This window comes from Triturus cristatus, chromosome 7, assembly GCF_964204655.1.
Source record: "Triturus cristatus chromosome 7, aTriCri1.1, whole genome shotgun sequence".
NCBI classification, from domain to species: domain Eukaryota; kingdom Metazoa; phylum Chordata; class Amphibia; order Caudata; family Salamandridae; genus Triturus; species Triturus cristatus.
Genome location: NC_140590.1, coordinates 1,258,388,681 through 1,258,532,859, shown reverse-complemented (window position 1 = coordinate 1,258,532,859; position 144,179 = coordinate 1,258,388,681). Strand labels below are relative to the sequence as shown.

At 44.3% G+C, this 144,179-nt stretch overlaps 1 protein-coding gene and 1 long non-coding RNA gene across 3 annotated transcripts; one reads left to right on the top strand and one right to left on the bottom strand.

Annotated features, from left to right (window-relative positions):
* The first annotated feature begins 70,471 nt into the window (after positions 1-70,471).
* LOC146811760 (uncharacterized) lies at positions 70,472-82,013 on the top strand. The gene is made up of 2 exons (XR_014966776.1): positions 70,472-70,972; positions 80,463-82,013. It is a non-coding gene; the product is annotated as an uncharacterized LOC146811760 (long non-coding RNA).
* Positions 82,014-82,720: 707 nt separating this feature from the next.
* BCL7C (BAF chromatin remodeling complex subunit BCL7C) lies at positions 82,721-123,038 on the bottom strand. Of its 2 annotated transcripts, XR_014966775.1 has the most exons (7): positions 122,681-123,038; positions 121,894-121,972; positions 100,511-100,610; positions 94,714-94,878; positions 93,976-94,061; positions 84,629-85,547; positions 82,721-84,517 (listed from the first exon to the last, which is right to left on the bottom strand). XR_014966775.1 is itself a non-coding variant. In XM_085618751.1 (6 exons), exons 1-6 carry the CDS (start codon positions 122,770-122,772, stop codon positions 85,419-85,421), a joined length of 651 nt encoding a protein of 216 aa, XP_085474877.1. In that variant the 5' UTR covers positions 122,773-123,002; the 3' UTR covers positions 82,721-85,418. The 2 variants fall into 2 exon arrangements, 1 of the variants encoding a protein (XP_085474877.1); XM_085618751.1 differs by having other exon boundaries at positions 82,721-85,547; positions 122,681-123,002.
* Positions 123,039-144,179: the final 21,141 nt, after the last annotated feature.

Here is a 144,179-nt window from a genome sequence, read left to right as displayed (position 1 = left end):
TTATAAACTGTCAAACCACCCGCACCTAAACAATGTAATAAGATTTTTTTCTTCTCTTCCTGTTTTAGTGGTTCATCCTCCTTGTCAAAAGTGGATATATAGTTGCAAAAATACTCCTTCCAATTCTCCCATTTTATACTAGGTGCACCTGTACCTTTTTGAAATGCCTCTGGTGGCTGTAGGTTGTATACATTACTAGATGCCATGGTAAGCTCTTTTTATGTTTATTTAATTTAGTTTCTTGCTTAAACCTTTTTTTTTTTTTCAACAAATTTTGAGTAAAACCCTTTCTTTTCACGCATACCATTAACTAGTGTGCTTAGTACGCTTTCCGCTGGAGATAGTCACAAAAAAAACGTTGTTATTCCAACTATCCAGCTGATCGTACTGTTGATTTAGTCAATTTCCTCGTCAACCCGTTGCCAGCGTTTCACTTCCTTGTTAAAATGGCGGCACGCCGGTTTCCTGTGCGTGAAAACTAGACCGTGGTTTGCATACTCACTTCCGCTTGCCTTGACGTCACGACGTTCTATCCTGAACGCCCTGGGTCTGAGGAGAATTTCTTCCTCGTTACTTCACGATATTTCGCCACGCTGGATAACAACTACAAAAATGCTTAGGTGAGTTTGAAAAGGTGAAATTATTTGTAATCCGTCACTACTCACACATCTTCGTCGTTTTCTTTCCTTTAGATGCGTAGCTATGGAAGTCTTTTTCGTAATCCACTTTTTCACTGTAGAGCCCCGTCTTGTTTCAATTGTAATTCGACAGTGTCTTCTTAGTTCGCAGGTAAAGCTTCCGACAAGTCTTCCATATAGATACTCGTTTGAAGTCAGTTACTCCTCACACGACATTTGTTCGTCGCTGTTCGTTCCGTGGTGCGTGGCAATCCTTTTTTAAAGTTGTTTTTACCACCTTAAGTCCACTTTAAAATTATTAGTTCGAACGCTTCTAAAATTGGAATCCTTACTTCTGTTACTTTTGGTGGAGCAGTTCACACAAAAGCCTTTTCAGGAACACTTTCCTTTCAAAATTCGTAGTTGAACATTATAGCCTCTTAATTCCATCAAAGTTTCACTTAATAGTTGACTCCTTCAAATACTTTTCTTTTATCTCTTACTTGTACCGTTTTTCTCAAATTTCCTCGCCTCCTCTCCCGTTGTGCAAATCCTTTTTCTACTTGTGGGTTCTTCTGTGTGTCGTTAACATCACCATCTCTCGTCGCCAAATTGTAAAGACGCAAATTCCGGAGGTTAAACTAGAAGTAGTTTATTACTCATACAACGACACACTCAACCGGAGGCGGAGTGCGACTGGTACATACAAGGCGTTAATGCCAACTGTCACTTAAACTGTAAACTGTCACTAGAATCTCCGGCTGTCAACATTCCAGCCGGGAAGTGCCACGCGCAGAAGGGAGGGGCGCGCGGGGACGTAAGCATGGTGACACATACTATGTAGCATCATAACACTTGACTACAGTGCTGTCCACATTTTTTGAGTCTCTGCCTCTCAGGGCTTCGCTGCCATATATGATTCTTGGTAGTATTTTAGTTTGAGCTACCCGAGGGAGACGGAGCAGCGTCGGACCTGTCAGTTTTGATTTGAGGTTCCTCAGTGTCACCGCTAAAGCCAGCCCTTTCCTTTTAATGGCTTCTCTATGTGTGGCGAATAGGCCCCCATTGTTGATAATTATGCCTGGGTTTTGTCCTGCCATTTTTTATGGTCATTGTTTTTGTCTTCTCGAGGTCTACTTCCAGGGAGCAGCAGTGGGATATTGCCTCTGTTCAGGACGTCACAACTGCCTCTTGATTTGAACTCCGGTTTGAAACGTAGGATGCTGGAGTCCAGCTGGGAGCTAAAAGAGGGCTATGCTGTATGGCTCAGATCCCCGGGGTATTGGCTGGGTGGACTGGACCCAGTTGGCACATTTTGCTCCCATTCACTTAGATGACTTGGGGGCATATGTATCAAATCCCGTATTTGCTATTCTCAAATAGCGATTTTTAGGGAATCGCTATTTGAGAATTGCAAAATGGGATGTATTTAAAAATTCGCACATATTTTGCGAATTCTTAATATTCCTTAATTGCGATTAGCAAATTGCGAAATCGCAATTAAGGACTACCATCCCATTCATTCCTATGGGCCAGGAGGCCCATAGCAATGAATGGGAAGTCATTCTCAAATTGCGAATCGCAATTTGCTAATCGCAAATTGAGAATAATTTCAAAGGTGCAAGGGTGTCATGATGACACCCTGATGCACCCCTGAAATTAGCATGTGTGCGCATATGGCGCACATACATGCCCTAAGGCCATGTATGTGCGCCACATGGCACTTTGAAAAATGCCAAAAAGTGCATTTTTCAAAGAAATCGCAAATTACCACCAACTTGAAGTTGGTGGTAATTTGCGATTTCTTAAGGAGAAATCGCACAACTTGGGTGCGTGTTACATAGCATTTAAGGAATCGCAATTTGCGATTCCTTACATGCTTACGCAAAATTAAGAAATCGCAAAATTAGCGATTCCTTAATAATGCAATGCTAAAATGGCTCATACATCTCATTTTGCGATTTTGTATTCGCAAACGCTGTTTTTTTGCGAATCGCAGCGTTTGCGAATACAAAATCGTTTGATACATATGCCCCTTAGTCCTGTTGGCAGAATAATGTAATTGAGTTGTGGGGCCTGGCATCTGCTGGCGCTTGGTGTAGGATTCCTTCTGTGCCCGAGTCCCTATTTGGTGGGCCCCATGTGCCCCAGGGGATGTTTGTGGACCTGTTTCCAAATCAAGGGTGACTTCTGTTGAAGTTGGAGGGCTGGTGGGCTTTGTATGTGCTGTGGTCAGCTCTTGACTGGGCCTGTCCCCAGCGCTGTTGGTTCTACTGACTGCTGCCGGGTTCCTTGCTGGGCTCCCCTTTTGAACTGGGTCAATTGGGGGAGGCGGCAAGGATGGTGTTGTGCTGGAAGCCTGTGTGAGCTGGTGGTGTTTCCTAAGAAATTACTTGGGAGATTCCTGTTTGTGTGTGAGGTGGCCCTTTTATATCCTCAGGTGATGATGTTTCCAATACTTCCAGCGTGTCTGTCCTCCTGAGGTTTTCGTGGTGGAGGAGAGATTCTTCAGAGTACAGTTGGATGGTGGCTCCTGGGATGTATAGTGAATGAGGGGCCAGACCTGAGGTTGTGTCCTCTGAGTGAATTTGTTTTGGTCAGAAAAGGGGGTACAACAAAGCTGATTGAGTCGTGGCTGTTCTTTTGTTCAGGCCCTTCCTCCTTTGCAGCTGTCTTTGCTTGGCATTTGTTGTTTGAGCTGGAACATCTTCAGGTGATGAGGGCACTGTGGCAGGGGTTCCTTGCTGATCTGTGATGGGAAGAGAGGCTGCTCTCCCAGGTCTGCTGCCGATGTTTGGTGTGTGATTGTTTGTGGGAGCAGGTGGCTCCAGGTTTGAAACCCTGTGGTCTAGCGCTCTTGGGCCAAGAGTGCCCTCACTGGTGGTGGACTCCTTCTTGAGTTCATTTAGTATGTTGTTGAACACAGTGGGAAGAGTAGACAGTTTGTCCACTACCGGCCCACATCTGCAGCTCAGTTTTGCCTCAGACTCTACCCTTTTTATTAGTGAATTGAGGTCTCCCAGCTTCTAATCGATGCCAGAGACGTAGAGAGCCAAGGTGTTAAGTTGAGTCAGCTGAATGTCCATCTTCTCGGATTGGCACTCAACTCCTCAGCTTTTCTGCTGTCTGCACACAGCCGCAGTTCTGCCCTCTCTTGTACCCAGCAGCAATCGACGCAGCAATTGGCTGCCATGCACAGCTACGGTGAAATCCTCTCTCTGGTCGAGACCTCTGGTTAATAGAGAATAGGAAATATGGGGTTCAGACCCCATGGTCTCGGTTAGCCTGGTATCTTCTGAACTTTTTATAATAGATACTGGCTGGCTAAATGTGGTTGTTTTTCCTGGAACATGAAATTAATAAATAGGGTGGCAATTCAATGTTCTCTCCCACTCTACGTGCGTTGACACATATTTTCTCTTTCTTGATCTCCTCCTGCCTTGTGTGGTGAAAGGAGGATTTCCTTAATTTCTATTGTAGTTCTTAAAATTTAAGGACTACTCACATTTTTCTAGCTCACTTTCTTTCGAACCTTTAGAGCCGGTAGATTTTTTGGGCATATTAGATTACTAAAAAGCATAGTTCATATTTTATCCAATTTTCCATGATACATTGGTGACTTTTACACAATCATAAAAGCGTGCACATAATGCGCTGGACCTCGAGCTGGTATTCATAACAGGTGAGGGTGCAAAGTCCCGTACTAGCAGACTGTACAGCGCTCAAGCTGCAGCAAATAAGTTCTCCTCTTACCAGTGGATAGCATTGCTCAACTAGCTATCGGTTTTAGTTGAGCGCTCTAACTAAGTGTTTTTTCTTCATTCAACCAACTGATAGTATTATTCAGCGCTGATCTTTTCGATGGCCATATCACGTTTTTTGGTCAAGCCTAGCTGCGCGCATGCGCTGCTCTGTAAGGCTTCTTGTGGCTTCTCCGGCTTCTCCGTGTGGGTCTGACTCCTCCCACACATTGGATTGGCTTTTGCATGTGTCTTTCAATAATGAAAGCACACAAATAGCTAAAGGCGGGTGCATATCCCATCTCTTTTCTAATGTTCAATTCCACTGTGTTTTGCTCTCGGGAGCGAGCAGGGTTGCAGCTGCATTCTTCGTGGGTCAGGTTACTATTTCCACACAACGTGCCGTGCTTTCGCTTGTTTTGTATTTTGACGGGTTGTTTTACTCATTGGTGGGAGTTTCTTCTTCTGGGGTTTTATGTGTCCGTTCTACATTGAGGAGTCTGAATTACCGTACCTTTCATCTCGTTCACCGCACATTGTGTTTCGTTTAATCCTCATTATATTGTACCTGAATAAATTTAAATCCACTGCACATTTACCATCTTATATCGCACAGTTTATTTTACCCCGTTCTCTTTAGCTAAAAGTTTGCTTGTTTAAGTTACTGGCCATGGCGAGGAGGGGTCCGCAACTACATTCCCCAGCATTCCCGCAATCATGTGATCGCTCACGGTCCCTGCATTCGATCTTCTGCTAAAGGAATAATTTTCCAGGACTAGTTTGGATATTCCAATGCCCACTATCTTGACCTTAACAGATATGGCTTTCCCCCCTCGTGTAATCCCCATGGTTAGAGCCGCTCATTCAATCCTGTGCGTTACCACTCTAAACCTCAGCCCGGTATGCAAGGACCGCAACTACATTTACCAGCACCACTACGTCCACATGTGATTTGTTGCAGTTCTGGCTACAGCCGCACCGCATTAAGCAGCAATTTTCCCCTATTTGATGACCTCGTATGGTACCGCAGCCTGTTCCCTCTCCTTCGCCATGGTGAACGACTATGCTCATCAGGATCTCCAGGTAATGTCACCAAAGACATGTGTTCTCTTATTTCAGGAGGCTGCAATTTGTTTTGCTATACACATTTTGTTTTTTGTACATTGTTGCATCATTAGGCACCGCCGCTTTCAGTTTGGGCTGTATGATTTTGTACTCAATCCCCCCTTTAAATTATTTCATTCTTCTTTTGACCAGTGAAAAAATATGCTATGTGCATAGTGCATTCAAGTTACCCCTTGCAAAATCTACAGTCAGTATGTGGACCTTTAAAGTGGCTGAAGATTCTAAACATGATATAAATTAAGGTGACGGTGCAGGTTGACTCACTAAGGTCAGCAGATCTGGCTCTCTTATATTATTGCATTTTCGGTCAAAGCTTACACATTTCCTTATTTTTACACTGCTGTTGACAGTCTCACTTCCTTACATGTCAAGTGAGTTTGTTCTGGGAGTGTGGCTTATGACTTGTTATACTATGTCTTTATTTCCTGAGCTTCCCTTACTGCACGTGACCCCGCGTCAGTGCCCTGCACAGGTACCTAAATGCAATCTAAGCAAGATGTGCACTGCACAACCCCGTCTAAAATGAGTTCTCTTTTACTCCTTACATGTAGTTAGGGTTTCAGTACCATCCAGTTAAAAGGTGAGGGCATTCTTTGTTTTACCTCCTACTCTGCATGCTAACACTTGGCATCAGCGGCAGTTAATTTTGGTTTCTTTTTAAAAGAGGGATTATTTCCTACTACGTATGAGGACCGTTCACTGGGTTTTTGATTTCTTATGCTTTTGAAAAATGGGTTATACATTTAACTCCATTAATTAGTTTTTCAAACAGTGAGTTACAGAGTAATATACTTTACATGAACAGATGTATATTGTGTTTTAGGTGTTGTGACATTTGGAGGCCTCATAAGAATAGGACGAGTCTCCCCACAGCTCTCTTAAGCCCGCACATTTGATCTACCATGAGGATTCTTGTGATCCGCTAACACTGAGAATCTTTTTCGACATACTGTATAGATGTTTGTGTCAGGGTAGGATCATCTAAATACCTTTTGACAACTTATTATTATTATTTGGGACACAGTCTTTAGCTGTTGTTTTAATTATGATTTTTGTTGTTGGTTGCTACCTGTATTAGTCCTGATGAAGACCCCAATAAAATTGGTATAGGGGTCGAAACATCAACGATTTGTCAAGTGGACTGCCATCTAATGTGGACGGAGAAAACTAAACTTCCAATAACAAACTTTTGTTTCTCTTGCATGATTTTACCATACAGTCAACAGAATATGACTTGCTGGTTTTATATCACAAAGTGCACCAGATTCACCTTAGTCACTATCCATGTGCACTGCACCATTCTTTGGAGTACCTACCTTGTTATAGATATTTTAACAGTGTCATTATCTTATCACTGGATTGAAAATAACAATAATATATTTTCATAAACATAATTAAGTGTATGTATTTGTTTTCACACATTGCCAAGAAAGCATAGGCTAATATGCTTTTCCAAGGGAATCATTGAAAATTGTTTGTTTAGACATATATAATTTCATTATGTCACCTGTGGCATATTTACCAGCTCTTCCAAAGGAATTAGAGTTATTATGGGAAGTCTTGGGCCTTAAAATTAACTATAACAAGTCACAGGGGCTGCAAATAAGCAACCTTACCTAAACATTTCATACTACATTGACTAAGGATGGGTTTTCCTGGACCGACAGCCCAATCACATATCACGGGGGGCCAATCTCCCCTTCTCACATAAAAATGTTTGTGGCTAATATTCCACAACTTTAAGATGCTTCATACAAAGACCTGTATCAATGGGGAAAGCTAGAAATGTCATGACTAGGAGAATCACAAGTATAAAAAATCTGCACCTATAGCAACAAGTGCTGACCAGAGTCCCTCATAATACGCTATTCAAGCTAAAGGCTGAGGGAGGGTTGTGATTCCCAGATATGGCTACATATATTCAAGCAGCTAAAATTCACCCGGCCCTGAATTGGAACCACAATCCCAAGCACAAACCACTGATCCGAGTTGAACAAGCACATACACAATTCGTCTGGCTCCCACCAAGGGCTTGACCCTATACCAAATTAATCATTTGTCCTAAGCTAAACCGACAGGAACATTGGCAACAAATATTGAGAAAAAGAGGAGCCACTTCATATCTGTCTCTGCTGACCTTCTTGCTCTACAACCCTGACTTCACACCGGGTTTAGAGGACCCAAGATTTCATAGATGGAATAAGCATAAATCGCCAAGGTTAGGCGACTTCTATAGCGAAGGTAGACCATTAGAGAGAACCTTGGTTGGGAAAGACTGGCAATTATAGATTGAATTATAGAAGACTGGGCCCACGGTAGGATCATACAGATTTCAGGAAATAGGGAAGAAATGGGCCTAGAGGCATAATTTTATAATGAGCTGTGCAAGAGAAGCATAACATGGCTGTATTAATTCATGTCCGATGTCAGTCCCATCGCCAAGCACAAATATGTTGTTAATTGGGAATGTGACCTAGGGGAGGGATTGCCAGAAAGCATGTGAACCATGTTTTGGAAGTGGGCAGTGGGAACATAAACATTTACATAACATAAAGAAAATGCATACTATATCCTCACAGGATGATACTTCACCCTGTTAGATTAAAAGCAATGTATGGAAGCTCAGACCTTTGTTGGAAGGGGTGTGGAGAGAGGGAGACGCTGTTCCATGCATGGTAGTGATGCGTCCAGATCCAATTGTTTTGGCTGGAAATTATATCCCAAATCAGAACAATGACAAGTCTTACAGTACCGTCCCAAACAAAGGCGTTATTACTGGGGGGCCGAGGGGAAAACAGCCTTTACTCTCTCACTACACCATTGGGGAAATTAATATCTTACCTCTTAGTGGCTACTAGATTGACTGTAGCCCAGGTATGGAAAGAACGATATACCCCCATATTGGGCCGTTGGTGGGGGGAGAAATGGTTACTTTATGCAATAGAAAACTGACGGGGTCAGCCTGATACCAGGTATACCAAAATGAGAGGCTTCAGAGAACATATGAAGAACTCTCGGGTTCTGGACCCAAATGCAACATCGGAAATCAATAATACAATAGAAAATATACAGTATGGCCCCCAAGAAAGTATCCACGGATGATGAAACCGGATGTAAGGTGTTCGCTCTGACTGGGCCTGCAAGCAAAGCAAGAGAATACTAGTTTAAGAATTTCATATATGCAAATATCTTTTTGTACTTCTTTTCTTTAGGATGGAATATACAATATTCAATGTTTACAATGATACCTCTCATGAGACTGCTGCGATCTATCCACTCCGTGTACTAAACTTAAATAAAGGGGATCAAAAAAAAAGTTTCATTTGTTGCTTGGGGAAGAAAAATTAATTTTGTGTTAATTCTCAAAATCAGATTCTCAAAATAATAGTATTTTGGGGGAAATGTAGGAATCTTTTTTTTCCTTTTAAGTGAAGATAGGTATTTTTTCCTTTGATGTGGATTTTCTTGTGGAAAATGTGTCATTATTTCGTTTTATTGAATGTACATTTGTTACATGCATTTCCCTCAGTTATGTGCATTCTGTATTTTCCTGTGAAAAGTATACACTTTTGGCTGAAAAATGTCTAGACAACATAAAGCTTCAGTGGAAAATAAGCATACTTGAAATAATTTGTAGGAAATATTTACATTCTGTAACTTCTGGACATTCTGTGAAGGGTGCCTTTTGTGTTGAGAACATGACTATATTTGCTCTGCAGACAACTATATTAAATGTGTCGTGTGTGCAATAGGGGTGTAACCCCTGCACCACTACCCAAGGAGTCCTTTGACACTCCTTCCATCCTGCCACTCCTTCCCTCCCTGGTTGCATTGCTGCATCCCCACAGTGTCTTCGTCATCATTGCGTTGACCCTCTCAGCTTTCTTACTCCATTTTCATATGTCCCAAGAGCTGCCCATCATGGCCACAGCCCAGCCATTGGCCTCTGTGTTCCGCTGCTGCTCGCCTTCTCTGCCCGCAGTGACATGTGCTTCAGCCTCACAGAAAGGGCCTGTCTTGCCTACAGGCTGCACCAATGGCGCGCTTTAAGTAGAAGGCGAATGTAAGCAAATCTCCATTGGCAAACAACACTTTCTAATCCTTTCCTGTTCAGTTTTAATTCACGTTTATTTGGACCGTAGATCCATAAACAAAACATACAATATTTAAAATTACATCTTAAAAAGTTCATTTCTTTTAAAACAATAAAATAAATCTTAAAAACTCATTTAAACGCCTGTATAACCTAAGTTGCACATAGTCTATTTGCTACAGCTCAATAAAAGTATTCAAAAATACTTTCACTTTTTGCATAAACTTCCCCATAGCAACAGCAATATCTAAATTAGTCATTTTGGTTATCAGTGCGACAGCCTGTGTCCTAGTTTTTATCTCATATAACTCAAATAATGGTTTTAAAAACATGCATCAATCCATTCCTGTTATATGGCCTTTTTTTGTGGTCAACATGTTCATTAGCGTTGGACTCATGCTTATGAGATGATTTTGCGGTTAATTTGCGAATAGCAAAATTGCAAAATGCAAAAGGCTCTGCTTTTGGAAGCGAATGGGACAGTTTCCCCATCTCTATCAATTAGCACATACCAGGTAAGGGCTACTTCCATTGTCCACAGGGTTTCCTAGTTTTTCTCCCAGAGGCTTCCAGGAAAAGGCTGGTACTCCAGTATCTACCCATGTCTCGGTGATCGCCTCTTAAGATTCAAGCCACCCAGAACTCTCCCAATGTGAAATCTTATAATCACGTTGGACTTCTTTCATTTCTGAAGGTGCAATCATATAGTGGTTGTTCTCTTGGACAGCACAGAAGTCTTCTTCGGTGCATCTTCACATTTGTGTGTACTGATGAGGAGGGAATGCTTTGATTACTGGAGCGTAGTTTGAGGTAGACGGTTCCACCTGAGGCAGGATTACGTCTGAGTTGGGTATGGCTGGTGTCTGTCTACAGGGGTAAAACAGAAATGGGCAGGAATAAAGCCCGAGTTCATTAAAATGGGCTCATGCTAATTCAAGCCTTCCACCCATCACTCTTGTAGTTTCCCTGAATATCTAGTTTAAACCTGGTGATTTTTTAAAAACTCTGCTAACTTGTTTAAGCTGCCAACCGAGGAAGAGGGTTTAACCAAATGGTGGGACATGACTTTTTTCAAATACGTTTTTAGATTTGTTCTTACCCTGGCTAATATGAGAGTAAAAGAAGGCAGCCTTTGCTTTATATTTGTTTATATGAAATCAAGTCTCAGAGAGCAGCGGTGGTGTGAGGGCAGATTTTTCAACCCTACCCTTTCCGGTTTCCTAATGTCCTGCCTCTGTCTGTGTAACTCTCAGGGGTACCAAAGGTCAGAGTGTTTAGCTCACTTCCCTTTCCTTTTATGTGGAGCTGAGGCCCTGTCTACATGTAACGCGGGGAGGAGGGTGGACACGGCGTGGGTTGAACTCATGGGGTTCATTTTTGATGTGACCCCTGAACAAGGTTTCTCTCCAACCTAGTGTTGGTGTCACTTTCCCCATGGGAGGAAGGAAAGCAATTGTGATCCGAAATTCAAAATCTAGGGCCTTTTGGAAAGGAAAGCACCTTTATTATTTATAATGTGTTTCATCATTCTCAATAAAGGTTGAAATTTCCCTGAAAAATGCTGGAGTGGACTGTTCCACATCCAATCGTGCTCTGAAAGGGTTTATTGACAAAGGAAAAATGCAGAGCCTGTAAATTACATGTCCAGCCAGCACGTTTAGAAAACGAACACACAGGCTTTTCTTAAACCATTGTTTGTTAAAAATGGAATACGTACAGTCGAGCATGCAATGAAATTAATATTTAATTTGCAATCTGCGGACATCTGTTTTTATACTGCAACGTTTTTAAACAAATGCATCAATTCCAGGAAAAGTATGTGTTTTTAACAAACTGTGTTTTTATATTTTAACCAATTTATTGTGATTTTATAATATTGCCAATGTTTACTGTAACTCCCCCTTTTGTACTTCTATTATGTGTATTCTTTTGTGCTTTTATGGTCATTAATTTGAACCGAATAAAGCTTAATTGAATTGAATTGAACACACAGGTGCCACAGACTGAGACCAAGAGAAGTGAAGACCACCTTCTGTCTGTTTCAAAAATGTAAATATTTTGGATGGGCATGTTGGACGGGCGCTCTAGCCAACGCTTTTGCATCACAGGAGACAAGATATGAAAAAGAGGCCCAAAACACCAGAGTCGGGTACTTCCGTTTGGCCTTTATTAGCATGAGCACAAGAACATGGCGCTATAAAACTAAATTAATCTGAGAGACTGGTTATGGATACTTGAGGGGCACTGTTAAAATGGTGGTGTTGAGGAAATCTGTGGCAGCGGTGGTCACTGGGGGGCGCCGTCAAACATTGTTGCACAGGGCGCCACCAGTGCTGAAGCCGGCCATGGCTGAAGCAATTAAAGTTTGGCTAGTCCAAGAATTTAATCCACTTGAACATTATGTGGGTTGAGGTGTTCAAGACATTGCTCTAAGAAATCTGTGGTGCTGACTGGATGGAAGTGTATTAAATGATATCACTGAGAATGAGGGGGGTTGCTGGATGCTTGCAGTCAGGCATTTGATGGATGGGCACGAATGAGTGTGGGGAGGCATAAGGAGGTCGTGTTTCAGTGAATGATTGCACCGCACACCATTGTTTCTGATGGAGGAACCTTCTGGAAGAGGCAATCCAGTGGCACTTGAGAGAAGGTGTTAAACTAGATTTGGGTCAAACTCAGGTGGTCGAGGTTTTGGTTTCGAATCATGTCATGCCATTCTTCGGGGTGAACTATGTCTGCGCAGTGGGTGATAAACAAAGCTTTAATCAAGTGGAACACTTTTGTGGTGAATGGGGTCTGAAGAGGAAGACTTTTCATTTGGATGAGATTTTCAGGTGCTTCGGTACATTTTCATCAATTTGCTCCTTATCTAGTGTGTAGACTGCTTTCCACATTGGAAGTTTGGGTGTTCCCAATGATGGCTAACTGGTCAGAAGTCCACTTTTAGTCAAGGGGAGTTGTTGTGAGCAAGCCAGAGTGCTCTCATCAGAGGTGCAAGTATACACAGTGCTGAGAGCGAGGGATGATGGGTATTTCAGTGCTGCAGCTGCAGTGAGGGTGAAAGCCCAGGTCTGACGCTGTGTCTTTGAAAGTGAGTCTATGCTTACAATATGACCCCTGTCAGTCTGCGATTGCCCACATCTGAGTATGGTGCTGTGTCTGTGTGTAGGACTCTCTGCATGTAAAACTGTACATGTATGTGAACCAATGTGCCTGTGACTGCAGCCCTCTGTCTTGGAGAGTACCCGCAGTGTTCTGCAGCTCACCGAGCTCTATGCACGAGTTCCCTGAGAGCCTAGTGGCTTCAAGGGGTGCCACTGGACAGGGTTGGGGTCACCTGGAGCTAGGCTTTGGAGCTGCAAGGGGCACTGCTCACCAGGGCTGCAATAAAGCAACACACCATTACCTCTTGCCTCATATGGTTCTTGCTTCACCGATCACTCAAAATACACTACAAATTGCCAAAAATGTCTTCTGAAGGAGAGCAGTGGCTGGCGGAAAAGCCACCAAGAAAGGTAATCCTTTGCACCCCCTGCTCTGATTAAGCCATCTGTTCTCTGGAGTTCTGCTGTGTTATAGGGACTTCGGGTGTGGAATTTACCGAAAGTTTGGATATCATTTACTGCTTTGGATTTGCATGCAATGGACTTTGCCAATAACCATTCATATTAATGGCGGTTAGCTGTGCTACTGTTTCGCTCTTTATGTCGCGGTGTGCCTATGGCGAGTTCCAGCACGATTGCGCAATGACATGTGGATTTTACTTGGGCTCATATTTTCTGGACCCACATAGTTGCCATGGTGGAAGATGGATCACAGAGCTCTGTTTAACATTTTTAATATTTAAAACTTGATTTTGCCTTAACACCAATCTTTGTGGAACGTAATTTTTTAATTACCTTTAGCTGGAGCTTGCAGAGCCAGTTATGTTGTAAGTTGTGCATAGAAATACTTTTTATTTAATTATATGTCTACCAGTGAGGAAGAGAATGTTACACCTGACAAGACAAAGGCCCTTTTATTACATTCACTGGGACCAGAATGAGTAAAGCTTAAGATAGAAAGAAAATTAGATGGCCTGAAGAGACAAACTTATTTCAAATATCCTGAATGACCTAGTTTCATATTTCTCACTCTCAGCCTGCATAGCAATAGACAGGTATTCATTCTTCCATTGGAAGCAGAAAGATAAAGAATCTATTGATGATTATGTGTTTTGGTACTTTACATGATATGTTTATCAGAGACCAAGGGCGTGATATAGACTTTGGAGAAAGGTATTTACTTCGTCAGGGCGACGGAGTAACATTCTCAGTTGCCCTGATGGAGTAGCTATCCTCCAAATTTAGAGTTGTCCCCCAGCCCCCTGGAAAACTCTAATCATTGACAGGAACTGCTGTCATGGTGCTTCCTGCCAAGGAGTTAAAAGCTTGACAGAAGACTCCCAAACGGGACGGTCACCCATCAAACTTTTAACAAGTTTTAGTTTTTTCAAAAACACCCCAAAGTGGTATTTTGCTTTTGAAAAAAACAAAAATTAATGACCCGCACACCATAGCAGATCTCTCCCATGGTACTGTCCCTTACCGCCATGTTGGAAGAGTCAAAACTGACCATTGGACACCCAACTGTAAGTTGGATGGGTGGTTGAATGGTCAAGCCTCAGATGGTCCTTACACCATAGGGCCGACAAGAATATGTCAGTGACAGAGACGAATAGTCTTCATTGCTGAGATAAGTACTGTCCGCCCAACCGTAAATCAGGCAGGCGGACCATCAGTATGGTGGAGAGGGACCTCGGTCGCCATTGCGCCGGAGTGTCCTCTCCACCAAACTCTAAATTAGCCTCCAAATTATTATGCATACTAATAACCAAGCTGTACAAATAAAGAGTGTGGGTAAACGGTGATGCCAACTTAATGGATGCACTGGCCACCATGTGTAATTAAAAGTTATCTGAGTTGTGTGAAAGACCTGCACTCAATAGAGTTAAAATGGAAAATGCGATTTGTAAATTTTGGATAGGAACTACTTCAAAATTTGGTAATTCTATAAGGATAACCTTAAGAAGCAACCTTTTTTAATTTAGAATAAAAGCTTTTAGATAGAAAAATAGTTGACTCTATTCTAAAGTGCTAAAGATGAGCAAATGCTGACCACATGGCTAACAGCAAAAAGTGTCTCTCAATAAACCAAATATGTTATGGGCGTGGGATTTTGTTAAAGTGTGCAGAAAAAATACCAATTACAAAGTCAACTATTTGGAGAAACAACTAAGTCTCCCTTAGCTATTATAATGTCCGATGCCTCCAAAGCTTTTGAGTTGGCCTTATTTATATGGTGTCATCAAACGAAATTATCTAGGTACCAATTTCCTGGAAGCTATACAATCAATATACGATGCGCCAACAGCAAGATAAGTGGTAAATGGATCCCTTTCACCTAAGATCATGATAGAACTGGATATTAGACAGGGGTGCCCCCTGTCACCATTACTCTTTTTATTTATACATAGAATCCCTTGCCAGGAGAATTAGGTAAGAAAATGGGAATCCCCCTTTTAGATATCTGGGATGGTCAAAACAGGAAGCATTACACATGCTGACGATTTGCTGATTTATACATCAATTCCGGAGGCATCATTACCTTTTATGATGGGAATAACGGAAACTTTAGGGAAAATCTCTGGCTATTTAGTAAATAAGGACAAAACCGAGATCATGACATGGAATTGTTCAGCAAATTCTCCATCAGAAAAGTCAGAAATCAGATATCTTGGCGTAAAAATAGTCAAGGATCTGGATAAGCTAGCTTTCAGCAATTTTAATAGAATTCATTTGGAAACCAAGACACTTTTGGAATCATGGATGCATTTGCCTTTGTCAATTCTGGGCAGAGCAAACTTGGTCAAGATGATGATCCTCCCCAAATGTACTTTTATTTTTATCATCTTACCTCTACACTTTAAAACTGATTGGTTGGGGGGCGGAGCTTGCCGCAGCACAGGATGGCCGCGTAGAGAAAGAGCTCTGCGAGCCATCGGCACCACGATGCATGAATCCTGGCAATCACAATACTAAACTGCCTGCTTGCATGCACATCTGATGCCGCTGATATAGAGCCACCGACTGATGTCATTTGTGTGAGGGTTGATGCCGTGGAATGTGTGGAGACTGCGGCTGGCCTAGGCCGAGAGAGCGAGGTGAGACGGCGGCCACACACCGGTGGAGTGGCTACTTGCGGCGCCGGAGAAAGGGCAGAGGCATCGCTACCGACACCGCCAGTCATCTGAGATTCCTGAGCCCAGCTGCCGCGGGAGGACCCTTGATGCCAGCGTGAAATCCTGCGGCCTTGAAGCCTGAACGTGGTGCGCAGGTACATTGCGCTGTTGTGAGACCTGGCGGGCGCCCAGCGGGGACCTCTGGGAGGCGGCGCTGTGACTCCCTACGCCTCAGGCGCTGGACTGACGACCCCATCTGCGGCCTGCGAGGGGGCCATGTGCCTCATTCCTGGCGGGGCGGACCCTGCACGGACAAGTGATCGGGAGGGGTGGACGGACCCCCCTGGGGCGCACGGATCGTTGGAGCTGGGCCTTCTCTTTTACACCATCGGCTCTCTTGTCACCATGTGCGCGTAGGACAGTGCCTGCCCCTACTGCGGCCCACGATTGGAAACAAGGTCCGAGTCGCTAGAGGGAGAGACCCTATAGCTGGACGGTGGCGCCGCGGCCCATATGACATTATCTACAGGCCCGCGGTGGGAGATATCCAGGCTTCACATTCACCACCATTCTGGGCCGGCGGGCTTGGCGGATGACTTCCCTGGATTCCATGCGGCGCCTTGCCAGGTGAGGGGGCTCGGGCTGTGCGCCTAGAGGTGGGGGCCACTGCAGCACCCCGGTTTCTACATAAATTGGGCACCCCTTGATGGCGGGGCGTGCTCTGGCTGCTGCGGGTGCCCCTGCACCCTGCCTCCCCATTGTAAACAGGTTTGGAGGGGATCGCGGTGGGGGACGACTCTACGATTACACTCGAGGGTATCCTGACCGTGTGTTTCCTGGACGCTACCCTTTGAGCTGTGAACCTCTGACCTGATCGGAGTGCTGGGAAGTCGAGAGCGAGCATTGTGTTCAACTGCCTCGCTCACCACCTACAATCTGGGAGAACTGTCTCACCCCTTCCTGGTCAGGAGCCGGTACCATGGGTAGGGTAGACAAGACCCAAACCAAACTCCCATTTGACGCTAAAGGTTCCAAAACTAAAGAGACGGAGAGAGCGCGCTCTGCGGACTCTGGAGCGGACAGCTTGGAGGATAATCAGAACAAGGTCAAGCAGATGTTTGCAACCATACAGAAAAGCCTGTCGGCGATGAACGGGAAGATTGATTCTCTGGTATATCGAATGGACAGGATGTCAGAACGTCTAGATAAACAAGCAGAACGCACCGATATGGCTGAACGCAGGATCACAGAGGTCGAAGAGGCCCAGACCAAGATGGACCAAGTACAGAAACAAATGGCTAAAACCATTGCCATCCTGCAAGATAAAGCAGAGGATTTGGAAGCCCGATCCCGCCGCAGCAACATTCGTATAACGGGCCTACCGGAGTCCACCCCAATGGGTAACGCGGAGCAGTTCACAGACAAGCTACTTATCTCCTTACTGGGCCGTGACACCTTCTCGGACATGTTTGTGATTGAAAGAGCACATCGGTCGTTGGGCCCGCGCCCACCTCCAGGAGCCCAACCACGCCCAGTGATAGCCAAGCTTCTGAACTACCGGGATCGGGACTCAGCCTTGCAACGAGCCAGAGAACTGGGGGAAAACCGATATGAGGGCACAGCTATCTCCCTCTACCCAGACTTCACGGCAAAGGTACAGGAAGCACGGTGCCTCTTAAATCCCCTCAAACGACAACTCCGTGACCATACCATCACTTACGCCATGCTGTACCCAGACAAACTGAGGGTGATTCTGGAGGGCTCCTGACAGGCCTGAAAACTCTGCAAAAGGCTCTGAAAGACATACTCAAGTAGTCGAAACAGGAGGTGGCGCGGGGGGACGCGGCGATAGGTGGATCACAGGAATGCCCCCTCGAGAACAATGACTAGAACATCTAGATAAGTGGTGCTCCCGTTCATCTGTGACTCGTCCCACAGCTCCTCCTTGGCTGTTAATTTTACCTACTGACCCTTAAGGCGCTGTGACCGCTCCCCATTAATGCACCAAGGGTCCTCCGGAACGACTGCCCGGGGAAGACACCCATCGGACACTCTGCAAGTATTTGTGTTCTACATGACTTTTGGGTTGCAGGAAATGCTTTATTGCTTAATTATTGTAGTCCTTTTTGTGTCTCAGCGATAACTTCTGGGAGGCAGTCTATGATTCAATGAACATTGCTAATTGTACTGTACCCTTTAAATGCTTGCCTTTTTCAGTTGATCTTCTCAAATAACTGATTGCCTAGTTACGTTTAGTATTACGTGGTTAAGTGCTGATGGTTACTCGTAGTGCTTAGGTAACATCCTTCCCTGCGTGTTACACACTACATGGCTAGTTGCCATACCTCTCTAGGGGTAGGGGTGGGGACGGATAGATCTGACTGTGCTACGATTGGGGTGGCATGGCGTGGGAGGGGGGTGGAGGGGATTATTGTGTTTTTTTGCTTATTTATTTTGCTTTTTGTTTTTGTTTTTCTTTTGGCACTATTGTATGAGACGCACACACCGAGGTATGCACGAAGATATCACCACATAATTGGCAGGCTCACCAGTGCCGTTGAGGCAACTTTAGCTGCTTTGGTTTATTTCACCACCTTAGGCAATGGAGAATAGGCTGAGGTTCTTGTCCTGGAACGTTGGAGGCCTCAATAATCAACGTAAGATCAGGAAAGTCATGTCGTACCTCACTAGCCACAACATAGACATCGCACTCTTGCAGGAAACACACCTCCCTGTAGCATACCTCCCGCAGACCCGAAGCAGGATTCGCGGCACGTTCCATGCCGCAGGCATCACCACCCACGCATGGGGAGTCCTCACCTGGATTAACCCCATGGCTAGCCTCACTCTTGAATGTGGTATCTAGATGTAGGGGGAAAGATTTGGAGTGCATAATTGTCAATGTGTATGGCCCTAATCATGACTGTCTGCAGTTTTTTCATGATCTGTTAACTTTAACACGATGACTCCCTCATATTCCGCAGATATGGGGGAGGGGATTTTAATTGAATACTCAACCCTAATTTGGATCAATCCGGTGGCTCGTTGCGGCGCTGTTCACAGGCGGCAGAGGCTCTTTTAGACGTTCTGACGTAGACGAGAACAAGATGTATGGCGCTCGCGCTCAGTGGCAGCCGGCGGCTATACGCATTATTCGGCACCTCATAATCTCCATACCAGGATAAACTATTGGTTCCTGGATGGATCGCTTGGAGGCGATGTGCGCGAATGCAAGGTCTTTTCCCACACTTATTCGGACCACTCCCCTTTGCTGCTGACATTGGATACTTCCACCAAGCGCCCCCCTCCATTCACGTGGCGCTTTCCCCTATACACATTATTAGATGAGGCCTCCAGGGCAGAAATGTTGGAGGCAATGGAAACCTTTGTACTACCAACTTGGGCTTCGTTCCGCACTTCACCACAATCTGGGAGACTTTCAAGGTGTACGTACGGGGCATTGCCATTTTTAAACATTCAGGGGTTCTGAAATCGATTAGGGGAAGGTTGTCTCTCTTAGAACAATAACTGGCTAAACTAGAGAGAGACACGCTAGAAACTAATGACCCTTTAATTCTGACCACCCTTTTGGAAACACTGGAAGAATACCTCACTGGGGCAGACAGAGAGGTCAAGCTAATGGGTAAATACGCAGTTGCAAGGGTATACGGAGAGGGGGAGCGACCAGGCACGACCCTGGTGAACATCATGAAAGGGCGCTGAGCAGCTTCTCATCCCACAGTGTTGACTACTGTTGAGGGCGAAAACATTGAGGACACTGACGGTGTGGCGGAGCAGTTTCGGCTGTACTATGCTGACCTATACAAAGCTAGGTCTCACACTGAACCCTCGGACATGCAGGAATATCTAGAGTACATTAAGCTGCTCTGGTTGTTAAACTCCCACAGAGAATACTTGATGCGTCCCCTCGAGGCATGGAACATACACTCTGCCTTGTCTTCTATGCGCTCTGGCAGTGCGCCGGGGCAAGATGGGCTCGCGGTGGGATTCTATAAGGAATTCAAGTAACTACTAATATTTAATAACACTATTTGAGGAGATGGCCGAAGGAGGCTCTATGCCTCCCTCGATGAGAGAGGCCCTCTTGGTTGTCCTCCTGAAGCCCGGGAAACCCCCACAACACTGCTCCTCTTATCAACCACTTTCATTATTGAACGTGGACACGAACATCTTTGCTAAAGTACTAGCGAATAGACTAGGCCCCCTGATGCCAACCCTTGTAGGAACGTAACATGCCGGTTTCATACCAGGATGCACACTTACGCACAATTTACGCACAGTCTTTGGAACAATCCAACATACTAAACCAGACATTAAGGCCTCTTCAGTTTTCCTGGATGCTGAAAAAGCATTTGACTCCGTGGAGTGGAATTTTATGTTATTGACCCTAGAACGAATGGGGTTGGGAGGTGTCTTCTTACATCTGATCAGCACATTATATACACAACCTGTGGTCCGAGTGGGGGATACGGTCACTGCTCCCCTGAGGATATCCGGAGGCACTCGAGAGAATTGTCTGCTCTCCCCGCTCCTGTACGCACTAGTGGCGGAACCATTAGCCTGCGCGCTGTGGGAATACCATAGCCACAGGGGGATCCGGTTTCACGGGTATAACCTCATCATTTCGGCGTAGGCGGACAATACCATTCTATATATTCGTGATCCAGCCCAAAATGTGTCCCCCGTCCTGTGTGAAGTGGTGAGATTTGGTGAATTTTCAGGGTTGAAAATTAACTGGGAGAAGTCGTAATATTTCCTCTCACCCCGGTGACACTCCGAGGTCTTGGACTTTCCCCTACAGTGGTCCACAGACCCTGTACGCTGTTTGGGAATTCAGATACACACAGACCCTGAGCTAGTGTTCAGAGAAAATTATGGCCGCGCTATCAATAAACTTGAGAAAGATATTGCAAGGTGGATCCCCCTCCCCCTCTCCCAAATAGGCGGAATATCTCTCATGAAAATGGTGGTCCTCCACAGATTCTTATTTCTGTTTCTCAATATTCCCATGGTATTACCGGCACACTTCTTCAAATCTCTTAGAACGCTGCTGATTAATTTGGCCTGGGCCGACAAACAGCCGCGGGTGAGTTGGAAGATCCTAGTCGTACCGTACTCCATTGGAGGGCTGGGAGCCCCAGACCTCGACCTACACTACCGGACCGCCCAGGTCTCACATGCTTATTACTGGCTGCATCAGCAGTCGCCTCCTCCGCACCTACAAATAGAGCGACTGTCGCAGGCCCCTGCTCATTTGGCGACAGTATTGTTTCACGCACCACACTGCACCACTGGGATCCTAGATTCGATTAACGCCACTGCACATGCTTGGCATAACCTCCTTAATTGACAAGCACTCTCCATATTATATTCTCCCATCACCCCCATTGCTTGGTGTGGGTGGCTCCTGACCCATACCACTTCAGAAATGATAGCGGCACTACACTCCCTGGGATTGGACACAATAGGTGATTTCTTTGATGAAGGGGTGGGTAGGGACGGGGACGGCTTGTTATTGGTCGAACCTCCACCAACCGCTTTAACCACATTTCACTATTTCAGGGCCCGAAGTGCACTGCGGGATTTACTTGGGGACGACTCACAGGAACCCCCGGAGGTATACTCTTTTTCAACTCTGCTACGAGCAAACTCCCAAAGAGACTGGTATCACAAATATACTCTAAGACACAGGAACTGAGCCGAAACCACTATGTCAAAGCCAGGCTTGAGTGGCAGACTGACTTAGAGCTGACCATAGATGATAGCATGTGGACATATTGCTGCGAGGCCACCAAGCGCATCTCTCTTAACGGTCAGCACCGCCTCATACAGTTCAAATTCCTTAACAAAACCTATCATACACCTGTGCAGTTGCGCAGATTTGGGCTCCGTGACACGGCCGATTGTGAGAGATGTGGGAGGAGAGAAGCCGACTTTATACACCTGGTGTAGCTTTGCCCCACTATTGCGACCTTTTGGCTACAAGTCTTTCCCTAAATAAGTGCAGTCACACAAGAAGTGATCTGCCCCGACCCGCTGCTAGCCCTACTCGACTATTCCAAAAGATTGCAGAAACCCATCAGACGCCTAGTCGACATGGCCCTACTAGTCCTTGCAATGCACTGGTCCCACGGCCTCCCCCTCACTCACGCAATGGACTAGAGATATGATGTACTGTAACACACAAACAGAAGCATATAGTGAACTACTACCCCCTCGGAACCGACCAAAGAACTTCTGGAGTTTATACACTACCTACATTGAGGCTTGGGCTCGAGAGTCACCCCCCCACCTACCACCATCGAAGGGTCACGAAAGCCATGATAGCTCCCACTGGTATCGGAATACCCACGGCAGGCCTATGAATCAGAATCTGAGCCTTTACTTCAGAGAACTGCACTGCCACTTTAAACCAGGTCCTGGCCTGCCGGTCCCAGTGGGAGGAGTCACGAGCGCAGGAGCGCTACAAGAGACGCGGGACGCACGCGGGGATGCCGACCGAGTGAAGACCGGGCCAAGACGGGCCCGTCTGAGCCCGTCAGAGGCCGATTGAGGCCGGGCTGGGCCCATTTTCTTTGACCTACACGGACGTGTGCCACGAACTCGAGAGATGAACAACAACTAAGAGGCTGAGAGGTACTGTTATAATCATAGTAACAAACACTAATAGAACTGAGAAAAGGAGAGACTCTATTTCGCATTTTCCTCTGTGTATGGCATTTTGATACAATTGACATTGTTTTGTTTATTATCTCCCTTAAACCCATAAACAACTGTGTTAAGAGAGCCTTTAGGGAGTATAATTCGTTAGTAAAGTATTGTCAAAGATGGGGCAGAGAGAATCATTAACTACTCAGCCCTTAATTCCGAAAAAGGTTGCTGGGGATGCACAACAAACATTATTGACATACTTGACTGGGGCAATGGGAGCAATCGAGAAGCAAATATCCTCAGTAGAGGAGTCACTAGAAGAAACCACACAACGTGCCAGTGAAGGGAACAAAACCCCGACTGAAGCAGCAACAGAAATGATAAATACAGGGGTGACAAGTTGTAGTGTCCCTGGGAATGGCTGTGTTCAGTACATGATAGATCAAATCTCTAGTGATCAGGATTCTTTCAGTCAGCCCCCGCAAAAATGTGGACAAAGATGCCACCACATACAGATGAGATAATAGGATCCGCAAAACATATTATAGTTAACACCCCTAAAAATGTAAAACCCATAAAAAAAGCGGTAGGAGGGAAAAGATTGGCACTGAAAGCCCCCCTAGAAAGACCTCTGGTAGAGAATGACAGTAAATCAAAACCAAAAGAAGCTGATATTAGAAACCTAAGTACCCTGGTATATAATTTAGACCTGTTTCTCAGAGACTCACTTTCAAAGATCGAGGGAAGAGTCAATACGATAGAGCAGACGCTAACGGGTCTCTTAGACAGAGTACAGTCTAACAAACATCTATTAAGTGAACAGGGGAAAGACCTGTTGGTACGGTTGGTACAGCTGGGGGATGTATACCACAGAACAAACAAGGTCAGTCCTTCCAAGTTGAAGAATGGGTAATGTCAAACAGGAGAATTAATGACCAAAGGGATCATTTTCTCCCCTTGTCTACCTCCCCAGTTAACCAAGATACTCAAGCTGACCACCAGCGGAGTGCTATGCATATAAAGGGTGATAGGGAAGTAAAAACGTAAATCTATAGCTCCACTTTGACACCCTCTCACCAACAAAAGGCAACTTCCTTTATAAAAGCTACATTTATTGAGCCATCTTACTTAGACTTACCACCAGCATGCACACCATATACAATAATACTCGCCAATACACCCAAGTTAAGATCTGAAGAAAATGAATCCTGGGAAAGCCTAAGAAACAAAGCTCTCCATTGGCTAAGTATAAGGGTCGGCTTAACCGACCAACTCTTTATGGAGTTTAAAATGGCTAGGAGGGTAAAATGGGTAGGAAAAGAACAAAAGACCCTCCCTGGTGATTGCGTGGTATTAATGTTCGAAACTCCTGACCTAGTTAAAAAGATCCTATGGAAGGGAGGAAATGGGTTTCTAACCATGGCTGACATAAATATTCTCCCCTTAGGTCATTTTTATAAACCCCCAAATGTGATGGAGTGGGGAGGAATAGATCGAGCGAATGTGGCAAGAAATGAGTATGCATATAATAGTAGGGTGAGAAAACGTTTTGCACCATTGTCCTCTCTAGAGGAGATAGATTGACTGAACAACTGTCCCACTGATTCCTCCGCAATCCTTCCCCACCAGAATATACAAGAATTAGACAGGACTAACGTAACAAACCATAGTCCAGGCCTACCGGAAGATGATACTTCTGATACTCTTTCTCTCGAGAATACCCTAGAAATAGATAGGACCAATATGATTAATCACAGTGTGGCCTTATCTGAAGGAGTAAGCCCACAGTGTCAGAGTGTAGCACACAGAGTAAATTATATTAATAGCACTGAAATGCTGGAGCCCGTCCCAAATACAGAAAAAAATAGGCTGTCTTTATCTAATTTACCTATCGATGTAGACATAGATAACCAAATCCAGCCAAGAGGTAATAAAAATAGTATTAGGACACTTTACTGAGACGTAGCTGGTCTACGGCCTAAATTAGAAAACCAATCTTGGCTTAAGTTTATGAATACATTTGATATCTTTTGCTTAAAAGAAACATGGTCCCTGGAAGAAATGCATATAGAAGGATACAATACTTTTAATACATCAGCTACACCATCAGCAAGTGGGAGGCCAAAGGGTGGACTGTGCATATACGTATCAAACTTGTTAAGGGTAAACAAATTATTGCTTACCATTTCAGAACCCAACTACCAGATAGTGATATTGAAAATAGATAAGCGAGCTACTGTTATATTGGTTAACTTTTATAACAGTGCTCAGAGGGAATGTGTAATAGATATTTTAAAACAACTTAGAAATGCTATGCAGAACATTCAGAATGATAGTAGGGACAATGTATTATTTGTTTGGGGGGGTGACTTTAACACCGCCCTGTGCCCACACAGTGATGATGTATTATGGGGACTAATAGATGAAAAAGAGTGCAACCTTCCTCATTTCTTGCACAGTTTACAGGGTGATGCTCTAAACGAGATTCTATTCTTTTTGGACATGGGTTTTGCAAACGCACTGAGCTCGCCACCTTCTCCATTTACTCAGACGTTTCATGGGAGAGGGCTGAGTACAATTATTGATTTTATATTAATGCCAAATAGATTTGCCTCTAGGGTTTTAAGTTCTAAAACTCATAAGAACGTTTTAAGTGATCATTTTCCCATAAGTGTGGAATTCTCTGTTTCTACAAAAATACGGGAAGCCCATTCAAAGGGAATTCAACAAATTCAACAGATACAGGATTTGGTAATAAATAAACTAAATGGTTATTCACTACTATGGGCCCAGGTAGAACCTCATGTAATTATTAAAGAGGTGGTAGAGAATAGTCTGGAACAGATTCTGAAATGCCTCGACGATACTATACCATGCGAAGAAATACTTGGGTCCTATGTACTTATAACAGATATAATTAGGAACACACTGAAAAGGGAATTGAAAAAGGGGAAAAAGAAGAAAAATGGGTGGTTTGATAATAAATGTACAAAAGCTTATACCAGTCTAAAGCACGCATTACATAAAAAGGAAAGGGACGGAGTGGAAATAAGGCGGTGTAGGAAGGTATATAATCAAGCAGTGAAAACGCGAAAAAGAGAAGTAAAAAGGAATATTTGGGCCGATCTACACAAGGCGAGTACAGATAGGGATAGTATCGCCTTTTGGCGCGTGGTTAACTCCCCGTTTTTGAGACCTGAGGAGACTCCAACATTAGAAATTGCAATTGACGAAGGACAATGGGTAGATCATTTCTCTAAAATGTATAGTAAGAAAAAGGAGGTAAGGGATCTAATTGTCTCTCCTGCACCTACTAGCCCCCTAACACAAGACTTTCCAATCAATTTAGATTTTACCTTAGAGGAAGTCCAATCTGCTCTGAAAGCTTGCAAAGTGGAAAGGCCCCGGGCCCAGACGGGGTACCCGTAGATATATTTAAACAAAATGTAGAGCTATGGGGGGGTCCTCTATTAAAACAAGTCCTTGAAGCATCATGTAAAGTTGGACTCATAGGAACATGGTCTAAGTCACTAATGGTGCCAATCTTTAAAAAAGGCGATAGACATAATCCAACATGCTATCGGCCGATTTCATTGCTGGATTTGGTGGGAAAAGTGGCAGGCGGCATTATTTTAAACCGTCTCCAGCAATGGGCCGAAGATAATGACGTAATATCGGACTTGCAATTTGGCTTTAGAGAAGGCCTAGGAACAATAGAACAGGGCCTTAACTTAATAATTTTAATGGAAAAATATACAAAAGTAAAAAAAGGAAAACTGTATCTAGCATTCGTAGATCTTTCCACTGCATTTGATTGCATATGCCACAATAAATTGTGGAAGATTCTCAAAGTAATGGGAGTTGACCTTCCCTTAATCCAAATTGTAAGAGAACTTTATTCGAATGCAAGAGCTAGGGTACGGTGTGGACCGAATGGAGAATATACAGCCCCATTCCCAGTGGAGAGGGGTGTTAGACAGGGTTGTGTCCTGGCACCCTTCCTGGTTACCCTGTATACCAACGGTCTTGAACGAGTTATGCTCGAGGGGTGTCAGGTCCTACCACAGGTATAAAATCGATCCACACCTGCCCTACTCTATGCAGACGATGCAGTGATAATGGCCCAAACACCATTGGAGTTACAACAGGCCCTTAATAAATACAATGAGTACATGAGCCTTGATCTAAAGTTTAATGTCACCAAAACTTACATAATGAATTGTGGGAGGGCTGGTAGAAAACAAAGGACTATTTTTATCGAGAATAAGAAACTCGAAAATACAAAGACATACCAATACTTAGCCATTCTCGTAGACAATAAGGGCACATGGCAACAGGCTATAAGGGCAGAACTACAACAGCCCTTGTAAATTTTGCACAGAAGTTAGGCAAAAGGCCCCCAATGGAACCGATTAAGATCTACCAAGCCAAGTGTGTCAGCTCAGTAATATACAGGGCTGGGATCTGGGGATATTGCAATGTATCTGAAATAAAGAAAGTGGAAAATGCTTTTCTTCGTTACTTATTGGCTGTCCCTCGTTCAACGTCAACCAATATTTGCCACACTGAGCTGGGGTTACAATATATTACAGCTATAATAAGTGTGCAACCAGTTTTACTGTGGCATTGAATCTGGACGTCACCAAAAATGACTTTTAATCAAAAGGTCCTAAGAGACTCCCTTAACCTAGAGCAAGCCATAGCTATTAGGTGGTTGAAGTATATTAAAGACTTCATGACGGACCTAGGACAGCCAGAATTTTTTCATATTTCATAATCCATCACAGATGGGTACAATCCCCAGGAAAGTTTTAAAAAAACAATGTATGTCTCACTTGGAAGAAATTAGATATGCCAGTGAGGTTCTCAAACCAACATTACAAACAAACCAGATGATCTTATCCTCTACTGCAAAGCAATCGTACTTAACTTACTGTATAACTGGGTACGATCGATTTGTCCTCACACGTTTTAGACTAGATCTTTTTTATCGATTGGTATCGTTTCCTACAATAAACGACTGGTCAAAAAACTTAGCACTTTGCCCTTGTGATGGATATTCATCTCAATCGACAATCCATGTTGTTTTATTTTGTAAATATTACTGGGATCAAAGAAAAAGGTGGAGCCTACCTATTTTAAAAATTTGGGGCTTGAGACAATGTCGCCCTGCCTATCTTGCATTGCATCTTTTAGAAAATGAATCTTATACAAAAAACATTGCCTTAATTCTAAAAGCTGTAATCAAGTACATAAAACGACTTTGAAACGTTTGATTTTGATTTTTTCTACTGTTCTTAATAACTGAGATTCATACTGTGAAATAATTTTATTATGGCTAATGTGAAGTAATGAATTTGATAACATTTTGTCTTGATTCTCTTCTTTTCAATGATCTCAAAGTGCGTGTTTTGAAATAAGTGTAATGTTTACTGTATTTTGTGCTTTTATGGTTTAGCAATTCAGAAATGGAAACCAAATAAAGCGAATTTTGAATCAGACATGGTGTGATGCTGCTTCTACATCGATGTGCTCCTCATTCCTTTAATTGGGGAATGTCATTCGATATAGCTTTGTGTATAGCTTATTGATTTTAGTTAATTGTCTGCTATTATTTGATTAATTCTAAGTGTGTATTATAATTTCGTATGATTCCATATTTCATTGGTTCCTATTCAAATATGGTCACCCCAAATAAATAAAAGAAATCAAGCTCAAGGTGTTACAAGCAGCCTGTAAAGTATGGGTTCAAGTCAAACGGATCTTGGGAATACCTTATTACAGTTGTAATGCCCCGATCTGGAACTCACCAGGTACCCCCGAGTGTCTTTTAGATGCCTTAGCCTTACCTTTATCAATGGTGGGTTTGATAAAATGGGGGCAGTTATACGATCAAAGCTCAGTGATATCATGGAATACACTTGCATTAAAAACAAACTCTACATTATCAAGATTTAAATATCTTCAACTGACATGCTGGTCGCATAATCAATCGCAAATTTGGTTGGAGACAGAATGGGAGGGAGAGCTTGTTAAAGACCAAACCTACCTGAAGGAGGTATCCAAATGGTATTGGATATTGGTGGAAACAGAGGATTGTACTTTAACAGCACCAGAGGAGATATGGAGATCGGGCATGTTGGAGTCAGATATACAAAGTTTATGGCAAGATTCAATCGCTACACTTTGATCAACAGTTCGACCCGCACCTTTGAGAAGGAATCATCTTTTTACTTTATACAGAGCATATTAGTCTCCAAAGAAGCTATCTAAGATGGGTGGAAGTAAGAGAAGACAATGCTCCAAATGCATGCTGGAAAACGCGGACGATGTTCATCTGCTATGGTAATGTTCGGTAATAAAAATCTTCTGGCGTGAGGTGGGCGAATTTGCGTCTAGAATCCTTGGGGCCAAAATAGAGGGAAGCCTTGAAATGGTTATATTTGGAATCTAACTTAGAGGTGATAGAAACTATGTATTGAAGAAATCTCAGGTGCATCTGCTATTTGTATTGATAATTATGGCACACAGAGAAATTTTTATGAAATGGGTAGTTCAGAATGCACCATCATTGAGTGAGTGGATCACATATGTAAGGAACATCTGCAGGGCTGACTGTATAAGGGGGCCCGCTAAAAGAAAAACAATGTGGGGCCCATTATGGGTGACATTGACAGAAAACACCTAAGGGGGAAGTCACATCCGGGGAATCTATTTGAAACTGTTCTAGGCTTACATAAAAACTCTAGAATAAACCAGTGTGCTAAAATAAAGATTTATGAAATTCAGCTCAACATAGTGGCTAACTTAGTACCCCCCCAACCTAATTCTAGACAGCTGTAGACAAAATGTGAGGAAAGGTATGTTGTTGGTACATTAAGCAAATTGTTCTAGCCACCTTATATAAAAGTCCAGACAGTTTTATTGGTGAATCGATTTCAATTTTTGAGTTCAGAGCGGTGACCTTTGACTTGAACGGGAGGAGGGGCATCAGGAAACTTTATATTGCTAACAGTGAACATTTGGAGTTAGTTTGGATTTACCAAAGATCCTTTCATAGCATTTGGAATCCTAACAGTCCTGATCAGGTCTTAGCTATTGGGGGAAGTGAAGAAACAGCTTGTATGGTTTCAGAAGTGAACCCAAAAGTGTTCTGTGGGGGTCTGGCAGACGTGAACGTTTTTCCCAATGTAATGTCTTAAAAGAGGGTGTTTGTTGTGTGGCTCACAAGGCTAAGAACATACCCATGATTGTCATGGACAGATTGGAAGAAAAAATAAAGAAACTAGTGGTGGTTCAAATAACTGACCCAGTTGACCCCTGAGAATGGATCGCCCCTCTTATCATGGGCTGACGTATCACTGCGGAACTACGTCTGTTCTTTGACCTAAGGGACATAAACAAAAATATCCATTGTGATCAATTTCTCCACCCTAGGATTGATGAGCTTCTGGTGGTGACTAGAAGACAAAGTTTGTTCTCTGTGACTGCCTTATCTTCAGAATTTCACTAGGACCCTTCAGAGTGGAAGAGTAGCAGATTGATAACATAAATTAGAATGACTGGGTACTTCTCTTTTTTAAAAGTAAGCTGTTTGGCCTTGCATCCGTGGCTGCTGTTTTTCAAAAGCTCATGCATAAGATTGTTAAAGATGCTAAAATTATTATTTTCTTCCAAGACATCATTCTTGGGGAAGAATAAGGAGGTCATGATAAAGCTTTTAGGAAGGTGTTGGGAGTGTTGGAAAGAAAGGGTTTGACAAAGGGACATAATAAGGTAAACTTGCCGTGCGGGCAATAACATATCCAGGACATGAGAATAAAAAGATGCCATTGAAGGAACTGCAAGATGCCATTAAGGAGGGTTGTGCATCATGCAACAAGGATGAATTAAGATAATTCTTGGCTTTGCAGAATTCTGTTCCAAGCTTGTCAAATTCTTTGCAGAAAAAATCATCTCTTGTGGTGAGGTATTTGTTAAGGAAGAAATGGAAATTTGATTGGACTTGTGATGCCCAGAATGTGTTTGCCACTACAAAAAAAGCTAATTTGTGATACTAAGACACTTCAGGGGTTTGACTCTAAATCTGAAAGCACCATCTTTACTGATGGCCTCAAGAAAGGGTTGGGGGAAGTTATAAGTCAATGAAATTGTGACAGTTATGAAGCGGTTGTGGCTTTTGTTTCATGGCCTCTCACGCCAACTGAAGAACTCTTTTCGGTTATTGATATGGAGGCTTTGTGATATGTGTGCACTGTGGAGTATTTTCAACCTTTTTGTGGGGTATGTAGTTCCAGTCAGGACTGACCACAGACCCATTAGGGAGGTATTATCTAATGAAGGTCTAATGAAACCATGGCCACGTAACCCAAGTCTTTCTATAAGACTTCAGGTTTACAACTTCACAGTTCAGTATGTACTGGGAATTAACAACCACATTTCCATCTGCTTGTATAGAAAATATATCCCAATGAAGGAGTACCCAGTGCATCAATGCGAGAACTACCAAGTTGTCTGGGTGGGTAAGAATGAGATTGAAGCTGTTGGTAAGTATGAATGGGTAAATGTGTATGAGGAGAAGTGTTTTTTGAGAGGATTACCTGGAATAAAAGAAACTGGATAATAAGCTGAGAGGTCTAACCAGTAGCGTTACCGAGCTGACGACAGAAGCTACTGCTTCTGTTGTTTGCGGATCGCAGCGGATCGCTCACGTGCGGCAGAGTGCTATCTACTGTGAGCTGCAGGAGCCGCAATTGCCTCCCAACGTGGCAGGAGCTGTAGGGCATTGCTGAGCACGGCGGAGAGCCGTGAGTTGCCTTCCAGTGCGGCGGGAGCCGCGAATTGCTCTCCTGTGCGGCAGGACCCGCGAGTTGCCTTCCAGTGTGGCGGGAGCTGCGAATTGCTTTCCTGTGCGGCGGGAGCCGCAAGTTGCCTTCCTGTGAGCCGCGGATCACTTGCCTGGTGCGGCAGAGGCCGTGTGGGCTTCTCATCGGGGCAGGGGCCGCAAAAACATTGCCGAGTGCGGCAGAAAGGTGCGAGTTGACTTCTTACGCGGCAGAAGCCGCCATTCATTTTTGACAGTAGCAAAGGAGCAGCAGAGCGAGGATGCTGTGAAGACGCTGTGAGGTGAGGCCGTGAGTACAGGAGACGGAGGTCCATGTGAACAAGGGGGTTGCGGTGGATGAAGCTTCCCACTGGCATCTGCCTCTAATCACATCTAAGTAGCCATCTGTATTTACTATCGTGCCTATCAAGGCCCTGGTTGTGGCTTATACCTAAGTTGGAGACAGACTTTAATTACCAGGATGCTTGAGCAGCAGGAATAACCAGCAGTAATAGCAGTTCAATAATCAACTAATTAATGACTAATGATTAATGACTAGTGTCTGTAAAAACTGTAAAACCGCATAAAAAGCTGCGAGTTAGGGAGTGGAAACGTTGCGCTTGGTCCGGTGTTGCATGAGCGGCGCACCGGTGCATTGGTGCTTTGGAGCTAAACCTCCCTGGCTGTGTTGGCTGGTTTTGGCCAAGGGCATTTCTCTAACGTTGGATCTTGTCGGTTTAGCAAGGAGTGCACAACTGTCTACTGCTATTACCCCGTCTGATCAAAAAAAGTAGGGGGACAGCAGGGAACAGTAGAATTAAGTGCCGACTGGTCACGATCCACCAGGTAGTAACCCCTCAGCATAACCAGCACGATTGAAATCACACTAAGTTATCTTCTGTACTCTAATGGCTTATAAAAAATTAAGATCAGGAACGAGCTTTATGAAGAGGATGGGAACAGAAGAGGCAACTAGAAAGAGCGCTGGGAAGATGACAAGAGCAGGAAAGTCTGTATCGATCCCCGGAATTAAAAAATACTTCGCAAAACTAAGCTCAGATGAACAGGGGCAATTACAAAAAGATCACCAGATAGCCTATCAAAAAAAAAGGAATAATGAGGCTGGAAAGAATGGAATACAATCCAAAGATCAAAACCAGAGCCAAAATCAAAGAACACCAGAGGTCCCCAAAAAATTACTCCGATAGACCTGGATGAGTCAATTACTAACCTTACTGTATCGGAATCAATAATACCGGAATCATTACAAATACAGCAATCTCAAGAGTACAACATCACTTGTCCAGATATTAATATCAAAGATCTGATATTCCACACTGGAACCCAAAAGGAGCCACAGAATGTTCAGAATAGTACTCCACAAAAACCATCTGATCTAGAGGGATCCCTCGATAAATCACCAGATTTTTCTCTTTTTAAAAGTACAGGACTCTCTAATAATTACACCCCAGTATCCAAATCTCAGTTCACCTTGCAAAGTATTCTGGAATCAGTTCTTACTCATTTAGGGAATATATTGGAAAATTCCGATCAAATGCTCGATACCCAATTAGGAATGCTAAAATATCTAGTGGAGAAAAAAAAGGTAGAAAGAGCAATTAAAATCAACACTAATAGCAGGAGTTTGTGGAAAATGTAAATAGGAAAATCCTCCTAAACCAAAAGGTGAAATTATAAAAGTTCTTTCCCCACTGAAGAAAGAAATCGCAACTCAAACTGGAAGGAAATTACCTAAGGAATCTAAGGAAAAACACGATCATAACCAGATATATTCACTCAGAAAACTTTTCAAGGAGGATTATAAATCAGAGACTCATCAACTGCCTATAGCATACTATCCAATTTTTACAAAAATAAAACCTAAACCCCAATTGAATTTGAGCAGTCCAGTAACTCCACATTCTAAAGCAACAGCTGCTACTGGGCTATCTACCAATGCTTCACAGAGCCCAGAAATTCCAAATAGCAAAAGAAAACAAAAGAAGATCGAATTGAAAATGAGAAAGGCGTTAAGAAGGATCGAGAAAAAGAAAGCCCGTAAAACAAGGTTCCAGAACATTTCCCCTACCCTAACCCGATCACTAGATAAAGAGGAAAGGTTAGAAATGGCTCAGAACTCGAAGGTAAAAGAGCAGAATTCGCCACTTAAAATACAAAGAGTCAATACTAACCAATTTAACAAACTTAATCCAAAGGCAACAAGTTTCTCATTAGTAGATCACGGACCTATGACCCCCGCATTAATGGATATCCCAAAATAACCTACAAGTAGAGGAGATTAGACCAAGCCATCTGGAAATCACAGATCTTTTCCCTTCAGGTGATGCTCCACTCAACCGCGACCAAATTATCAGTCTGCTTCAAAAGATACAGCCGTTACACTCCCTAGTGAGAAATGAAATAAAACTAGTTACGTTCCCGGAAAAAACGAAAACAACAACAGCGATTGTAGAATTCTGGTCTCCAGTAATACCAGGAATTATATTAAAGGAGAGTGAGACTCTCCACAAATACGGCTGTGATTTGACTCCAGAATTAAATTGCGAAGTCCAAAAGATAGAAATAACAGAAGAATCTTTTAAAATGCAGCGACTGAATCAAAGCCTTAACACCACGAACATTCCCCCAGACCCCTATGCAGAAAATATATTTGTCTCCATAAAGAATGGTGAAAGAGGAATTTGGAGTAAAAACACTCCTAAGAGGGATATAACAACGAGGGATTACTCATGGGCCTGGATCTCGGAGAACCTGAACAGTAACAAACAACTCAAGGATAATAAATCTTCTGGTTAACACAGTCTCTTTTTGGAATATTGCCAGAAAAACTCAAGATAAGATGGCTGAAATAACAAAAAACTGTCCAGTGATAGTCGCCATACAAGAAACCTGGTCTACCTCCAATTTTGATCAAGAAAAATAATACGTATATAATATCCCCGCAAAGCAGGTTGATCGGGGACATGCGAAAGGTGGGATAGTGATTTTACTTAATGAAGATTTCAAGTGGGCCCAAGAAATAATCCCAACTAACTCAAAGACTTTTCAATGTATTAAGATTAAGTTTGGGATACACCCACTAGAAACTCCAAAAGATCTATTAATTTGTAATGTTTATATCCCCCCTGGAGCAAAATTGGAAGTACTTGCTATAGAAATCCTCGAGAATATCGAAAAGACAGTAGAAGGACAAGGTTATCCATCATTCTTCATCACGGGCAACTTCAATGGGAAAATATCAAATGAGCTACTTCAAAAATGGGCAAACTGGCACAAAGAAGAGGCCCTGGAAATCTCCATTCCACTATTTCCCAAAGAAAACAAAGCAAATATAAGAGGGAAAATATATATTAGCCTCACTTCCATTGATAAGTGGAATAATACTAAATGGTAATGTAGAAGGAGACATTCCCGCATCAAACACAAGACAAGGGAATTGTAGCTCCTCACTCCTGAACTACATGATTTGTAGCTCGGATCTGTTCGGAACAGTTTCACACCTCAAAATCAATTTTGCACATGGCAGTGACCATGCTATCCTGCAAGCAGATACAGAGTTTAAGACACAACTTTCTTTTTCAAGCCATATTATGTACATTCATAGCACAGTTTTGGTAAATCAGGCCCAAAGACAGATTCCATGGAATTCAGTAACATTCAATAAAATTATTACTATAATCGATACAACGCAACTATTACATATAATTAGGGCTCCCGGTTTTATGGTATTTATTTTTTTGCCATTTCCGTCTGTATTTATCCATATTTATTTTTGGGGCATTTTTTCTGTATTTATCCACATTTATTTTTGGTACAAGCAAAAGATGACGCTACAGCTAGTATTTTTCCACATTTATTTAAATTGACAATGCACACATGCACTCGGTTGTTATTGGTCAACACTATACATTCATCTGAAGACTTTGCCATTTGTAGAATGTCCCAAATATGCTTAGAAGTGCTATGGCAAGCCATTTGTCTCAGAGCCTTGCAGTTTCTGTCATCCGTGGGGTGCTACATCATCTTCCCCACTGAACATCATACTACCCCACTGAGAGAAACTCACACTGCCTTCAGCTACAGCCCAATTATGCCCCGCTATAAACACCTGGAAGAAATTCAATTCAAATTATGCACTAGACTACAGTAATATGCTGCCTGAAACAAAAGTAACAAGATACTGGAAAAAAGCAAACCCTCATAGGGAATACAACTTAACGCTTTTACACAAATTATTCAGATATCAATGAGTGTTTTTGCTTGAAAAGCAAACGACATGAAAAGAAAAGTAGCGCTTCACTGGCAGGTGGCGTTAATGTGTTGAGTGTAAATAAAATCAGTCTGGCCACTTTGTGAACACTCTGTCTTACTTTATTTAGTTATGTATTTATTGGTTGTATTTTCGGAGTGGGGGGGCTAATAAAAATTTCTTCGGGGAGGTGTAAGGTACTTCTTCAGTAAACTGTCATGTTTTTCCCCTGTCAGCTCAGGACACTTTTCTCTTAGTTCCGCTCAGCATACCAGGCTCGTTATTGCACACGGGAGAGTTTTGGGAGGGCGTGTATTTTAAAGCTCTTGAAAGTTTGCAAGTTTGCTGTCCTTATGGAAATTCGATCTCTTACTGGAACTAAATTGTTAATCCTGTTCCCGATCTCTTTGCTTCGACTTCTTGCCACCAGTGTCTGGCGGAGATGGTTGGTGTGTTCCTGCTTTGCAAGGATGCTCTGCTAAGACATACATAACCACTGTCTCAGCCTCTGTTTTGCATTAGATTGTGTGTGGTGTGCCCCCAGGGCGCCTCAGGCCCTCGTTATAAGGTTGGCAGGCTTTTGTGCAGGGATACCTGGGGCCAGACTCTCGGATACCGGCTGGTGTTCTCCATCACAGCAGGTTAAACATGTCAGTGAATGGTCCAGCGGTGGTCGGGCAATCGGCAGAGTGAAGAGGCAGGGGATCTAAGAAGGGGTGTAAGAACAACAAAGCCTCATTAACAAGTAATTGGTCTTTCAAAGACCTGTGAAGTACTAGGGTGTGGCTGTGTGTTTGCTCAGGGAGCTGTCTCAGCCTGCGCTGACACATCTTAACCCTTTAAGGAGGGTTTGTAGCAACAAGAGCTGAAAGCCATCAAAAGCAGACATGTTTTGGGATATTAGTGGTCTGACTGCGTGTGCACCTCTTCACTTCCTTCACTCTGCTAGTCAGGTATGTGGGTGTTTGGAACCAGGTGAGAGGGGTTACTGTAGGATGCCCGGGTTGTTTGATTGAACTCTCGCCAAGCGCTTTCCTTGTCTCCATCACGTCCCAGGGCTCTTATGAAGTAATATAGGAGAGTCTGTGTTTCTTAAAACCATCTTATGCTCCCAGCGACTCCCTGACACACTGTTTGACACTTGGCGATTGGGATTCAGCCAAAGAGTAGCACAGTGCTGGTTTCAACTGTAACAAGCATTGCCAAAGCCAGTAGATCTGGCCCATCTCTGATGGGGCCTCGTAATTGGTGGATGGGTTTTGGTACAGGATATTTGGGATGAGTGAGTGGTTGAATGCGAGATCCATCATGCACTCACTCATCCTTATGTCCACGCATTTACTCCTCATCATTCTACTCAGTCTTCCTACCACTGATGCCATACATGCCAACATTTCAGAATAGCAAAGTGGGAGATTTAAAAAAAAAAAATCGGGAGAATGGGGCCTTGAATCGGGTTACTGTCATGTATGGGCCTTGGAAGTGTGCTGCTGCAGGATCGGACATTTGAAACGCAAATGCACGTTTTTTTCTTACCTTTCAGAAGCATGGAGCGCAATGGCAGGCAGAGAGAGGGTGATGCAAGTGTCCTGCACTCACTGGCCTGGCAAGTTGCTGGCAGTGCAAATACGACCTCCCGCTTGTTAATGGGGCTTTGTTGGTTTTTCACCCCTTCTAGAGCCCCTGCATCGCCACTCTCACTATTGCTGAAAGAATTAGCGCGTTACACAATACCAAGCCCCCCTGTCTGCTGAAACCCCGAGGAATCGGGTTTTTGCTTGCAGGAATCGGGAGGCGGGAGACTAGCCTTGAAATCGGTAGTCTCCCGCCTGAATCAGGAGGGCTGGCATGTCTGTGATGCTTTCGTCCATCAGTCGGTTGACTCATCCTTAGATTCACCCACTCATCCACCGTGCTACACACAGCGTGTTGGCATTGAACGCAGAGACACTTTCTCTTGACATCCGCCGTTAGCTTAGTGCCAGGCTCCAGACTTGACCCTGTTGTGTCCTCCACCTCACGTCAGTCCAGACTGCACTCTCTGGACCAGCAACGGGTTATTTCACTTTCAAGGATGAACAAGCGTCCCCCTGGGTGACCGCGATGCATGGGCTGTAGCCCTGGCCAGAACCGTGTTCTGTTTGTGCTGTGTGTGCTTTCTGTGTGTCAAACCCCAGGGGTTCTCCTATCACACAGCCGGGAAGGGATTGGTGAGAAAGCATACCCTGAGTGCGGCCAGTGTGCCCAGACCCGGGGGTCACTGTGCCCTGAGACTCGGCGTGCCCCTCCCTGGCCAGGCCTAGCGTTCCTGCTTTGCAAGGATGCTCTGCCTCTGTTATGCATTAGATTGTGTGTGATGTGCCCCCAGGGCGCCACAGGCCCTCTAAGGTTGGCAGGCTTTTGTTAACAAGTAATTGGTCTTTCAAAGACCTGTGAAGTACGATGGTGCGGCTCTGTGTTTGCCCAGGAAGCTGTCTCAGCCCGGGCTGACACATCTTAACCCTCTAAGAAGGGGGAGACACCAGATGGTTGTGGGTGTGATTTTTACTGCCGTCAATGAAGACCTCACTCGAGGGGCGAAGCGGAGCTGGGGCATCAACAAAAGCGTTGTTACTGTAGGCTAGTCTGCTGGAGCACGGCAGCTCCGCAAAATGTACTAGTATTTTCCCGTTTTTATATATAAATACAGATAAAGGAAAACTTGTTTTCCGTCTGTATTTATAAGTAAAAATCAGTTTAAACAGAAAACCGGGAGCCCTACATATAATTCACTCTATAAATCCGATAATAAACTTCGAAATGGTCATTAAAAAGTTATTACAAAAACTACAGGAAAAGCTAAAACGGGGTCCAACAAAGAATCAATAAGAAAAACCAAAATTAGTTACAAATACAAAACAATTAAATAAATTGATAGGATTGCAGTTTCTTGAATACTCTGTATCAAAACAGCTAGAAATTAACACATTGAAAATTCAACGCAGGAGAGAAAAGGCAAAAACCAAGGGAATAACCCAGGATAAAAACTGGGTAGACATTCAGATAGCAGCAAAACAAATTAACCAACGTGCCTATTGCCAAAGAAACAGGCACGAAAAAAACATTACAAGCCATCCCGGTGCCTCTGGCAGAATGGGAATCATACCTTGCCAATCTATATAAACTAAATACTAATTCAGAAATTTCTAATATTCTGGCTAGAAATCCAGAAGTAAAATCTTTAAATATTAGAGCACCAAGTCCCTTTTCAATTGAGCTATATATAAAAAAGGCGAGAACGACGGGAGCAACGGGTCCTGACCAAATCCCGATCAAGGTCCTCCAATGCAATCCTAAAGCATGGAGCAAGATGCTATCTCCCCTTTTTAACCACATCTTTGTCACCAGTTAAATCCGCAAATCTTGGAAGGGGAGCATTGTAATACCTATACACAAAAAGGGTTCAAGGCTGCATCCTGGCAACTATAGGCAGATAGCCCTTCTAGATGCAACAGGAAAGATTTTCAAAGCAGCAGTATTAGACCACCTTAAGGACTGGGCTTTTTCATCAGGACTAATCTCCCTATATCAAGCCGGATTCAGACCAAAGCACTCGGTCACTGACAATATTGCGGTGTTGCAAACCATCTTAGACAAATATGTGGCTATAAAATCCCAGGTTGTATATGCTGCTTTCATTGACTTTACCACCGCATTCGATAGAGTGGATAGAAGAACACTTTGGAGAAAACTCAGCAAAATGGGTATCCCGGATAAATTACTCCATATAATAACATCATTACATTCCGGAACCTGGTGTCAGGTTCAAATGGAGAGGGAAAAGGGTCTCACAAGCCCTATCCCGACACCAAACGGCCTTAGGCAAGGATGCCTTCTTGCTCCCCTTTTGTTTTCCCTTTACCTCAGTGATCTGCCTGAATGTTTTAAACAGATCTGCAACTTTCCACCTAAAATTGCCCTTCACAAAATTCACACCATGATGTATGCAGACGATTTAATCATTTTAGACCTAACACCATTTGGCCTGCAAAGAAGTCTGCAAGCACTCCACAATTATACGGAGGAAAACTATTTAATACCGAACATCGTGAAAAACAAAAATAGTTCAGTTTTCAGGGAAGGAAACAGAGTGCCAAATTCAACTGGACTCTAGGAGGAAAAACGTTGGAAGTGACAAAAGAGTATACCTATTTAGGTCGAATCTTCACAAAGTCTCTACAAAATGTGCTCCATACTCAGAACCTTACTCGTAAATCCGACGTTCATGTGAGAGCACTTTCACGTTTATATGCTTCAACTGGACAAAGACACTTTTCTTCACTGCTTCAGGTATACAGCGCCAAGATTCCACCAGTGCTGTCATATGCTGAAGTGTGGCTCAATGATTAGAGCAGCAGACCCTGAGGCAGAGGTCTAACCCGGGACCAGGGTTCAATTCTCCGCCTCGGCGGGTCTTGGGCTAAAAAATTCCACAGACCTGATAATTCTCGCCTCGGTGCCTATTCCATTCATGGAGTCCCACTCTGCAACTCTGGGCAATAGCTTGCTTAATCTCCACAACGGCCCCCACAACGCTAAGGATGCCTGGCCTCCACCTTGGGGGTGCCCAGGAGTGGACGCCTCACAGGGAAAGCCAGGATGGGTTCCACAGCGGTATTTGTACAAGCGCCTTGAGACCCTTGCGGGTGAGTAGTGCGCTATTCAAGTATCAAATTTACATTTTACATTTATGCTCTTGAATATAGAACCAATTTATATAAAATGTAGAATTAACTCTGTACAGGAATTGATCACACTATGTAAGGCTCCGCCAAATGAGTTTGTCTGCTACAATTTATATACATTTTTAAAACTTATTTTAACTTTGTATTAGAATGAAAACCTTTCTTTTTAACTAAATGGTTTAAAATTTTATATCATGTATTGAATAGTCGTGGTTCTCAGCTGAGAACTAAATCAAATTAAGTTGAACTTGAACAGAGAGGTCCTAGCTCGAGTTGTCAAAAGATTCAGGTTATGTGGTGAAGAACAGGAGAATTGTACCTCTCAGTCGTTAGTTAATCTTTAACATGAAGAGCATTTGGACTTTGTTAAAGGCAAGTGGATAATCAAATGTTTGCATTCTGGCCAAGAATTGATACAGTATTAAATGTGTAGCTACAGATTGCGTTTACTGTGGAAATTCATATAGGTATGCTCCTTGCCTCAGCCAGATACAGGAAATAACAGGAGGAATGCTAGAAATGGCGGCCCATTTATGGCACTCAGTTGAGGGGTGATGGGCAGAGCTTGCCTTTTCAGCATTTTTCTGAAGGGTCCATGTCCTGAAGTGACATGCACCACATTAGAAATGATTGTGACATGAAGAAGTAGGGTTAAGAGTAATGAAGATTAGTGGTAAGTGATCAGTGCATGCACGGGGTGTATATATATATGTATACATTTATATCTATATATATATATATAGATATATTCACTGAAAAAACCATAGGTTTCACACACGTTATAGTTAGGAATTAGCATTTAAAAAACCTTGCAAATTCACTTAAAAAACCATAGGTTCCACACATGTTATAGTTAGCTGGACATTTCACTCGTAAAAAAACAATGAAATTCCCCCGTTATAGTTAGTTCAGATAACTATAACTCGCGCGCCCGCAATCCTGCTCATGACGTCACATATTACATCACTCATGACATGGTCAGTGGCATCACTCATGACATCACTGATGACATCATCCTTGTGATAGAGTGGCGGTCGCGTGAGTTATAGTTATCTGAACTAACTATAACGGGGGAATTTCATTGGTTTTTTACGAGTGAAATATCCACCTAACTATAACATGTGTGAAACCTATGGTTTTTTAAGTGAATTTGCAAGGTTTTTTAAATCCTAATTCCTAACTATACCGTGTGTGAAACCTATGGTTTTTCAGTGAATTTGTACGGTTTTTTAAATGCTAAGTTATGTATGTATTATTTTTTTGTAATATATTTATTTTACAAAAAACTACGTATTAAATTTTTAAAATTTTTTGGGGGTTTTTCACCGTGCGCGCAACCCCGCGATTTTTATTTATTTTTTATTTTTTTTAAATTCTGCCTTCGGGGTCCTTCAGGGACACCCTGACAAAGGCTAGGGGGTCAGGAACTCTCTACCCTGCCCCCTTTTCACGTTCGCCACCTTCCTTTTTCACTCTCGCACTGAAAACAACAAAATGGCGGCCGACACTTCCTGATTTCGACCGATTCGAACGTTGACTACCATGTAACCACCAATCAGAATTACGCTCGCGCACGTTAGGGTGCTCGCACGGTGCACGGCTATAGATATGTATGTGCTTTTAACTGCAATTTTCTCAGGAACTACTGAACAGATTGACTCCATATATGCAAAAGGCACATCCCTGACCTGAGGACTACCTCTCTGCCAAATTTCAAGTAATTCTGTTCAGCCGTTCGGGCTGTACCTTCGACTAAAGGTCCTATGGGAAAATGCATGGGGAAAACGCGTTTTGGGACCCCCCTTTTTTCTCGGCCCCCGCTTGACGAATCCCCCCCGAGACTTTCAGGGTAGGAGCTGAGCGGAGCGCCCCATTAGTTTTGAAAATTTCGCGAAGATTCGTCTTCCGGCGCCAAAGTTATTCAAAATAGAATTTTCAGATTTCCTATGGAAACACGGTTCTAACTATAACTATCTACTGGCGACCGCCAGTAGATAATATATATATATATATATATATATATATATATATATATGATTCAGTTCATCTCTGTTTTGGGATACAAAAAGGGCACGCCAAATTAATTTTTTCCAGGTGATAATTTATTCACAATTCAAAGAAAATCACGCCTGCATTTGAGCGCACACGACTTACAGAGGAAAACCTTCCGGTTTTATTTGCATGAAGAACAGGCATCAGGTTTCAACTTTACTTGTCCCGACGCGTTTCGAGGCTCCCTGCCTCTTAGTCATGGGTGATTTGCATATGCAGCAGATGGCTCCGACATTTCTTTTCACAGCATACTTCACTTAAATACCCCCAGTGGGCTTTGCGCAGTGCGTTAGTATTTCCTTATAATGCTGGGACTTGTAGTCCATAATCAGAGTCATTTTAAAATGTAAAACCCCCAGTGGGCTCCGCTGTTATATGCTTAGATTTAATCCTTTGTTGCCCTTAGTGGGCCTTGAAGCTGATGACAGTTCAAATTAATCTCCCCTGAAGCGCTGATGAATCTGGCATAGTTCCAATTCCAGCCTCCTGAAAATAGAGGGATGGTGCAGCTTTCCACGGCAGGGCTGCCGTGTGAATAGTTATTAACCAAAGTGCCCCAAAGCATTGAAAGGCGGTCGCCAGTAGGTAGATATAGTTATTACCTATTTTCCATAGGAAATCCGCAACATTCTATTTGGAATAACGTTGGCGCCGATTGATGTATCTTCGCGAAATTTTCCAAACTTTTGGCCAGCTCCGGTCCACTCCTATCCTAAAATTTTCACGGTGATTCGTCAAGCGGGGGCCGAGAAAAAAGGGGGGTCCCAAAACGCGTTTTCCCCATGCATTTTCCCATAGGACCTGTTGACGCAGCTACAACCCGAACAGCAGAACGGAATTACACCAAATTTGGCAAAGAGGTAGTCCTCAGTTCAGACTCGTGCCTTTTGCTTAAATGATGTAAATCCGTTCAGTATTTCCTAAGAAAATTAGAGTTAAAAAGATAGATATATCTATGGCCTCGGAGGATCCGCGCACCCTGCCGTGCACGAGCTGTATTCTAATTGGCTGTCAACACTCCAGATCAGGAAGTGTTGGCAGCCATCTTGTGCCTCGGTAAAACCGAGGCACAAGAAACCTAAAAAACAAACGTGAAAAACGTGACAAGGGGGCAGGGTAGAAACATCCTGACCCCCTAGGCCTGCTCAGGGGGTCCCAAAAAAGATTTTTTTTTTTTCTCAAATCGGCGAGATTCGCTCACCCAGCATTGACTGAATATTCTAATTTGCCCCCAGGGGCCAAATCCCGGGGGCATAATTAAAAAAAAAAAGTGAGGGGGGTCCCAATCCCCCCACACTGCCCCGGAGACCGCCACCCCCCGGGGCTCCAAGATTGTATATGTGGGGGGCTCACGGCCTCCCGCAGCCCTATGGACCACCACCCCCCGGGGCTTCGTTACCATAGGTGAGGAGGGCTCGCAGCCCCCCCAGCCCTGGGGACTGCCACCTCCCGGGGCTTAAAACGATTTGATGTGGGGGGGCTCTCAGGACCCCCAGCCCTGGGGACCACCACCCCCGGGGCAACTAGTACATGTTGGAGGGGTGCCATGCGCCCCCCTCCTGGAGCCTTGTATTGGCCCTGGGGACCGCTACCCCTCAGGGCCAGCTCCTGCAGTGTCCCGGGGTGCCCACCCCCGGGACACTGCTGTTTGCAACAGCAGGGCGGGAGCCTCGCGGCTCCCACCCTGCCATTGCAAACTGCCTTGCTTCACTGGAGCGAGATCAGGGAAACCTGCTCTTGCTTCAATGAAGCAAAGCAGATTGCTTCTCCACATGGGGAGCAGCATGTTAGCTGCTCCCCATGTGGAAAAGCAATAGCGGCTCCCGCAGGAGACGAGCCGGCTGGGACAGTGGGGGGATTGGGGACCCCCCCACGGTCTCCAACGAGAGGCCAGGCCCCCGGGGATGGGGTCCCCGGGGCCAGAAGTGGCCCGGGAGGGGGGCACGCGGCCCCCCCTCCCCCATTAAATAAAAAAATTAAAAAATGTCCAGCCCCGGGGGATGGGGTCCCCGGGGTCTTAAAGTGGCCAGACGAGGGGGGGCTACTCAGCCCCCTTCCATAATTTTTTTTTTTTTTTTTAAAAAGGCCCATGCCCCGGGGGATGGGGTCCCCGGGGCAAATTATTGCCTTGGGAGGGGGGCCACTTGGCCCCCTTCCCGATTTTTTTTTCAAATATAAAAATTGGGGTCAGGCCCTGGGGGATGGGGTCCCCAGGGCCAAAAAATTGAAAAAGAAGGGGGGTTACACAGCCCCCCTTCTAAAAAAAAGAAGGAGTAAAAAAAAGGGATCAGGCCGGAGGCCACGCCCCCTCCTTACACCACTCTGCAAGCGCACCCCCTGGCGCGTTTGCAGAGGGGGAACTAATTCCCCTTGAATACTGGGGTCCCTGGGGGCCAACTAGCCCACCAAGAACCTCTAGTATGTGCCAGGGGGCTGCGTTGCAGAGAGGTGTAATGAGGCCACGCCCCTTTTTACACCTCTCTGCAATGCAGCTCCATGGCGCTTACTGGAGGTACCTGGTGGCCTAGTTGGCCGCTAGGGGACCTCAGGATTCAAGGGGACTTAATCCCCCAACTTAAAATGCGCCACGGGGCGCGTTTGCACAGTGGTGAAGATAGGGGGCGGGGCCTAAGGTGATATGTGTGCAAACACGCACTGTGGCGCGTTTTAATTTGGGGAATCAATTCCTCTTCAATCCAGAGGTCCCCTAGGGGCGAACTAGCCCACCAGGTACCTCCAGGAAGCGCCACGGAGCTGCGTTGCAGAGTGTTGTAAAAAGGGGCGTGGCCTCTGAACACCTCTCTGCAACGCAGCTCCCTGACGCATACTGGAGGTACCTGGTGGGCTAGTTGGCCCCCAGGGGACCGCAGGATTGAAGAGGAATTAATTCCCCAACTTAAAACGCGCCACAGGACGTGTTTGCACATGTCACCTCAGGCCCCGCCCCCTTCCTTTACCATTGTACAAATATTCCTCTAAAATCAGCCGAACTACGAATTCCGATTTAATCACCTGTTATCAGGAGAGAACCCAGGGCTGCATCTTTTAGACCAGCACTGACCCTGAAAAGTAATTCTAAGCGTACTTACCAGTAACTTGTATTTCCTTCCATAGGAATCCATTGTGTGGTTTTCAGCAGAAAAGTTTTTAAGTGTCCATTTTTGAAACGTACAAATATTCCTCTAAAATCAGCCGAACTACGAATTCCGATTTACCCACCTGTTATCTGGAGAGAACCCAGTGCTGCATCTTTTAGACCAGCACTGACCCTGAAAAGTAATTCTAAGTGTGCTTACCAGTAACTTGTATTTCTTTCCATAGGAATCCATTGTGTGGTTTTCAGCAGAAAAGTTTCTAAGTGTCCATTTTTGAAATGTACAAATATTCCTCTAAAATCAGACGAACTGCGAATTCCGATTTACTCACCTGTTATCAGGAGAGAACCCAGGGCTGCATCTTTTAGACCAGCACTGACCCTGAAAAGTAATTCTAAGCGTACTTACCAGTAACTTGTATTTCTTTCCATAGGAATCCATTGTGGGCTTTTAAGTAGAAAAGTTTCTAAGTGACTATTTTCACTAACTAAAAATATTCCTAAAAAATCGACTGTATGACTTAAACACATTCTTTCAACTGTTTACAGGAGATTCACCTGTGCTGGATCCAGGATCCAACACTGAGTAAGAAAAAGTAACGATAACAGTACTTACCTGCTAAGTGAATTTTCTGCAATAGGATAACATTGGTGATTCTATGTGAAAAAGTTTTTGTCAACTTTTAAAATACAATAATAATCCTTAAAAATCACTACTGTAACCAAAACGCTTTTACTCAACTGTTTACAAGAGATGTCCAAGGACTGAATCTAGCATCCAGTCCTGTGGTTAGAAAAGTAATCCATAAAGTAACTAATTGCATTTGACTGGAAATTCACATTGAGCTCAATGTTGCATTGTGTTTGAAATTGTGTTGCCCATTGCAACAATTGTAACTACTGTACTTAAAAGTCTATTACCTATTTGCAAAGTATTTAAACTAAAATAATTCATTATGAGAAAGTATATTTTGTATTGTAATGTATAATGTAATTAAAAAAATAAAATATCTAAAAATCAACAGTTTAAACAATGTAGTAAATCAGTATAAAAAAATCAGTATAACAATTAATACATTAAAAATTGTCATTTACAAAACCTTTGAAATTCACTGAAAAAACCATAGGTTTCAGGCCTGATATAGTTAGGAATTAGCATTTAAAAAACCTTAGAAATTCACTGAAAAATCAATAGGTTTTAGGGGTGTTATAGTGAGATGTCATCAGTGATGTCACTGACCATGTCATGAATGATGTAATATGTGACATCATCAGCAGTGGATTGCGGGCGCGCGAGATGTAGTTAGTACAACTAACTATATCGGAGGAATTTCAATGGTTTTGTTCGAGTGAAATGTCCAGCTAACTATAACAACCCTAAAACCTATTGTTTTTTCAGTGAATTTCTAAGGTTTTTTAAATGCTAATTACTAACTATATCAGGCCTGAAACCTATGTTTTTTTCAGTGAATATATATATATATATATATATATATATATATATATATATATATATATATATCCAAAAAGCGCTTCCCCCCTTCCGGACGGCTTGGGACCCTCGTAGAGTGGTGCACGCACCGGCAGGGAAATCCGGTTCGTAATATCATCAAAACCAACGTTCCAAATAAGTGCACTCTCAGAAACACAAAAACTCCGTACCAAGGTGAAATCGCCGTTTATTCACAACGCGTTTCGCTCGCCCTCGAGCTTGATCACGTGAATGTAGGCTACCGAATGGCAATGCAGTTAAATAGAAAACAACAGTCATAGAAAGATGGACTAATGTGCTGGGTGCAGCGGACATCTTGTAACGGTGTAAATTCACTTGAAAGAACTGTCCCCAACATCGTCTCATAAAACAAAATATCTTAGCATTTGGCGCTGCAAGTTGTTACAAAGACTGACTAAATTGAACAATGGAACCACAATTGCTGTAAGTGTACTGTGCTCTGTGTTAATAAATAAAATGAAATGAAACACAGATATGTCGAAGCTCGCACTCTCAAAATTAGCAAAAAATGAGGTAAGAAAAACCTGTGAACCGCAAAGTTGGCAGTTCGCACGGGAAAATCGCAAAGTATTGACAAGTGGGGGACTAGTGCCCCGTGTTGTACAAAACGAGCATCTCAAGCATCGGTAATTACATCACATGGGGTTATAGTATGTTACACGGTTCCAAAGTTCAAAAGAAATGTCCATCTTAATCACGTTGTCATAAAGGATATACATGATGCATAAAATTACATGACATTGAAAGGTAAATACCAAAGCGTCATCCTCATGTGCTCGTATTTTCAATGATGAAGTTGTGATCAGTTCTGCCATCCGAAAAGAAAAGAGAAGTGAGTGATGTACAGGTTCCTGTGTCATGTGAGGGATTAATAAATGTCTTGTGCTGGTGAAATTTGATAGAAGGGCCAAGTCCTTGGCTCAAGTGACTAAAAAGAAACACAGGAAACATGAATTAGGAAAGAAGAAAAAAGAGGAAGAGCACTCAGTCATAGAGCAAAGGAAAGTAACTGGTAGTGAGTATCTACGGTAGTGACACCCTCATAAATAAAGGGAGGGGGATGACATGTCCCGCACTAGTAGCAGCCACCCATCCAGCAATGTAACTATGACATGTGCCACGGCTAGTTAAAAAAACATCCCATGTTCAAATGCACAGATGTCTAAAGAGAGAAAATAAATATGAAAAGCAGGAAAGCTACAATAATGAGAAGCTCCAGGTTCGCACTAAAATGTATATACAGAAATATATGTATGTACAAGATTGACACGCCCAGGTGTTATCTGGGTGTCATCAGGATCATTCTTTGAGGTGTATTGACAACTCCTCGTCCTGGTTCAATCCAGTGGGATTTTTCGTTTGAAAGTCTATGATGTATTTCGACTCTCTTTGCCTTAACATGAGTAGCCTGTTCCCCCCCCTAGGATGTTTTTCAATCTGTTCTAGGATGAAGAAACTCATGTCATTGGTGTTTGAGCAATGTGTCTCTCTAAAATGACGCGCTACTGGGTATTTGGGGTCCTGATTTTTTATGGCCCTGGCATGTTCCAGAATGCGCTTCTTGGCCATGCATGTGGTGCTGCCGATGTACCAGAGGTTGCATGTACACTCAATGGCATACACCACAAATGTCGAACTGCATGTGAGGAATTGGGTGAGTTCCTTACTGACACCATTGCATCTGACATGTTTGCGAAAATTACTTTTATTGCACGCTTTGCAATGGCCGCAGGGGAAAAAACCCCTTAGGCCATGCAGATCTTTCTGTGGATAGATAGTGACATCACTGCGTACCAACATGTCTCTAAGGTTTCTCCCTCTCCTGAAAGTTATATTGGGTCTGTCAGGAATCACCCCCCCAATAACGTTGTCACTCTTGAGGGTACCCCAGTGTTTCGAAATGATATGCCTGATCTTATTGGCATCCGTGCTGAAAGTGGTAATTATTCTAGGGGAGGCCTCACCCTCCGTCTCATCACACGGTTTGTCAGCAATGGTAGTAGATCTATCTACCTGTTTGGCTCGATCAAGTGCTCTCTTAAGTACCCATTTCGGGTAACCTCTCTCCGTAAACCGAGTGATGATGTTATTGCTCTCAAGTACGTATGCCTCTTCTGTGTTGCAGTTCCTTTTTGCTCTCAGCAGCTCACCATAGGGGATACTCCATTTGAGAGTATCCGGGTGGCTGCTGAGAGCATGTAAGATGCTGTTACCTGCTGTGCATTTTCTGAACAGGGAGGTGTGTATCTTGTTCTCCCTTACTTCAAGCTTCACATCGAGATATTCAGCATAGATATTGCTGATATTCCCACTGAGTTTGATATTGTACTCATTGTCATTGAGTTTCTCAATGAACTCCTCAGCCTCTCGCTCGGTCCCCCTCCAGATAATGAACAAGTCGTCGATGTAGCGAAGCCACAACAACACATGCCCAAAATCAGAGATGAGACCCGGATGGGATCGAACGGTCTCCTCCCAGCTCCCCATGAAAAGATTGGCGAAGCTGGGAGCAAAGCACGAACCCATCGCGGTACCTGTGGTTTGGCGAAACAGAGAACCGTCAAACATGAATATATTATTCAACAGACAGAATTCTGTCATGTCTATGATCATTGAGGTATGATCACGGAACCTGATGGGCCTATCCTTCAAATAATGCTTACACGCCTCCAAACCTTGCTGGTGATTGATAATGGTATAGAGGCTGTGTACATCGAGTGTGATCATGAGGAGCTCACTGTTCCATGTGAAGTTGTCGATTTTTTTGAGGAAGTCCTTGGTGTCACGGATGTAGCTCGGGAGAGTCACCACATACTCCCTCAAAAAATGATCTATGTACTTGGAGATACATTCTGTCACGCTGCCTCTGGAAGAGACAATGGGTCTCCCTGGGGGCATTTTGGGGTCCTTATGTATCTTCGGAAGAAGATACAGGACAGGGAGGGTAGGGAAATCCCTTTTCAGATATCCATATTCTTCCCAGGTCAAAATGCCCTTGTTTTTCCAGCTTTCCAAAAGATCCCAGATGGCCAGAATGCTGTTATTGTACCTGTCTGTACTGACTTTTTCGTAAAACTTGTCATCGCTCAGCTGTCTACAAGCTTCGTTGATGTATTGTTCGCGATCTAAAATGACAATATTGCCCCCTTTGTCCGCTGGGCGGATAATGATGTTTTTGTCTTCCATCAACGATTTAAGGGCCTGTCTCTGCTTGAAAGAAAGGTTAGAGTCCCTTTTGAATTGGTTACTGTGACTCTTGAATCTGAATTCGTTAAGTGCTTTACTTACACATTCATGGAATGTGTCAATGTTGTCGTGTGCTGTCATGGGCAAAAAGTTGGACTTGGGTTTAAAGTGAGTAACTGTAGATGCATCAGTGGTAATGTCAAGTTCGACCAACATTTGGGTGGGAGTAAGATCTTGCTCGTTGTTATCATTCCCTTGTTCTAAGGCGATCATGGTGTTAAGTGTGTCAATGTCATCAATGTTGAGATCTTTGTTACTATCAACTGGGGTCACCTGTGCTGTACTCATGTTGGTGTTCCCTTTAAGTTTGTGCCATTTGTTAAGTTTGAGTTTACGCACGTATTTAAATAGATCTATCCTGGTGTTGGTATAATTAGAGGGAAAGGACGGACAAAAGGAGAGGCCTAGGCATAGGGTTATCTTTTCCATGTCACTTACAACTCTAGAAGACAGGTTGATGATAGTCATGTTGATCATTGTATTGTCCATTAGTAATTCTTTCTGGCGCGTGTTTTGGCATTTCCCATTGCGCCACGGCCCCTGCCTCCTCTGCCATCGTTGCCTAATTCTTGCTCGCCGGTTGCTCCGTGTCCTCTTCCTCGGCCTCGTCCCCTCCCCCTTTGTCCTCTCGTTTTTGGCACTGGTGTTTCTCTCGTAGTTTGTTTTCCCCGTCTCAGAGTTCGATACTCGTCTAAAAAAGTGACCTGCCGGTTACTTCTTACAGTTACTGGCAAGCTGCTCGCAGAAACGTCTGATTCGCTTCCGCTGGTTGTAGCGGTCTCCTCCGTAGGAATCTCTTTATTGCTGTCCGCATCATCCTTGTCATTGTCTCCTTGATTATAAAGATGGTCATATTTGTGACTGAAAGTTAAAATTCTTCCACTGTCGTAATCGTTGTAGTCACGAATCATCTTCCTTTGTTTCCGCGCCCTTATCTCATCCTCATGTCTTTTGAGGCGTTCTTTGATTACATCAAGCGCTGTATTGAGTGCTTCACTTTCCATGTTCTTTTTTAGATCTTCCATGATTGATTTGATTTCATCCATAATGCTTTCTCGATCCGACCAAGCGTATTTGATCAGGATTTCCAGCATTTTTCTTGAGCTCTGTGCCGAATTCGTTGCCCATTCATCTAACATCTTGGGGTTCGGTTTGTCGTACGTTGGTGTTATGAATATCCTGAGACCCCTGGGCACCATTTCTTGTTCAATGTAGTTCTGCAAAGAAGTTGCCTCCCACCACTTCGCCGTCTCACTCTTCTTTAGTTTCTCATATTTACGCAGTTTTTCCTCATTAGGCTGTGTCTGCGTGACTTGAACATTGCTGTTAATTGTTTGTGTCGTTTTTCTTGCAAATAAATTCTTTGCCGCTGATCTGCGCTCTTCCTCATCTTCCATGTTACTCACAGCGGTAAATACCACTCTATGTGTACGGAGTAAATTGGTTTCCCCCACTAGTAGTAGTAGGTTCTCTATGCCCTCGGGCACTGTAAACCTGTAGTGCAATGACTTTATTTAAATATAAGGTCTTCTTGCTGAGGTTTACTACAGCAGAAACGATGTTGCACTGCTCCTATTGGGCAACATGTATCATACACGTGCGTGATGCAACGTTTTTGGGAACATACAAGGAAAAGCGGAACCGCAAGCAACCCCGCTGCCCCGGGAGGTTACAGTGGAATCAAGCCTAAGGAACCCAATCCCCTGACTGCACACCCCCTCTAGGGACGGAAGATGACGGTGTCCGCTTACCCCGCTGGCTGCAATGTCTTCGTGTTGTCTTCTTGCTTGTTCCTTACGTCTGCTGTGAGTGCTTGAGGGCCGGTCCAGGCGCCGTCCTCCAAATAAATCCAAAAAGCGCTTCTCCCCTTCCGGACGGCTTGGGACCCTCGTAGAGTGGTGCACGCACCGGCAGGGAAATCCGGTTCGTAATATCATCAAAACCAACGTTCCAAATGAGTGCACTCTCAGAAACACAAAAACTCCGTACCAAGGTGAAATCGCCGTTTATTCACAACGCGTTTCGCTCGCCCTCGAGCTTGATCACGTGAATGTAGGCTACCGAATGGCAATGCAGTTAAATAGAAAACAACAGTCATAGAAAGATGGACTAATGTGCTGGGTGCAGCGGACATCTTGTAACGGTGTAAATTCACTTGAAAGAACTGTCCCCAACATCGTCTCATAAAACAAAATATCTTAGCATTTGGCGCTGCAAGTTGTTACAAAGACTGACTAAATTGAACAATGGAACCACAATTGCTGTAAGTGTACTGTGCTCTGTGTTAATAAATAAAATGAAATGAAACACAGATATGTCGAAGCTCGCACTCTCAAAATTAGCAAAAAATGAGGTAAGAAAAACCTGTGAACCGCAAAGTTGGCAGTTCGCACGGGAAAATCGCAAAGTATTGACAAGTGGGGGACTAGTGCCCCGTGTTGTACAAAACGAGCATCTCAAGCATCGGTAATTACATCACATGGGGTTATAGTATGTTACACGGTTCCAAAGTTCAAAAGAAATGTCCATCTTAATCACGTTGTCATAAAGGATATACATGATGCATAAAATTACATGACATTGAAAGGTAAATACCAAAGCGTCATCCTCATGTGCTCGTATTTTCAATGATGAAGTTGTGATCAGTTCTGCCATCCGAAAAGAAAAGAGAAGTGAGTGATGTACAGGTTCCTGTGTCATGTGAGGGATTAATAAATGTCTTGTGCTGGTGAAATTTGATAGAAGGGCCAAGTCCTTGGCTCAAGTGACTAAAAAGAAACACAGGAAACATGATATATATATGAATTGTGGCATGTTCTGTGACTGGAGGCACAGAATGGGGGAGAGAACACTCTTGCAGCTACAGCGGTGCTGGGTGAAGGCTCCCTCTGACTACAGCAAAGCACCAAACACTGGCAGCATATCAGAACCTACTCTCTTGTTTTTAGCAGAATTATTATAAAGAAAAACCTTACATCAGCAAAGAGATTAATCTCACATTAAATATGGTTACTTAAAGCTCGTGAGATAAAAATACTTTTATAAAAATAGGTACATCCAACATTTTATAATTTCATCCTTAATAAACATGATAATGACCAAACGTGAAAGTAGACAAAGTGCTATTAGTGCAGTGCATTCCAATCCTTTAAAATGCCAAAAAATGTCTTACTCTACTTTATAAAGTTCAAGATCTCGTATTCCTAATAAATATTAAACATTACATCTAGCACCAAAATGGCAATCGACTTGGAAAGCAGAATACAATAGAACTCTTATAATTATAGTGCTGTGCATGTTCAGTAAAGTGCAATACAATGTTTTGATAGTTCAAGAGATATCATATTTATACAATCTAACTTTATCCAGCTACTGACTCAATACTTTATCCATATACTTCCAGACAACTGTGAATCTTTTAATCGCACCTCCCTTTTTGCATAGTAGCAAGGCAAGGCAATAGCTGGGAGATTGGTGCACTCAACCAAAACGTCTCAATAAAGTATTGTAAAACAGAGCAATTTTTTAGGATAAATGTCTATATATTAGCTGGTGCTCCGGAGGAGGAAGAGCCATCCATTCTCCCCCAATGGAAGATTTTAGTCTCCTTAAGCAAGCTCAGTATTATGGCTTGTCAAGTAGTATCATTGGTCATCACGTCTGGCTCTACCTTGAATTGCTGAGCTTGATTTCGTAAGTAAATGATTGAATGAATTATTAGTCGCTGTATGTGTCTCCTTCACATATCTCGGTCCACCATGTGTGTCGGCAGCAAGTTTTTGGTCCAAGCGATAATACTGAGCTTGCGTAAGGAGACTAAAATCTTGCCCTGAGGAAGTTTGCTGTGACATCAACAGCTTGAGATGAAACACGTGATGTCAAAAGGGCTCTCTTTATCAGAATCAAGGAATAAAAAGACTCTTGAAACCATGATCTCAATTTAATTCTGTATGCCTGGAGAACAATAACATTAAGTCTTGGAACCCTTTTTGCATAGGCCTTCTCAAAAGTTTTGGTTCAAATCATTTTATTATACCAATTTATAATAGTCTGGGGCTTTAGTTGTCTTCCAATTCTGTAGACTCAGGGTCCGTGCCATAAGAGAGGATATTGCTATAAATGCTTCCTCTCCTTTAAGGATTGGGAAGTTTTGTCTATGTCTTTCTATCTCAAAAAGTGCAATTTCTGACTCTGGTTGTAATTTCCACTGTAGTCTGTCACTTAGGGCGGAAAAAACTTTCTCCCAGAACTGGGCCAACGCTGGGCAATTAAAAAAGATATGATGCCAGCCCCCTTGCTCACTTGCCACTGGATTCAAGCTAGCCTGGCTGATGACGGCTGATTAGCCAGAAACCGGTCCCAGGATGCTTGTTTCCGGTCCAGGGAAGACATGGCTTGGCAGTTCGGGCTGGACTGTTCCCATGAGGCACAGGGTCAGACTGATTTGCATATGGCCTTGTCTGAACTGGCGTGGCGGAGTGAGCTAAAGAATGATGATGGATTAAACCCAGATCAGTTGTCTGGGGGTGAGTGCTTGCAATGTTCAACACTCCGTCCATCATCCCCTTTGGTTTTGCTTTGTTTGCCCTAAGTTGGCAGGGTATGCCCAGACGTGGGTCCCTTGCTCACTTTGCCACTAGATTCAAGCTAGCCAGGCTGATGATGGCTGATTAGCCAGACACCGGTCCCAGGATGCTTGTTTCCAGTCCAGGGAAGACATGGCTTGGCACTTCAGGCTGGACTGTTTCCATGAGGCACAGGGTCAGACTGATTTGCATATGGCCATGTCTGAACTGGGGTGGCGGAGTGAGCTAAAGAATGATGATGGATTAAACCCAGATCAGTTGACTGGGGGGTGAGTGCTTGCAATGTTCATCACTCCGTCCATCATCCCCTTTGGTTTTGCTTTGTTCGCCCTAAGTTGGCAGGGTATACCCAGACGTGGGTCCCTTGCTCACTTTGCCACTGGATTCAAGCTAGCCTGGCTGATGGCGACTGATTAGCCAGAAAGCGTACCCAGGATGCTTGTTTCCGGTCCTGGGAAGACATGGCTTGGCAGTTCGGGCTGGACTGTTCCCATGAGGCACAGGCTCAGACTGATTTGCATACCCATGTCTGAACTGGGGTGGCGGAGTGAGCTAAAGAATGATGATGGATTAAACCCAGCTCAGTTGACGGGGTGAGTGCTTGCAATGTTCAACACTCTGCCCATCATCCCCTTTGGTTTTGCTTTGTTAGCCCAATTGGTCGAGCTGCTGGCATCGGAAGCATCTATACCTAGGTGCATTTTGTGTAGCACTCTAGGAGTATAGTAAGCCATCCAGCATGATAAGCGGCTGTGAATGCTTTGTTGCCATATTGCGAGATCACCTGCCACTCTGCCTCTGAGAAAGTACACTGTGTTTCTTGAGTAATTTTATCTAGAAAACTTGTTATTATGGTGCACCCCTTTTGGCTCCATAAAAGCCTATACCAATTTACCCCCTCCCGCTTAGCTTAGTTCTAAAAAGGGCAGCGGAGACAGACCCTGGGGCGCGACTAGATCGAAGGCAGTAATTTTTTATCAGTTGAATAATTTGAAGATACCCTAAAAAAAAGAGCTTGCACCGGACTCCACACCTTGCTTGTATCTCCTGCCAATTTAAAAACCTCCCCCCTACTATAAAATGGCCAAGTTCTTTAAAACCCTTAGAATCCCAGAACTTTATCTCATTATTCTGGATATACAGACCCAGACTTTGCATTCTGAAAGCTTCAAATATTCATATCCAGCAGTGTAGGTCTCCCTGGAGTAAAATTAACGAAGTCTAAGTCCATACTCCTGCAGTGTCTTGTATCTAGTTTTCTTTAGGAGTTTAGCGATTTTTTTTTTTTAAACTGAATCTGAGATCCTGCTTCCTGCACCATTTTTTCCCCCAAAAAAACTGTCCAGAGCGCCCTATAGTCTATCAAACGAGCCATTATAGTAAAAATAAAAGCCTCATAATAGATACAAACTTGTGGGAGTGCCAGACCCCCTTGCCTAATGTCTGGTTGTAGCACTCGAAGTTTTACCCCTGAAGCCTTCTTACTCCAAATAAATTGGCGAAAGATTGCCTTTACTTCTTTAAAATAGAACATATTGATTTTGATTGAGACATTTGTAAAAAGAAAAATCAGTAGTGGTAAAATTGATATATTTATAAGAGCAATTCAGCCAAGTAATGTGAGTGGGAGGAGGGTACATCTATCTAGTAAACTCCTAATCTTGGTAAGCATTAACCCAAAATTCAATTAAAAAGTTACTCATAGCTATTGGTGAATTTAGCTCATGGTTATTCCTAATCCTAATCGTGAGGGGTTCTAAAAAAAAAAAAAGGTAAATAGCACAGGAGAAAGGGGGCAGCCCTGACGTGTGCATCAATTTACGTGAACGATCCCTACTGGGTGAGAATTTATGATAACCTGGGCCTGGGCCCCTTGATATAGGTTCCGTAACATATCTCTTATTAAAGTTGGGATCCCCATACTTCTAAAAATATAAAAAAGTGCATCCCAATTTCCAATATCAAATGCTTTTTCAGCATCGACCATCATAATTAATGCAGGGGTTGGTTGATGTTGAAATAATCAAGAGCCTTAACTAAAAACCCGGTATTCGATGACATTGATCTGCCCACCACAAATCATGTCTGATCCTTATGTATCAATTTCTGTGCTATTGGAGAGAACCAATTCACCCATATTTTCATTAGTATTTTATAATAAACATTCAACAAGCTAATCTGCCTGTATGCATTAATATATTTGGGATTCTTACCCTTCTTTACGAAACTGACTTCTTTAAAAGTGGATGGAACCACATTTCCCACTTTCACAAAATTAAAAAGCTCAATCAAAAATGGTATTAGTTCATCAGAGAATACTTTATAAAACTCAGTGGGAAGACCATCATTACCGCAGGCCTTTCCGCTGGACATTGAGGTAAGGACACGCTGAATTTCTTCAGCAGTAATTTCAGCTATTGTTTCCTCTGCCTGCATATTTGTTAATTGAGGGAGCTTGGTGCCATCAAAGTATTGGCTAATCACCACATTTGAGGCCATATATTTTGTTGCATACAGCTTATGATTATGATCTAGCAAGATTTTTGCAATCTTTTCCTTCTCAGGAACCAAAAGCTTTGTCCCTGGTTCCTCCAGTTCTGATATTTATGCCGCCTCCTGTTTAACTCTGCTTGACCAAGCCAGTAGTTTCCCTAACATCTGACTATCCTCATGAACACGCTGCTGGAACTCCCTTGAGCTACTTATTTCTTCAAGGATAAAAAATTCCCTTAGCTTCTTCTTAGCTTTGGTTAAGTGCTACTCAGCTACAGAATGTTGCCCCAGGCTACAATTTCTCAGCATTAAAGCTAAACCAACTGTGTTTAGCAATTCTGTTATGCGCGCACTTCTAGTTTTAGACTGTGCAGCCGTAAAAGCCAACATCTGCCACCTAATTGAGGCCTTAAAGGGTCCCCAAACAGAATAAAAAGCGCTGCTAGACCCTTATTCTCCTGGAAAAATACTTGTATCCATTTCTTCGTATCCTCAACCCATTGAGTGTTCGAGAGGCGGAGGCTATCCATCGGCTACCTGAACTGGTCCCTCCTCTTTGCCTCTATTTCGATTTCCATTTTAACTAGTGAATGATCTTAAAAATAATTAGCTTCAATTTCTGCATCTAGATAATAAATATAACAAGAAATAAGAAAAAAATCAATACGCGAGGCAGACTGAAATCGGCGAGAGTGACCAGTAAATTGTAAAACTTTTGGCTGGGCCCTACGCCATAGATCAATTAATTGATAATCCTGCTTTATAAAGTCTAATACTCTTTTAGTATTGGGTTTCAATTTTTTTTTGTTATATTAGAGTTATCCCTTTTTAAAATCTTGACTAAAATTAAAGTCCCCACCTCAAATTATGGGGCTCACTGCCCCTCTAGCCATCTCATTGATCTTCATAATCGCTTTGGGATTATATTCTATTGGGACATAGTAATTCACAAATGTATAAAGCATCCCGTTCACCCCGGCAAACACCCAAATCCACCTTCCCTGGGGGTCTCTCAGGACTTGCGAGATCTCCCAATCAATCCCTTGCCCAAAATAAATAGCTACCCCTCTTATTGCCAGCCCTGCTGAGGCAAAATACGCCTGAGAATAATATTTGGGGATAAAATGTTTTGGTGTGTTTGTTTTTTGATGAGTTTTCTGGAAAAATAAGATTTGAGCAGAAAAAGAAATTAACCATCTTATCATTGCACCATATTTTTGTTTGTTAGAAACTCCATTTACATTTACCAAGACTATACGCACTTTAAAAGCTATCATGTCTTACTGGTAAAGCCAGCCATGCACATTTTGAAATTAAAGCTTCTATATAATAAATCCATATACTTTTTTCCCTCCCCTTCTCATTGTCTCCCCTCCTTATTCGCAATCACTTTTACTACTATAATTCTGCTCTTTTTTCACTATTGCTCCAAACCTACCCTCCAGCCCCAGCACCCCTGACTCCCCCCAACCCTTGCCAGTCCCCGTGTCCCCCCACCCTTGGCAATTGGGGAATTGCTCATCATACCCCAAGCCTCTCTCCCCTGATTGGACCTAAGACTGGGTGCCATGGTACTGCACCCTAAGTGAACTACTCCTACACCCATCCAGTGTATTCCGGACCGTTCAGTATTGAAAAAGATCACCCCCCATTGTCCTTTCTTATCTACTTGTCAGTTGTAATTTCCTGTAGCAGCTTCTGAGCTTCATCAAGATTCCCAAACATATGGAACTTCCCTTGAACTAAGACTTGTAACTTGGATTGCTGAGCAATGGCTGCTTTAGCACCCTGTGCCGTAAACAAATAAAAAAGTGTAACAAATTCCTTGCGCCAGCATGCAGCTGCTGCTGACATATCCGAAAAGATACGGCAGCTAGGAACTTCGCCAGTTGAAAATCATCTCTTTTGAATTGCCCTAGTAAGTATCTGTTCTTTCACTGGGAAATCTGCAAAGTTCACTAAAATTGTTCGAGGCAGCTTCGAATTGGGGAACGGCTGCGCTGGTACCCTGTGTACTCTTGTAATTGTTGGGTAACCTGTAAACTCTGGCAGAACATTGTTTTTACTAAATGTCTCGACCCATTTATAGGCTTGAGAACCTTCACACCCTACTGGGACTCCCACTAAGCCCAAGTTGGAACGTTGTGAATGATATTCCAGCTTTTCAAGCTTGCTTTCAAGGAGGATTTTCTATTTTTTGTTGAGCATAGCCTGATGCTGCATCGTACTCATTTGATCTTCAAGCAGAGAGATGCGAGTTTCGGCCTCTTGCATTCTGGCTGGATAGCTACTGACTGCCTCTTCAACATTCCACAGATGATGATGCAGAGATGCAAGCACACTTGCCTGTGTTGCCTTAAGCTCTCGTATCTCATCAAGAATCAGACTTACCATGGTTTTTAATATCATGTTGGGCTGTGTGACCTCTTTCTTGTTGTGTTTCTAGCGCCTGCTTTTCTGAGGAAACATCTGTTTCTTGCCGCACCTGATTTTGCAGTCCCATCTCAGGGAATTTACCTAAGATGGAGATCGTCGTCCATGACTAGGAGTCCACAGAGGTGGCATTCTGAGGCTCTGAGAATCGGAGAGCCCCTTTTTCTTTTTTCCACAATGCTTTGTGGCGGAGTGAGAAATTGATCATTTCAAAGCAGTCCTGACTGTAAATTTATGGACGATCCTTGTTCTTGTGCTACATGCACTAACGTAGAAGTTGTTTTGGATTTAATAAATAGAGGATCTTCCTTCGATTTTCCTTGCGTCGGGCTAGAAGTACCTTTTTTGTGGACCACTTTATTCAACCTCTCATCTTGAATCAGGCTCTCATCCTTATTTTCTGCTTCCCCACTTCCTTCATTAGAATTAGCTAACTTTCCAGCTAGAGCAGTCTGGGCCGGGGATTGCCCTTCAATGCCTGTTGCTTCTGCCGACCTTGCCTGGATAGTTTTTATGACTTGGGCTCCGGCCTTGACCTCCATTCAATGTTCCGTCAAATCTTCTTCTGAACTTATGGGGCTTGAACCTGCGGCTAACCCTCGGTGAGATTTTTGAGAGCGCTCAGCTCTTGCCACTGCCGAAGCTATCTTCATGTGTGCTACTCATGATTTGGATTTGAGGCCCACTGTCGAATCTACGTGAGCAATCACGTTAGAAATCTTTAAATGCTTCCCCATCATAGCAAGCCTTAAGCAATCCTATTGAAAACAATACCTCAATATAGAGAATCAAACTGGTGGCTTATTGAACAAGCATTTACAATGCAATGGTCTCGGCATTGGTAAAGTTAGAGCTATTGGCATTGCTCATGACATTATTTTTGTTTATGTTTTTGTTTTTAAAACATTTAAAGAAACGGCATTGTTATTTACAATGTCAATAGCTTAATCACCCTCAAAAGCGAGACCTATTGCATTTGCACCCACACACAGAGCCACCTACACACACACTGATTAAGCTATTGACATTGTAAATAACAATGCCATTTATTTACATGTTTTAAAAACAAAAACATAAACAAAAATAATGTCATGAGCAATGCCAATAGCTCTAACTTTACCAATGCCGAGACCATTGCATTGTAAATGCTTGTTTCAGTTTTAACGTCATGATTTCTTTAATTACATGATGTGGCGCTGAAGAGCATTCGTCGTACTTTAGTTTGCATTTTGCTGGCTAGAAAGCAAAGTTCATGGTGACTGATTGCAATAATTTTATGTAAATATATTTGCAAAAGAGTGACTTTCAATTACCATAATGTTGTCATTACATACACTTTCACTGTGATTTTTTTTGTAATCTGTTTTTTGCATTTTGTGATTTGCTCAACATCTGCATAGCATCTTTCGTTGTGGTAATCGATGTGATTATTTTTTAAGTACTACTCTTCGAAGGGAGTCGCAGTAACACCTACTGGTGAACGTGTAATAAGTCACGCAGTTAATTATCCTGCCACTATTTACTGGTTGAAACACGGGCAGGAGAGGGTTTCAAGTGTTATTCTTTTCAAATTCTCTGTGTACATATCGGTGTGAAGTGAGAGCCGCGATTTATGCATTTATAGTTCACCATGAGCGGAGTGTTACAGAACGTGTTGAGTGTTTCGAAATCTCAGCTAACATTGCATTTCAGACCAATCAAAATGCGAGCTGCATGGTTTTACAGTCTCTCTAGCCGTGGCAGAGATATACAGTGGAGACCTGGGTATAAAGCCACACTTCACATAGCCACAGATAGAATAATTGCGACTTTCTGATGGTAGCGGAGTAGCGGCAGCACAACTTTCAGCAGGCAAAGATGGGTGGAACGCTGATCTGAATAACAACTTTATCTGGGGGAAATGTTGAGCCCCTATTCGAGTGCCCTCCCCACTTGCAGGCGTCATTCCCAGAGACTGGGGGAGGTGGGGTCCGAGGGAGCAGTGCCCAATTCCTCCGGCCAAAGTAAGAGCTCCAAAGTTTCCCAGGCCATGCACGGGTAACTCACCCACCCAGGCATCCCCCTCCCCCCAATTGCATTGTGGAACTTGTAGTTCTGTTTCCCATTATAAAATAGGATCTACAAGTCCCAGAATGAAAAGCAGAAACCTGGACTAGTTGAGCTATTCACGCACAGACATGGGAAGCTTGAAAGGTCTATCGGAGCAGAGGAACGAGTGGCTGGATAGTCAGAGTCCGGAAGCAGGATTTAAGGAAGATTATTGCAATAAAATGGTACTCGAACCAATTTTACATTAAACACTTTTCCAAGAAGATAGGCATTTGTTTTGATGTCATTCTTTAAAATCTAACTTTGTAGTGTTCTTTCGGGAGGCGAAGGGGCTGGTTCTCCTTTGGTAGAGATGGGGAGGAGGGGTGTCTCGCTATGGATGGTCACCGAGTAGGGGTGTCTGAGTTGAAGCAAGTTGGGGAATCTGTTTAAAAAATGTTCAGGTTTGTGTGGGCTTTCTGTGCCTTACCCTCAGATAGTGGTGTCTCTGATTGCCTCGCTCTGTGAATGGCATTATAGAAAGTGACGTTCAGTGCTGGTTTGAAACATGATTGGGGTGTCGGTTTAGACAGAGTGTCGGGTGGGCTTTTCCGCGGGGGTCTGACTCGCGCGGTCTCTCTCTGAGGGTCTCTCTCGCCTTTGATAGTTTAGCGGAAAGTGGTCTGCAATGGGCTGAAACATGACTGGTGAGTTGTTTAGAGGCGATCCTGTTTGTCTGGGGATGGGTGGCTTGCTGTGCGCTGGCTCTGGTCTCGCTGTCAGTGTGATGAGTCTTGCGGGGGTCTCTCGCTTGGGGAGGTTTAGTGAGAAGTGGCCTGTCTCTTCTGGGTTGAAAGGTTTGGGGAGTTCTGTTAGGAGAGGTGCGTGGTCACACAGGGTAGCATTCAGGGGGTGGCTGTGTGCCTCGCGCTCTTACCCTGCACGTCCAAGGCGAGCTTCTTCCAGATGGGGGCGAATTTCTGACAGTGTCCGCACCAGGACGCGTAGAACTCGGCGAACCAGGCGCTCCTGGAGTTGAGCAGGTGAGAGCGGGCCGAGTCGGAGTCCAAGATGACCAGCGGGTCTTCCCGCAAGTACATGGCGGCCCAGCCGGGGGCCCACAGGGCCCAGAGGAGCCGCAGCACACGCATCTCGGGCATCATTCTACCGGGACCAGCATTGCAGGGCCGGCCGGAGAGAAGACACGGAGCAGGCGGAGCGTGGGCGGGGTAGGGAGGACGGGCCTCTGGAGGGACCTGCCGCGAGGAGAGGGAGGGGGAGCGCGAGCCTGAGTGACAGGCCGCATGAAAAAATGCTAAATAAATAAATAGGGGTAAAGGACCCGCTTGCTGCATTTTAATGAGGAGATCGTACCAAGCATCCGGGTTGGCTAACGAACTGAGCTAAAAGAGGGCAGTGGATTTGTTACCGCACACTCCCCCAAATGCACTGAGCCGGAATATTGCGAAGTCCGAGCAGGTGTACCTGTGGAGTGTGGTCGGGGTCCAGCAAGCAGTAACCCGGAGGGAAGATCGGAGGAGCAGTCATTCTACCGGGACCAGCACTGCAGGGCCGGCCGGAGAGAAGACACGGAGCAGGTGGAGCGTGGGCGGGGTAGGGAGGATGGGCCTCTGGAGGGACCTGCCGCGAGGAGAGGGAGGGGGAGCGCGAGCCTGAGTGACAGGCCGCATGAAAAAATGCTAAATAAATAAATAGGGGTAAAGGACCCGCTTGCTGCATTTTAATGAGGAGATCGTACCAAGCATCCGGGTTGGCTAACGAACTGAGCTAAAAGAGGGCAGTGGATTTGTTACCGCACACTCCCCCAAATGCACTGAGCCGGAATATTGCGAAGTCCGAGCAGGTGTACCTGTGGAGTGTGGTCGGGGTCCAGCAAGCAGTAACCCGGAGGGAAGATCGGAGGAGCAGTCATTCTACCGGGACCAGCACTGCAGGGCCGGCCGGAGAGAAGACACGGAGCAGGCGGAGCGTGGGCGGGGTAGGGAGGATGGGCCTCTGGAGGGACCTGCCGCGAGGAGAGGGAGGGGGAGCGCGAGCCTGAGTGACAGGCCGCATGAAAAAATGCTAAATAAATAAATAGGGGTAAAGGACCCGCTTGCTGCATTTTAATGAGGAGATCGTACCAAGCATCCGGGTTGGCTAACGAACTGAGCTAAAAGAGGGCAGTGGATTTGTTACCGCACACTCCCCCAAATGCACTGAGCCGGAATATTGCGAAGTCCGAGCAGGTGTACCTGTGGAGTGTGGTCGGGGTCCAGCAAGCAGTAACCCGGAGGGAAGATCGGAGGAGCAGTAAGACACACCACCGCCTTTCTCCGAGGCAGAGCAGAAATGCCTCGGAGAAACGCAGCGTCCATTTCGGATTCGGGGGCGTGTTTTGCTCTTCTCTCCTCCAGCCATTGGCTGGAGGAGAGAATGAGACTTTCTGCAAAAAACACGCCCCCCGATCCGAAAAGGACGGGGCATGATTGGAGTGACGGGACCTCTTCTCCAATGGCTGGCCAGCATTTACGAGGCCAGCCAATGGAGAACAGGGGAGAAGAGGGGCGGGTTCAAGCCCCTCTTCTCCCAAGTCATTAAATCACGGAGCGAGACTGCGCAAGCGCAGCCTTCGCAGCCGAGACCTAAAAAAGGAAGAAGAAATATTGAGACAGAACACCTTCAAAGCCTTACGAAACGGTTGCTTCCCTCAGTAGGACACCACGCTCAGATTGGCGTCAAGGAGGAAAACGGGAGGAAAAGGGGGAGAACAGATGGAATCAGAACCTACTCTCAATAAAACTGATGGCCTCAGAATTGGACAGCAGACAGAACTAACCATACTGTTATTAAAAGTTAGGATGCTTTATTTTGAATGGAGGGTTTGTGGTTCAGCACATATACGTTAAATCTGGGTCCAATCAGCATATTTTGCATACTGGCATCCAGTCATTTTGTTACACCATTTTGAGGTAAGAGCTGGTCACTGGTAGATATTGGGTATTAAGTGGGGAATTGCCAACTGTACCAGACCTCTTTTTAGAGGTGTCTTAGGCAACAATTATAGATAAACGCATAATGTCCTATAGTGAGTACATCCACACTGATAAGTAACACGGTGATTCCCGTGCACTATAACTAGCACTTCTGAGAAACCAAAACTATAACTATCAAAATGCAATGGGCACCAAAATAAAAACAAGGGAGCACATTCCTAACATTTCAGCCATAGACAGATGTGAGTGTGTCTAGTGGAAGAGTAGACTTTGAACACACTACCAATAACAAGTTCATATAAAGGCAGATCGCAGCTGCCCTAAATTCACTGAAGGACACTATGGGTTTGAAATGCTTTCTTATGCCATAAATATTCCGAGGACCATCACTAGTTCGGTTCTGCTTACAATTTTCCCCAAACAATGTGATTTTTTTTTTTTAAAACATGAATACACAACTTCTGGGCAGTACATGTTTTTTTCATCAAAGTGAAGCTTGCACTGCTCCTGCGGTTCCTTTAGACTGTAGACGAGATAACTTGCACTACTGCCACTGGACTTGTTCTGTACCTGAAGTAATCTTGCACTGCTGCCATGGTACAGGTTCCTATGTGAGTGAAGCTTGCAAGCTTAGCTGCCACAGTGAGTTCTATATGTGAGGGAAACTTGCACTGCTACGGTGCCATGAACCTCTGCTGAGAATGAGGGGGACGCTGTAGGTATACCAGGGCACAAGTTGGGGGGACACACGGGTACATGGCGTCCACACACCCTTTTCACAGGGTGGACACCGTCCACCCTGCTAAGAAGTTGGGCCACACTGAAAAATAGGCTGAATTTGTCCTGGTGCAATTTGCAAACACCAAGACACATTCAGCAGTTCCTGCTCGTTGTTGTCTGCTTTCCATCCATAACACCGTGCAGGCGGGAGGGGGCTCTCTTATTTCAGACTCCTGCTGGGCCCATTACAAAGGCCGAATCTGAGGGGTCATCAGGCTCCCTTTTGTTCCAGTCTCCTGGCTGGGAGCAGTTGGGAGCCTCACACCTAGAAGCAAATGCAGCCGAGGTGAAACAAAGGCTCACACCTTGTTAGCACTTCACACATGCTTAAGAGAGGCAGCTTTTCACTTTGTTCGGGCTGTGTTTAGGAGATACGCATGCACTGTAAGAATGTCAGGTGTGTAGGTCTTTCCCAGCATTAACACAAAATAAATAGCATTTATATAGTGCTTACTACCCCTAAGGAGGTGTTGTAATAATCTAAATATCACTATTTTTTCTTGTAAAGCACTATGGGTAGAGGAAGTTTACGCTGATAAAAGGCAACATTGTTTTATGTGCAGCTTATAAAAGTGTGAATCTTCAGGAGGGTTTCCCTGTATACTGGGAATGTGCTCCAATGTACTTATGATAGACATGTTGAACATATATGTGAGGGATTAAGATCTGATGTAACGCGCCATGATGGCAATTGCATACTGATTCACTAGGTCAGTCCCCCCACTTCTTTTAAGGTCAAGCCTAGCACAGCGCACATGTGCTGCTCTATGGGAGGCTTCTTGTAAGCACTCCCAACTCCCTAGAGCTTTTCCCTGTGTTGTTTTCTTTACGCCCACGCATTTGATTGGCCATTGCGTAAGACTTTCACAAAAGAAAGCACGCAAATGGCCAAAGGCGTGGGTATGTGCCGCCTTATCTTTAAATGTTCCCTCCCATAGCCTATGTGTCTCGGGAGCGAGCGCAGTGATTAGCGGTGCGCAGTGTACCAGCTGCACAGCAAGCTGCATTCCAGTATCAGGTTACTTGTCCTTCACAGCAGGCGCCCGCTTTTATAAAGCACCGTGGCAGGCTAGTCCTAATTAGCAAAAATGGCGGGCGCATTTTTTTTTTTTTTTTTAGCATACTAAATAATGTGGGCGCGCGTGCCTACACGTTACATAATTTATACACAAATGTTGATGTGTACTATTTCACATGCATATTTCAAGATTATACACACAAAGAAATACAATTTTTACTCCTGGAAAGTGGAGAACTGAACAAAGCCAAATATATACCCGAGCATTCACTTTATAAATGTTTCTTGAAAAAGTGTGTACGTTCATGCTACCTCCTTTTTTTCTGTTCCTCTTTAACACAGGCGTCCATTCCCATCCGCACCAGTCACAAAATATAGCCAGGTATAAATGACTTGATCTTGGTCATGGAACTAGCTCTGTGAGGCATTCCGGTCACAACTCACCCACTATGTGGCGTGAAGCAATGGCCTTTCTGATGTATTCTTATTTTAGCTCTGACATCATGTGACCCGAGCAGGTGCCACATTTGAATAGGGGTGGTGCAGCATAGTGCAGAAAGTGTTCAAAACATATACTTTGGAATGTTATCGCTAATCAAGGATCTTGCCTCGCAATCTTTTTCGAGGGGAAACACTGTTGTATCAATTTTCTCAAAATATCACAGGTTGCCAGTTTCACCGACCAGTTCATTTAAACAGTAAAACATTATTTCGCTTTTATTACAATCTCGAACCCTTGCACGTGTGCTGTGTGAATCATGAATATTTTGCAGTCTGTGATCCTGATGTTTGTTTCACTATAGAACTGCTTCTGAGTGAAAACAAGGTCCGAGCGCATGCACGCTAGAGCAGTAGAAAGTGAAATTGGGCCTAAGCCCTGTCGTTGATCTAAAGTTAATTTCGGTCTTGGTCTCTGAACTACACATTCACCTGGACTTTCATCTTGGTACGGTCAATCTTGAAGACAATGAGGCCACTCACGTGGCACCAGCACGTTCTACAAATGTTAAGTAGTAATAACAGTGGAGAAGGAGAGGGGTGAATAATACCACTCAGTGCCACATAGTTACACACCACATAATTACAGTCTACTCAATGCAACATAAATACACTCCACATAATACCACTCAGTACCACATAATTACACGTCACATAATTATACTCTACTCAATGCAACATAAATACACCCCACATACCACTCAGTATCACATAATTACAAGCCACATAATTCCACTCAACTCAATGCAGCATAAATACACTCCACATAATACCACTCAGTGCCATATAATTACACACTACTCAATGCAACATAAATACACTCCATACAATACCACTGTGCCACATAATTACACGCCACATATTTACACTCTACTCAATGCAACATAAATACACTCAACATAATACCACTCAGTACCACATAATTACACGTCACATAATTACACTCTATTCAATGTAACAAATACATTCCACAGAATACCACTGTGCCACATAATTACACGCCACATAATTGCACTCTACTCAATGCAACATACACTCCACAAAATACCACTCAGTGCAACATAGTTACATGCCACATAATTACACTCAACTCAATGCAACATAAATACACTCCACATACCACTCAGTGCCACATCATTTCACGCCACATAATTACACTCTACTCAATACAACATAATTACCCTCTACATAATACCACTCAGTGCCACGTAATAACACGCCACATAATTACACTCTACTCAATGCAATATAAATACACTCCACATAATACCACTCAGTACCACATCATTTTATGTTAAAAACTTTTTTTAATCAGGTTGTTCAGCTGTAGATAATGTTGTCTTGGTTTGTATAAAGGTAACAAAAATGCTTAACACTTTTTATTATAACTTTTAAATATGATGCACAGCAGCCACAATGCTCTACAACATAGCCAAAAGTTCTGGCTAAACACAAGGTCCCAAAGGCGAGACCCATTGGCTATGCCAATGCTTGTTTTAGGACTTGTGCCCTGAGGTATACAATGCCACTACTTGTATTGACCTTGCAAGGCTGAAAAACCTAATCAACTTCAACTTCACCTCGACTCAAATATTTTATCTTCAGGCTTCATGCAAGGCTCTGTAAAAAAAACAAGCTTGAGGCAGATTGGGGTGCGCGCTCTGCTCAGACCTGCCCCATTTCCACTGAACGTTGCCCTTTGTACGGCATGCGTGCAATCTTACCGGTTTTTGTGCTCGGCAATTATGCGAGCCTAGGGGGGGTTGTTTACTGTATGCGTTCAGTCGCTGCCCTTTTTGTTAAATAATATGTGCACTATATTTCTAAGCGTTATCTTAGAATTCTATGAACCACCCTGCCCCAAAGTCCCCGCTCGAATCGCTAGTTCTAAAGGTCGCTGGTTTGCAGGAGCTTCCCTGTCGTAAAGAACGTGGGCAGAGACCAGGGGCCTCATGTAGGTAGCATACCAGTTACCACTTCTTAAATACCGAGCCGTACCGAATCGGTATTTAAGAAGTGGTAACTCGTATGTAGGTAATGCGTCGGTAATTTTTACCGAATCGTTAAAATTCATTAATTACCGAATCGGTATTTACCGATTCGGTAATGAGGCATACCTTCCCATTGAGGGGAAGGTATGCCTCATTACCGAATCGGTAAATACCGATTCGGTAATGGGGGAGAACATGCAAGGGTGGCAGGGTGTCACATTGACACCCTGTTGCACCCCTGTTTCGGCCATGTGTGCACATGTGGCACACATACATGCCCTAAGGGCATGTATGTCTGCCACATGTGCACACTTCTAAGCGCTTTTAAATGCTTTTCCTCATCCATACATTATTTACCACCAACTATTAGTTGGTGGTAAATACCGACTCATAACAACACCCACACACTCCCCCTACATCTCATTTCTGGATTCGGAATTTACCGAATCGGTAAAATTACCGATTCGGTAATTTTACCGATTCGGTAAATTCCGATTCCAGAAATTGTCCCCCTACATACCAAAAGCCAAAATACCGGTCGGTAACGGTATAATTACCGAAAATCGGCCGTTACCGACCGGTATTTGGCGACCTACATGAGGCCCCAAGAGTGGAAACTTCCTGAACCCTCAAGGGACAGTATACACCCAGCAGAGAGAAGTGCAAGCTGCACTCGCATGCAGAACGCACTTTGAAAACCTACCGGCGAATCATAAAACGGGTAGAAAATAAACAGGAAAGAGCAGTGCACGCTTCACTCGCTATCAAAGCAGTGAAAACGTGCTGGGACCCTCCGAGATTGAACAGATTCTAGGGTGACCAGGTTTTTAGAAACAAAAACGGGGACACCGCGCAAAAACAAAAGGCCGTCAACCAAGGGGCACAGAATGGCAGCGCTCATCAACAACAGGTACAACTTGGGTAACAGAGAGTGCAAACTTCGCTCACATAAAAAGTGTACGATGGCAGTGTAAGTGCCACTTTCACACACGATGCAGGCCCACCACAGAAGTAGAAGTGCGAGCTTCCCTGACATAGAAGAGCTAAAGGGGTAGTAGGGTACCCCCTCATATAAAGAGCTCTTGCAGCGGAAGTCACCCTCGTGCACAGCACGGGCACAGCACAACAGAACGTGCAACTGTGGCATCCGTGCATGCTACCCTAACATACAGAGCACGCAGGTATGGTGGCTGCAGTGCAGGCTTAGAGAGGCAGAGCCTACAACAGCAGTGCAAGCTGCCCTTGGATAAAACAAATACTTTCCAACAGTAAAAATGTTAATGTTTTAAGGGACTACAAAAAACACACGAGACGTTTACGGGAAGCTGTAACAAGAAACGTGGCGGTAAAAGTACCGCTCGGAAAAAAATGAGTCATCAAGAGAAGGAAATTGCGCTCGTGAGCAAAAACTAGTTTCGCTTTCGCAAGGACGTGCTCATGGCACGCACATCTTGTTGTGAGCGAAATCGTAGTGAGACAGCGGGGCGTGGCGCGAAGGCGGCTTTTGCAGAAATAGGGCTGGCTCCAACAGTGGAGGAAATTCCCTTGGTGTTTATTTTTCCCAAGTTCACAGACGAGTAGAGTGCACAGTACATAGAGAGCGAGTCTGGACGACAGAGGGTCCGCGCGTTCGCCTCTCTCAATATTAAGTTGACCCGTAGCTGCCCGCCGTCGAGTTGAGCAATGGCGGCGCCCTCTCCACGGGATGTCCTGCAGTCCGTCCTGGACGAGCTGGTGGAGCTCGAGCTGAAGCGGTTCAAGGCAAGGCTGAACCAGGGGGGCCTGATCGAGGGGTGCCCGAGCATCAGCAAGGCTCGGCTGGAGAAAGCGGACGCCCTGGACGTGACTGAGCTCATGGTGAACACTTACACAACAAGCAGAGCCTTGGCGGTGGGCCGCGAGGCCTTGGTGGCCATCAACAAAAGAGAGTTAGCCGCCCGGCTAGAGGGATACTAACAGGTGAGGCGCGAGAAGAGACGTCACCACCCCACCCCCATGCCCTGGAGTTGGGGTTGTTACCCCCTAAAAACTCCACCCCACTCTTTATCTAACACATTTGAAATTGGGAAAGACAGGATGCCTCGAACATGGTGTACCAGTGGGCTAACAATGCACATTTTGTGTATGGCACGTAGGTATTCTTTATTGTTGAATTAATCAGCCATTAGAAACGTCATATCCTGATAAAAAAAAAAAAATGATACAAGTCTAAAAGATTCAATACAAATAATTTGGGGAAGAGAAAAATAAGTCGTTGCTTGTGTATGGTTATTTGTATGGCACAAATCGAGCAGAGCTGCAACAGAAGACTACAGGCAGACGCATCACGTGCAGATATAGGTAAAGCAAGCATTGGCATAACCAATAGGTCTCGCCTTTGGGACCTTATGTGTGTTAAGCCAGAGATATTGACTTTGCCTATTGCTCATTAAACGGATGGCTTACCCACCCTATCGCATGGTAAATGTTTTACCAGTAAATTTGCATGTTTAAATACCTTTTGTTGATAAGCATTCCGGCAGACACCTGTTGAAATTAAGCCCCTTATGGCTATAGGGGCGCTACCAGGAGTGCTGGGGCTTCTTGTTTGCCTTAGTAAGGTGGATATTTTTACAAGAAATAAAATAAGCAAACATGCAACGGCAGCAGCGTTTGGAAAGGCAAATCTTTTAGCGGAGTTTTCTTAATATTTCTGAGGAAATATTTAAAATTCCATGCAGTTTACACAACGGTTACTGGTTTATAAAGCTAAATAACCACGCCTGGCCAGGACCATCCCATCTGTTCTGCGTTGCGAAAACCCACACCTTCCACAACTGAAGCGCTGGAAGTGAGAAACAGATCCAGTGGGATGGAGGGAGTGAGAGAGGGAAGCAGACAAGAGAGAGAGAGAATTAAAACAGACTTAGTCTGTGCTGTGACTGAGCTGCCCAAGCGACTAGTGAAAGGACCCCATCTTGCAAATGGGGGAAATAAATCTTTATTCTCTGGGACTCCCCTTGGCTCCAATGTTGGCGAGCTTACACAAACTTGAAGGCTGGAGTTTGAAGGTATACAGGGTCTGTGCAAGGCAGCAGCAATTCACACAGCAAAGAGATAAAAAGCTTTGAGTTCCAAAGCCCATTTATAAACAGCCCTATCGCATGGTATATGTTTTACCCGTAAATTTGCATGTTTAAATACCTTTTGTGGATAAGCGTTCCGGCAGACAACTGTTGAAATTAAGCCTCTGTATGGCATTCATTCTATATAGATCGGCGACACCTGTTGAAATTAAGCCCCTGTATGGCATTCATTCTATATAGATCGGCGAGTTAAATGCGCGCTGCTGATATCTGAAGTGATCAGCAGGTCTTAAATTCGAGAAGGGACAAGAAATGGAAGTGAGAGAAACAGATTGAGGGGGATGGATGGAAGGAGTGAGAGAGGGGAAGCAGAGGAGAGAGAGAGGAAGAATTAAAACAGACTACGTCTGTGCTGTGACTGAGCTGCCCGAGAGACTAGTGAAAGGACCCCAGCCTGTAAATGGGGGAAACCAATCTTTCTTCTCCGGTACTCCCCTTGGCTCAAATGTTGGCAGCTTACACAAACACGAAGGCTGTTGTTTGGATATACAGGGTCTGTGCAAGGCAGCAGCAATTCACACAGCAAACAGCTAAAAAGCTTCCAGTTCCAAACCCCATTTATGAACTGCCCTATCGCATGGTATAGGTTTTACCCGTACATTTCCATGTTTAAATACCTTTTGCTGATAAGTGTTCCGGCAGACACCTTTTGAAATTGAGCCCCTGTATTACTATAGGGGCGCTATCAGGAGTGCTGGGGCTTCTTGTTTGCCTTAGTAAGGTGGATATTTTTACAAGAAATAAAATAAGCAAACATGCAACGGCAGCAGCGTCTGGAAAGGCAAATCTTTTAGCGGAGTTTTTATAAAATATTTCTGAGGAAATATTTAAAATTCCATGCAGTTTACACAATTTTACTGGTTTATAAAGCAAAATAACCCCGCCTGGCCAGGACCATCCCATCTGTTCTGCGTTGCCAACACCCACGCCCCCAAGCCTTCCACCACTGAAGCGCTAACTTGCTGCATTCACTCCATATAGATCGGCGTGTTAAATGCGCGCTGCTGACATCTGAAGTGATCAGCAGGTCATAAATTCGAGGAGGGACAAGAGATGGAAGTGAGCGATACCGATCGAGTGGGATGGATGGAGGGAGGGAGAGAGGAAAGCAGACAATAGAGAGAGAGAATTAAAACAGACTTCATCTGTGCTGTGACTGAGCTGCCCAAGCGACTAGTGAAAGGACCCTATCTTGTAAATGGGGGAAATAAATCTTTATTCTCCGGGACTCCCCTTGGCCCAAATGTTGGCAGCTTAGACAAACATGAAGGCTGGTGTTTGGAAATATACAGGGTCTGTGCAAGGCAGGAACAATTCACACTACAAACAGATCAAAATTTGTTGAGGTAGAGCTATCTTGGTGAATGGCACAGGGGTTGCATTTGTTTGTGATGAGTTGTGTATCATCGATGAGTGTCTATTCCCTGCTGCAACCTGATTTGAAACCTGACTGAAAGCCATGCAGGGTGTGTCTGGTGGTAATATGTCCCTGTAGTTAGATGGCTACTGCCTTTTCTATCAATTTTCATGACACAAGTAGTTGATTGATGGGTCCGTAGTTGGCTGTGTCTAGGTTGGGTTTCAATAGAAACAGAAGGTTCAGAAAGAGAGAATGTCTTCTATTTCACAGATCCACCGTCTACAAAACCGGACTGTGCCTATGAACATGCCAACACCCAGAGTTAACAGTATACAGATTCTTGGCACTGACATACGTTCGACAGTTAGAAGAAAGCATCTCTCACCATATTCCCACTCGATTACTTTTCTGTAGAGCTCATGGTGGGCTTTAGCTCAAGCTACCTGCCATCCCTACCTATCAATCTCACATATACTCTGCCGGGTAGCAGGAGTTTTGGTGGGTGGCATGCGGAACCCACTGAACCTTTCCTGAAGTTTCAATGGGTCCCAAAGCCAGATCAGGGTCATACTCTGTGGGGAAACATGCAATATATATGAAGAGGGGTTTAGAAAGTGAAAAAGGCACAGCAGCCCTATACAAACCTGTGGGAGAAACCTACCACTTTTACCCCCCTCTCACTGATTCCATTGCTGTTTAAGCGACTTCTTGACGTCTACTGAAAGTCCACAGCCAGCACAGGCAACAGATTCAAACGTGGTCAAGTGCATGCCTGCATTGGAGTTCACCTTGATCAGTGCAGTATTTACAAGTTCGCAGTTAGAAGGATCGCATAGGGTCCATGCTTCATTATATATTGGTATGCGGATCCCTGGGTAAAACACCGCTGGGATGCAGGAGTCATACAAAACTTGGTTGTGGTTAGATTCTTCCAGGGTATGATTTTGGATCCTTCTTCCTTGGTTTGGTTTTGAAGTCCATTGCACATAGCAAACAAACTGTTTAAAAGGTCCAGGGAAGACTTGCTTAGTGGGACGGTGTCCCAGAAGAAGTTTAGTTTAGGGCCCATTGTTTTTTGAAGCTTTGATTTGAAGCCAATCATTGGTTAATGGCTCATTCCTGGGATTCATTCTTTGCTGCTGGTTTCATTCTGGTGTCAACACGAGAAAGATTATTTAGTTGTAGGGTCCTTATGTAACACCGAGCCTGGGTTAGAAGATCCAAGGCATGGTTGTGTGGTCTATAATTCATAGGCAGCATTGTATACAGTGGCGTAACAACACTTTGGGGTGGGGCAGCAGAGTTCACAGAGGGCCTCCCCACTCTCCGAACCCCGTCAGGAGCTTTAAGTCCAGGGGCCCCACTGTCCGTACAGTTGCGGAGGCCCCCACACCCCGGGGGCTATTGTTAAGCAACTGATTGTTTAGGAGTACATGGCTCCTCAAGATCTTCATTTTTTGGAATCTAGGATTCTTAAAAAGCTTGAATAGAAAGACATATTTGTGATATATGAAGAATTTCAGACAGTCCTTATGGAATGCCAGGTCCAATATAGTAGGCGTGTCTGCTCCTCTGAGTGCAGTCATCTTCCACTGATACATGTTCACCTGTATCATCCTGTGGAACCTTCGTTCTTGGACGGTATAGCATAGTAATTATCAAATATGGAACCAGGAGACATAGTTCTAATTCTGTCCTCCCAGCCTGATTCAGATAGTGAGAATGGGAAACTGTGCTCTCTATTTTGCACTTTCTTGCTCAGTTCTTTAAGTTTTCTAAAAATTAAAGGTGTCTAGAAAACTTTGGCCCTAATTAGGATGTCGGTCAGTGGCTTTCCGACCGACATCCTTGGTTTGAATTCCGACTGCCGTATTAGGATTACAGCGATCGGAATTCAAACCGGCCGGTCATTCCAGCTGGCTTTTGACGAGCTCATGAAGCCCGTCAGCCAGTTGGAAACCAAACATAATCCCATGCGGACAGCGTTTCTCCCATCATGATTATGATGTCAGTTTCCAACAGGCTTATCAGATCGCGCTTTCCGACATGGAAAGCCTGTCGGAAAGCAACTTTGGAGGCCACTAGCAGGGACCCCTCTCTGAGGCCAAGGTGCCCCCTGTACATCCGTGCAGTGTGGTGCCTTCCACATGGTGCAGGGATGTACAGTGGCTCCCACTTCTCAATGGGAGCTTGTGCTGCGGCGGTTTCTAACAACCGCACAAGCTCCCATAGGGAAATGGAAATCTGCGACACCACCATGTGCGATCGCATCATAGATGTGGTTTCGGACTGCCGACCCGAGATCGGTCGGTCGGTCAGTCTCGAAACCGCAGGAATATCAGTCGGAGGAATCTCCGACCGACATCCTAATCATCCCCCATGTTTTATGTACGTGTTGCTTTGTAATGTGACATGCTCCAAATTCACGTACCTCAAGAACCTTAACCTTGACAGTCGCAGCAATACTAAGATGATTGGGTGTCTAACCTTGCACACACTACGGTATGGTTTAAATTGGAAACGTCTTCTGAAACATTTTGAAGCTGAGGAGTTAGCGACACCTCTAGAGAGATGGCTAGGGGTTTAGGAAGGGTGTTTAGCAATGTAGGTGCATTGCCTTCCCTTTGAGATGAGTTGCAATCCTCATGAGATGTCCAGCAACACTGTTCTGGAAAAGCAAAGGAACATTTTGATTCATCAATAATATTTGATCTTAGTAAGCCAGAACCCACCTTGAAGTTTATTGGACATTCCACGAGCAGTCAATACAAACCATTAGGATAAGCTCGATGGAACCAAGGTTTAGACTGGGTGATCCAGTGGACTGCTGTATTTTATGTCCTTGGAAGGCAAGGTTTGGATTTTCGCTTTACGTTACATAAAGACAAGTTACCATTAATCAAGTCACCTGTGCTTAATTATGCAACTACAACTTTTGTGCAGACATTTGAGATGAAATTGAGACTAGTTGATGGCACCTTCCATTTACCATTGTTTTGATCGTCTGGTACAAGCCATGACGAGGAGTCAACATTTCTAGCTATGATGAAGGGTGCACTATATGGGGGCTTTTTGGTCCAACTATCTTCAATCCTTTCAGTTTAAGCAAGCTTTCAGCCACCCTTTTTTTATATTTTAGGTGAGAAGTAATGGTGTTAGGCTATGGCTGGTTTTAGAAATATTTCTGTGCCATTGGCGCGGGAGTGCAGAGGGATGTCAGAAGCACAGATCACTAATAGTAAACAGACATACCTAGTGGGAATGGCCTGCTGGTAATTACGAGAAACAGCCTTTATGAGGTTTTTACCTCGCTGTGTCTTTACCATGCATATTTTTACCATGTACATGCCTTTACAGCGCAGTCTCCCCCACAAATACATTGTTTTTATATATAAAAACATTGCGTGGTAATGGCATGCGTTGTGAAAGCATGTCCGCTGTAAAAACATGCGTGGTAAAAAATACGTGGTAAAGGCATATGATGCCTTTACCTGCATTTTACCGTCATACAACTGGTAAATCCTACCCTTTTTAAGAGAAACATGACAGTGAAGACATACTTTGCTTTCAGGTCGTGTACAAACTTGTGTTGTAGGGTGAAAGGACAACTCGGGGCTCCAGGGTGAAGAACAACTAAAGCAGTCTCTTGCCTTTCCAGAAACAGGGGAAACTGGTTTTCCTGTTGTGTAATACTACTGACTCGTCAGGTCACGTGCCACTGGGTTTATTCATATTTCCTGTTCCTCCCACAAAATAAGTGCAGAGATGAATAGTCCGTGTTTATAGAGACCAGTCGAGAGTGACCTTATACAGGGATTCCCTGTTACAGACTGGACAAGAGGGTGAGTAAGACATGGCTAGGCAGTTTAGGGAAGAGATAGCTCCATTGTCCAGACCATGCACTGATAAACTGTAAAAACTGTAAACTTGGTACTTGTATAGCGCACAACTCACCACTGAGGCATCTCGGCGCTTGTACTCATACCGCTGTAGGAACCCTTCCTGGCTTTCCCTGTGAAGTGTCCACTCCTGGGCACCCCCATGGTGAAGCCAGGCATCCCAGCGCTGTTGGGGCCAGTGTGGAGGCTAAGCAAGCTATTGCCCAGAGTTGCAGCGTGGGCCCCATGATTAGAATAGGCACCGAGGCGAGAATATCAGGTCTGAGGAATTATTTAGCCCGAGACTCCTCCGAGGCAGGAATCGAACCCTGGTCCCGGACCAGAGCTCTGCATCAAGGTCTGCCGCTCTAACCATTGAGCCACACTTCTCCACTGATGGCTCATGCTGTCCGTGTTTCTTGTACTCCTGAGCAGGATGCAATGGCATTTAATTGAGTGAACTCTGGGCCAAAGAGGCGGATTCTCATGAGTGGCTCTGAAAAGGGGCAAGAAAAAAACAGACCTTTAGTCCCTTGTTCATTCTGATGTGAGGAGGAATGGACTAGCAACCTCTGGACAGAAGGGGTGGTGAGAAGATGCTATGTTTATGAACAGATGAAAATGGGTTCAAGTAATCAGGGTGAGGGTAAGGTTATGGTATAATTGAAGCCCTCAGCAATCATTTTTGCAGGGTATTATTATGAAGAGAGAATCAGATGGCCTGGTGAGTAAAAGGGGTAGGGGGTGTAGGTGGAAGGCTGAACAGAGAGTGTGGTGTATAAAGTGAGAACTTACTCAAGATGAAAAAAGTCCAGTTACCAGAAGTTAATGAGGAGCCTGACACAGTCATCCAGCTTGCCTTGCTCATGAACACTGTTCAGAGTACTCGTCAAGTAGAATGAGAGTCAAAGCAGTAGCGTGCAGATGTTGAGGACAGAGGTGGCGGACAAGCTAAAGAAGTGGGGACAAACGTCATGTGGTGGAGACGTTCAAGAGGGCGAGCCAGGTCCTTGTGGAATGCAACAGCATTAAAATGAAAACAAAGTTGACCAGCTATCTTATTTGAGTGGAGCTTGTGAAAGACTATCTCACGGGGGTTTTATAAGCTGGTTAAGGAGAGGTGGACGTGATGTCTAAGAAATACTAGGTACTCAAGGTTTTGGGAGAAAGGAGACTGGCTAGAGTGGGAGAGGTTAGTCAGATCCACCAATGACAGTGTACAGGGAAGGGTACCCACTGTTCTGTGGCAGTGCTCGCGTCTAGCGATTGTGTGGTGGTGAAGAGAGATTGGAGGGTCCTCTGCAGTTGGTGGTTGTTAGTAGAGGAGGAAGCAGTTAAATGATTTGAAATATCTGCAATAAAAAGTATAAGGACTTGCCAAGGTTGAGGCGAGGTTGTCAATGCACAGATATTACATTTTTAGGTTTTTCCTATTTGTGGCGGCAGGAGCATGTGTGGGTACGAAAGGATTCAGCAGAAGAGTTCAACAAAGCCAGGGTTGTTTGAGGTGATGGTGAAAAAGAGTGATACAGAGGTTGTGGTGTTAGTTCACGTTGGCCGGCTGAGGCTATGGGAAGCGATTCAGCAGCAAAACTACATATGGAGAGAAAGGTTGGAATTAGCGGTGCAGGAACAGCATAGGGTACAATGATACTCATGTGGGTGAGGAGTAATTGGAAAAATAAAAGTATGTAGAGTTGGAGAAGAAGGTAAGCTTCGGTGTCTTGCCTAAGGAGGGAGAGCTCAGCCAGTGGATGCTAGCAAGATGGCACCTGAAGGCAACTGGGTGAATGGAAGTGTCGGAACGGTTATTGGTGTTAAGTCACCCAACATCAGGAATGGTGGATGAACGGTAGAGGATGCAGAATCATGGGTTATGATGAAAGAAGGATCCATTGGACTTTGAGGACAAACAATGAGCGAGGTGGGGTTTGCAATCATGACATGAATGAGGACAGGATGGCAACTCTCTTCCTCCTAGTTCATCTTCCGACACCTATCTAAAGCCACCTTTCATTCTCATATCCCTCTGCCCTGCCTTTTCCTACCGACTTATAATTTATTCCATTGTCCCTCAATTACATCCTGTCGAATTTCTGTAGGCAACAAAGTTTGAAAGGAAGGGTATTTTTAAGGCAGTTTTTCTCAGTCAGGCTTCCATTTTAGAGCGAGCAGTTAATGAGACAATAACATGCAGTTAGAGAGAGAGGAGAGAGAGAGAACTCTCAAGGGACAGGGACGGGAAGGGTATAGATTGCTAGGTTACCATTCGGAATCCTAACCTAGTTCATTGCTAGCAGCTTCAGGCCATCTCTTGCATGTGGCAAGAGGCGAAATTCAGAAATTTAAGCATTACTATTGTGTGTGTATATATATATATATATATATTTTTTAATAAAGGTGGTAAACAGCATAGAAAACAGAATAGAAAAAGCCTACAGCTTAGAATGGTCTGGAAGAATTGGTGGAAAATCTAGTTAAAACCCAACAAGAGTTTCCAGAGCCTGCAACCACTGATGAAGTGGATAGAAAACATGGGCTTCACAACCTTTCTCCGCTATCACCTACTGTGAATCCCGACACCTGTTTACATGCATGCAATTATGCTGTGGTGCTCACATCTGCTCACTGTCCTTACATGCAAAATGCTCACTCTCTCTGCTGTGACTGTCCCTATTTTCTGGATTTTTAAATTTTGTTTCCATTTCTTCATGCTCAAAGAATTATAATGTAGCCTAAAGCAGCAATATTTATACATAATGCTAAAGGATCAGCAAAAATAAATTGAAGGGCCAGTGACGCGGGTATGTGTAGTGAACATGGTCGTTCTCAACAGTCCATTTTGCTTTAATGAAAGATGGGGATGATGAGGCTGAGCGTGGTCCCTTAAATACTAGATATCCATTAGTAACAGAATATTGCCACAAGCACGTATGGATGTGCAATGGAATGTAAGTATCTTTACCACTAGCCAATCAGAATGCCCCGAATGTAGCAACATCTGCTCCAGACCCTCATTTGTTGCTCTGAACACAAGTCATGTCCTCAGTGTCTTTAATGGTGGCCATCTACCTTCTTTTTTGCAGACTTCAAGAATAAGCTACGAGATTCCAAGTCGTCCGTGGGGAATAAAGTGAGAGTATGCCAACCTTGACACCAATGACTCCTACCTTCGTTAGTCTCACCACTTCCATCCTCTTATGTTTGGTCTGAAGAACTGTTCCTCATCCTGCATATTCATTTTTGTATTTAGGTACTGAGAATGCCCAGAAGAACTACTGTCCAGCCATGCCGCTACAGGCAATTTGCATTTCCACTAAGCCCTGTTGGTCAATATGTTCTTATGGTCACTGTCAATAAGCCGCTGAGAGCCACAAACCTAGACCACCATGGCTACTTCAGCGACTCGAGACAGGGATTACAATTTATTGCAAAAGAAAGTTAAAGAGATTCTGCTGAGAAATTTCTGGGCTAGATCCCCAGTTCACCCTAGGACTCGCTATCTTACTTGTCTTTATTGAACTCTTACGATTGTTATGATCTGTTTTGTCATTAGCTTGTCCGGTTGTGCTATTGTTTACATTTCTTGTACCTTCATAACTGCCAATCTGTAAAGCACTCTGATACCACTTGTGGTCTTGTTCACGCTATACAAAACTTTTTAAATAAATAAAGGTGTATTACTAGACTGTGCGAGTTCTAGAAGAAAGAAAACAATTCAAAAATTAAAGAATAATGTACCAATCCCATCACATAAACCATAATTTGTGCCCTTTCTTGCATTTTTTTGACAAAGATCCGGCAACTTGGATCTGACATTTGTCTCACTCTCGGAAGAGAAGATCTCTTGAACTCCCCAGAAAGGTACGAGTGCAGCATCACAAGATCAGCTCAGGAGCCTTGGACTTGACATTTACTTGACACCGACACTTCACACTCTTCATCCATCCCATCCGCACCCCGCTCAAACAGCATGAATGACCATCGGGCACTAGAATCCAAATCCTACTGCCTTGGATTTTTAGATGCATGTGCAGTTTTGTATGGAGTATTAGCTGTCAATAGGGTGTCTGTTGACTACTTAGGCCTGTTTAATCCTACTTTTCAGCTGTCCCAGGCATGAGGAAATCAAGAAACAAGTGGGGTCATGCCCCTTATGAGCGTCACCCCTAAACTGTGAGGTTTGCCTTTTCAGTAATATTTTTTTGTATGGTGCAATCACATAGGTTTACATACTGCCACGGTCTTCCTGCTTTGTTCTGCCATGTCTTTACCCTTGGAAGACAGCTTTGTAAACATTAGTGCACGGAGGTAATCCTTGCTGAAGACTGGATGGCTTCTTAGCTGCCTTGCTCTTATATGAGGCTTTCCCTCCATTTTTGTGGTTGGCCGCCCGCAGGAGCTTTCTGGTTTCGCCGTCTGTAGACATCTTCATTTCTTACTGCCACAAACAGGAGAATTGTATCCAGAGCCACTGTAATCAAACCGTTTGCTGCAGTTAAGCGCCATCTAGTGGTCACTAAACAAACTGCAGCAAAACGAGAGCTGATGAATGAATGTTTTTTGTTAGTGGACCGTGCAATCACGGAGATAAAAAGATGAAGAAATAATAGTTTCAATAAAATAAAGTTAATCAATGCTAGTCTCGCTTAATTTGTACACACGAGACCGATTAGCACTGACAATACTCTTTTTCTAAATTCTCTAAATGCACAACCTCCTCTTTAGAGTGAAAACTGACCCGCTGATACAAGGTTCCTGTCATAACCATGTGTTGCTAGTGTTTTTGCAAATCCTTCATATGCACTCAACCCGTGGCACAGCACAACTTTGTTACAATAACACAGGAAGAAATGTTTCCAGCAAAATAGTTTCACGGTACAGGTGTTCAGTTTCTATTTTTTTTTTTTACTGCTGAACAAAATGTTTAAATAACCATGAAAATGTGACAGATTCTCATATAAACACATTGAAATGATATACATTCTTACCAATTTACTCACGAAAAAGTATGCCATTGAAATAGAGTATTTGGCCGTGAACAGGTGGCTTTCACTTTTGTACAAAAAGATTGGCACTATAACGCCTGACCTTGTAAAAAACACATTCAGATGACAAAAGTCCAAAACATTGCAACTTCCAGAGAAAAGATTGAACAGTAATGAGTTTAAAGGGCTAAGTTGCCCTGCTAGAAGTACCTAGAAATAGCTTGAGCTCTTGGCAAACACTGTTCTCTGAAGAGCAAAAAAAGCAAGTTTGACAACAGAGACTAAAGAAAGGCAACACAAGTTTGGAAAAAAAAAATGGTATGATCACTCACAAATGCAATGACGACAAAGTCAAATCAGCTTGTAAAAAAATAAGAACTTACTTCACACATTTTATTGTGTATTCCTTGTCCGAATAATACATTACAAAAAGTGCTGGTTTTACACACGACAATGGGTGGGGTTCTACCACCCTCTACCACATAGAGAAGTGCCTCAAGACTAATAAAAAGGACGGCATGGGGATTGATTGATATCCACACGAGCCAATTTGTGAATTGAATGATCTTGTCAATTAGGGAATGTAATTTCAAATATTGATGTTGTGAAACATTTGAGAAGGGAGAATGAGAACCATCAGCCTTCCTCCTCAAAATACCCAGTTAACTGCACACAGCACCAATATACTGAATTGATGATAACGCTGTCTTGCCAAACGTCTTGGAAGAATCAGTAATCCAAAAGAGATAGTCAGGTTTCGACAAAAAAAAAATCCCCATCTAGTCCAGAAAAGTTATGAACCATCGTAGCTTGAGAACGTCCGCTGTACATACGAAAATGTCCTTTTCTTTTGAAGTAAGCAAAAAGCAAATGGTATAGAGTACACAAAGAAATGGCATTCTCAATAGAATAGGTTTTAACAGTAACCAAAAGTTCTGGACTTCTCCAAAGCAAGATGGTGGATTCTGTTCACAAAGTCTTGTGCACAGGATAAACCACATATGAACTGCAAGACCAGCTCTTCCACCGACCACCCCCAGCAAAGGAAGTAGCTGTGTAAACAGTTTAAAGCAAAGTGTTGGTAGGCTTTTTTAGGGATGTTTCCTATGACTCCCTGAAATAAATACCAGTCTGTTGATTATTAAATCAGCAATGAGCGACTCTACACCATCGCAAACAATCAGTTACAAAATCCAGCAATGATACTGCCTCGTTCTCAGTGCTTTTGAGTGCACAAAGGTGCTAGAGAGCTATGGAATATTTGGGGAGTAAAAAGAAATTTGGTGGGCACTCCCACGCTTGTGTTGGCCGTAACTACCCTCTCCTCTGGCCTGCTGAGGCCAGCGCAGATACAACAGTGCTGTGGGTCCAGGTAATAACACATAAGCAGGGTTCTGTCTTCAAAAGGATTTCCAAGTAAATTGTCAATAGAATGACCAAGTTAATCCCAGGAGTGTTTATTTTGGTCATTTGAGTAGGGCCCTTTCCACGCACCTATGAACAGTAACATGATAAAGTATGTGGTGAAGCGGATATTGAATTTTAAATCAGATAAGTGTCCATGATTTATCTATTGTCTCCTAGCAAAGCTCCATTGGAATGGGTATAGCTCATTTTTAAGATGGAAGGTAACTGAAATCTTTCGATCTACAGGACATTACAGTTCTAATGGCTGCTGCGTGAGACTCAACTAAAATGAGCTTGTACTATTTCCCATCCCTTTGTGCCAGCCAGGGTACAACAACGCCAACTTCACTCCATCTGGAGGCTGGTCTGATCCGAAAGAGCTACTCCAAGTAGCACTTCCAACCAGAGTGCTTACACACTGGTTTCTATATCCGTTTCAAAATAGTTACTGTCCTTTCTAATGGGACATGTTAAGAAGAGGCACATCCCTGGATGGACATTTCAGTACAATGTTTTGCTGTGCCTGCTCTGATGAGAAACTTTCACTGTTTTTCCTATGCTATTTAAATGAGAAGTACAGGTCCATTAGAGGCACTCGGGTGAGCCTCAGCACACAGTATAATTTAGGAAATCTTTATCGAAGGTCTGGCCCACTAACCGTGACCTGCTTCGAGGGTGTCTGAATAGTAGAAATGCTGGTGATGCGACAAGCTGTGCACCAAATATGAAAACCTTATTAGCCACAGCTGCTGCAGACCAGAGCAACAGTCATCTCTGGAACCTCTGAGCTACAAGCTCACAGAGTACATTCCACATTCCACAGACATGTCATCTTGATGGAATGAATGCAAGATCACAACACCTTCCCTTACAAAACTGGCACTCAGAAGTCCGTCAATAACTTACTCAAAATTAACTTGGGCATCCCTCCTTAACAGCCGGGTGGCTTCACCAAGAAAACCTGGTGTAGAATTAGGGCCCATTTTAGATAATGTTATTCAGTGGACTGTGAAGAACGGCTCGACGGACTCACTAGCCTTAAATATCAAAGTTTTGAAAAAAACTCTTACATTTTATACCTTGGAGGTAAATTATCGCAAAAAATACATCTTTGCTAACTTTTGTGTGTGTGAATGGATCAGGCTTTTAAAGGGTTCTAAATAGCATCTCAAACTAAATGCACACGAATTTGGAAGCTGGCTTCCTAATGCCTGCTCAATGGCATGAAGTGTCCTACACTAGAGTGAGGAAAAAGGTAATACCTCAGTAAAGAATCTTTCAAAAATCCCATGACAGCCAGGTGAGTAATGCCCAAGGAATGAAGAGTTCCTCATTCAGAAATCCTCTGATCTTCGAAACGACCATTATTTTCCCACCCTTACCCCATCATGAGACTCATGACCATAGCATATCTGGTCCACAGGTGAATCAAATTGAAAAGCAAAATCTCACATTGGGCCAATCGGGAGAAAAATATTACCTGAAAGACCGGGGTGCAGAGATTCCAACTGAAAAAGTCTGTAGATCACAGAGGTACACAACGTCCTTTTTGTATCACTATCTTTTGTCCCTGAACTCACAATAGCAGAACAGCTCAAAAGCCAGACAGACCCACAGCAGTGCTCTGCCACCCCCTGAGAAGGGGTGTTAAGTATCTGTGGTCTTCCGTCGCTCCTTCTGAGAGACACAGGCTCGCTTCAAGGGAGGTGCCCCTAGGGAGTCTTCATCCGCAGAGTCCGAAACAACCGGTACTGGCTCAAAAACATGATTGTGCTCCTGCAGGGAAAAGAAAATACAACATGGATTCCAACCAGTTTTGCATTGCCCACCGTTCACCGCGTCCCTGTTTTTCCTGCCAAGGAGCACCAACCTACACTCGATCCCACAAAGGCATGTGGTAGGTGTAAGCGGTTTGAAGCCACCCACCATTTGTCTCCATGGCACAACACCCTCCCACTCCATTCACAGCATGCACTGATTCCAGTCGAGCCACAGCAGACACCGTGTCAAAACAAAGCATGCCCATAACTCATCCGTTGCAAACACTGCACATAACCCTTCCGATCCAATCACAGCAGCATCCCCTCCAACACAGACACAGCATGTAACCATTCCAATACAATCTAGGCTGCGATTCCCAATAATAACTGTACAAGAGCCAGACTTGTGTGAACACACAAGCACCCAGCCACTTCCCCATCAGCCCCACTACCTGGGCTCAGGTACTCAGTCCCTCTAGAGAAAGACACTTTTGGGGGTTTTGCTAATCGCTAATAAACCCCCACGAGTCCCTGTCCTTCAGACAACGTCTACCTGTCGGGTGCCTCAGTAAGTTTAGACAATGTGGCCCTGTAGAGGCACATCCACCTATGCTCTACCCAAAACCACCTCTGATTAGCTTTTGCCAGGCGGCCATTCCCCAGTAGTCAATCATACCAGAAGCATGAGACAATATACTACACACCCACCCTCAACAATTCCATCTTATCCCACAGCTATCAAGATCTAGCTTAATGGGATACTGAAGTATTCTGTGGTCAGTGGTAGTCTTAGTTAACCTATTTTGTCTTTTCTGATACTTCTCACGACTAGGACCTACCATGGTGGTGTTGGGGCTGGAATCTGTCAGCCCAGTGGGCCTGTATGGGACAAGTGTGAAAGAGCTGACAGTGTTCCTAGAAACACGGGTCAGGATGTCATTTCCTCTGCCCATACCCAGTGCAAAATGATATACATTTCTGTCTGTACTACAACTGGCTCATTTGCAGTTAAAAAACATTGCTTCACCTGAGAGATATGGTATTTCCTATCTTGTGTCCCTTGTCTCTAGAGCACCAACATCCACAACATAACGTAAAATAACTTCTAGTTGAAACACATTATACTCTGGCTTTCACACTGGGCCAAAAGTGTTCAGATTCTCCGGTCTTGGATCACTGAGCACATGGAGAGGAGTCCTGAGACTGTTTGGAAGACTGGAAGGCCCTCCTATTTATGTGGATAACCATCTAGTCCATTCTGGTTTGGTATGCACCCTGAATTTCGAAGCCAGAATATCGAGGAGGGCAAATTTCAAGGCCCAAACATTGAAAGGTAAGAAAAGCATTTCTAGACATAACTCCACTTTTATGTACCTTGATTATATATATAAATATATATATATTAGCATTTGTGTCCACAAGCAAGGACGCACTCCGACAACAGCTGATCTCACTAAGGGCCATATGTAGGTAGCCTAATACCAGTCGGTAACGGCCGATTTTCAGTAAATATACCGTTACCGACCGGTATTTAGGCTTTTGCTATGTAGGGGGAACATTTCAGGATTCGGTAATTTACCGAATCGGTAAAATTACCGAATCGGTAAAATTACCGATTCGGTAAATACCGAATCCTGAAATGAGATGTAGGTGACACTCAAATGAGTGATGTGTAGGGAAAATAATTCGGTATTTAGCACCAAATATATGTTGGTGCTAAATACCGAATTCATTGCAAAAAGCAATATTTTGCTGGACTAACAGTGCCATGTGGCAGACATACATGCCCTTAGGGCATGTATGTGCACCACATGTGCACACATGCAGGAATCAGGGGTGCAACAGGGTGTCAATGTGACACCCTGCCACCCTTGAATGTGCTCGCCCCATTACCGAATCGGTATTTACAGATTCGGTAATGAGGCATACCTTCCCATTGATTCAATCAATGGGAAGGTATGCCTTATTACCGAATCGGTAAATACCGATTCGGTAATTATCGAATTTCTCCGATTCGGTAATATTTACCGAATGATTACCTACATACGAGTTACCACTTCTGAAATACCGAATCGGTAAAGTTCGGTATTTAAGAAGTGGTAACTTGTATGCTACCTACATATGGCCCTAAATTTTTATTTTCGGAAAACCGGCATTTCACCCTTACGATCTTTTCTTAATGCCTGGCGCGTTTCTGAGCAAGCTTGCTCCTTAATCATAGGATTTAATGTGGTGTTAATCAAACACTACAAAGGCCAGCATGCCTCAAGAAATATACTCACCTGAGAGGGGGAAATTATGTCACCGGGGAATTTAAAGAAGTGTTTGGGAAGCTCTGCATACCTTACTTTAAGGCCTATGATTAAGGAGCAAACTTGCTCCGAAACGCATCGGGCATATAGAAAAGATCGGAAGGGTAAAATGCCGGTTTTCCGAATCCAGAAGCTGCTGCTGTCGGCAAAACATTCTAAGAGTTGTCCCCATTACTTAATTCAAGCCGGTGGTTTCCGGTGCTCAGCACCGGCACTTAATTTTCAACACTGGCGCTTGCGACAGTCTGCCAGAAGGTGGTTCTGTTTGGCTAAGTTAGAGATGACCCCAACAACAGTTAATTATCAATTCAATATACATTGAAAATAACACTTCCAGTTTTCTGTTTTACAGATAACTAAAGACAGAAAACAATATTTTTCCTGTGTGTATTTAGTTTTAAAAGTGGGAAAATACTGAATTTTGTGCTTGTTGTGAATGGCTCCCCGTGCTGTCTTCCGTGAATTCCAGGACAGCAGATGAGCTGATAGACAGCATGGGGAGTTAAAACAGGCGGAGATTTCCCTAAATACAGGCATATGTTAACATCTATTTATAGTATAATGCTGATATTTACCTGTGGGTGTAGTATTTTGCTATATTTGTCTGCTTCATTTGCTAAAATGCGACAGGCATTTAAGTATGAGAGCGTGTTTAGCAGTTAAATAAATGTGGAAATATATCATTTTATCGCTAAAGTTATTCTTAAAACACAAAATAAATATCGATTAATACAAAATACCAATATAGATAAATATCAATAAGGTATTTATTACCAAAAACCAATAAGATGGTCAAAAAATAAATCAATAAGGTATTTATTACCAAAAACCAATAAGATGGTCAAAAAATAAATATGGGTAAATACAGACAGAATGGTTAACTAAATAAATACCATAAAACAGGGAGCCCTAATTAGAAATTACTATTACTTGCCGCCCAAGCCATTACTATAGCTTTGGGGGACTGGAATAGTTCGAATTGTCACACTTGTGGGTGTGTGATGGTTAGAAGTTGTGTTGTTTTCTATCATTGGCAGCATGGCAGGAGCAATGTGAGGTGCAGACTGCAGTGGCCTCCTGACTAGAGCTCTGGCACTTTTCAAATGAAGCACTTGTTAACCTAACAGTCTTAGCACCAATCACAACCTCATTGCACACACACTATTATTGTAACTGTCCTATTTCACATTTCCATTAACCCCTTCAGCGCGGCGCGGATTACCACGCTGTGCTGAAGGGTTCGTGCGCGGGTGGGGCCATGACGGAGCGGTTCCGTCATCCGCACAGCGCAACCGATGCGCATGACGGAACCGCTCCGTCATGTGCATCGAAGGGGTTAAAGCTGCACTTGCAGTAGGTTTACATGAAAAGCTATGCAACAGAATTTAAGCCTTTTCCAACGTCAGCCAGCATTAAAAGAAATATATATTATAATTATATATATATATACACATACACATACACACACACACACACACACCCACCCCCTTCCTGCTTGTTTATACAATTAACGTTGTAATTAGATGTGCCAGAGCCTAATTTCTACTACCAAACTCCCGCCTCTTGAGGCCATGTGAAAACTGCCACCACCCAATTCTTAAGTGGCAGGTTATTGCGAAGAACCTGGGAGTGGTAGTGTAGGAGAGTGGCATCGACTGCATAGTTGCCCCCAACTTTTTGCTGATGTTTTGACTGTTTTCTGACTCTAGCCAGGCTGTGGCCCTGCTATCCAGGACCCCAGCCTATCTGCTTCCTCTCTAAACTGATGTGAGTACCCTAGGTACATACCAATTGGATACTGAGGACACCCTGTGAGCCCTTGTAGATGGTACCCTAGGTACCCAGAGCATGGGTCCCTCAGAGGCCTACCAGGGGCTGCAGCACTTATTGTGCCACCCCTGGGACAGCCATACAAACTGACACCACCAGACCACTACAGTAGTCTGGGTAAGGCAGTGCTTGCACCCCTTACAGGGAAATAGGTATCCTATATCCCATTTAAATACAACACATATATCCTCATAGGTCACCCCTAAGGTAGGCCTTGCTAATCCTACAAGGCAGTGTGCGGAGATTTGTGTGAGGGGGAACCCCTACCTGAATAACTTGAAGTTGGTGGTAAATTGCGATTCCTTAAGGCCAAATCGCACTTTCTTTTGTGCTCCTTACATTGCATTTAAGGAATCGCAATTTGCGATTCCTTAAATGCAATCGCAAAATAGGGAATCGCTAATTTTGCGAATCCTTATTTTGCCATGGGGGTTTGAGTGTGCTACATTGCACACTGCTGATTTGTGATCGCAAACAGTGAAATTCTGCGAATTTCATCATTTGCGATCGCAAATTGGCTTCATACATATGGCCCTTGGTATGTAGCTGTAAACTAAAATTGCGAATCGCAAATTTCAATTTGTCTGTGGTATATACCAAAAGGCCGTTCTGCAATTGGAATTGGCCTGGTTTTGCCAATCTCACCCCTTTGCAAAAGCCATTGTTTGTCTGGCCCGAAGTTCTCTCTACAGCATTAAAGGCGGATACCCCATTGCTGCTACTATATGGAGCACCTCACTGAGGCAAGTCTCACGTTTTCCCTACTGACTGGAGAGGCTGGAATACACTGAACGTGCCAGGGAGCTTCATGCTGGTCTGGAATGAGCTGCTTTATAAGAGGACTGGGGCTTCAGTCATCCCGCTACAAATCCGATTTCTCAGGAGCAACGAAGCACACACTCTCCGCCAATGAAAGACCGCGCATGCTTACACTGAGATCACACAATGAGTGGGAATTGACTCTTCCCTACTCAGTGGTTATGTCAGGACCCCTCATACATCTTCTCCCTCTCGACCCCCGAAGGGTGGACGCAGAGCCAAGCACTAGGCAAGAGGTGGCTCACCAGACTTCTTAATTAACTGCAGGCTGGGCACCCACACTGCTGGACACCCACACTGCTGCACCCGCTGAACCATTGATAGCTATGCCACTGTGCAGCAGTCAATCAGTTATGGCTGCCTGTGTTAACGCCAATGTCACTTTAGTTTTCTGGGGCAACATTACTCATCACGTACTGACCCATTGTGCCACCCTCAGCACCGACGTCATCTTAGCTGTTTCAAAGAGCACTAATGCACTTTATTGGCTCTCGCATCCTATAACCTGAGGTATGGACTCAGATTCGACCACAAGTTATTGTTCCCCACATCATGGAGGCCGGCTGGTGTGCCTTCACATCCACAAATTAAATAACTCTTTGTTACATTTCATCATATTAAAATGAAGAACCGTGGACACTGAAAGTCTGCATCCCTAACATAAGAAGTGACGGTCAAGGTGAAGTGAGTTTCAGCATGTCACAGCTGAGAGCAGCCTTCCCCTAATTAACAAGATGCCTCGGAGTGACTGGTCACAGTGATGTTCTATTGGCGCCCTGGGGTGCCTGGGCAATGAAGAGCCTTCACTCCGTTCAAACTGAATGTGGCCAGAACCTTCAACTTGAGGAGGGGGGACTCAAGCTCCAGGGACTGTATGGTAAAGGTCATGGGGTCACAAAAGGACAACCCTGCATCTTAGGACCATTGCGTCCCCCTGTACAAGTGGGGTGCCTCTGCTGGGGAGAGAAAGTTGTGGTCAGAGGGCCTCTGGTTGTAGCCAGCAGGGTAACAATCTCTAGTCAGTGTGGAAGACCTCCAATGAAAACTACATTTTGTGACTTGGAGGCTTGTTTCACATATTCCCAAAGGCTAAGGCACCATTACACTACTTTCTATATGCGGTGGACCAAACTCCTGTGCACAGCATTACCCAGTCTTTAAAATACCAATTTTACCCTTTAAATATATTCTTCAAGCAGTCGATAAGCTCACTTCCCACCAAATGAAGGAAATAAGTTTAGAAGCTCAGACCAGTCAATTGGCCCATTCCACACCCTATCAAGATTAGGCCTGGGTGGAGTTCGCGGATTTCTACTTGGCTGAACTCTGCAATGTGAAAAAAAACCTCTGCCGCGCTGCGCGGAGTTCCGCGAGCGGCGGAGTGCATTAGGGTCATGCTGTTTGCAGTGATTTTGAGCGCAAGGTGTTTGTCCCGTGCTGCAATATCATCGCGAACAGTACAATAAGTAGCACAAAAGGGCGCTGCTTCCTTTCTGCTGCTCCAATACATTTTCTATCTGAGCGGTAGCTTTCTCAACGTGAACAAGGTTTCACAACGCAAGTGGTCGCGACCTGCCACGTCCACTCGAATTGAGAAATCCGACCGCCCGCATTGAGAAATCTCACCAGGAGGTTGATTTTTCTCGCTCGCGCTCACAAACTAGACTTTAGCAAGCGACAAAAAATCTCGCAGAGAGGTGGATTTTCCACGCTTGCCAACTTGACATTGACGAGCGTGGAAAAAAACTCAGTTCTGCGGAACAGAGTTTTTGGGAACTCCGCCTGCCCAGCAGAGCACGGAAAACTCAGCGAACGGAGTTCACCACCCAGTGTTAATCAAGATACCACAATGTAATCAATTTCTAAACTAGAATATTGCTTAACCTGTCACTCCTGCTACCCAGACTAATGCTCTAAAGCAGCTGTCAGTCAACTTGAGCACAGCTTCCATCCACCACACCCACACCCAAACTGCATTTCCCCGCCCTGCCACATTGCCTATCCCTTCCCCCAACAAAGATATTTGCCATCATTCTTTACCCTGCCAGATCACTGCTGCCCATCTAACCAAAGCGCTTACACCATACTCTCATTGCTCGTCCTGCCATGACATCTTTCAGACACAAGCCAAACCTGGACACTTGCTTCTATTCAGTTGAAAGGCGTATTCCCTATCTAATCAAACCACTATCCCCTCATGAAGTCAATACTCAAGAAAAATTATTATGACACTACGCAAAGATCATTGCTCACAACCCAGCCAAGAGGCCATACACCAATGAATGGAGAAAGTAATCGGCCAGGATGATTATGCCCTTCCAAAGCAAAACAATTGTCCTGCATCCGGCCAAGTCACCCAACCTCCAAGTACACAGACCCTTATTTTCGACTCAGTCGTAAAGCCAATTTCCCATATAGCCCAGAAGTCCTTGTGTCACATTACCTTTTTCACCACCAAACAAAGAGGTACACTTTCCAGTTACCCAAGACAACATGTGTTAATCATTTTTTACTCAGTCAAGGCACTATTCATATATCCATGATCCAATTCATTACCAAGTAAACATTCAAATTAGGACTCCCCTCCACCCACACATAAGACCCTATTCTCCTTTTTGTTCAAGACGCACTCTGCTTCCAGTGCTGATTCCCAACACAATTAAGACACCACATGTATTCATTGACTGCCTAGCTAAGATATCAGTTACCCATAAAACTAAGACGATAATTACAGACTAAGCCAAAATATAAATTCTTAACTCAGGCGAGACATGTCCATCAAAAACCCACCCTTTCCACACCCAACCAGGAACCCGAAGCTCAACCAGAAAACAGGCCCATCCCACATGCAACTTAAGACATTTGTTTAAAATGTAGCCAAATTAGATTATAGAGAGGGTGTAATTAAACATCAGGGGAAGACTAAGTTTGGCATCGGGGTCGACTGAATTACATGGCAAGTAAAAGTAACTTAAGCAGCTTCTAGCGACACATTTTGTAATAGTGCTATGTGCATATTTTTTCATTTTTACACAGGTTAACACTATCTGAGGCAAGGGTTCATCTCATTAGAACCAGTTTAACACCCACAATAAGCAAGAGAAAGGACTTTCAACCTTTGCAAAGGGGATTGTAGTGCACGGTAACATGTCTCGCAGGATTTTTAGCTACTTTTTATCCCTTTGAGCTACAAATAATTTTTTGTTAAATTCTGCAGATTATGCAGCGATGATGGATTTTGTGGGAAATGCAGCATATCAATAATTATGCTAAAACAGATGCAAAATAGCATAATTCAAGTGGTCCTGATTATATGTTTGCTTGCAAACACATTTCGTGTTGACGCAGCCAGGACATGCCACTGGTTTGTCCCAAGGTCCCATTGGCTGCATGAAAATCTAATCTGCTCATAGTTAATCCCACCTCTGCCCCATAGCTCTTTGTGATCTATACCAGCCAATGAATCCACGCTCTACCACCCACCTCAGCTTGCAGTAACTCAGGAACAGGCTCCTCTTTGGTCAGCATTGGAGGATCATCAGTCGTCTCCAAGGTTAGACTCCCGCCATCTGACGGACAGAAAGCAAATGTCTTGTTAGGAATGGACGTGGCAGCGATCAAGGTTCTTTTCTTGTCTCAAAGTCTCACAACTTTCCCTAATAAGCAGTTCGAAACTTCAGCGCAGGAAAAGATTTGCAGCAGAATGTCTCTTTGTTTGACACCTATGAAGAATTGACAGCAGCGTCTCAGACCATGACCTCCTTTTATTCAATTTCACCACTCGTCAGAGAAGAACCAAACTTTAAGGTTTTGATGCGATAAACATTATTTCTAACTAGCGCTAGACCCAACTAACATAAGACTGTGACAAAGAAATGATCAAAACTAAGAACCAGGCTCCAAACAAAGGAGGTTATTATTTAACTTACTGACCAGCTTCCTTACTAACACTTGTCAAACCAGCCAATAACTGTACCAAGGAAACAAAGAGGCCCCCTCCTCTCACTGACCCAAGGCACCTTCATTCACGAGTGCCTTACATTTAAATATTATTAGGGCTATGAAGAAGCAGTCCCTCTTGCTGTTGTATAAGATGTTTCCCTCACTTTTACTCTGCTTCAAAGTATCTTCTGTGTTGAGTAACCTGCTCAGTAAGACAGATTTGCAGTCATAAAACAGCCTTCCACTTTCTCCCTTTTCCTCACTGCCTCCTACACTTACCCATCTCCTGTCCCAGCATGGGCGGTTGGGAGTCTTCCGTCTTTAGCTCTGCCACAGAGGTGGGAGAAACGGTCTGGCTGCGGTCAGGGGTCGGGGAGGGACTGGGACTGGTGTCTCCCTTTTGCAGCGAGGCCTCAGACATTGAACTCTGGTTGCTGTTATCATCTGAAACACAAAAGCACATGCATAGCAGTATGGCCCAAAACTGAGGAAAGGTAGAAACTTTTCCAAAAATATTCAGAAAGAGTAAGAGAAATGAAAATTAAGAGGAAAACAAAATCAGAATAGAAAAACTATAAGACGGCATTAATAAGATAAAAATGCAAAATGAAATCCAAATATCCATAGTGGAATTTAATAAAAGAAAACCCAACCAAGAATAAAAAAACAGTCACATAAAAAAAAATCAAACAAACAGATATAAACGAATCTACAAACAAACAGAAAGGGGATAACAGACAAGAAAATAAATGATAACTGAACAAGAAATCAGAAAATAACGGCAAAAATAAACAGAAGAAAATAGTTTGAAAGAAAAGATAGAAAGTCTGTCAAATTCTTCCAAATATAGCACACATTATCAAGACTAGAGAAAAGAACACATAAAAAACAAAACACAGAAACAAATACAAACAGTAAATAATAAAGAAAACATCTGGAAAAATCCTAAATAAACAAGAAATGGGAAACAAGACATCCAAGAAGGGAAACCGATTACACTGAAATCAAACAAACAAACACATAAGATTATATAAAAAAGAATTTAAGAAAAATTTGAAACTCTCTTATGCATACGAAATGTGCATACAAAAAAGCATTGTAAAAATCATCGTCTAAAATCCAATTCTTAGAAATAGTTCAAAAACAAGCTTAGCATTAGCAGGTGGTATAGAAGAGCTTTGGCTGCGATGGTCTGCATATGAACTCCCTTCCCTCTCCCTTCCCTCTGATGTGTGATCCTGCAGCCCGCTTTCAATCTTCTATAAGAGGCTTAAAACCTGGTTGATTTAATCGTTGACTTCAGAAGCAGCCTACATGTCGTCTCTGGGTATCTATTTTGTGACGTAGTGCTAGGAAACCCTTGGCTGGGTCGCTATGCGCTCTACATATCTGATTACTACTGCTAATAATAATACTAAACCACTCATCAGCCTAACACAGAGACGAGTAATGTTTTTGGGTGAGCATGGGGATAGCTTGTAACCATGCCAAAAGAAATAATCAGAAGCTACTGACAATTTTTTCAGTCCTGAAGTAGTGCATTAAAGCTCAGCATTCCAGATACTTTGGGTAAGGTATCAATGTCTTCATTAGTGTTCAGAAAGGTGGGGAGGCAGGTTTGAGTAAGGGCAAGCTTGAATGTTTTCTGCCTGGCAGCAAGCCTTAAATATCCAATTCCATGTCTCCTCTTAGATAGTCCGTTTTTGTTGTCATATAAAAGCTAAGTTCTCTTTTGGCCCGATGGATAAAATTCAGGGCATAAAAACATCTGCCCATTTTAGCAAGTAATCAGGTGGGTATATCTCAGGTTAACAAGCCTTGGAACAGACAATATCTCGCTAATTCTCATTTAGAATTTTTTTACTGAACATACAATGCATACCTTATGCAAGTAAAGACCTTTAATTTGTTAACATTTATAAACCCTCTTTGCTTTAGTGACATTTTGTATTTCAATTAGAAAAAAGTATTGACTAAGGCATATTCTAAAAAGTATTGACTAAGGCATATTCTAAAAAGTATTGACTGAGGCATATTCTAAAAAGTATTGACTGAGGCATATTCTAAAAAGTATTGACTGAGGCATATTCTAAAAAGTATTGACTGAGGCATATTCTAAAAAGTATTGACTGAGGCATATTCTAAAAAGTATTGACTAAGGCATATTCTAAAAAGTATTGACTAAAGGCCGAACTATTGGGTTTTTCACTGCTCAAGCGAGCTCAGTCACATTTAGGTGTCCGGGTCAGTTCTGGTTGTGAGAGTGTACGAATGAGAGCGGAAGCTGAAAGTAGGGCTAGTCAGTGGGGCAGAACAGTGTTCAGATTGCATGTTCATCCGCTCTTCAGACTCTTTCCAGCGTGCACCTACTGATGGTCACATAGGAATAATTTGTAATTTCCAATTCAAAATATTTATAACACAATTATTGTTACTTATTTATATCAACTGCTGTCAAGCAGTCACAAAGCCAATTAGTCTGGCTTGCTTTAGGCGTATGTTGGTCATTGTGTTATGTCTAGATGTAATAGCAGAAAACTCACAAGAAGACACATAAATTCTAGTAAGGCAACATGCTGAAAAAAGCACAGGGTTCTAGTTCACATATCTTAAGCCGCATCCCTTTTAGAGGAACCCCTTCCCCCCCCCACCCCCCCCCCAGCCAACTCATTGCATTTAAAGCACTGTGGTCCAAAATATGCTTTTGCCTAAAGCGGTCTCATAGGCAAGACCTAAAAAATGTCATGTTGTAAAACTGTGGAGTGTTTGGAGTCAGGCCTAAAAATTGTAGAGCAGAAAGGAGCGACCGCTTTGCTCCTCTGCAGCTCTCACTCTGTAGCATCTCTGGCGTGGCAGGAGGATAGCTGGAGGTATGCATCAGAGGTTGAAGTGGGGGGTCTTGGGCACTTCAGTCAAAGACAGTACCGAGTCAAGCCTCCTCCACTGAGGCACCTCAGGCCTTGATTGTGGGTCTTGGTGCCACTGCACCCCTTTAAAAGTGAAGCTGCAATACTTGTTACCCGGTGAAATTGAAGTTGATCTAAAAGTGGTGCAGGTCATTTCCTCCCTGGTGAAGCAGATCTACACATCCTCAGCTTCTCCAAAAGTCAAGTGCACAGGGAGAAACAAGGACAAGTGACAGCAACGTGGAGTGAAGGGGGCTTGTAAGCAATATGGATTGCAGAATCATGGGGGACAGGGGAAGCAACAGGAGGCCGGAAAAGCAACACAGAGTTTGGGGCGGAAGCAACATCGAGGTAAAGGTGGAGAGGAAGCAACATGGAGAACACAGAGGATTGCAAACTAACGACCATAGAGAGTAACATAGAGGAGTGCGGGAGGAGGAAAAAGTAAAAAGGCGGAAGAGCAAGCAGGAGTGGGCAAGCGAGAAGTAGGCGCACTCTCCCTCTCTTGTCCAACATGGAACGCGGAGGTAGGAGGGGGAGAAGCACAATGGAGGGACAGGTGGTAACAAAAACGCCCTCTTGTGGTGTGCTTAATCAAAAAGAAAAATGTAGCACCTGATAAGTGAGAAGTGGAAGGACACAAGTAATGCAAACATGCCCAAATGGAGGAATAAACAGAAGAAGAGGAAGGAAAACCCACAGAAGTGAACGAAGCAAGAAAATGAGTGATACTAAAGTCAACCAATAATAAGCATTGGGCATACTCTGAGCTCAGTGTAAGCCAACAAAATACTCTGAACAGACAGAACATGCCATCTAGTAGGCGGGACCTAAGCATGATGAAAATGCAGCCTTTTTGTGATTACTAATTGTACGATTGATATAGACACTGCCTCCAAATGGTTGTGGTAGGTGATGCAGGCATCAGCCGGCTGGCAGATGACAACTCTGGAGGTCTATTTTAAAAATAAACAGAAGTGGAAGGTTCCATGGAAGGCTGGTGGCAACTTCTTTTTCTAAAGATAGTTCACATGTTACAACTGAAAACTGGACCATAGGTGAGGTGATGTGGCGAATTCCTGACGTGTCAGTCAATTTGAAAAAGTGGTATATCTGGGGCAGCAGTATTGAGAACTAGTTCCTGCCTGCTGTAGAGACTGGGGATGTAGAAATCCTGTCCATGATATACCCAGTGGAGAAAATTAAATATTTAATTAGATATGGATGCAATTTCAAAAACGTTGTTGCTTTTTAAAGCACAGGTGATGGTGTTTAACGGCCAAAGTCAAGATTAACACAAATGCATAAAACAAAAGTCTAAACAGTTGACAAAATAATCAAAATTGAAAGATAATGAATTTCAACACATATTGGTAAACACAAATTTAGCTTAATTTAATTTAAAATGGTTGCGTGTCCTTCATAGTCCACATGCAAGGAGCAACACACGAAACACAGGCTCTCAATGAGGCGCCACAGCCATCTCAAAGTACGCTACATCCTCCTCGAACCAACTGGGTAGGCTGTAGCATCAGAACCCCGACTGAATATCTCATCATGTCTGTGCAATTATGAATATATTGAAGGTACTGTAACTTAAATTTCCGACATAAAGTCTCTAAGGTCCAACTCTAATATGGCCAGGCCCCCAACTCCATCTCGGACAACAATCCTCCTGAATTTTGTCAATTCACTGTCATATCAGTTATAAACAATAATAACAATGTTGTCCATCCTTTTCATTCGTAGAACTGAATGTCAATTCATTCTAATGACCCAGATAGAACACCTGATTAGACACCCAATCTGGAACAAGTGTTACCTTATCAACAAGTCAGGCCAATCAAGAAACATCCCTAGATATTTCATCAAGGAGAGTAGTTCAAATTGACGTCCCCTCATCTCCCATCCTCTAAAAGATATGTCAGAAACCTCTCGCGCCCGTCATCTATGTACCACATTCCTGAAATTATGTCAGAGGCTTTCATCTCTGGTAATGTTTACTATTTAAGGACCACCACTTGACCCCTTAGGTATTATCCTGCAAGATCCCGTCCAAAGACTAACAGAATAGATGATACATCTTGCCTGACACTAATAAGAGCCGAGTACCCAAGGGAAGCTGCTACTGCAGCACTTGTTGGCCTATCGCATGGAAACCGTCTTCCAAGACTTTTCCAATAACAACAACCTGAGATGTCAACAAGGTATGCAGTGTGCTGCTGCTCACTAAGGAACTTCAGACCTCAAGTTACTCTACCACATGCTCTCCCAGGGTTAGTGTGTTAGGCTTTTAGAGGAAATTTTAACCATGCTAGAAATGTTCATTTTATTCTCGTACTTTACAACATGCCTTCTTGCTCACTTTTGTGGTTATTTTAGATGTACTAAGAAACAGGTTTTCTCTATTGCAATAAATGCTTTTAGTTAAAAGTGCCTATTCTTCTTAGTACTGCCTGTATGATGCTGTGTAGAGACAAATAGGTTTACTGTTACCACGGAGCCCCTGATCCCTTTTCAAGGATTATTAGTAACCCAATAGCAATGACTTCACTTCAACAATGACCGGTCTTTCACATTCAGCGCGGGTGCATTGAAATAAGTTAATTTGGGTCACCCATGGGTAGAAAAACAAATACTTGTAGAACTATGCCAGAGTCGCAGTTTACACAACAGTTCTTAGCAAGCGCTCCACATGGGACGCTGTTTGACCCATTCTGTTCTTGAGCCTACCCTGATCTGTGTGTGGTATCACAATTGTCCCAGTGTTCTTCATTGTAGAAGGTGGTTTTGCCACATCTCTAGTTTGCCGTGTGAAACTGTGGAAAAATCTGACTTTTTTTCATCAATGAAACAGTTGGGCTATTTATAGCGTCTCACCCTCCATTCACTGTCAATTTAGTTTCTTCAAGTACATTGCTTCCAGCTGTTTGCTTGCCTGCTCATGGGGGTTTGCCACGAGGAAAGCCTCTGTTCAGAAATCTTATATAAGTTGTGGGAAGTTAGGCGGGATGTAGCGATAGTTTGGCATACAATCCCCCTGAATAAGCATACCCTGGCATTAGGGCACTGTATTTCCAAAATCACTGTTGAGAATATCTATTCATCCATTTACATACACACTTCAGTGCTTCATATGATGTTTCTGTTGTGACAGATAAAACTGTTACCGTTCAAGTCCGGCAGTAGTAATGACCGGCCGCTCCGGTTACCCCGTCTTTCCCGGGCCCTCTGCTGCCGTTCTGGGGTCTGCTGCAGTCTCTGCTTCTCCTACCAAGGGAGAGGAAGGAGACAAATCAGTTCATCATTTCTCAAAATTACAAAACCAAAGTCTGGATTCAGATCTTAAATTGAAAATAAAATAAAAAAGACTTATTAAGTGCCAGGCCAAATGTTTTCCCTGGAAGCCCTACCGCCACTGCTGAGGTTGCCCAACTCCACATCTGGGGTTACCCACCATCACCACGGGCGCCCTCCACCATCTTCAATGATGGTAGCAGGCCTACAAGCATGCAGTGATGGGTGTTAAATTTGAATGGTTTCATTAACAGTTTGATATTGTGCCAATAAGGCAACACAAACATTTCATATACATACAGACCAAAAATAAACAATACTACTTAAAATAAATCTCCAATTAATCTAAAAACGTAGCATTGGTCTTATACAACATACCATTACCTTTATACAGAGTAAAAACATAAAAATAGCAACATACAAATATACTTATACAAAAATATTATTTTAAAAAAGCAACAAAGAGATGCCATTCCAATTATTACAACATAAATGCCTAACAATACAGCATGTAGATATTTTTACCATATATTTGTATAATGAGGCTATAATTGTGCAAAAAAACATTACTTTTATGACAAGTAAACCATGGTCATACAATGAATGTTTGTGCAAATAATGCGATCATAACAAAAGGGACACAAAGGATCGCTATTCATTCAGACATGGGCCTGTTTCGAATACAGGGATGGTCCTCAAAGATCATGTACTATCCTTCTAATGAATTAAGCCTCTGCTCGACTGACCATCAGCTATAAACAGAAATTTCCCTACCGCATAGCACAATTTTATATTATCACATTTAAACATTTTTACCAATAAATCACTCGTATGGCGAACCTGCATCATTCTAAAAACCGGCAACATTGTTGAATTTGATTTGTGAAGTGTATGGCATATATACCTGGCTTGAAAAAGGACCAGCAAGCAAGAGAAGTGAGCGAGACCTACATTTTTATTAAAAAATATTTTTAAAAGGGCTTTGAGGAGTCTGCTAAAAAAAAAATTTAAATCAAAAGTACTAAATGCTGTTTTCATAAAATTAACTAAAATTCCAAAAATTCTTAAGGGGCACTAATGTAATACTCCAATGGTTGTCTGGTTTTCCAAAAAAAGGCTTACTCTCCCCAACACTTTGAAAAAATGTTGACCAAACAGTGAAAAAACATGGATTTTTTTTAACAGCGTTTTATTTACTAACATTTAAAGATCTATGGGTATAACATGCTATAAAATCTGAAAATGTTCTATCCTACGGTCTGCCGTTTAGCAAAATGTACATAGTGTCTTTTGTTCATTTCATTATGTCCATCCTGCCCCCTTCCAATTAGGTCCCGAGTATTTGATTGGATGGGGCAGGGTGGAAAATCAAACGCTACATATCTCACAATCGCATTCCATACACGGCTGTGCAAGAAAAATACTACAGGCCCAGAGAGCAACATTGTGGCTAGTTACATTGAACCTAAAAGATCAGAAGAGACCGGTTACACCAAGCGTACATGTTCAGACCACAGAGAGCAACAGTGTGGGGATTCTTGTTTGCGGGCTGGATGCAGAAGTGGGTCGAGGTCTGTAGGTCCTCATGCAGAGTCCCACGCAAAGATCATCACTTTGGACTGCTCTTTGTTCAGCTTGAGGCAGCTGGACTTCATTCAGGATGCCACTTCGGTCTTACGGGTGTTAAGTTTGTTTATTGTTCTGGGTGTTTTGTCCAAGAGGACTAGTATTAGTTGCTGGTCATCGGCATTGGTGAGTATGTTTATGTCTTTTGCTCGGATGATATCTGCCAGCAGAGTTATGTAGATGTTAAATTGGGTCGGATTGAGCAAACAGCCCTGCGGGACACAGCAGATGAGTTCTGCAGCTTCTGATGAGTAAGGCAGCATGATGACTCTTTGGGTTCTTCCTGTACGGAATGTGCAGATCCATTAGACAGTGGGTCCTTGGATACCAGTCTTGTGTAGTCTGATCGGGATGGGATACTGTGTCAAAGGCTGCAGAGACATTGAGGAGGATGAGAGCTGTGGTACCTCCTCTTACCAGGATCATCTGTTGCGCTAGAGGACTCTCTTTGTACAGTGATTTTGTCTGAATCCTGATTGAATGGCTTAGCGGAACTGGTGGATGGTGAGGTGGTAGGTGAGGAGTCTGTGGCTATTTCGAAAACCTTGGCTGGCTATGACAGAAGGGAGACTGTCCGGTGGTTCGCTAGCTTGGTGCAGACTGCAGAGGGTTTTTTCAGAAAGTTGTGGATGGTTATGTGCTTTCAAGGTTCTGGGAAGGTGACTGTCTTTGGAGGCGTTATGGATGAAGGTGAGACCATTAATAATAGGGGGCCACAAACCTGAATTATTTTTTGGTGTTTCCTAACTTTCCAGGAACACACAGTTCTGAAATGCCAACTCCAAACCCCTCAAGAGTGGGATTTACTCATGTACAGCATTACACCATCATGGGGTAATATTTTACACGAGTAAAAAGATTTGATAGTGCAAAGTCACCTTTTATAAATACCTTGCATTGTTAAATCTTGCAATTTGTACACTTAAATCAGATTCTCATTCACAAATGCATTTGTGAATAAGGCACTTTAATATTGCATTTCTCAACTGCTGGTGTTTTTGCTCCACCACCTAATGGTGAGGATTCTTCATTACATTACTCCTTTAGTTTATTATTTTTCCTTCCCCCCCCCCCCCAACACGCTGCTAAAGGTATGCCCTTCTGTTGGTCAGCATATTCACCTAGAGCCAATGACTCCTCATACTGACTCACCACAGTAGCCCTCATAGCCAGGGCTTCGTTATATCTGGAAGAGCCAGCTACCATGCGATACATCAACTGGCCAGCAGCCTTTTGCCTTTGCCTAGTATTGAAAATTATTTCCTTGAATATACTAAACATCCAACAAATTTAATAAAATAGCAGTACGAGTCGGTTTTTATTTTTGCCGCGTAAACCTGTAACAGCATCATCGTCAGTAGCTGTATCGCATTTTAAGTGATGAAAGCTTGTTCTCAAAGTACAAATACTAATCTATTTATCAATTATGTAATTGAGGAGCAAGATAATAGGCAATTGGTATTGTGGATTTGAACCATGTTTGCACAATTGATTCTATGCCTACATGGTTGCCTGTACCTTGATCAAATAATATATTGTTGTAACAAGAATGGACTGATTGTATTTTTTTTGTTGTTTTTTGTGATAGTTGTAGTTTATGTGGTGCTTTATTTGCACAAAGTCCTAATAAAGTAATAAATGTAAAAGAAACAAAGGCAGAGCTGTCAAAGGATACAAGGTCAGATTTATAGGTTGGTGGACGGAGTACAGTCCGTCAGGCTGGTAGAGAATAATATGTCCTCCCGTGTAGGACTACAGTCTGCCAAATTTAGAGGTCACCGCTGGCCCAGTTGTGAGTTCTGTAGCTAGACAGGAACCGCCATCATGGTCCCACCAAACTTTACAAATGTTTTTGCTTTTCAAAAACAAACTACCAAAGTCTGAGTCAGCTGTGAAAAAAAAAATAACTAATGACCTTACACCCAGGGAGTTTGTTCCCTGGGTGTCTGGCTTAATAATTTTTTCTGTCACTGACACACAGAACAAGCATTTGCAATGCAATAGGTCTCGCATTTACGTGAGTTATGCTATTGGCATCGTAAATAACAATGCCTTTTATTTAAGTTTTAAAAACCAAAACATAAATAAAAGGCATTGTCATTTACAATGCCAATAGCTCAAACTCTCGTCAATGCAAGACCTATTGCATTGCAAAGGCTTGTTTACGACAGATGACGGGGAGGAGCTGCTTCAGGGGCTGGGATGTCAAGCAGTCTCTTTTGTGACTGAGCTAGTGCAAATATTAGCCAATGATTACAGCATTTCTCCCTCCCAGTCCCCAGGGCACGATGTATTAGAACACACAGGTGTATAGATGATTTCTCCTGAAATGTGTGGCTCTTGCCTCTTGAAATACAACCCGTTATGTCAATAAACCCCTCCAATTTGTTTATGCTAAACTCTATCTTGCTTACTTTTGTTTCATGCTCGCTTTCAATGTATTTTTTTGTTTGTTGTATGTTGTATGTTTATATAGCGCACACCGCATTGCTTATAGGCGCTTGTCAAAGGCATCATTTGTAACAGAGGAACAACCATCTCAGAGCACATCTTAAATGTTTTTTGCTTCCATAGATGGGGATAGCACAAAAAATCCTTTTTGTCAAGAGATCTTCTTGTATTGCATGCTGAATTAAGGTAAATTTCAAAGGACACATCGAAGGCTTGCCTTCAGCCTACACATAGCACAAGTAACATGCTACTAAGCTGCCGAATGCGCCAATGTTGAATACCACAAACTATGGTCGCATACATCTTCGAAGTAGAAATAGAGCAGAAATATACATCTATGAGTGTGACTTTCATCAAGTTGTTTTTGCCATCAGCACTAAGCATGCTAGGATTTGTAGGCCCGTAATTATAATCGACTAACTGAAAATGCACGTGCCAGCATTTTTAATTCTTTCACTGAAAAGTCAGCACTGATTTTTTTACTGACATCCATCCAATGACACTGGTCCATTACATGGAGTCCTAGCGGGCCGAGCCAGACATGGGGATAAAGCTTCTAGCGGCTGCCGCCTCTTCCTAGGGGCCCGAGAGGTCCTAGAGTCCGCAGGCCTAGTGTCCCTGGCAGTCTTTCTGACCCGCATAAGGTCCAGGCTGTGGGAACAGAGCACAGCCCTAAACAGTGTTTGTTTTGTTTGCATAGCGCACACTCCAGGACTTAATGTCCCTCTCCGAAGGTGCTTCGCTCCGCAGTGAAAGGTGCTTTCATGGACCAGTACAGCGCTTCCGCCTGCAGCGCCAGGGCTGACTGGCCTTTGATACTTGGCGCCGTTTGCGCATTCCTTCCAGTGACCTCACCGTATGTGCACGGTGCACCGTTCATCATGCGCCGTCCTGACAGGCTGTCAATGCTGCACACTCGGGAGCGCGCTCTGAGATTTACTGTCACTGGCAGCGCGGAGAGCCCTTCACCTGGGGGTACGGTGAGCCCATCACATGGGGCACGGACGTAATGTCAAGTCTAGTGAACAGTAGTATTAGCAGGAAATGCACGATAACTCATATTGTCCTTGATTGAACTTATGACACCATATTTTAAAACCAGTCTTTATAAAATATTGTATCCTGCAGTGGCAAAAAAAAAAAGCTTCAAGTGACAAGAGCTTTTAGTTGTTGTATGTGCTCGGAGTCATTTTTTACAATTCGTAGAGAATTCAGATTTATAATAGCATGGTATGGTATTAGATTTTCCCCAGTTAATAATGTTTTATTGGGGAGGAGCCTAGCGCTTGACCAAGATGGCCGCGTGAGCCTTGAGCTCCCGCGACCCTCGCGCCCTCCTGCAATCATCCTGTCCTAAATCCTGATTTTCATGCACGGAATCCTGCAGATGAGTCACAGCTGGGGCGATTGACGTTGTCCGGGCTAAGATCGCCCACCGGGGACCGAAGTTGTGCATGGCGGAAGATTGCGGCCTACCTCCGAAGGATGCCAGGGGCTTGCGTTGGCAGGATGCCCGGCCACTAATTGAACAACAGCGGCCTTGGGAGGTGTGAACTGGCGGACGGGTGCTGCTGCACTTTCACTTTCGCTTTCTCGCCCTTTGCTTGCTCTGGGTTGGGAGTGCTTCGTGCCGATCCCCTGTTATCTGGAAGACCTCCACTCGACCCTGGTTGGCTGCTGAAGTCCTAGTTGACCCTGTTTCCTCGGGCTGAGTGAGGGACGTCTTTTTGCGACTGACCGCCCTGCTGTTCGAGATGTCGACCAAATCGGAGGCAGACAAGCCGAAGTCTAAGACTACCAGGCGGGGAGGCTATACCCAATCCAACAATATGGATCGCTATGCCCAGCAGAAGGGGTCGCCTGGTGGATCGGGACAGTCGCTGGAAGCACAGAAGGCCGATTTATCCCCTGCCTCGGAGTGATCATTGCAGGATATCAAGGGGGCGATAGATGGGATGCAATCATCGATTGGGCGACAGTTCGAGACCCTGGCGCACAAGGTGGACATGATTTTGGTCGATGTCAACTTGATTCGCGCGGACCTGGGCAAAACCAATGAGCGGGTCAAATCCCTGGACCTCAAGACTACTGGCCTCGCGGACGATGTCTCGAAACTCCAGGCTGAGGTTCGTAAATTACGAACCGCGAATGACCTCTCTGCCCGCCGGCTCGAAGACTTTGAAGGTCGGGCCCGGCGCAATAATGTGCGCCTTATTGGGGTCCCGGAAACTTCGGAGGAGCTCTCCGTGGATTTACTCGTCGAGGACTTGGTGGTGAATCATCTTGCGCCTAAAGGCCTCGGCAAGTTTTTTGCGGTTGAGCGGGCTCACCGAGTGCCTGGCGGACGGCCTAAGGTGGGAGCCCCCCCGCGGCCGATTGTCGCCCGGATCTTTCATTTTCGGGATCGAGACGCTATCCTGCAAGCATCGAGGGTGACAGGCCCGGTGCCTTTTCAGAATGCCTCTGTGAGCTTTTATCCTGACTTCACCCAGATGGTGCAGAAACAGAGGCAGAGTTTCCTGGGGGTGAAGCGGCGGCTTAGGGAGATGGACCTGAAGTATGCCATGCTTTTCCCCGCCAGGCTACGTGTGGTGTACGAGGATCGGACTTTCTTCTTCGAATCACCGGACATGGCAGGGGACTGGTTGGATGCGCTCCCTCGGCGACAGCCCGGCCGGGACCGCGTGGATGGAGCGGAAGGCGACCGGGATGGACAGAAGTGATACCTCCGGTTTCGGTCTGTTTTGACTCAGCCCCGGACAGTGACTCGCACCCTACTGCAGTAATGGGAGGGCGGCGGGGGGAAGATAGGAGCTCTTTCCTCCCTTGGGGTACTTTTTGTAGATTTGTTTTTGATAGGGCGACAGGCACACTGCAAGTTGGGGGGGCTTTGTAAGCTGACGCAGGGGTGCACGGAGGGGGGGGATTCGGGATGTTGGGGTTGTTGTTGGGGGTTGTTTTTTTCTCGCAAGGCGTAGCAATTGTTGTCAGTATTGTCCGATCGTGGTTCTCCGGGGGGGGTGGAGGTCTCTTTGTGTTTGGGGATGGGGGATAGGGGCTTAAACATAATTAGCTGGAATGTCAATGACTTAGGAAAAAAAAAAAAAAAAAAAAAAATAATGTTTTATTGCGTGTTTTTGTTTACTTTTTGTATAGTCGCGTTAATATGGACAAATTCGAAGTCTTACATTTTATTGATGTTTCACAAACGAAGGTCTAAATAAACCAAATTTAAATTTCACTGCACTTTTAACAAGCATATTCTCTTCAGTAGCCTCCGGGTTGAGTGTGTTTTTTTGGCCAAAGCACCGCAATACCTTCAGGTTGCGTTTCAGGCATTTAACAAAGCAGGACATGTGATCACGCTGTGCGCCAGACGCGTGCATGTCTCTTAAACAAGCACGCATGGGAGCGTGTGAGGCAGAGGAGACGCCATGCGTGTGCAAATCGCTTGTCCGTGCGCGCACATGGTTTGTCTCCCTTCGAGCACCAAACCCACAACAATAGTCTCGCCAAGGCACAGCAGCACATGCGCTGCATTCGCTAGGCGAGACCTAAAAATGGCATCCTAAATAATGCTCTGCTTTCTACACCCCAAGCTTTTTCTCCTGGTCTCCGCTCTAATCTGCACCACAGTGAGGCATAACCATTGGATTGTTTATCTTGAAGAAGTAGTCTTAGGCTGAGATTATTCACTCTTACGCCAGCATTCATTCACTCTTCCATATATAGCCCTTAGTGTAGCTCATGATAGCCTTTACTGTAGCTTATGAAATCTACAGTCAAATGAACCATCTACACAAACAGTGGGTTCAAGAACCAAAACCATCATTTATGTGCAGCCATTTGCCGTACTCTGTTAATCACCTTTATTGCTGTTGGGTGTGCTGCGAGTTCACATCTCACATATTCCATACACTGGTGACTCCCACTGCTAAGAAGGGACATTTTCTCTTGGCAGTGATGGTAGCAGCAGTGTGGTGTTTGCCATTAGGTTGATGTTGCTAAAACAAAGGCAAGTTCTCCCAAAGGTAGATCTCAGTTGGCCTGTGAGCTTGCTGGCAAAAAAATAACAAGCATTGGCAAAGCCAATAGGGCTCTCTTATGCAAGAGTGATTAGCTTTGCCAATGTGCTTTAGCCATGTTGTTCACCAGCTTGGCTGCTGGTCAGCATGGCTAGGAGTTAGTGGCGTGGAGGAGAGTGGAGTGGCAGAGAGTGTTGTGTACTGGAAAAGCCTAGTGTGGAGTCACGTAGAGTGGCATACACTGGAGTGGCATGGAGTAGATTGGATGCGTGTAGAGTGCACTGGCATAGAGTGTTCGAAAGTACAGTGGCGTAGAATGCAGAGTCACTGAATTCAGCAGCGTAGATTGAAATGGTGCATAGTAGAGGGCAGTGAGGCAGGGCGCAGAGTGGAGTGGCGTGGAGTTGAGTGATGCAGAGGGCAGTGGCACAGGGAAGAGGAGTGGCAAAGAGTGCAGTAGAGTAGTGCAGAGTAGGGCATTGTGCTGTAGAGTGCAGTGGCATAGATTGCAGTGGCTTGGAGTGGTGCAGCGTAGAGTGGAGTAGTGTAGAGTGGCGGAGAGCATAGTATCGGAGTACAGTGATGGAGAGTAAAGTGTAGTGGCATAGAGTGCAGTGAGAGTGCAGTTGTGTAGAGTGCAGATGTTAAGAATATTGTGTTGTAGAGCGATGTGGCATAGAGTGAAGTTGTGTTGAGTGCAGTGGCTTAGCGTGCAGTGGTGCAGAGTACATTAGAGTGGCGCACAGTGGATTGGCATAGAGTGCAGGGCATAGAGTTCAGCGTTGCAAGAGTAAAGTGCATTGGCGTAATGTTTGTTGGCGTAGAGTGCAGTGTTGCAGAGTGGCATAGAGTGGAGTCATGCAGAGTAGATTGGTGTGGTCTAGACTGGAGTGGTGTAGAGTGCAGTAGCGAAGAGTGCATGGTGTAGAGTAGTGAAGAGTGCATTAGCATAAGGCAGAGTGGTACGGGGTAGAGGTGAGAGGCAGAGTAGAGAGGCTTGGTGTAGAGTGGTGCAGGGTAGAGTGGAGTATTCGTGGTGTAGTAGCACAATGCCATTAGAGAAAACACATTTTCAATTGAAATGACCATTACATTTGCACAGATAGAGTTGTACTAATATAACTATACAGTGCACAGACGAAAATGTGTGGAAAGTGCATCACCTAGTGTAATGATTTGGTTTGATCATATTAAAGTATTTATTTACATCACACTTCAGAAATAACTAAAAACGTGCTCCACTTGTGTTCCTAATTCTGATATTTTCTGAAAAACGTACACAGTTCATTTAAATGTTGTTGTGTGCTAGACAAACAATCTTTCCTACCCCCAGTATCCAGTAAGATTGCCAGATAAATCCTCTCACTTTAAAGTCAGAGGAAGAAAAGTATACAAGGACCTGCGAAAGACGACACCTGACATTTGACCTCGTTCTGTGAATGCACAGCAAATGTGATGAGTCAAGAATATGATTTACAGGTCTGTTTACAGAAAGGGAGAACTCAGAAGGATACTGTAAATGAGGGTTGGGCAAGGGAAGGCATGAACTCGATTTGGACAGCCTAAAACAAACAAACAAAGCCAGCAAATGGAAAGCAAGAAAATGTGAGTTACAAACCAAAAAGCCAATGGCAAGCAACGGGCAGAATGCATTCCAAGGTCACCTTTCTGAATGTCCCCAAGATGTTTTTAGCAAACCTGTCTGGTAGGCTGCAACCTAAAAATCAGACTGTTAACTTTGTTTGCTGAAGTAAATGCACGAAGCTTTAAACTTGTCGTCTCCTCCAAGACTTTGTCAAATGAGTTTCCAGCTTGGCCTTAGGAGTTATTTCATGAACTGGCAGCAGACCACTGCTAATGTCTCGGAAATCAAGAAGGGGCAGAGAGGGATTTAGGTCCAGACACTTAACCTTCCAAAATAAATGATCTTTACCAAAAGATTGCTGTTCCATCAGTATGGAAGGTTCCACAAGCCCACACTATGAGCCTGAATCCATCAGGTCATCAGCGGCATTTCCTTTGAGGAACATAATTCCTCACCCACTAATAAAGACACGCTTCATCATCAGGATGTGCTTGTCGCTGCAGTGCTCAACGGGCCCCATGTGGGGGCACTTAACCAGAGATCTTTTTATATGCCTCAACGTCTGAAGAGTACCGACCACTAACCTCTTCAGAGTATGAATCAAAAGGAGGTTTAAACAGTATGTAGACTGGTCTGTAATGTAAAATTAACTAAAGTTTCCCTCTAAACCAATTTTATTATTGCGGTCTCCATTCAACGGAATAAAAAATGGATCATAGGAAGGATAATGCTTCCTAGATCTGTTAAACTTTGGTGTGTTGATTTTACTAAAACAAGGGCCAGTTCTCCCAAAGGTTGAATTCAATTGGCTTGTGAGTTTCATTGTGGCAAAAAAAAGAAATACTATTAACTTTGTTTAATGAAGCGAATGTATAAAGCTTAACACTTATTGTCTCCTCCACGAGTTTGTCAGATGGGTTTTTCAACTTGGCCTCAGGAGTCACTTCATAAAATGGCAGCAGGCCACTGATGAGGTCTGCCAGGCAGGCTACCTGGTGGTGATGTGTCTGCCATCCTTTGCTTGTGCCACTATGCTACGTCAGGGTTGCGTCTTCTTCTAGGTTATGTCAGCCATTAAGCTTCTTCTTACTATCAGTGGAAGAATTCTAAGCTTCTGCGCAGACAGTTTGAGTATTTTGGTGAAAATATTATAGGCTGCACGGCTGTCTGCAGCTAACAAGGTAGGTAGCTTCACGTCAGTATAAATAGTAGCTGTTGAAATAAGAGCAGATGGGTAGGAAAAAACAACTTTATACCCTGTCTGATTCATAGGACCAAAGTAGTAATTGTGATCACATTTAAGAGAAAAAAGAAAAGGTTATCTACTTTTTTTCCTTTGGTGGGGGAGCATGGACGTAGTGCATTGGTGCGTTAGAAGGGTAAATCTGAGTTTGGCGTAAATAAACTCTGCTCTGCGGTGGACATTGTACTGACCCCTGTGGGCTATTTAAGCCACTGGGGGATGCAGATAATGCAAAAAGACCTCTCCAGGACTTCCTACCTCCTTCATTGCTTCTGTATCATCAGTCCAGTGTACATGTTTGCTCTCTCTAGAATAATGGCAGCCTAGCTGTGGAAAAGTGAGCATTCTTCTTTTTTCCCATTACTCTTTCATTTTTTACCCACAAATAAAACAAATGATGTCAATAATCGGGAGCTGTACATAAATGCAAAATAACAGTATTACAATTAATTATATACAGAATAACAATTGAACAAGGAATAAAAGAATAGTAAAGAAAAAGCCTGGTATTATAGTACCAGTTTCACACATACATAATCGATTGTCCCCAATAAGTGCAAATATATGTAATATAAGTGATAATAAAATGAAAAAGGAAAAAAAACTGAGTTATTTGACAGTAAGCTTGAAACTGAAAATATTCATACACTCATCAATAATAAAAGCACATTTAAAAAGTAATCAACCAAGAACATAAAAAGGGTCTCCAAATAAGGTCAAGTTATCATCTAGTGTAAAAATCTTTTTTTTCAAATGTAGCTACTTCAAACAAATCTTCAAGCCAAGAGTGAATCATCGGAATAACATTGGTTTTCCAAAAACTTAATATGTTAACCTTAGCTAAACCAAGGGCTGTAGAGAGCCATTTAAACATACGAGCGGGTATAGAGGATAATTCTGATGTATAGTGTAGAAGTGATAGACGTTTTGTAAGGGGAGGGTAATGGAAAAGTGGTCTTTTAAATAAACTTAAATCTGATGTCACAACGCGCAGATGTTTGGACAGTCCCACAGTATGTGAACTATGTCGCTGTCTGGTGTTTTACATCTCCAGAAAAGGAAGTCAGAACCGAGAGTAGCTGAATAAAATGTAACCGGGGGACCAGTGCCAACGATGAAGAAGCTTAAAGTAGCTATATTTTAGATGGGAATCTGAGTCTTCTGTTATAGTTTTACAATAAACTATTCCAATGTTTGTCATGAGAACTGTGTGTGTAAACGTGATGACCACCCCATTCATAAATTGTAGGTGACTGAAGAAAAAAAATATCTAATCAGGATCGCATAAAGATGAGACAATACCCTTGAAGTTTTTCCATGTGTCAATATAATGAGCAACTGGGGATTGGGAAGTGATGTCAGGAGTTTTTGTCATGCTTAAAGCACGGGCAAATGAAAGTTGAGATTATCTATTGAATTGTGATGAAGGAAGATTAAATTCTTGTTGTAGGCTTGTGAATATTTTAGAGCATGCTGATGTGTGAACCCATCTGTAAAGTGATAAATTTTATGATTAATCCAGGTGGACCAATGAAGTTTGGCGCCTTTATATGTAATAGCATTATTCCAGAGTAGTGCTTGAGAGTGTAGATGAATATGAGATTTCATAATTGTGTGTGCTTTCAGCCAAGCTAACTGTGAAGAGTAAATGATAGGGCTAGTAGAATTTGTAAAGCGTGGGTTTTTAGCATACTATATGGCTAAGCCTATGTTAGAATGGAGTAGGGTTTGTTCAAGTTTAATCCAAATTGGAGTGTTGCTATAGCTGGGCAACATATAGATAGAATGTGCTAGTGCTGGAGCGGGTAGTACAATATTTTGTATACCCCCCCCATTCTGCATGTTTATATTAATCTGAATAATCAACTAATAGTAATCTTATTAATTTGTTTGCAGTGAAAGACTTATCAATTATATTAACAACAGAATTACACGTGGGAATTGCACTTTGAATGGCTAAACGAATTGTAAACTAACATGTATGCATACTAATAGTAGAAAATTAGAATATTGCATGATATATGTTGCTTTTGTGATGTAATTGTAAGTTGCGCATCATTTAGTGAGTATAAACGCTTTGGATGTTGCTATTCTGCTAGATAATTACTTACACATAAGGGTATTAGTGAGGGTTTAACATTTTATTAGCCATTTCCATGTCTTAATTACGTTTGTGTTTGTTTTGCTTAAGTTGACCATTTCGGCCTAATACAAAATGGCTGAACGAGACGCTGAACGTGACTGCTCCTGACAACACGAGGTTCTGGGTGAAGTGCGCATGCGTCACCGCCAGCAACAATGGCCTAGTCAAGGACGCTCCGGGAGCTTCGCCAACGATAATACAAAGGACTGTCTTAAAACCGGATCCATCAAGTGTGATGGCTTCATTTTGCGTACTATGTGAGAACTTGAACGGATGACCCCAAGTCTACCAATCAGAACTTTCCAACACCCCGATCTTGATACATTTTGACATTAATTTAATTATAAAAGTAGGTAGGGAAATGAACTAAAAAAAACTCTTCTTCTTTGACGAACTCGATTTCCTGACGTTATGATGACGGAGAGGACGGTGACACTGCTGGACAGCTGTTATCCTGAATTTTTGAGAGACTGAATTGCGGCCTGATTTTGATGAAATTTAAAGGTTTTTCCACGACTTGACTGACTTAGAGGACGACTATTAGCCAGAGTAGGTAAATATGATGTTCTGCGGTTCTAATGATGATTTGCAATTTTCTTAGATAAATGATATTTGATTAATTGACAAATATGTTGTGTCGATTATTTGAAGAAGAAAGCTAGGATAAAGAGTAGTGTAAGGATAAATGAATTTGATCACTAAAACCATATATAACAACTAAATGATTCATCTCCTAATGAGGGGAATATCTCAGGGTTGGAGTCAACGCATTTAGGGTTAGGTAAAGATATTCCTTTCATGTCAGCGTTTGGAAGCTTATTCCTCTAGGGAAGCAGATCAACGAAGAGTGAGTGTTGGTGTTATGGGCCCCACCAATGAATGTATTTGAGTGAATTTGCTATTGAGGTATTTGGTCTGCGACGAAAGGGGAATTTGATGTTCCACGCTGCAACACTAGCTGTTGTGCAATCCAATAATTCTCTAAATGAGAAAGTCGTAATCCACCTTTAGCTGGAGAGGAGTGTAGTTTCAAACCACTTAAGCGGGATTTATCACCACCCCAGACAAACCGGGGTATAGTGCATGTCATCGATTCAAAGAATGATTCTAGAATGTGGAATCATTCCAAAGATATAGCTACATTTAGGAATTGTATTCATCTTTATAATCTGTACTCTTCCCCATAATGATGAGTTCAGAAGCGACCAACGTTGAGAATCTCTGTTGATCTGTTCAACTATTGGATTCAAACTGTCTGGGATCATATCTTTCAAACCACTATTGAGATAAATCCCTAAGTATTTTTACCTCAAATGTAGCCAAGTAAAAGGTAGATCATTGATGGAGGCTATAGAAGTAGTTGGGGGTCATTGGTAGGGCTTCACATATAGTACAATTAATTTAGAGCCGAAAAATGAGAAAACATATTTAGCGGAGAGATTAAAGAGGTTGAAGACGATTTAGGGTGAGAAAGAGTCAGGAATATCATCTGCATAATAAAATGCTTTAATTTCCCCAGCGGGTGTGTCAATTACCTTAATATCAGTGTTGGATCTTATAGCAATATCTAACAGTTCCAAAGCTAAGAAAACAGTAATGGTGATAGCAGACAACCTTGTCTAGTACCACAAGGGATGTTACAGTATGGTGATGTGAATCCACCACAGGTAATAGCCGCTGTAGGTGAGTGATACATGCCACTAGTGAGGGTAATTAAATATTTACCAAAAACCCATTCCCTCCAATGTGCGAAACAAGTATATCCATTCTACTATATCAAAACCCTTCGCTGTTTCTAATGAAAAGGGGACTTCATCGTCTTGGTTATTCCTTGACTGCCATAAGAGATGTGAGATAGCTCAAACATGGTTGGTAGATGAACGACCTGGGACAAACCGAACCAGAGATGGGTATATTAATGAGGTAATAACCAAGTTAAGTCGGTTGGCTAGGACTTAGCTTGGATTTTAACATCTGTGTTTATTAAAGAAATGAGTCTATACCTAGAACATTCGAATAAGTCTTTACCAGGTTTTGGCATAACCATAATACGGGCCCTTTGAAATTCAGATGGTAAGTGTCCTTTTGCAGTTCTTCGTTAATAACAGATTTTAAGATTGGGACAGTGATATTCTTAGTAATCTTATAAATAAAATTCAATTGGGAACCCCCTCCCCCGCCCTCCCAGGGGCTTTACCAGTAGCTAAACTACCAACGGCTTTTAATATTTCCTCAGCTGTAATTTCACCTTCAAAGTTCCTGGGTTAATTTAGGGAGGTTGACTTTAGAAAAGAAATCCTCCTCTACTGATTGATCCAAACAATTTACAGAAGTATCTAATGATTCAAAATAATTTGGAAATTAGATAACATTTCTGATAGGTGTATAACTAGTTTGCCTTTAGAATTTCTAATAGCAGGGACCACTATGGACGATTCTTGTTGTTGTAATTGATAAGCTAAAAGTCTCCCAGCTTTTTCCCCTCTTTCACAGTGTCTGACGATTACGAAAAATACATTTTCCTGCTTGAGAAGCATATTTATTATCAAGAGTAAATTTCACTGATAGTAATTTCTGTAATGTGACTGATGAACATGTTTGAGAGCGAGTGGTTGTAAGAGTTGCGATTTCTTTTTCAAGGTTAATCCTGGTAATATTTGCTGGTTTCTTTTTAAATGCAGCATATTTCATTATTAGACCTCTCAGTACTGCTTTTACGGTGCCCCATAGTGTGTGAGCATTAACAACGGAATGTTCATTATCTTTTAGATATTGCTCCACATAAGTACACAATTTAAGTTTTTCTTAGGGGGTCTTATATGAGGAGTGATTAGATCTCAAATGAGGTTCTGGGGAACGGAAGAGTCCAAGATCCAAGCAGATTTCAATAAGGTCATGATCTGATATACTGCAGGGAATTATATTAGCCTGTTTTATTAATGGGAGAGCAGATGTAGAGGTCAATAAGTAATCTATTTAAACTGTATTTAATGTGGGTAGGAAGTGAATGTATAGTCCCTCTCATTCGGATGTAATAGTCTCCAGGGTTCTTGTAATGACTGATCCTTAATAACATTTAAGAGAAAATGTCTGTCTTTGTTATGATATAGGTCTGTTGTGCCCGATCTGAAATAGGTCTACGGTAATGTTCCAGTCCCCCCCCAGTAATACTTGAGAGGAGCCGAATGATGTCAATAATCTACTAAATTGGGAGAGAAAAGTTAGTTTGGAATCCGTTGGAGCGTATATTGAGCCTACGATTATAAATGTTTCACAAATTTGAAAGTTTAGCGAAGACATAGGGACCCTCTAGATCTTCTCAAGTTTGTAAAAATTGATATGGCAAGTGTTTATTAAAGGGAATGGCACCACCACATTTTCGTTGTGGAATGGAATCATTAACATTCCTCTTACAAGTAATAGTAGCATGTAGAACATGACCAACCCAATCTCGTTTAGGTTTTTCACATTCTTGGGGAGTAAGGTGTGTTTCTGGTAACAAAGCGATGTCCGGTTTACTATGACCAATTTAAGTGAGATTTTTTTTTACCTTTGATGAAGTGTGTTAATCAATGCACATTTAAAGAAAAAAAATGTAACAACTTCAGGCAAGTTGATTGCATAGTTGAAAAAAATAAAATAAGAAAAAGCAGTAATATTAGGCAATAAGTACATAAAAAAGAAATATGGCAATGTAGCAAAATACAAAATATATTTATGAGACAGTAAGTCTAGGTTATAAAATAGAACATTATTAGGTAAATTGATGACCATTGATCTAAAAAAAAAAAAAAAAAGCTACAAGATTATGAACAATGATCAGGTATGTGTCCAACAAACGTTCAGACAACGAAGAATAGCTTTTTAAAAACTTACACTTCTAACTTTGAACTGGGAGGATGGGTTTAAGGCAACGTGGAATTGAGGCCAACAGTATCATAAATATCACATAATGGTACCCTTTTATGATAATTAAATCAGGAAGATAAACCCATATTATTGCTCTGGAGTAGAGTATGAGCAATATACAAAAAAGGGGAAATATCGTTTAACCTTAAGTAAGAAAAGAAGGGAAGGGAAAGAAAAATAAAGAATGTAATAATCGCAATTTATGGTCTAAAATGAACCAATATGATATTCAAGAATGGATCAATATTAGGCGGAGAAAGAATTGAAGAAGAAAAAAAGATGAGTATAAGAAAGTTAGAAATAGAAATATAAAGAAGTAAAAATAAAAAGCATATACATTACAAATCCACAGAGAAATGCAAAAAAAAGTGAGCATTCTTGACAAACATCACGGTTCTCGATATCTCTGGCAAAACAATGGCCAACCTTGGATATATTATAGGAGTTTTTGACATTCTTGTGACTCCATTACATAATATGAGCTCTGTTACAATGCTGCTCATGTTGAAGTTGCTGTGATGATTTAGGACATAATTCAGGTTGTCCCTAGTGCAGTACTGGAAAATAATTATAATGGGTCTCCAAGATCTCGGAGTTCTACATCAATTCCATCTTGACGGGCTATTTGGAGGAAAATAACATACTGAAACCCTCTCAGAATGGTTTCCGTCCTGGCCACAGCACGGAATCTGCTCTGCTAGCTGTGACCAAACATCTGAGACGGGCCCTAGACGAGGGTCTTACCTCGGCACTGATCTTATTAGATCTTAGTGCCGCGCTCAACACTATGTCCCACCAGATCCTGCTGAGGAGGTTGGAGGAGGCGGGCATCGTGGACTCAGCCCTGGACTGGTTTGCCTCTTTTCTTTCAGAGAGGACCTTCCAGATAGCAGCCCCCCCCTTTAGTTTCTAGACTACCAAACAGGGGGTGCCGCAGGGCTCAGCCTTGAGCCCTACCCTCTTCAACTTGTATGTTCAACCGCTAGCTATGGTGGCTCAGAGCAGAGGGCTCACTGCAGTATCCTACGCGGATGATACACAGTTGGTAGTCACACTCTCTGACGAATCAACTCGGGACGCTTGCAAGTTTCGGAGTGATCTTGAGGCCGTCACGGAGTGGATGACTGCCAACTGTCTCCAGCTCAACGCCAGCAAGTCCTAGGTACTGCTGGTAGGGAAAGACTCTGGGCTATGGAGCGAGCACTGGTGGCCTGCCACTCTGGGACATGCACCTGCCCCCAAACAGGTGTTAAAAAATCTGGGTGTCTGGGTCGACTCCGCCCTAAGCTTTCAGACCCAAACCAAGAAGGTGATGGGCACCTGTTTTGGTACACTACGGGGGTTCAAACCGTTGCTGGGGTTTTTTGACCCCCCCCATTAGGCAGGTTATTGTTCAGGCTTCGATTCTGTCGAGACTAGACTATGCCAGCTCACTTTATCTGGGGTCTAACAAGTCTGAAATTGTCAGACTGCAAAGGGTCCTGGATGCGGCCGCCAGAACTCTCCTTGGCCTACCATCGACATGCTCTGCATCTAATGCTATTTGTTGGCTTCACTGGCTGCCTGTGGCCAAACATGTAGAGTTCAAGTCTCTCTGTATTTCATTTAAAATCTTGAACTCTTCATCCCCAGGTATTCTGGCCCGCCAACTTCTGTCAATGGGGCAGCATTTGGCGGCTATCCCTCGGGTGAGGATGGTCAGTGCCGGGGAGGGCGTTCCTTCCGTGCCCTCGCGCCAAAACTCTGGAACGCGCTCCCTATTTCCATTCGCAGCCTTAATAATTATTTGTCATTTCGTAAAGCAATCAAAACGTTTCTCTTCCCACCGTTGTAGGCCTTTTTTCTGTTAGAGGCTGTGCAGTTTTCTGCCATCATCGCCGGGACGCCCCTTTGCTAGTTGAGTGCTTTATAAAACCGCATGACATAACATGATAAATGGGGTAGATATGCCCCTGTGTGACAGGAGTACATGTGAGCACTTAGTGAAATTGACAAGCTGTTTGCATTTTGGCCCAAATGGCGTGTTGCAGGAAGTAGATTTAGCTAATTTATCAACAAAGCCACCTTTTTATTTCACAATGAGAAGTCTGTATTTTCAGAAACTGACAAGCTGATGTCTCAGACAAAGTTATTACATTTCAGAATTTGATTTAAGGCTGATATTTGAGAAATACTGCATGCATAGTTTACGTGAAGCTTATTGCTAAATGTGGTTGATTGGCATCACTTGCTGGTACGCTTCTGTTTCATTACTTGCATGAAGGCATCCTAACGACTGGGGAATATTCAAGAGCTGAGGCGTCTGCACTAGAAGCCTGTATAAGAATGTCTGGATTGCTGTAATGATCCTGCTTCTCCCCATTTCAGTGATCTACCTTAAGGACCGCTGATTTCCATACAACCACTTAGGCTCTGATTCAGAGTTTGTCAGAATTTTCTAACCCTTGTGTAAAGCTCTGTTCACTGGGGGCCTGAATTTTGAGTTGGTAGTATTTCGTGCCCCGGTAATTATGGGGTGTGTTAAATAAGTCACCCTTCACAAAATCACAGCAGGTCAAAATCGCAGAAAATCTAACAGAGAAAAGCGGTATGGTATTTACTGAGACATGTGGGTTCTTTTGTAGTAAGCACCTCAGTCTGTATGCTATACCCTATTTAACTCAGAATAGATGCTATCTAACGCGCCCAATACATTCCGATCCCGGGGGTGCCATATTTATCAGGTGTGATAAAAAACATCTTCAATCCAATAAACTTAGAACCAGGCCCAGACTGTGTGATGCTTGACCTCTCATGCCTTACCACAGCCTCTTGGCCTGCCCATCACTTATCGCTCTTACTAGCCCATTCATCTTCTTATGATGCATTCCCTCTTGGACTTTCCCATGGGCATACACACTAACAAAACAGAGGAGGGACTATTTACCATAGGCAGCATGAATTGAGGATATGTGAAGTGAAATTCTGGGAAACCATGTCACAGAAAGAGATGCCCCACTTCCAACCATATTCTTCACTTTTAAGGGACTGGGTCTCTGTGTTTACAGACTGATAGGAGATACATGTTTTGCTATATAGGATACATGAATCTTAAGACTATATTTATAATTGGTGTATTCACATTTAAAACTACATATGCACGTTTCTACTTGTCTGAATGGCTTTTGGCAAGACACAAACCAACATTTAAATATTAATACATGCATTCATAAACATTAATCATTTACACATTTTGAAAAAACATACATATCAGCCATGCCATTAAAAAAGCAGAGATTGCTTAAGAAGCAATGCATGCTCGAAAATATCTTCTATATTTGGAACTCAAATTGACATCAGACACCATATGAATATAATTATTTGCTGCAGATCAAAAAGTGTGACAATGTGTAGTGCGAATTATTGCCGCATGAGTGTGTTACAGAAAAAACAAATACAATATTGTACAAATGTGTTCTGTGACATTAACATCCATTTTTAAATGACCGTATTTAACTCAGATTACAAAATGGGCTCACTCTGGAGTGCAAATGTTCATCCGATAAATACTGATTGCATGGGGTGTGGTGCTTAACAGGAGCAGATTTGCACCTGATTCAGAGTCGAGAACTTGAAACGATGGATAACGCCAAAATGAATGTGTTACCCCCTGTACCAAGGTACAGAAGCTCATTTTAGGCACTATTTGCCTTAGGATTGCCCCCGTGTTTTTCCTGATCAAAGTCAAACGGGCAAAAGCCCAAGGTGCCCAATTTGCACCCGAGTTTTAATCTCATTTCCAGCGCAAACACCTGCTCGCGTCAGGATGGAGCCATATATACAATGGAGGAAGTAACACTATTCACGCGCAGTATGTTGTCCTAGTTTACTAGCTGTGGCATCCCCTTGCCTTTGGAGTCCCTAGGGGATATCCGACGCTGATTCACTGTTTTGCCCCCAAGCCACCTCCCTAAATGTCTGGGACCCAGAACTACATTTAAAATGTAGACCTCTGCAGGGAGTGCATTAACCATCCAAGCTTGCTTAATTGAATCACCAGCACCAAGCAGGTCACTTGGGGTTTCTAAGTCCCAGGGAAAGGATTAGTGCAGATGGCTGCAGCTCCACAGTGAAAAGAGATTTCTAGAGAGGCTCGTAGGGCTTTGGACTGAGTCGGTCCCATTTCGCGAGAGCACCGCTTTAATAAGATAAGTACTTTGAAAATGTGAGTATTCTCAACAGGGAATGGCCGACCAGCCAAAGACAGAAATGTACGGAGGAAACCGCTCACTCACCTCTTCCCGGGGATCGATAATTGGGACCCATTTGTAGATGCGCAGGGAGGTGTCGCCCACTGTCACCCAGCGCTTCTCCCTGCAGAGAGAACAAGAGGCAGGTCAGACGCAAAGCAGGCGCAACGCTGTCCGGCCATGCGACACTCCGTCCATTCCACTACTGAGGTCCGCACACAGCCAAAGAACGTCAACTCCGACCTGCAGGTCACGTGCAACGGTACTGAGAACCACGCGCAGCTCTGCCAGTGCACCCCGGTCTTGTCATGAAGCATTGTTACTGGAAACGACACACAACTCGAAGATGCGCATCTAACCTGCATTATCTGCTGCTGTTCAAGTACTGGAAATCAAACACACAACCACTGCATGCCAAGCTACACCAGACCACATGCAGCAGCCGCACTCTCTAGTGCATGAAACCTCGTGCAGCGCAGCCAGTGCACTGCAATCACATCATGAAGCACCACCAGCTGTTCTGTTACTGGGCCCCTCGCTCAGGTCTACCAATCCACAGCAACCAAACACTGCAGCACTTCCTGCTCTTCCAGTACTGGCAACCAGACACAGAGCGCTGCTGAAATACTTCAATCCAGCCAAGATCGACAGCGCTGGGACGCGCCTACAACTCTGCCTGTTCACATCACTCCTCTACTGTTAGCTAAGCGGAGCCTGCACACAACGCTCTATCAATGCACCTAGTAATGGGAGCCCGGAACAGCTCTGCGCGTGCATCCAATCCTCGCCCTCTGTAGGTCCTGTGGGGGGTCAGTCCGCTCCGTGCACTTACCATCGCCTAACCTTCTCGATCACCGCCATCACTTTCTTGATGTCATCTTTGGCCCGGCTTCGGGTCTCGGCCCTTGCTGTGCGCCCCGACATTCGGGCTCGACCCCTGCCTTTTGCACCCTTTGTATCAAAACCGCACCTTGAAAAGGGCCGATGGTGGCATAACTGCTATAGATATAATAAACAACGCGAGTACTTCATTTTGAATTCACGGCGGTGGGGGGTTTCGAACCCTCGTGATATCTTTTATAGACCCACACTTTTCCAAAGAACCTTTAACAAACAGAAAACACAACATCAGCAGGAAGTGAGGCGAAAAAGTTAGAATTAAGAAGAAAAAAAAGGAAAACGACATAAAAGAGAGTTTTACAGCCGGGGCGTCGCGTGCTCAGCGCCATCTATTGGTCGGAAGAGTCAATTTCTATCCGATTCCACTCGAGTCTAGGAGGAGACCACGGTATAATAGTGTCTCTATTCTTGGAGCAGCCCCGCTTCTGCTTATACCGATGCAAGGCATTTCATCCCTCGTCGAAACATTTCGGTTGCAAACCGTGCACCACCTTCCGTTTTGAAGAGATGTGTGAGTCTGGCTTCTGAAGCTTGGACACCATATTCCACATGTGACCCTTGCAGAAGAGGCCTCAGGTCATTGAACAAACATACTGCAAATGAGGCCTCCCGATCTGAACAAAACGTTACAGAACAGAAGAAAATACAGTGGCTGAGGTCTCCAGATAAGGAAGTAGCGAGAACATTAAATTCCCCACCTCGAGCTATACTTCGAATGTCGAGTGAGCGATGCGATTAAACCCTATCCAGCCTAGAAGTCCGTTCACACACCCTTTAAGCTTTTCACCCATTCATCCGTGTATCTTTTAATGCTTTCATCCATACATCCTTCCTTTACCATTATATCATCCACCGTCCCAACATTAGTCTTAATCCAGCCTTCCCCTCATACATCCTACCATTCGTCCATCCTTTGATCCCCCATGCATTCTATTAATCCATCCATCACTTTACACTCCTTTTGTCAATGCACCCATTCATCCTTTCACCATTGATCAGGGTTTCCATCTACCCAACCCACCTTTCATCAAGCCTTCCGCTCTTTCTTTTGCCTACTCATGCAGATGTTCTTTTACCATTCCGTTCGTCATTCCTTTCACCCTTGCACCCATCCTTTCATCTTTTTGCCCCTTCTTCTAATAGCTTCTTCCTCCTTTTCATATGGCCCCAATTTCTCAATTTTTCCTGTCATCTCGCTATGTGTTTGTCTCTCTCTCTTTACCTCTTTTTTTCTCTCCCATTTCTCCATCTAGGCCCCCTTTTTCTGTGATTGCTTATGCCGCCCTTATCACTGTTACGGGTTTCCCTGAATTTCTTTTTTTAAGAGCATTTGTCTGCAGAGCTGTGCAGCATCCTTCCCAGCCCAGTAGCATGCAAATGACCTCGCCACACACAGAGCTCTGCAGTGCACATCTTTATTCCTCCGATTGCAACCATTAACGGCCTGCACTACGTCATGAACTTCATTAACCACACACAGACACATCCAAATAATTACATTATTCTCATAACAATGGACCGCCAGGGACCATAAGGCTACAAGACACTACATCTCCCCCTCTGTTAAATAAAAAGTACACGCATTACATATATGCATCAGGTTTTGTTTATTTGTCTAGTTAATAAAAAAAGTTGCAATGCGATAAAACAACAAGTTAATTCATTTATGCATATAATATTAAATAAAAGACATTTACTCGTTCATAATATTAAAACTATTGCGACTGAGAAGCAGTTCATCGTAGCTAATCTGTTTTTGTTTAGCGCATCTTTTGAGGGATAAAAGTTCTCAGTTCCAGTCCGCTACTTCCCATTGCGCCTGGTGCCAGGCTTAAACGAAGTGCTTCTTAGTGCAAAAAGTGCTTAAGTCTTTAATAAAGTGCTAATCTCATATTTCGGCCCAGCATAATTTATTTGTTGAAGGTGGCTTTCATCAGGACTGATGTGATAAGTGGAGCTGCCCTCTTCCAAAAGCCCGATCTGCGTAATTAAAATGAAGTTGTTCAACAGGGACTGTCTTAGGTCAGGTTCATGTCTTTTGTACTGGCATTTTTTTTTCCCACCAGACGCAGGAACTTCATTAGAAGGCAATTCAGCAAAACAGGCCAGCACTGCTTGTCTCCGAGTGCGTATCCCTCGCTGATTGAAGTGGTGTTTTAATAGTTGTTTACATTTTGCCAACATGTCTTTACATGTACATAGCAGGTGCCGCAGGTCTTCTGGGGATGAGCCGCATAGGTGGCAGGTAGAACCCACTTTTTCCTTAAACCAGTGTGGGAAATGCTGTATGCAGGGTAGCAGACCAATTTGGTGCTTCAAGAACTTCATTTTGGTGGCTTTGGCATACCCCAGGTCAAAATAATTCTGAGCATCTGGAGCTGTATAAGGTGTTCAAGGTCATCCATCCGTGTGCCCTTTTTGAAAGAGAAGCCTTATCCTCAATCCACGAAAGATACTTGACCGTTTTCCAAACCAATTTTTTTAATATGATGTAGTTTGTAGGATGTCCCAGAGCTGGTTTAGCCCCACATTGGTCAGGCTACTTGTGAGGTATTTAGAAGCGGGCGAGGCAACTTGTTGTTGTAACTCTTTCCACAGGTATTGATTCCTGGTGCAGATTTCCGGACTTTGTCCCAGGTGATAATATATGCCCCCTGTCTTGCCAAAGACTGTTTCTGTATACCAAATTCTAGCCTGATTTGCGCTGGTGAGGTATATTTTGGCAGACCATGAATAACCCTATACACTGTTGTAACTGTGTTATCAAGTACATTTGCATCCCTTCCACTCTGTGCTTCGCTGCCATAGTCAATTATTGGTAAGAGCTTGGCGTGGACCACTTGTGCCAGGGGCAGAATCGATGGGCTGCTTAGTTTGGAGTTAAGGTCTTTAAATGAGACTGCCAGGGCAAGGCCTTTATGCCTGATGCTGTTTTTCTGGACAGCAAAATGGCCACCTTGGTCTATAGTCATGCCAAGATATTTGTATTCCGATGTAACTTCAATGCGTGTCCTGCCCCAGAACCAAACTGCGGGTTTCTTCCGGTATTTGCTGATCGTTATGGTCCTTGTTTTCTCAAAGTTGGTGGTTAGTCCATTGACTTTGGAATAGTCCTGCGCGGTGTTCAAGAGTTGTTGTAGGCCCACTTGTGTGTGGCTTATCAGAACTATATCGTCCGCATAAAGGAGGCATGGTAGTGTTAAGCCTCCTAGTCTTGGGGCGTGTGAATTACAGATGTTTAATACCGGGACGAGGTCTGCTAAAAACAAGTTGAACAGTGTGGGTGCTAAGACACATCCTTGTTTGAGCCCTTTTTCAGTTGGTATGCGCCTTGACAGGAGTGACCCATCACCCAGCTTTATCTGAACCCATGTATCAGTATGCAGGTTGATTTACAGGTTTGCAGAGGCTGTGGAATGCCCCAGCTTCTCAGTCTGGACCACAAGCTGCGTCATCAAAGGCGGCCTTATAGACAATGAAACATAGGTGTACTGGCATTTTTATTGATTCCGCCTTCTCTATTAGCATTGCCATGGCTAGGATGTTTGTAGTTGTTCCAACTGTTTTAGCAAAGCCAGTCTGGTTGGGTGGGCTTACTGATTTCTCTGTGGCCCAAGCGTGGAGCTCCTCTAGTAGTGTTCCTGTGAAAATCTTTGCCTCGTTATCCATGAGTGCCACTAGCCGATAGTTTTTTGGCAAAGATTTATCACCTGACTTGAAGATTGGAGCAATTATTAATCCTCTCAAGGAGCATGGAAGTAAGTTATTTCTGTAAAAAGTGGTTCAAGCACCTCGGCCAAGACGTTTGCATCTTGTTTGTAAGGAACCAGTGGAATTCCATTAGGGCCTGGGGCCCCCTCTCTCCTTCCCTTCCCTATTTGCTGCTTGATGGTATTGATTTTCCTATTTAACATTACATTCGTTGCTAAGTGTCCCTTTGGGTTTTCAAGGTCTTTAGAGTTACGTGCCGCCCATGCAGTGTCAGTTGACGCACATCCTGAATTGATTTTGGTTATTGGCTCCAAAGCCACGTATTCAGTATCTTGATAGAAATTAATCCTTAGGTAATTTACCCAGAATTTTTCTGAGATATTGAAAGAAATTCCCTTGTGTGAAGGACGAATGAAGCGGTTTATTATTCCCCAGAATGTTGCGCTGTTACTCTGTTTGGTGTTGGCGTGTAATTTCATCCAGAGCTCGTCCTCCACGGATCTGTTGGCTTCTCATTTTTGTTTCCTCAACAGCACCTTTTGCTTTTGTAACCATGCTAGTTGCGTTTTGTCAGTTGGGTTATATCAAAGATGTCTCAACATACGATAAATTGAGTGTATAGAAGCTTCATTTCCTTTTTGTCAGTTTTTGACATATGCTTCATACTGCTGTGTCTCTGTTGTATCATTGGTCTGATCTAAGTGGCATAAGCTGCCATTGTTATAGTAAAATTCTCTTATTTCCCAACTTCACTTGATCCAACCCGTGACTCAAAGTGCTGTATTGCATTTTCCAGCAGGATAATGTCTGCTACTTTTGCGAACTTAATTCTTTTAAAATTGATTGTAAACACTGATCCTTGAGGGTCCAGAAACCGATTGAACATAGGCATGTATGTTCTGAGCATGATTTCTTGAGGTCGATGGTCACTATCAGCTTTGTCACCCAGCTGGAATGAAGAGATTTGATGAAGTAGGGTTAAAGAAATAAAAGTGTAGTCTAGTATTGTGTTAGCTGTTGACGAACAGTGATTTATTGCTGAGGGGTTATCCATGGCTAATCTTCCATTGATTGCTCTGAGGTTAAGATGTTCAAGATCCTCAAGTAGCCGCTTTCCGGTTTGGTTTTTTTGCCCGGTGGCAGTTTCCCTTGCGGTGGGATGTTCCAGATTGAATTTTGAAGGGACATTTTGTCATCTGTTGAGGCACCAATTAGGTTTAGGTTTAAAAGATATGTGAGAATGAAGTCTGTTGTAGCCCCTTCGCTTATGCATACTTTCAAATAGTCACACAGTTCCTTTGCTGCCTTCGTTTTCCGTTTCGGGTGGACATAAGCATTGATTATCGTGATATCGGTACCCCTTTTTACCTGGTGTTGTGGACGGAGTGAGAAGGTTTATTGCCATTGTTGCTGAAGACGTTGGACCAATTCCACGGGCTGTAGATATACTTCTGTTTGAGACATACGTTGTAAGACCTCCTTGAAGGTGATCGTATTTTGCCCCCCTAAGGTCTATGATGAAAAAACGCAAATATCCCTGAAGGTGCGAAGGATCTATTAGCCAGGTTTCTTGTAGTACTACACTCAAATGACCTTAGGAGGGTGATAAAACCTGGGTCTGTCATTTTATTGGCTAGACCGTTTACATTCTATGAGCATATATTCGTAGGAGTCCGTTTGCGGTGGGCTGGTGTATTGTCAGTTTCTTTTTTTTATTGTTTATTGTCCTTGAAAACCATCTTAGATCTGTTTGCCAGTTTGGTGGCATTACCGAATCCTTGCAGCTACTGTAACTTTCCTGAAAAATCTCTTTGTTCATTCAACAGTGCCCCACTCCTCCTCTGAGCACTGATGTTTCAGTTCTTTTTAGAATCGTTTGTGCAGCAGTTATGTTTTCTGGGGTTAGCAGATCAGGGTATCCGGGCTCAGTGTATGGAGTGATGATTATCCCCCAGCTTCTAAAAGTACAGCTCTCTAAAAGTATTTTTTGTGCGATTGATGACGATTCCCATGTCGACTTTGTACTTTCTCCTTCCAAGGAGTCCTTGCATTTAATGAATTCTATTGAGACCAAGTCCAACGTCGTCACCTCTATCAAAGTTGGTATATGGGACAGCAGACGCCGTAGATTCAAGAAGTCGTGTCTGCCTTTTGATCTGTAATCAGGTGTGAATCAGAAGGCGTGACTTTCCCTCCCTAACATCTCAGGCAGGGAGGTTTTGTGATTTTTTCGGGGCTGAATGATGGTCTCATTTCCTAATGCTCCTGGTGAGGCCGAGGGCCTGGGGAGCACAGTGCTTCCCTCCCCATTATGAGTCTTTGAGTTGTGTTCAGTTTCAGATGGTTGTCCTATGCTTTCCTGCCAGAAAGTTTCCAAGTTGTTCCAGTTTTGTTTTGGGGATATCTAGACTTCCTGCCTCCCTTGAGAACCTGGTTTACTTATGCTTTTAGAATAGATTTGGCTTATCATTGTGCCGTTTGGCTCCCTGGGGCCTGAATGTTGTCCGTTGTATTTTTCCAGACTTGCCATGGTTGCCTTATCGCCCTTAACAGCGCAGTGATTGATGAGTGTTATTGATAGATTACTGGTTTATGTATGCTTTGGATTTATTCCAAGCAATGAGCTGTTCATTGTAATTCCTGCTGACTCTTCCTCTTTGTTACTTCAATGGTTGGTAATGTTGCCGTCTAGATAAGAGAGTTTTGTCTCTTCTTTCACAGCTTTCATAGATGACTGAGTAGTATTTACACCTTGCGTTACTCTGGTGTAGATTTGATTTAGTCCCATTTTAACATCCGTGTTCTGTTTATATTTCCCTTCTGGTATGGGTTGACTTTCTTGATGTATCTCATTTTAAGCTGATGTTGACCCAAAGAGGCGCAGGATACCTTCCTGATTTGAGCTCGTTTTTTGGTTTCTGCCTTTCCGTCTTTATGCGCGTCTTTGCCTTGCATTCATTTTTTTATCCAGTTTGTCTTCCGGGAGAGAGCCGGAAGGATGGCCTGGTGTTGTTTCAATTTTGCAGCCCTAATTTATTATGATGTAATGTTCTGGTTTTGTCTTGATGGAAGGAGTTTCTTCATTCAAGGTTGTGATCAAGTGTGCTGCCATGGATTCTTGGATTGCAGTAGTGGATTTATCATCTGGAGGCTGTGTATTTGAGAGATGGGATGCCCTTTCAAGTTGTATGCACAAGTTGCTCAGCATAGATGGAAGGGAAGCTAGTTTATCAACAACCTTGCCACATCCACAGCTTAGGTTCTTAGCATGTGTGTGGTCCTGTATGTTTTGTAGGAAAGTGTTTAATGCACCTAGCTTTCCATTGATGGCAACCACGAAAACTGCCAGGGTGTTCAATAAAGTTAGCTGTGTGTCCATTTTATCAGATTGGTATTGAAGGGCCTCTACTAGGAGTTGCAATGTTATTAATAAGCTTGTCCAGGCATCTTCAGGGTTTGATTTGTGCACCTCACCTGGTGTTCCTCCTGTATCTGTAATTAAATTACACCCCTCTTGCATCTCCCCAACTTCCTGGTGTTCCTGATGCCCCTCTGCTGTCGATTTTGCAGGAGACTCATTCTTACACTTAGCTTGGGAATCCTGAGAGTAGGTTGCCAGGAAACCCTCCCATTCTTCCGTGCCATGGTATGAAAGTTGTTCAGGATCCTCCGGCTCGAATCTTTGTGACCTCTCCAATTTGGTTAATAGTGACGGTGATGATGGTGGTATTTTATGTTTTATGTCTGAGCCGATCGTTGATGGTGCAGATAGTGCAAATTTGGGTTTTGTGTCCTTCATGTCTTTCGCAGGTTGGTTCAGTGTGTTGTCTGACCACAGTCTATCCAGCTCACATATAGTTAGTACCTCAGTTGTAATGCAATTACCACCTTTGTTTTTGTTTTGAAGTGTGAGTCCAGCAATCGTTATATCTGGTACATTTGATACACGTTCCCCTGACCCTTCAGGGGAGGATTGCCTCACTTTCTTGGGCTGGCCACCACTAGCTTGACTGGAATTTTGGAGGTTCTGGGGGCAGAGTGTAGTTTGGCACTGTGGGGTCGATCCTGAGACAGTTAACCTGGATTTGTCCACCGCAGTGTTTGGGCTTTCCCTATTATTATCGTTACCCTGTGAACAAGTTGGTTGTAGCGGCTGGAGGGGTGTCTGGAGGCCCAGCACTGCTGTGGTACTTGAGAGGAGAGTGGCACCCACATTTTAAAAAAAGCAACATTTAGTTTGGATCTTTGGCTGAAGGAGAGTCAGACAATGTTGTAGGGTTTTGGCTTTTTCCGTTCTTGATGAGGCGTCGCTTGAGTCGCTTATGTCAGAATTTATTTCAATTAAAGAGCAATTTCGCTGTAGGTCTGGCCTGATTTTCACCTGTGATTTGTCCGCAGAACCACCTGATGTCTTTGGCTTTCTTTTACACTTATTTAAATTGCTTTTGAGCGTTGGACTTCCTTGTACATGGCCTGATCTCATGGTGTGCTGTGGCAGTCTTTTTAGAGGGCAAAAAGCACCAGAGCTGTGACTGTCTGGCCGAGCACTGCAGCTTATGCGGGCTTATCTTGTTTAAGTCAGACTCAAACTCGATGTGATGTGGTATGATGGTATTAACTAAGCTGGTTCTCTGGTCTTCTGGTTTACTAGTTTGCTGTGAGCAGCGCACTCTAAATCAGGTGAGTCTTGAAGGTCCACAGGAATATGGCCAATATGCAAGGTCACAAATCGTATTTACCCCCTCCTATGATGAGCTTAAAAGACAGACAAATCACGACACCACAAATACTGACAGCCTCGGACCCGATGTGGTATGATACGGTGGTATGGTGCCATGTGGGAGAGAGTAAGAGAGCATGGGAGTGCAGGGGGGGCAAAGCAAACCTCACCGATGCGCAAGCCGCACCAGCCTAACGGCGACCACCTCCGCTCAAGCGGTAGAAAGAACGGCTGTAACCTGTCGTCCCCAGTATCACCCGCACCACTCTGAGGCCCAAAATAAAACAAAACAAATAGAGGACTCCCCCACTCTCATGAGGCCAATTCTCCTCTGCCCGTCCTGCAGTTGTTCTTTCCAATAACAAAGTATCGTAAATTCACTGTTCTCTCCGGTTTGATAGCAGTTTAGTTTAATTTAGTGGAAGTGTATATTGCAAGAGCTTAGTGGGGCCTAGGGTTAGGGCGGGGGCTTGAGTGCAGGTAGAGCACTAGTAGAAAACAGCTTACCCCTCCTCCGTGGCTCCGTGAGCTTGGGCGTCGACGTCTATTTCTGTCTCCTGCCTTACCCCCACTAGCAGCACACACACTTGCTTGCAACTCTCAGCTCTGTGGACCTGCACAGTCCTGTGGCCCTGCACCCTGCCTCCTTGGGTTTCGGTCTCGACCGTACGTCACTTGCGCATACACCTATCGTGCAAGAACCACACTCCACACTGTTACTTGAAGCGTAAAAGGCCATTTTATTAGGACAAGGTTGCAATCATTTAGACTTTATTCGACAGTACATAAATGCAATAACTATACTTTCCCCATCCCATACCGACTCATTCTCCTTTCATCCATTCTCAAAACCATCTCACCTGTTAGACTCTTCCCCCATTCACTCGGTGACCTCCTTTCTCTCCCCATTCTCACCTTCACTTGCCCTCCAAGCATCCTCTGTGTAATTTCCTTCATTGGTCATTGCTTCCCGCGCCTGCTATCAGTCACCTGTGAACCGTTCTCCTCCCCGAGGGGTTGATCCGCCCGTATGTGACTCCTCACCCCTCCAAAGTACCGCCAACCAGGGAAACCCCCGACGGGCGGTTCCCTGCCCCACCCTCAGTTCTAGTGCACCTTTCGCCTCCATCCAGTCTACCTTGTGGCACCCTGTGGACGACCCTCCATCCCCTAAACCTGCGTTCCGTATAAAGTTCGCTATTGCCGGGACACCCCAGACTGAGAAAGGTGCACCTATTCTAAGTAGGACTACCTGTCCCTCCAGTTTGTGTGCACCAAACGCCTCCCCCACCCCTCAAGGCACCAGGTGGACGACCATCCACCCTTGAAACCTGTGTCCTGTGTCAATAAGCAGCATTTACCGGACTAGCCCCATCCGTGGAAAAATGCACCATTGCAAACAACCACCTGTCTCCCTTCCCACCGTCTCCTTAACTGCGGACCGTCCCCCTGTAATCCTGTTCCATCACCCCCAAACTCCCTTCTTGGCAAGGCCTCATCGGTGGATGACCATCCACCCGTAAAGCCAGTGTCCGTTGTAAACCAGTAACATTTCCAGGCCAATCCCCCATCCATGAAGAGCGTCCCGGCCCCAAACAAGACCACCTGTGTCCCTTCCAATAGTCCCATTACCTGCGGGCCATTCCCCTGTAAGCATGTTCGACAGCCCTCAAAGTCCATCCTCTGCAAGGCACCATCGGTGGATGACCATCCACCCATAAAGCCAGTGTCCCTTACAAACAAGTAACATTTCCAGGGCAATCCCCATCCATGAAAAGTGCCCCATCCCCAAACCAAAACCACCCCATGTCCCCTCAAACAGTCCCATTACCTGTGGGCTATTAGCTGTTAAGCATGCTCAACAGCCCCCAAAAATCCCTCCTCTGCAAGGCACCATCGGTGGATGACCATCCACCTTTACTCCTGTGTCCCTTGTAAACAAGTAACATTTCCAGGACCATCCCCATCCATGAAAGTGCCCCATCCCCAACCAGACCACCAGTTTCCCCTCAAACAGTCTCATTCACTGCAGGCCATTTCCTTGTAAGCATGCTAGACGTCCCCTGAGACCATCCATTGCAAGGCGCAGTGCGTCCCCATCACCAACTTTCCCAAGTTCCCTGTCATTGAACCATATCCCCCTGCCATGCATCTTGGAGTAAAACCAGACCTGCCATTTTCCTGAGTACCTTCTCTCCCACGCCTTTGCTTGTATTGAAGCAAGTTCCCATATCGTATGACACAAAGTCACTCTCACTGGCCGCAACGCTCACCCCGAGTCAATTCTACTGTTCCCCCCCCATCATCAAACATCCCAATGACTGTGTTCCCCGCCTGATGACATCCGTACACCCGCTATGTCGCCTCTGTTGCTGCCCAACGTTCGGGAGAATGTCCACCTGTCCAGGCGACCACACTGTATCCCAGGCCACTCCCACTACCTGCAGTAGAAAAAGAATGATAAGTCCCGTAAGGATTATGTCCCTTTCCCTTCCATCACCAGTCTCTCCAAACCCCCCGCCTAAACCCCTTCTTCTTTACCTATAACGGCACAACACACCCTACTATACTGCCATCTCCCCAATCTCCGACTTCCCCCCCACCCCCAAACAGCCCTCCTGATGTCACCTCTGTGCCAGCCCTCAGGCATAAGAATCGTATTTCTCCTTAAGGGAGCCGCGCCCCGTCGGCCCAGCCCTCGAACGCACCTAAATAGCCTGCAGCACCGTTAAACTACCTTCCGCATTTGGCAACCCCAATTCCCCAGCCAAAGGCCTCCCTTCTCTTGCCACCAATCACTGTTGCCTCATGCCCCCTCCTCGCTTTCCCCAGCTCCGTTGCCGCCCGCTCCACTTCCCCCCCAAACGCTGTAGCCGAACAACAACTCAAACCTCCCAATCGCCCTTTCCCGGGCACACCACCACCATTCTCCACTACGCCTCAAGCGCCAACGCTGCCCCATTTCGAAAAACGTCGTGCCCCGTGTTTCCACCCAGACAAGCCAGTCACTAACAGCCCGTCACCACAGCTACTGCACCCGTGTCTGCTGCCCCACCGGTACCATATTATCGCGTCTCCTGTGTCCTGCACTACCATACTCTCAGATGCCCCTGAAGAAATCGCCATATTGTCAGTGGTGTTACGACACACCACCACCGTGTGCTGGCTCCTTGCTCCAGACACGCAACACATCTCCCCGCCCTTATAACTAAAACTGCGTCATGTAAACCAGAATCCCTGTTTCCAAATTATTGCCTGCTACAAACCAGGTGACCATCTCATACCCAAACCCATCTTGCAGTGCCCGAAGGCCCCTAATCCTGTCTGGCTCCCCCAAGCAGTGGCCCAACCCTTCCCCGGCTTGTCAGCTCCCCGTCCGGTGCACCCCCTCAGCCTCCGTACTGCAATGCCTACTGAAAGGTGAGTATCTTATCGAGTGGCCAACATCCTACCTCTACCAGTCCCACCCCCCAGGCAAGTCCCTGCCTATATAACACTGCCCCCGTCACGCCTCGCGATGCTCGCGCTCCAGGTACTGAGGCCGCCAGAGCCCCACAGTTCTTCAAGACCTCAGCCCCCACCCAGTGTGCACAGTCAGTCAGGCAATCCCGCTTCCTCTGCATATTTGCCCTGTCTAACAGCTGCCCTCGCACCCAGAGACATCCCCCCCGCCCACAGACCTCCACTACTCCCAGTCCTCAAATGCTCCCTGTGCAGATGGACTTTGCCCCAGGTCTCCCGTACAAAAAAGGGGGGGCATCCATGATGGCCAGCCACGTCTCCCAGTGCTCCTGCATGCTGCAGCAACTGCTTCCTCTTGTGAGTCAACTAGTGCCATGGACCCATGGCCTCCAAATAATCGAGAAGGACCTCCAGGCCCCTGCCTACCCCCAAGGGCTTCCCCCCCATTCTACCGGGGTGGCCCATCTTGCCCCGTGAATGACTCTCTGTTCCTCCCACGTCGTTGTCCAACCGACACGGGAGCCCTCACCAGTCACCCCTGTCCCCCCTGTGACCTGTCCGGTATAAGAAGTCCCCAGAAATCCCGCTCCCCCTCCCTCCAGGTCAACCCCTCGTCTGAATACTTGCCCATCAATGTAAGTGCCGAGAAAATCTCCTGACTGCCCCCCCAGCTGTTGGTAGCGGCTGAATATTGCGTTGAAACCAACCCCAGTTGAGCTATGTTCAGGCTGACCTTAACCCTTCTCCCACCGTTCCAGCCCGGCACACACCCCATCCATCTTCTAATACCCCCAGCTGTCCCCGGGCCTCACACCTCACTATGCTGCCCCATGTGTTCGAGACCAATATCCACAATTTGCGTCAATTGGCACCCCCGGCTCAAAAGTCACCCTTCAAACATGGCAAATAGCCTTTAAATACGGCAAATAGTGACAAGCTACCCTTTGCTTGCCAGCCTTCCGTTCGCCTGATATCACAATCAGCCGTTCGAAACCCAAAACCCTTTCCTCGCTTGGCCCCAAGGTTCCCATTGTCTGATGTACACCGCCTCCGTGCTTGTATCCCCACCAAACCCCCCACATTCCCCAGCTGACCAGCTGTGCGTCATTTGGGCCCTGGGCTCCCCAGGGCCCCAGCATTGTCCCAACCGTACTGAAGGAAATACCATTGCATACACTTATAACTGTGCACCCGGTGACAACCAGGGAGTGAACACCTAATCTTCAAAGTACGAATCCAAGACTTTAACCCGTCATTCTTTCACCTGAGTGTCCATCCAGGACCTCCTCATCCCGACCGAAGCTGCCATCCCCCTTGGAGCTCCTTGCCCCCGCTCCGTCTTAGGCCGCACTTGCCTGAAACAAACAACAAAATGGTCTGGTAACCTGAACTGCCCCCCCGACCCCCTGGCAACCCCCAACTCCACATCCTCCTTCTTTCGCACTCTATCCGGCATGCCAAATTCTCATCCGTCGCACACCGTCACATTCCTCCATCTTCACCCCCCACAACATCCATGCCATCCTTCACACAGCACATACTCAGAACTTGGTAGGATTCACAAGGTTGTATTGCTCAATGCGCGAATCCCTCGAAGGAGGGCAGGCCGCCACGGACCCCCTACTGCTTCTGGCCAGCGTCTCGGGGCCGTTGTGCGCCCAGATGGCATCACCCCCTATCTGCCGGCCTTATTCGCCGGTCCTGGATCCCCCCCCCCACTCGGTCGCGCCAACCAAGTGGGTCCCAAGCACCACCGGGCCTCGTGCCGTGCTGGCAGTCCCTCACCCAGACTCTGATGACCCCGGCCACTACTCCCTGCAGCTCCCCGCCTCCCCCTAGGCCCACCCCTACACCTCCTTCCCTAGCAGCAGCACCTATGCAAAGCCCTGCCTCGCTTCTCCTACACTGCCACCTGACTCCAGCCCCCCCCAAAAACCTATGCCGGACCCTGAGCCTAGCCGTGGGTAAAGCCGCTGGGGTAGGCCCACTGCCCGCTACCTTGAGTAGGCTCCACACATGCCGGGGGTAAGCCGTAATCAACCACCAATGCCACCCCCCCACCCCAAACCACGTCTGAACCCACTTGGGCAATGTGCAGAGCCCGTTTGCATATTTATATAGCGTGAACTCGACCCGAAGGTATTGGAGCGCCTTACATAGCACCTTATTTGTATTACACATTCAGGCACGGGGAGATTAAGTGATTTGCCCAGAATCACAGGATGTGGATGCGACCTCGAGGCGCGAACCCTGGTTTCCTGCACCAGAGGCGGCAGCGCAGCAGACAGTCGGAAAAAACAGATCCCCCTCCCGGGAAGCAGAAAGAGGAGGGGTCCCGCCTCTGCCCCCCAGACACGTGCTCCCCCCATGCCGGACAACACACGCATACCCCGCCTTCCCCCACCTCATTCCCGCCCTGGGCCGCCTGACACAAAATCGCGCCGCCGTGTGTGCCGTCCCCGAGCCCGCCCCCCTCCTGCATGAACCATTACAGCACTCTCGCGTCAAACAGCAGACGCGCCCGCATTCAGTGTCCCCCTGCACCCACGCATCCCGGACAACCATGATATGGCAGCCCCCGCCCCCTACCTGAAACGGCCGGTCGAGTCTGCCATCCAGCGCACGTAATTCGCCCTCCAGCGCACACGAGGCCATCCCGGCCCACACGCCTGATGATAACGCCCCAGGACGTAGGAGATCCACCCGGCCTGGCCATCCAAGACCTCATGCCGCGCAAACAGCCGCCGTGTCGATGGCACCGTGCCTTACAGCCCGCTGTGGCAAATTCCCTTTACCCTACCCTAACTACCAGTGCCAGCCCCCCGCCGATCGACCAATTGGCAGATGGTCTAACACTGTGTGACTTATCTCACTACAAACTTTTATTTTCCCCCCGGTGGTGCTCAGGTGTCAGGAAGAGGCCGGATCCTCCTCTCCTGACACCTTATCTACCCTCCCAACTCCCGCCCCCCTCCTTCACTCCTATGATCCCACCCCCACCTTGTCCTTCCTGTCGTTGCGCGAATACCCCGGGGGATGACTGGTCTGCGACCTTCACTTCCCCCTTGGGCCGTCATTCCGATTTCATTAAAAACGCATGATGGCTGTGTATGCCAGAGTGGTAACCCCTGGGTTGGTACTGCTGTCCGCTTGTTGCTCCCCTGGGCAGCTCCTCTTAACAGCTCCCAGATGGCTCCCACACCTGGAGACCACCCCATGCTGCGTGTCAGGCATGCCTAGCGGTCCACAAGCCGCACCCGATACTAGTTGGGCCACCTCTGCGGGTCGCTTAAGGCTACTCACTGCAGGAGAAGAGTAGGGCTCCTGAACTCGCTGCACTCGCTACACCAAACACTGGAGTGGGCTACTTATGGCCATTTAAGGTTCCTTTGATGGATGCGGAAAACCAGGCAGCTCCTGGCTGCTCCCTCCTGACACTCCATCACCGCGTGCTGTCCATGACGTAGCACCACTCCTCCTGGTCCGGGAGGTTTCAGCCTTAGACCTGCCTTAGACCACCTTTGAACGCCTCTCCCCTCCCGCTGCAGCCACTTCGGGCACTGCTCCACCTAGCTCCACCTAGCTAGCAGCACCGACAGCTGCGATGACCGCCGTATGAGGAGAAATAGAGAGGCTGGCTCACTCAGCTCAGTTCGGCGGGTACAGGTGTGGGAGACCTAGCTGGCTGGATCGGAGTTCGGGTCTGGCTTCGGGTCTGGCTCCCCCCAGTGATGATCCCAGACTCCTGCAAACAGCAGAAAACAGCAACGAACAACGTAACCCGGAAGCATAATTAGATCCCAATCGTATCCGATGCATCATAGTTCCTCAATGATGCGTCAAGATGCTTGAAGCAGTCTTCAGGCATAGTCTTGTGAGGTTGATGAAGTGGAGGAGCTGGGCCTGCCTCAGGGACAAGGGATGCGGAGGTAGGCATAGGATGTTGGCTTTCCAGGCTATCATGTGTACGGATCTCATTTGTGATATCTGGAGCCGACGAACATCAAAGTAGGAGCTTTAATTGTGATGAGTTTCTTGTAATGGACTTCCCGGGGCATTCAGCAGTCACCATATGTCTTTTACTTGTCACAACTCTTAGGGGTTCAGCATCAAATGCAGCATCAGACTTGCATTTCTGTTCATAAAAACACTGTGTCCCGGGCACATCAGTGTTTTTCAGCACAGGTCTTCATTTTTGACTTGTGCAAGGAGTCCGTCATACGTACCTCATCCGCATCAGTCAAACTACATGTGGCCCATAGCAACAGTTTTGTCCCCATGGCTCTCCCAAACATCAAGTTGGCAGGGCTCAAGCCTCAAGTTGAATTGGGAGTTGATCTATAAGCATGATGTACTGAGCAGAGAGACGATTTGAGATCACTTCCTTCTAGCACAGAGCGCGGAACTGCTCTCTTTAGGGTGCCCATGAAACGTTCAACAACATCATTGGCATTTGGCCAGAGAGGGGTACTCTTCTGATGTTTGACATTCATGTTGGTCATAGCATCTTTAAACTCTCTGCTATTGAACCGTGGGCCATTGTCAGACTTGGGAACAGAGGGGACACTTCATGTTGCAAAAATGTAATTTAATGTCCCAATGGCTTTGTCATGTGTGGTTGACGACAGGTCTTCCACAGGAAGAAATCATGAGTACTCATCAACAACTAACATTAGATGATGTCAATTGTTAAGAGGTCCAAAGAAATCAACTGCAATTCTCTCTCACACTTGCTTTGGGAGGTCAAACATAACTAATGGATGTTGCGTCATTTTGGGAGACAAACCATTACACAAATGACAGGCATTTAATTCTCTTTCAATGTTTCATCAAGGCGAGGAAACCATGCTCGGTCTAGAAGAGCTCTCTCTTAGTGGTAACCATGCCAAGATGGCCCCCATGGGCTAGTTCAATGAATTATTGTCACAGACTCTCTGGGTTGGCAATTCTAGACCCTCTTAAAATAATGCCTTCTTGAGTGACAGAGAGTTCCTCGCTCACATTTTTGTATTTTTGGTATTTAAAGTCATCCATAAATGGTCTAGTGTGTTTCATCAGGATGGCTGGGCAATAATGTCTTTGAGAACACACAGATCTCGATCTGTATTGCTGGCAGCAAGAATTGTTCCACCAAAAGAGCTGCAGGTATTCTTGACCTGACTATGAAGTCAACATAGGCCTCAGCCGCTTTAGACATTGTACTTGTACAAGGCTCTGGTACTCGGGAGAAGTGGTCAGCGGGATCCCTACGCTGTGCATAATAATGTAATCATATTCTTGAAATCTCAACCCTCACCTTTCAATGCGAGGGGGCATCTTGGCATTTGGATTCCCAAAAATGGTGAGCAATGCCTGGTGGTCAGTGGCAAAGGTAAAGTGCTAGCCATATAGAAACACATGGAAATGGTCACAAGCCCACACTACATCTAGACTTTCTTTCTCAGGTTGGGAATAGTCATTCTCAGTCTGTGACAGACTTCTGCTTGTATAAGCTATGATGTGCCTTTGAGTGTTGTCATGTCCTCTGTGCTGGGAAAGGATTGCACCCAACCGCACAGGGATGACATCTACTACAATCTCAGTACGTAGTTTTGGATAAAAATAGAAGATTTCAGTAGCATCCTCAATTGGATGTTTGATTTTTGCAAAGCTTCTATCACATTCAGGTGACCATTTAAACAAAGCATTCTTTTTTGTCAAGTCTCTCAATAGGGCACTGACTGTCACAAAATCAGGAAGCTACCTGAAACAATAACTGGCCGTGCCAAGAAAAGATCACAGCATAGTCACATCTGGTGGTGGAGTAGTGGACGACAAGGCTTGTACTTCATCCTTATGTGGTGTCATACCCTTTTCAGAGAAAATATGCCCAAAGAATTTGAATTTTGTTTTTTTAAACTCACACCTTTCTGCATTCTCTCTCAATTTCCTTGTTAGCTTAGTGTATGTCAACACAGATGCATACAACACCTCTACTGTCCTTTTTGGGCACGACCACTATAGGTGAAACCCATAGTGTCAGGCCAGTAGAGCCGTCAATTATATCTTGATGTAATAGCATTTCCAGTTCTTTCTCAACAGCTTCCTGCAAGTGAAAAGCAATTTGACAATTTCGTTGAGTAACAGGATGAATGTCCTCATTGATACAAAGTTGCTCTTTCATGGTTTTAAGCTTTCCTAGTCCGTGAAGAAATGACGGGTACTGACTTACTATGCATGTGCATTTTTGTTGTAGTTGATGGAACTCAGACCCATGTCTGCAGCAGTACTGAAACTGAGCAGGAATCAGTGCTTGTACTTTTGTCTTCCTGTGTTGCATAGTTGCTACAAATAATCCTTGACTTTGTAATGGCTTGGAAGCAGCCCACGTGTATACCTTTGTCTTCAAAGGTGTGAGACAGAGCACCAGTTTGTTGTCCTCTGCCAGCATGATGTTTATCGATGCATCACTGTTGATGATAAAAGTTATGGAACAACCTTTCACCTTTAGTGGGATCTTGGGGCAATGTCCAAAGGAACTTGGTTCTTTCATGTAGCGATCTCTCTTGGACTTGGACTCTTCCCTGCATGAGGCCAGACCCACGTGCTCACGTCATTCACCAGTTAACATCATCATTGCACATCCATCTTCTTCACTGTCACTCGACAATGACGTTAAGGAACCGTTGGAAGATAAAATCAATGATGATCGACCTCGTTTGGTTTCCACTTGTCTCGACTGGTGTCACCGCTTGGTTTTGTCGGTGTGGGTAGAGGATCTCTGGAGCTTTCTGGCGTCCATTTTGTCTTTTTGATGTGACACAGTAAGTTTCTTTTTTTGCTTTGCAGATTGTTACAAAATGTTTGTCTTTCCTGCGGTCTTTGCATGTTTGTCCAATGGCGGGACATTTACCTTCATGCGGAAAGGATCATTCACATTGGAAACACAATTTCTTCTTTTTCTGAGACATCACTTTGTGACCCTCTGCCTTGTCTTGATGCCTACTTTTCATGATAAATGCTGAATCACTCTGGGCTACTCCAGCTTCCATATCGACAGCTTGTCAATCAGCATGTTCTTCTGCCCTCGCAGTCATGAGCACCCTCTCCAGACTGAGTGTCTCGCACAGCATGCATCATATGAAGGAATCAGAAGGGCAACCACCGATGACTCTGAGATGGATTGTTTGTTCATCATTGAATCATTTGAACTTGCAATGCTTGATGAGGGCCTCAAGTCTTCCAGCGAAAGTATCTATCATTTCTCCAGCTTGTTGTCGGGCATGGTTGAAGATGTACCTTTCATACTTTCATTATCTACGTTTGGCATTGGATTGAACTTGATTCCTTATGGCGCATTAATCTGACAGTAAAATATTTCATCAACTCATAGTATTTTCTTTGTTGCTTCTTTCACTCTGTCACCTGCAAGGTTCTTTAAGTATTTGATGATCTTTTTGTCAACTGGTTCTTTTAGTGCATTGATGAAATCATCCAATGTTTCAGTCCAGGCAGTCCACCTGGTGCCAAAATTCAGTCTTTGGCAGTATTGAATGGAAGAGGCGGTTTTAGGAAGATGGAGGCATCATAACCACCTGTGGAATTTCCTGCTGTGGAGAGCCTGGCTTGCTCTGGCACCATCTGTTGCCTGCTGGGACCTGCTCCGTTTATACCATCTCTAAGCCTCTTTGCTTTGCTAAGAGACATTTCATCTCACTCCTAATTGCTAAACTCGCCTGACTTGAGGGCAGGAAGCCTCCGAGCTATACTGTTCATCTATTTATCTTGTTGCTGCTATTCTGTAATACTGTTGCTGCTATTTTGTAATCCTATTGTCTGTAACTTGGTTTAACTTGTTTTTAAGAGCTGAATTTTAATATTTTTAACATTTAACTGTTGTTGCACATTAGATTCGCACGGCCCACTTACCCGCACTTTAAAAACCGATTTCTTCACTCGCTTTGCGAGACTCCTCCCGCTCCTGCCCGGGCCTATCTTGGGCGCCATTTCTGGTTGGGCGGACTGCCGGGGACTACTTAATCTAGGCCAATGCAAGCGCGCTCGCTTTGCTTTGCTAAGAGACATTTCATCTCACTCCTAATTGCTAAACTCGCCTGACTTGAGGGCAGGAAGCCTCCGAGCTATACTGTTCATCTATTTATCTTGTTGCTGCTATTCTGTAATACTGTTGCTGCTATTTTGTAATCCTATTGTCTGTAACTTGGTTTAACTTGTTTTTAAGAGCTGAATTTTAATATTTTTAACATTTAACTGTTGTTGCACATTAGATTCGCACGGCCCACTTACCCGCACTTTAAAAACCGATTTCTTCACTCGCTTTGCGAGACTCCTCCCCCTCCTGCCCGGGCCTATCTTGGGCACCATTTCTGGTTGGGCGGACTGCCGGGGACTACTTAATCTAGGCCAATGCAAGCGCGCTCGCTTTGCTTTGCTAAGAGACATTTCATCTCACTCCTAATTGCTAAACTCGCCTGACTTGAGGGCAGGAAGCCTCCGAGCTATACTGTTCATCTATTTATCTTGTTGCTGCTATTCTGTAATACTGTTGCTGCTATTTTGTAATCCTATTGTCTGTAACTTGGTTTAACTTGTTTTTAAGAGCTGAATTTTAATATTTTTAACATTTAACTGTTGTTGCACATTAGATTCGCACGGCCCACTTACCCGCACTTTAAAAACCGATTTCTTCACTCGCTTTGCGAGACTCCTCCCCCTCCTGCCTGGGCCTATCTTGGGCGCCATTTCTGGTTGGGCGGACTGCCGGGGACTACTTAATCTAGGCCAATGCAAGCGCGCAGCGTGCGCGCGCAGCGTGCGCGCGCAGCGGGTGCACCGATGGCGCGCCGGAGGCGCGCCAGAGGCAAGCCCGTCTGCGCCCGTCCGCGCCCTGACGGGACCTGGGGCCATTCCCCCTGTTTCTGGCCCCACAGCCCCCAGACGCACTTACTCTCGTTCCTGCTTGTATAACCTTCGACCGCTACCAGGTATACGCTGCCTTCGTTTGCATGGTAATGATGCCCCTTTGGCATGCCCTATATGCGCTTTGGCTCTTATATCTCTTCCCTCGGAAATACACATTCCCTCCTCCTCCTTTTGGACCGCCACCCCTCTCCCAGTGACAGCACACCCTTCTGACCCTTCCTCCGACCTCAGTTTCCTCAGTTTAAATTGCAGATCTCTGCCTAAACATAAGAGGGACATATTTGACCTCCTCACTTCATCTAGGCCCTCGGCCCTATTTCTTACTGAAACTTGGCTTAATGATTGTTCTGGGCCAGATATTGCTACTGCCCTCCCCGAGGAATACACCTTTGTGGGACGTAACAGAACTCTCAAGGATGGAGGTGGCATTGCCATCATTTACAAGAGGTGTTATACCTGCAAGTGGGAAGACTTTAATATCCCTAATTGTGAAGCTGGTAGTTTTAAATTGTTACTATCTCCGAAGTTCACTTTGTCCGGTGTCCTTTTGTATCGCCCGCCAGGTGACGCAGGCGCTGGGGCAGCTGCCCTTCCTGAGCTCATTGCCACTCTTCTG

Excerpts from the sequence above, each read along its gene's own strand:
- BCL7C (XM_085618751.1), bottom strand. The coding sequence starts at position 122,772 with ATGTCGGGGCGCACAGCAAGGGCCGAGACCCGAAGCCGGGCCAAAGAT. Across the intron at positions 94,879-100,510 it reads ACTACTGCCGGACTTGAACG|ATGATAACAGCAACCAGAGT; the intron begins GTAACAGTTTTA and ends TTTGTGTTTCAG. Across the intron at positions 94,062-94,713 it reads CATGCTGGGACAGGAGATGG|ATGGCGGGAGTCTAACCTTG; the intron begins GTAAGTGTAGGA and ends TCTGTCCGTCAG.